The 144,179-nt window shown below is 45.0% G+C and overlaps 1 pseudogene; it reads left to right on the top strand.

Moving 5' to 3' along the window:
- Positions 1 to 59,943: 59,943 nt before the first annotated feature.
- Positions 59,944 to 139,701, top strand: LOC136313674 (serine/threonine-protein phosphatase PP1-gamma catalytic subunit-like; annotated as a pseudogene).
- Positions 139,702 to 144,179: the final 4,478 nt, after the last annotated feature.

Here is a 144,179-nt window from a genome sequence, read left to right as displayed (position 1 = left end):
CTCCTCCTGCAGGGGTGGAGCCAAAAGCCCAGAACAGGAGGAGTCCCGCTACTGAACATGGGCATGCAGTTTCACTGGGCCTGTAAAGACAAGGCTTGCAGCCTTCGCACAAACAAGCTCCTTCTGCAGGGGCGGGGCGAAAGCCTGGAATCAGGTGGAGACCAGCAGCTGAGCAAAGGTGCTCACCCCTGCCCTCAGGGCCGAGCATAACACCACCCCCAGGGGCAGGGCGAAGGCCAAAGCACCTGAGACCTGTACACCTGAGCACGTTATCACACCCCTTCCGTGAAGGAGAGTAAAAAACCACAGCAACAGCCCCAGTAGGCAGGCACTGGCAATGCCCATACCCAAATGCCCTAGAGAGCAATAGCAGAGGGGATAGCGGGCCTGCAAACAGACCACAGCTAGGGAACACAGAGGCCACACCCAGTGGACTCCAGTGGCCAAAACCTTCTTTTACACAGACAAAATGAGATGACAGAGAAATGCAACACAAATGAATCAAGAGAAATTCCCAGAAAAGGACCTGAATGAGTCAGATATAACAAAATTACCAGATGCAGAGTTTAAAATAACGATTGTTAGGATGCTCAAAGATATTAGAACAATAGATGGTCATTATGAACCCCTAAATAAAGAGATAGAAAATATAAAAAAAGGACATTGAAATAATAAAAAAGAATCAGTCAGAAATGACAAATACAATATCAGAAATGAAGAACACAATGGAAGGAATTAAAAGCAGGATGGATGAAGCTGAAAATCGAATCAGCGAGTTAGAGGACAAGATAAATAAAGGCACGAAAGCAGAGCAGAAAAAGAAAAGAGACTCAAAAAGTCTGAGGACACTCTAAGAGAGCTCTGTGACAACATGAAGAGAAATACCACCCGCATCATAGGGGTTCCTGAAGAAGAAAAGAAAGAACAAGGGATAGAGACTTTGTTCAAACATATCATAGCTGAAAACTTACCTCAATTAAGGCAGGAAAATGTCTTACAAGTTCAAGAAGCACAGAGAACTCCATTAAAGAGAAACCCAAAGAAATCAACACCAAGACAAATCATAATTAAAATACCAAAGCTAAGTGATAAAGAGAAAATATTAAAAGCTGCTAGGAAAAAAAAACTATCACCTACAAAGGAGCCCCATAGGATGACTTCTGACTTCTCAACAGAAACACTTGAGGCCAGAAGGAAATGCCAAGAAATAATCAAAGTAATGCAGAATAAAAGCCTACAACCAAGACTACTTTATCCATCAAGACTATCAGTTAAAATTGAAGGAGAAATAAAAAGCTTTTCAGACAAAAAAAAAAAAAAAACCTCAAGGAATTCACTACAACCAAACCAAGGCTGCAAGAAATGCTAAGGGGCCTGTTGTAAACAGACCAAAGGAGAAAAAGAATATAGCAAAAGAGGAATACATTTTAAAGAATAAAATGGCAATAAACTATTACATATCAATAATAACCTTAAATGTAAATGGATTAAATGATCTGATCAAAAGACATAGGGTAGCTGCATGGATAAGAAAACAGGACCCATACATATGCTGTCTACAAGAGACACACCTTATAACAAAAGATGCACATAGACTGAAGATAAAAGGATGGAAAAAAATATTTCACACAAAAGGAAACAAAAAAAAAGCTGGGGTAGCAATACTTATATCAGACAAAATGGACTTTAAAACAAAGGCTATAGAAAGAGATAAAGAAGGTCACTACATAATGATAAATGGAGCGATCCAACAGGAAGATATAACCGTTATAAATATCTACACACCTAATATAGGAGCACCCAAATATATACAGCAGACTTTGATGGATAAAAAGGAGGAGATCAACAACAATACTATAAAAGTAGGGGATTTCAATACCCCACTAACATCACTAGATAGATCCTCAAGAAAGAAAATTAACAAAGAAACAGCAGACTTAAAAAACATACTAGATCAATTCGATTTAATAGATATCTTCAGAACCTTTCACCCTAAAGCAGCAGAATATACATTCTTTTCAAGTGCTCATGGTACATTCTCTAGGATAGACCAGATGTTAGGGCACAAAAGCGGTCTGAACAAATTTAAGAAGATTGAAATCATATCGAGCACTTTCTCTGATCACAATGGCAAGAAACTAGAGATCAACCACAACGGAATAACTGAAAAATACTCAAACACTTGGAAACTAAAGAACATGTTATTAAATAACGAATGCGTTAACAATGAGATCAAAGAAGAAAATTTAAAATTTCTAGAAACGAAAAATAACGAGCATACATCAACTCAAAATTTATGGGACACAGCAAAAGCAGTCATGAGAGGGAAGTTTATAGCATTACAGGCATACCCCAAGAAGCTAGAAAAAGCTCAAATAAACAACTTAACCCTGCATCTAAAATAATTAGAAAAAGAACAGCAAGTAAAGCCCAGAGCTAGTAGAAGAAAGGAAATAATAAAGATCAGAGCAGAAAAAAATGACATAGAGGCTAAAAAAATATATAGAGAGGATCAATGAAACCAGGAGCTGATTCTTTGTAAAGATAAACAAGATCGATGAACCTTTAATGAGATTCACCAAGAAAAAATGAGAGAGAACTCAAATAAATAAAATGAGAAATGAGAGAGGAGAAATAACAACTGACACAACACAAATACAAAATATTGTAAGAAAATACTATGAAGAACTGTACACCAAAAAAACTAGACAATCTAGATGAAATGGACAAATTCCTTGAACATATAATCTTCCAAAAATCAATCTGGAAGAATCAGAAAACCTAAACAGACCAATTAGAACAAATGAGATTAAAACAGTTATCAAAAAACTCCCAACAAAGAAAAGTCCAGGGCCCGATGGCTTCACAAGTGAATTCTACCAAATATTCAAAGAAGAACTAACTCCTATCCTTCTCAAGCTATTTCAAAAAATTCAAGAGGAAGGAAAACTTCCAAGCTCTTTTTATGAGGCGAGTATAATTCTGATTCCAAAACCAGGCAAAAACAACACAAAGAAAGAAAATTATAGGCCAATATCCCTAATGAATTTAGATGCTAAAATCCTCAACAAAATATTAGCAAACTGGATCCAGCAATATATGGAAAAAATCATACACCATGATCAAGTGAGATTAATTCTTGCGAGGCAAGGCTGGTACAATATTTGCAAATCAATCAATGTGATTCATCACATAAACAAAAGGAAGGAGAAAAACCACATGATAATTTCAATAGATGCAGAAAAAGCATTTGATAAAATCCAGCACCCATTCATGATCAAAACTCTCAGCAAAGTGGGAATACAGGGAATACCTGAACATAATAAAGGCCATCTATGACAAACCCACAGCCAACTTCATACTCAATGGGCAAAAATTAAAAGCAATCCCCTTAAGATCAGGAACAGGTCAGGGGTGCCCCCTTTCACCACTCTTATTCAACATAGTTCTGGAAGTCTTAACCACAGCAATCAGACAAGAAAAAGAAATAAATGGCATCTAAGTGGGAAAAGAAGAAGTAGAACTATCATTATTTGCAGATGATATGATATTGTATATAGAAAACCCTAAAGTTTCAGTAAAAAAACTACTAGACCTGATCAATGAATTAAGCAAGGTGGCAGGATATAAAATCAATAGTTAGAAATCAGAGGCATTTTTATACACTAACAATGAACAGTCAGAAAGAGAAATGAAGGAATCAATCCCCTTTACCATTTTAACCAAAAATTAAAGTACCTAGGAATAAATTTAACCAGGTAGATTAAAGACTTTTACTTGGGAAATTATAAAACATTGATAAAGGAAATCAGGGAAGATACAAACAAGTGGAAGCATATACTGTGCTCATGGTTAAGAAGAATAAACATCATTAAAATGTCTTTATTACCCAAAGTAATTTATAAATTAATGCAATATCAATTGAAATACCTATGACTTACTTCAAAGATATAGAACACATATTCCAAAAATTTATATGGAACCAAATGAGAACATGAATAGCCTCAGCAATCTTGAAAAGAAAGAATAAAGTGGGAGATATCACACTTCTGGATATCAAGTTATACTATAAGGCCACTGTACTTAAAACAGCCTGGTACTGGCATAAGAACAGGCATATAGATCAATGGAACAGAACTGAAAACCCAGAAATAAACCCACACTTTTATGGATAACTGATATTTGACAAAGGAGGTAAGAGCATACATTGGAGTAAAAACAGCCTCTTCAACAAATGGTGTTGGAAAAATTGGACAGCTACCTGCAAAAAAAATGAAACTAGACCACCAACTTACACCATTCACAAAAATAAACTCAAAATGGAAAAAAAAGACTTAAATGTAATCCATAAAACCATAAGCATCTTAGAAGAAAACATAGGCAGTAAGCTCTCTGACATCTCTCGCAGCAATATATTTGCCGATTTATCTCCACGGGCAAGTGAAATAAAAGACAGGAAAACAAATGAGACTATATCAAACGAAAAAGCTTCTGCACAGCTAAAGAGAATAAGAACAGAATAAAAAGACAAACTACACAATGGGAAAATATATTTGACAATACGTCTGATAAGGGGTTAATAATCAAGACTTATAAAGAACTTGTCAAACTCAATACCAGGAAGACAAACAATCCTATCAAAAAATGGGCAAAAGAAATGAATAAACTCTTCTTTAAAGAGGACATACAGATGGCCAATAGGCATATGAAAAAATGCTCAACATCACTAATCATTAGAGAAATGCAAATTAAAACCACAATGAGATATCACCTCACACCAGTCAGAATGGTGCTCATCAACAAAACAACACCTAATAAGTGCTGGCGAGGATGTTGAGAAAAGGGAACCCTCCTGCACTGCTGGTGGGAATGCAGACTGGTCTAGCCACTGTGGAAAACAGTATGGAGATTTTTCGAGAAATTAAAAATCGAACTGCCTTTTGACCCAGCCATCCCACTTTTAGGAATATACCCCAAGGACACCATAGCACTGTTTGAAAAGAAGAAATGCACCCCCATGTTTATGGCAGCATTGTACACAATAGCGAAGATCTGGAAACAGCCCAAGTGTCTGTCAGTGGACGAGTGGATTAAAAAGCTTTGGTACATATATACTATGGAATACTATTCAGCCATAAGAAATGATGACACCGGATCATTTGCAACAACATGGATTGACCTTGATAACATTATACTGAGTGAAATAAATAAATCAGAAAAAACTAAGAACTATATGATTTCATTCATAAGTGGGACATAAAAATGAGACTCAGAGACATGGACAAGAGTGTGAGGGTTACGGGGTGGGTGGGAGAAGGAGGAGGTTGGGAGGGAGTGGCACAAAGAAAACCAGTTAGAAGGTGACGAAAGACAATTGGACTTTGGGTGATGGGAATGCAGCATAATCAAATGTCAAAATAATCTAGGGATGTTTTCTCTGAACATATGTACCCTGATTTATCAATGTCACCCCATTAAAATTTATTTTAAAAAGGTCAGTATTTGGCAACAATTATACTAATTGATTCAAACAAGAATCATCAAAAGAGGCTAAATTTGTGGGTGATAGTCTGAATAAGAATAGTGGAATCACAATCTCAAAGTATCATCCTTCTAGAGCAGTGGTAGTCAATCTGGTCCCTACTTCGCACTAGTGGGCTTTTCAGCTTTCATGGTGCGTGGTAGCAGAGCAACCTAAGTATAAATAAAAAGATAGATTAAACTATAGTAAGTTGTTTTATAAAAATTGATTTTGCCAAACTTAGCAAAAATCTGACATAAAGTACTTGGTAAGTAATTACTATTATATGCTTTAACTTGCTGTATAAATTTTATAAAGTAAAGTTATAAATTTACTTTATAAATTTTATAAAGTAAACTCTGCTTTATAAATTTTATAAAGTAAAGTTACTTCCCTACTTTATAAATCACCATTACTGTGGAACCGGTGGGCGATTAGAAAATTTTACTACTAACAGAGATACAAAAGTGGGCATTAGCTATAAAAAGGTTAACTACCTCTGCTCTAGAGAATTGGGTAAAGAAGATGTGGTACACATATATAATGGAATACTACTTGGCTCTAAGAAGTGATGACATATTACCATTTATAACGACATAGATGGACCTTGAAAACATTTTACTGGGGGAAAAAGATGGCAGCGGAGTAGGTGGATGCACAGACGCCCAGCTCTCACCATCAAACTGGAATACAAATCAATTTAGGAAAAATCAGCATGAAAAACCAACTCTGAGGCCCTGGCCGGTTGGCTCAGCGGTAGAGCATCAGCCTGGTGTACGGGGGACCCGGGTTCGATTCCCGGCCAGGGCACACAGGAGAAGCGCCCATTTGCTTCTCCACCCACGCCCCCTCCTTCCTCTCTGTCTCTCTCTTCCCCTCCCGCAGCCAAAGCTCCATTGGAGCAAAGATGGCCCGGGCGCTGGGGATGGCTCCTTGGTCTCTGCCCCAGGCGCTAGAGTGGATCTGGTTGCAGCAGAGTGATGCCTGGAGGGGCAGAGCATCGCCCCCTGGTGGGCAGAGCGTCACCCCTAGTGGGCGTGCCGGGTGGATCCCGGTCGGGTGCATGCGGGAGTCTGTCTTACTGTCTCTCCCCATTTCCAGCTTCAGAAAAGAAAAAAAGAAAAAAAACCCAACTCTGAACTGCAAGAACAGCTCTCAAAAACCAAGGAGCAAAGAGGAAACCACAAGAATCCTGGTAGGGAGTGCCTGAACTTCCTCTGCTTACCGGAAAGGAGGGGGGTGAGGCTGAGAGCCCAGAGAGAATCTCAGAGGGGAAAGAGCAGAAACTACTGCTCACAGCCACTTTCCTGGCGACCAGGGAGCGAGGTGCGTTGAAAAGACCAGCTTATCTCCCAAGTGGAAAAGACAGGGAGAGGGACAGACTGTGAGGGGCTAAGGAATGCAGGAAATAAACTAAAAAAGCTGGCTCATCTGTACTGGAGGCAGCCATAGCTGGGGGAGGGACTGAAGCTTTCACAAAACAGAGCTGAAGTGCTTCCTGATCAGAGATCTCTGGACATCTCTCCAGCTCCAATCAGCGCAACAAGACACAGCTGAAAACAAGAAGTGGGGAGGAGGGGCAGTAACTCAGGTCTCCATGGAGATCTGAGATACACCTCCCCCTACTGAAGCTGAGAAAACACCCTGCCCCCAGTGAGATTAGCTGGCTAAAGAGGCCTTCAGAGTCTCAGGTTACACCCATCGCATTCCTGGATACAGTTTCAAGGAAGCCCCCTGCTAAGATCAGTAAACAAGACTATCACCTGTTAAGAAAACAAACAAATCAAGACTTCAAAGCTGCCCAAATCCAAAATTGGATTACAGATAACAGCTGATACCAACCCAAGAAGACCTAGAAATAACACAACTGAAAACTGGAGGCAGACAACATCAAGCCTAGACTCAACCAACTCTACAGATAAAACACCCAAAAAAGAGGATGAGAACACAAAGGAGTGCAATCCAAATGAAACCACAAGAGACACCTTCGAGAGATGAACTGAGTGATATGGAAATAATCAAACTTCCAGATGCGGAGTTCAAAATAATGATTGTAAGAATGCTTAGGGATCTTAGAACAACAATGGATGGTCAGTATGAACACCTAAATAAAGAAATAGCAAGTATAAAAAAGAATCAGTTGGAGATGATAAATACAATATCAGAAATAAAGACCACAATGGAAGGAATTAAAAACAGAATACATAGAGCAGAGGATCGAATCAGTGAGTTAGAGGACAACTGGAATGAAGGCATGAAAGCAGAGAAGAAAAGAGAAAAGAGACTCAAAAAGTCAGAGGAAATTCTTAGAGAGCTCTGTGACAACATGAAGAGAAATAACATCCGCATCATAGGGATTCCTGAAGAAGAAAAAGAACAAGGGATAGAGACTTTGTTCAATCATATCATAGCTGAAAACTTCCCTAAATTAATGCAAGAGAAACTCTCACAAATCCAAGAAGCACAGAGGACTCCATTAAAGAGAAACCCAAAGAAACCTACATGAAGACACATCATAATTAAAATACCAAAGCTAAGCGATAAAGAGAAAATATTAAAAGCTGCAAGAGAAAAAAAGTTATCACCTACAAAGGAGCTCCCATAAGGATGACATCTGACTTCTCAACAGAAACACTTGAGGCCAGAAGGGAATGGCAAGAAATATTCAAAGTAATGCAGAACAAGAACCTACAACCAAGACTACTTTATCCATCAAGGCTATTGTTTAAAATCGAAGAAGAAATAAAAAGCTTCCCAGACAAAAAACAACTCAAGGAATTCATTACAACCAAACCAATGCTGCAGGAAATGTTAAGGGGTCTGTTGTAAACAGATCAAAGTGGGAAAAGAATATAGCAAAAAGAGAATACAGCTTTAAAGAATAAAATGGCAACAAACAACTTCATATCAATAATAACCTTAAATGTAAATGGATTAAATGATCCAATCAAAAGACATAGGGTAGCTGCATGGATAAGAAAACAGGACCCGTAGATATGCTTGCTGTCTACAAGAAATACACCTTAGAACAAAAGACACACATAGATTGAAGGTAAAAGGATGGAAAAAAAACATTTCATGCAAACGGAAATGAAAAAAAGCTGAGGTAGCAATACTTATATCAGACAAATTGGACTTTAAAACAAAGAACATAGTAAGAGATAAGGAAGGCCACTACATAATGATAAAAGGAATAATCCAACAGGAAGATATAACTATTATAAATATCTATGCACCTAATATAGGAGCACCCAAATATATAAAGGAGACTTTGATGGATTTAAAGGGCGAGATCAACAGCAATACTATAATAGTAGGGGATTTCAATACCCCATTAACATCATTAGATAGATCCTCAAGAAAGAAAATTAACAAAGAAACAGCAGACTTATTGGAAACACTAGATCAACTTGATTTCATAGATATCTTCAGAACCTTTCACCCTAAAGCAGCAGAATATACATTCTTTTCAAGTGCTCATGGTACATTCTCTAGGATAGACCACATGTTAGGGCACAAAAGTGCTCTCAACAAATTTAAGAAGACTGAAATCATATCAAGCACTTTCTCTGATCACAATGGCATGAAACTAGAAATGAACCACAACAGAAAAGCTCAAAAATTCTCAAACACATGGAAACTAAACAGCAGGTTATTAAATAATGAATGGATTAAGAATGAGATCAAAGAAGAAATAAAGAAATTCCTAGAAACAAATGACAATGAGCATACAACAACTCAAAATTTATGGGACACAGCAAAAGCAGTACTGAGAGGGAAGTTCATAGCATTACAGGCACACTTTCAGAAGCTAGAAAAAGCTCAAATAAACAACTTAACCCTGCATCTAAAAGAATTAGAAAAAGAACAGCAAGTAAAGCCCAAATGTAGTAGAAGGAAGGAAATAATAAAGGTCAGAGCAGAAATAAATGACATAGAGGCTAAAGAAACAATACAGAGGATCAATGAAACTAGGATCTGGTTCTTTGAAAAGGTAAACAAGATTGATGAACCTTTAACTAGACTCACCAAGAAAAAGAGAGAGAGGACTCAAATAAATAAAATTAGAAATGAGAGAGGAGAAATAACAACTGACACAACACAAATACAAAATATTGTAAGAAAATACTATGAAGAACTGTATGCCAAAAAACTAGACAACCTAGATGAACTGGACAAATTCCTTGAAACATGCAATCTTCCAAAAATCAATCTGGAAGAATCAGAAAACCTAAACAGACTGATTACAACAAAGGAGATCAAATACAGTTATCAAAGAACTCCCAACAAAGAAAAGTCCAGGGCCCGATGGCTTCACAATGGAATTCTACCAAATATTCAAAGAAGAACTAACTCCTATCCTTCTCAAACTATTTCAAAAAATTCAAGAGGAAGGAAAACTTCGAAGCTCCTTTTATGAGGTGAGCATAATTCTGATTCCAAAACCAGGCAAAGACAACACAAAGAAAGAAAATTATAGGCCAATATCCCTGATGAACTTAGATGCAAAAATCCTCAACAAAATATTAGCAAACCGGATCCAACAATATATGGAAAAAATCATACACCGTGATCAAGTGGGATTTATTCTGGGGAGGCAAGGATGGTATAATATTCGTAAATCAATCAATGTGATTCATCACATAACAAAAAGAAGGAGAAAAACCATATGATAATTTCAATAGATGCAGAAAAAGCATTTGATAAAATCCAGCACCCATTCATGATCAAAACTCTCAGCAAAGTGGGAATACAGGGAACATACCTCAACATGATAAAAGCCATCTATGAGAAACCCACAGCCAACATCATACTCAATGGGCAAAAATTAAAAGCAATACCCTTAAGATCAGGAACAAGGCAGGGGTGCCCCCTTTCACCACTCTTATTTAACATAGTCCTGGAAGTCCTAGCCACAGCAATCAGACAAGAAGAAGAAATAAAAGGCATTCAAGTTGGAAAAGAAGAAGAAAAACTATCATTATTTGCAGATGATATGATATTGTATATAGAAAACCCTAAAGTCTCAGTCAAAAAGCTACTGGACCTCATAAATGAATTCAGCAACGTGGCAGGATATAAAATCAATAGTTAGAAATCAGAGGCATTTTTATATACCAACAATGAACAGTCAGAAAGAGAAATTAAGGAAACAATCCCCTTCACAATTACAACCAAAAAAATAAAGTGCCTAGGAGTAAACTTAACCAAGGAGACTAAAGACTTGTACTCGGAAAATTAGAAAGCATTGATAAAAGAAATCAAGGAAGATACAAACAAGTGGAAGCATATACCGTGCTCATGGTTAGGAAGAATAAACATCATTAAAATGTCTATTTTACCCAAAGCAATCTATAAATTCAATGCAATACCAATTAAAATACCAATGACATACTTCAAAGATATAGACCACATATTCCAAAAATTTATATGGAACCAGAAGAGAACACGAATATCCTCAGCAATCTTAAAAAAGAAGAATAAAGTGGGAGGTATCACACTTCCTGATATCAAGTTATACTACAAGGCCATTGTACTCAAAACAGCCTGGTACTGGCATAAGAACAGGCATATAGATCAATGGAACAGAACAGAGAACCCAGAAATAAACCCACAGTTCTATGGACAACTGATATTTGACAAAGGAGGCAAAGAAATACAATGGAGTAAAGACAGTCTCTTTAACAAATGGTGTTGGGAAAATTGGACAGCTACCTGCAAAAACATGAAACTAGACTACCAGCTTACACCACTCACAAAAATAAACTCAAAATGGATAAAAGACTTAAATGTAGGCCGTGAAACCATAAGCATCTTAGAAGAAAACATAGGCAGTAAGCTCTCTGACATCTCTTGCAGCAATATATTTGCTGATTTATCTCCACGGGGAAGTGAAATAAAAGACAGGATAAACAAATGGGACTATATCAAACTAAAAAGCTTTTGCACAGCTAAAGACAATAAGAACAGAATAAAAAGACAAATTACACAATGGGAGAACATATTTGACAATACGTCTGATAAGGGTTAATAACCAAAATTTATAAAGAACTTGTAAATCTCAACACTAGGAAGACAAACAATCCAATCCAAAAATGGGCAAAAGAGATGAATAGACACTTCTCCAAAGAGGACATACAGATGGCCAATAGGCATATGAAAAATGCTCTACATCACTAATCATTATAGAAATGCAAATTAAAACCACAATGAGATATCACTTCACACCAGCCAGAATGGCGCTCATCAACAAAACAATACAGAATAAGTGCTGGTGAGGATGTGGAGAAAAGGGAACCCTCCTGCACTGCTGGTGGGAATGCAGACTGGTGCAGCCACTGTGGAAAACAGTATGGAGATTTCTCAAAAAACTGAAAATCGAACTGCCTTTTGACCCAGCTACCCCACTTTTAGGAATATACCCAAGGATACCATAGAACAGCTCTAAAAGGAGAAATGCACCCCCATGTTTGTGGCAGCATTGTTCACAATAGCAAAGATCTGGAAACAGCCCAAGTGTCCGTCAGAGGACGAGTGGATTAAAAAGCTTTGGTACATATATACTATGGAATACTATTCAGCCATAAGAAATGATGACATTGGATCATTTACAATAACATGGATTGACCTTGATAACATTATATGGCGTGAAATAAGTAAATCAGAAAAAAACTAAGAACTATATGAATCCATTCATAGAAGGGACATAAATATGAGACTCAGAGACATGAACAAGAATGTGATGGCAACAGGGGTGGGGGGTGGGGGGAGGGGGGAAGGGGCAAAGAAGGAGAGAGGGGTTGGGGGAGGGGAGGGGCACAAAGAAAACCAGATAGAAGGTGACAGAAGACAATTTAACTTTGGGGGAGGGGTACACAGCACAATCAAATGTCAAAATAATCTAGAGATGTTTTCTTTCAACATATGTACCCTGATTTATCAATGTCACTGCATTAAATTTAATAAATAAATTTTAAAAAAGTTACATGGTTATTTGGGGGAGGTAAAGAAAGGAGGGGAATAAAGAGGAACAAATATATGGTGACAGAAAATGATTTGAGTTTGGATGATGGGCACACAACACAATCAACAGTTCAAATGCTATAGAGATGTTCACCTGAAACCTATGTACTCCTATTGATTAATGTCACCCCATTAAATTTAATTTTAGAAAAGAAATGACTTAAAGACAAGAAGGGACCCAGTTTTAGCAGTGGGTATTTTCCATTCTTATGAATGTAATTTTATATTTGCTGAAAATTCAGAAGTTGCTTAGTCCAAAAGGACCCTGGCATCCTATACTATGCTTTAAAAAAAAGTGTACACAGAAGTACTTGTTCATTATAAAAGAAAAAATAGCAACTTCACAATTGAGAAAGCTCAACCAAATAATCACTGTCAATGTCATTGGCGCCCACATCCATCTCAGTGTGACTCGCTGAGAGGGCACAGCAACACTGCAGCACTCCTGCCAAAGTGCATGATCTGAGCCTAATCCCCCCAAAATACCATGCAAACCCAAATCGAGAAACACTTCACCACATAAGCAGACAGTCCCTTCAAAAAATGTCGATGTTATGCAAGCAAAAAATTGTGTAGGCTGCTTCAGATTCTAGGCTGGATCATGACCATCAAATACAATACCTAATTCTGGACTGGAAAAAATTGTTATTAAGGACACTATCAGAACAGCTGACTAAATTCCAGTATGACTTCAGATAATATGTATATTCAAATATGACTAATAGATAACTATTGTATTGGTGTTAACTTTCTTGCATTTTATAAACTATACGTTGGTCAAGTAGCAAAGTATCCCTTGTATGAAGAAGATAAAGGTTTAAATATTTAGAGGTAAGGAGACATAAATTGTAAGCAACTTATTGTAAAATGATTGAGAGAATAAACTATACATCCATCCATATATACATGTATGCATGTATATGAGACATAGCCAGGGAGAGAAGTAAAGAAAACAAATATGACAAGATACGAACAGTTGGTAAATCAGGGTCAGTGGTATAAGGGAGTCCTTTGCACTGAGTTTGAAATTGTTTCCATATAAAAAGTTTAAGAAAAAAATTATTTTGCCAATGTGTTAGGAACAAAATACACTGCTCACAAAAATTAAGGGATCAAGGAATATGCAGATACTCCAGTACTTTTAGCCTTTTGTATAGTACATTTTCACCAATCAAATAAAAGTTGGTTTTGCATCTCATTTGCATAATCAAACAACTTTCTTTGAGTTGTCATTTGCTCTTCTGACGTTCTTGTTAAATAAAAAAATCAAACACTTCTTTTTTTTATCACTTCATATTCATTTTGAAATATCCCCTAACTTTTGTCAGCAGTATAGTATCTCACAGGTATTTGAATTTGCATTAGTCTCATCACTAGCAGTGCTGAGCCTATTTTCATGTATTAGCCACTTCTAGTTATTTTGTAAAGTGTCTGTTTATAATCTTTGCTCATTTTTTTGGTTACATTGCTTTTGTTTCACTTCAGTGGAATGCTTTCTAAGTTTGTATTAAATTTCTTTTCTGTTTCGTACAGGTGAATATTTCTTATATTTTGTTATTTGTCTTTTGATGCTTATTGATGTGTTTAGTGCCTGGCCAGGCGGTGGCACAATGGATAGAACATCAGACTGGGATGCAGAAGACCCAGGCTTGAAACCCCGAGGTCATTGGCTTGAGCATGGGCTCACCAGCTTGAAAATGGGGTCGCTGGCTTGAGTGTGGGATCATAAACATGGCCTCATAGTTGCTGGCTTGAACCCCAAGGTCACTGGTTTGAGCAAGGGGTCACTCGCTCTGCTCTAGCCCCCCAGTCAAGGCACATATGAGAAAGCAATCAATGAACAACAAAGAAGCCACAATGAAGAATTGATGCTTCTCATATCTCTCCCTCCCTGTCTGTCTGTCACTATCTGTCCCTCTCTTTGTCTCTCTGTCTCTGTCACATATATATATGGTGTGTCTAGCTCTGCAGATGTTTTACATTTATATCTAGTAAAATCTATCATCTTTTCCTGCCTGCCCCATAAGAGTATAAAATATATATAATCTTGAGCAAATAAACAATATAGCTAGAGTTCAAACAGGCTTCTAATCTCATCATTTTTGGTGTTTTTTTGTTTGTTTGTTTAGTGTTCTTAAAATAATTTTAAAAATATTTTCAATTGCAGTTTATCTTTAACATTATTTTGTATTGGTTTCAGGTGTATACAGTGTCCAATCACATACCTCACAAGGTGTTCCCCTTGATACCTCTAGCACACGCCTGTACCTCCCAGAGTCACTGCAACACTATTGAGTATACTCCCCATGCTGTACCCCACATCTCTGTGACTGTTTTGTAACTACTACTGTGTACTTCTTAATACCTTTCCCTTTTCCATCCAGCCCCCAAACCCCTCCCATCTAGCATCCATCAATCCGCTCTTTGTGTCTATGAGTTTGTTTCAATTTTATTTTTATTTTGTTCTTTAGCTTTTACATATAAGTGAAATACATTATATTTATCTTTCTCTGACTTATTTCCCTAAGCAAAATACTCTCTACATCCATCCATGCTGTTGTAAATGGTAAGATTTCATTCTTTTTTATGGCTGAGTAATATTCTATTGTATATATATACCATCATTTTTTTTATCCACTTGTCTATTGATGAGCACTTGGTTGCTTCTATGTAAATATTGTAAATAACAATGCAGTGAACATAGGAATGCATATATTTTTTCAAGTGAATATTTTAGGCTTCTTTGGATAAATACCCAAAACTGGAATTGCTGAGTTATAGGCAATTCCATTTTAAATTTTTTGAGGAACCTTCATACTGTTTACAATCAGCATTCCCACCAACAGTGCATGAGGGTTCCCTTTTCTCCACATCCTTGCCAACACTTGTTATTTGTGGATTTATTGATGGTAGCCATTCTGACAGTGTAAGATGATATCTCATTGTGGTTTTAATTTGCACTTCTCTGATAATTAATGATATTGAGTATATTTTAATATGTCTATTGGCCATCTGTATGAACTCTTTGGAGAAGTCTATTCAGTTCTTCTGCCCATTTTAAAATTGGCTTGTTTGTTTTGGTACTGAGTAGTATGAATTCTTTATAAATTTTGGATATTTAACCCCTTATCACATGTATCATTGGTGAATGTTTTTCCATTCAGTAGGTTATCTTTTTGTTTTATTGATGGTTTCCTTTGCTGTTCAAAAACTTTTAGTTTGATGTAGTCCCATTTGTTTATTTTGTCCTTTCTTTCCCTTCCCAAAGAGATATCAGAATAAATATTGCTAAGAAAAATGTCAGAGATTTTACTGCCTATGTTTTCATTTAAGAGTTTTATGGTTTCAGGTATTGCATTTTGGTCTTTAGTTCATTTTGAGTTTATTCTTGTATTTGGTGCAAGAAAGTGGTCTAGTTTCATTTATTACATGTATCTGTCCAGTTTTCCCAGTACCACTTATTACAGACTGTCTTTGCCCTGTCATATGTCCTTGTCTCCTTTGTGAAGTGTTAGTTGACCATACAGGAATGGGTTAATTTCAGGGCACTCTGTTCTGTTCCGTTGATCTGTATGTTTGTTTTTCTGCCATGTAATTAGGTCCACTCTCTGTCTTTTGATTGGTATATTCCTACTATTTTCATTTCATGTAATTATTAATTTGTTAAGGTTTAGGTCATCCATTTAATTTTTTGTTTAAAATTTTTATTTTATTTTTTTCTGCTTTTCTTGGTTTACTTGAACATTTTTTTAGAATTTCATTTTAATTTATTTCTCATGTTTTTTTAGTATATCTTTTTGTTTATTTTTTTAGTGGTATTAAATTATACATATATACACAACATCACAGTCTACTGGTGTCATAGTTTTGCCAGTTTGAGTAAAGTATAAAAATCTCACCTTTGTTTATGTCCTTTACCTTTACTCATATATAACATAATTGCTTTAAACATTCCCTTCTTACACTTTAGAACCAGATCAGCCAATGCTATAATTTTTGCTTCAACCATCAAACATCATTTAGAAAACTGAAGAGAGGAAGAAAATTCTGTTGTATTTTCCCATATTTTTGCTTGCCATAGTGTTTGTCCTTTTGTCCTTTCTGATGTCTCAAGGTTTCTTCTCTTATTACTTAATTTCTGTTTAGAGAAATTCTTTTAGCCTTTTTTTTCTAGAGTAGCTATGCTGCTGACAAATTCTCTAAGTTTTCCATCTTTGAGAATGAGAATGACATTTTCATTGGAAGAATCTGGGTTATAATTTTTTTAAATTTCTTTTAACATTTTAAAATAGTATGTCATTTCCTGTTGATCTTCATGGTTTTGATGAAAAATCCACTATCATTTGAATGGGTTATTTCTCTCTAGCAGTTTTCAAGATTTATTTCTTTGCCTTTATGTTTCAGAAATTTAATTATCATATATCTTGACATAGATTAAAAATAAGATTTTTTAAATTTATTGATTTTTAGCAAGAGAGGAAAGGAGAGAGAGAGAGACAGGAACATTAATCTGTTCCTGTGTGTGCCCTGACCAGAGGATCAAACTGGCAACCTCTGTGTTTCCAGATGATGCTCTCTGGAACACAGTGGTTCTCAAACTTTTTGAAGCTGGGGCGCATTTAAAATCCTACAAATAATTGTAGGCACACTATACACAAATTTCTGAGAAATATGTTATAATAATTAAGTCAAATATTAAAGAAAAATATATAAAGTCCAAGCGTGGTTTTATGCTAATTAAACAAAATAAATACGACAAAATTAAATTTATTCTGACATTAAAAAACATTTTTTTTTTTTTTCATTTTTCTGAAGGTGGAAACAGGGAGAGACAGTCAGACAGACTCCCGCATGCGCCCGACCGGGATCCACCCGGCACGCCCACCAGGGGCGACGCTCTGCCCACCAGGGGGCGATGCTCTGCCCATTCTGGGCGTCGCCATGTTGCGACCCTCCTGGGTGTTGCCATGTTGCGACCAGAGCCACTCTAGCGCCTGGGGCAGAGGCCACAGAGCCATCCCCAGCTCCCGGGCCATCTTTGCTCCAATGGAGCCTTGGCTGCGGGAGGGGAAGAGAGAGACAGAGAGGAAGGCGCGGCGGAGGGGTGGAGAAGCAAATGGGCGCTTCTCCTATGTGCCCTGGCCGGGAATCGAACCCGGGTCCTCCGCACGCTAGGCCGACGCTCTACCGCTGAGCCAACCGGCCAGGGCAAAAAACATTTTTATGTTATATTTTTTGAGTTTTGCTTTTTAGAATTTGTAAAAAAGAGGGATTAAAAAATAAAGAAAAAAGACAAAAAAGTTATTTTTTTATATCTATAGATATATTCTTAGTAAGATTTAGTAAATTCAGCAGGCCCCAGCTCAAATGTGTTAAGTTTTTTCGTTCTTGTGTTTATGAGAAACATGAGCCTGATGTGTCCTAGCGATTTCTTTAATGTTTGGGCATATATTTGAAAGATAAACTCTCATTTCCTCGTCAATATATTGAAGAATTCCTCTCTTTTTACTCTTAATTGTGTTGAGTACAGAAACCCCCCACCATACATATCATCTTAACTTTACACCAAACAAAGGATAGAAGAAACTTGCCCCCAGTCTTTCCAGGGAACATGGGGGGTAGTGTAAACAATCCAGCACCACAGCTTAACAGCCTTTTGCAACCTAGTCAGGCTAGTGAGGTGGGGGGTTGGACAGACTGTCAGCTTACAGCCAATTCCCCACACCTCTGTCCCCCAAAAATCTAAACTCCACAAACCCTGTTGGTTTTTTGGTCCCCAATAGGCACAATTTCTCTGGAATACCATAGGGCGCACCTGGAAATCTTCTAGGGCACACCACTGCACCCTGGCACACACTTTGAGAACCACTGCTCTAACCAATCAAGCTATCTGGCCTGGGCTTGGCATAGATTTCTACAAGTTTTAAAATTATTTTCTCCATTGACTTTGGGGGGGGGGGGAGAGAAACATCAACTCATTGTTCCACTTTAGTTGTTTTATTTTGTTGTGCACTCATTGGTCACTTCTCACACATGCCCTGACTGGGGATTGAATTTGTGACATCCACGTGCTAGGACAATATTTTATCTGCTGAGCTACCCAAGGTCAGATTTCTGTGGTTTTATTATTCAGTTTCTTGTATATGCAGGTTTATGTCTCTTGCAAAATTTGGAAAGTTTTCAGCCCTTATTTCTCTGAGTCCTCTCTTCAGCCTACCCTCTTTTTTTTTTTTCTTTCTGGGACTTGAATGACATGAATGCTATGACTTTTGTTATATTCTTTTAGGTCCCTGATATTCTATTCATTTGTTGTTGTTGTTCATTCTGTTTTATCTGTTTTTCAGGTTGAGTAATTCTTATTTTATCTTCTAATTCTCCAGTTCTTTGTTTTGTCCCTTATATTGTGTTAAGCCCATGAATTTATCTCAGTTACTGTAGTTTTCAGATCCAAAATTTTATTTTGGCACTTCATTATACCTTCTATTTTTTTGCTGAAATATTCTATTCTTTTTATTTGTTTCAAGCATAGTGGTAATTGCTTATTGACTCATTGTTATAATGGCTGCTACAAAACTTTTGTCAAAGAATTCTAATATCCCTGTGAATGCGACATCAGCAACTACTGAGTGTCTATTTTCATTTTATTTGAGATTCCCTTGTTCTTGGTATGGCTGGTGATTCTCTGCAGAAACCTGGATATTTTCATATTAAGTTGTGAGCCTCTGGACTTCATTTTACACCTCTGTCTTAGCTGGGTCTTTCCAATACTGCTCTGGCAGGGAATATAGGTACAATTAGAAGCCCGGGGTACTCACTCGGGCTCTGCTGACACTGAGGTGGTGGTGAGAGATTCTCATCACTACTGGGTGGGATGGGAGCTCTAATTTCCACGTGGTCTTTACTGACACAATTGCTGGGGCTAAAAGCTCCGACTCTACGCTGGCCTTCTCTGACGCCGCCCTGGTATGTGTGTGTGGCACTTCATCCTAGTCTTGTAAAAGTGGAAGTTTAGAACTTTGCTGGCATAGTTGTGGTTGGGACCAGTTTTTTCTGTGATGCTAGGAGTAGACCAATTATTGTTTCAATTTTCTATCTTTCTAGGCTGTCCTTTTCTTTTCCTTTAGCTAGATAGAGCTGGCTAGTTGAGTTTCTATTTGTTCTTTGCTATTTTTTTGTTTGTTTGTTTTTGATCTGTGCTCATTGGGCTTTCTGGCTGGCTGACTCTTTAACTTCAAGTCTAGGATCTATGAAACAAAAAGAAAACCCAAGGAATCCACTAATATGTTGTTTCCTGGCTCCTGAGGCTCAGAGCCAGTCTAACTTGCTCACTTTACCTTTTTGAGTCTTCTTACATTTATTTTACATATAATTTCCAGGGTTTTGAATTGTGCTTACTGGGAGGAACAATGGAACACTTTCAGAATTTTTGCCTGCTCATTAGGAATATGCATATGTACTCACAGAACTTGTGTGGCACTATCTGAAGGTAATTTGAATCTAAATTACATCATTCTGTAACTGTATCTCTAATTCAAACATTACCTAGAAAGCATTTTTAACATTTTATTTTTCAGTTACAGTTTACTTTCAATATTATGTTATACTAGTTTTAGACATATGGCATAGAGGTTAGACAATTATAACCTTTACAAAGTAATCCCCCTATATTTCCAGTACCTACCTGGCACCATATGTAGACTTGTTCAAGGTCTCTCAGAGGATGCAGTTGAGCTGCTGACTGGGGTGCTATCTCATCTGAAGGCTCCACTGCAAGAGGATCTACTTCTGAGCTCCTTGCTGGCAGTGGGCCGATTCAGTCCCTCACCATCCAGGCCTCTCTATGAGCTACCTGAGTGTTCCAACGGCATGAGGGCTGGCTTCACCCAGACAAGTGAGAACAGCCAACACAGGAGCTGCACTCATTTGAAAACCTAATCTTGGAAGTAACATATTATCACTTCCACCATATTCTATTCTGTAGAAGTGAGTCACTGAGTCCAGACTGCATTCAGAGAGTGGGGATTATAGAGGTGTGACTACCAGGACTACCAGGACAGAGGGACCATGGAGCTAGTCAGAGCTGCCTACCCCACAGCCCTTACTCAACCTGTCAACAAACCCTACCACCTCTGTTTTGACTTCTTGTCTTTTCTGCCCCATCTCATTTACCCCGTTTCAGCCACATGAGCCTCCTGCTCCCCCAGTCAAGCCCCCGCCACAGAGGTTTTGTGCCTGTCATTTCTTCTGCCTGGGATTCCCTTCACTGTGATCCACAGAGTTTGCTGCCTCCCCACCTTCAGGTCGTCACTCACAAGGAGGCCTCTCCTGACCACTCTGTTTAAATCTGCAAACCACCTCTCTGGCAGCTCCTCATACTTTTCCTGATGTATTTCCATAAATTGATTAGTAGCTAGTATGCTATTATTGACTTGCTTACTTTGATTATTTTCTGTTTTTCTTACAAGGATATAAGCTCTAAGAAGGCAAAGAATATTTGTCTGTTTATCGTTGTACCTCCAACACCTAAAATAGTGCTGAGATCATAATAAGCTCTAAAAAAATTAAGTTTTATTTGTTTTAAGGTTTCCTTCACTGAAAGCTAACCATTCTGTTTATATTTTTCTAGTAGTGACATTTATATTAATACAAATATTTGTTTATGTATTTCCTATCAAGTCTAAATTTAATCAGCAACTATATTTCCTCTATCAGGATACAGAGGTTGTATATGCATCGACTTTCCTCTTCTCCCTCCAGCAACCTCCCTGCTGAAAAAATCTGGGATTTTAATTTCATACACTTATTAATTCATCCTCCTCTTTTTACTCAGCTGAAATTTATTGAACATCTACTAAGTTTAAATTTTTTTAACAATTAAAAATGATCTATATTTTGTTCTATATCATGTCAGTAGTACATGTGACATGGGTATACCCATTTATGAAAATCATACAACTAATATTTATACATCTCAATTGGGAGACAAATGGACAATGGCCAGATCACATATAGAAATAGAATTCTGACCTCCAACCTGCAACAGTCTGCTCAGGAAACCAACCTGTTAGCCACAGGAACTAGCCCAGGAAGGCAGCCTGATGTAAGTCAGACTTATAGGAAACCAGACTGCTATCTCCAATGACAATCCAGGAAGCTAAACATAACTTATGCAACAACTGGCCCCCAAACAGCCAGGCCCTGATTAATAACTGACAGCTTTCCTAATTTTGGCTCCACTTTCTTTCTTTCTTTTTTTTTTTTTACATTAACATTGTTTTAAGAAATGTCTTTTTTTATATTTAAATATATATTTATTTATTTTAGATTTTATTTATTCATTTTAAAGAGAGGGGACAGAAAGAGAGAGAGAAAAAGGTGGGGGAGGAGCAGGAAGCATCAACTCCCATATGTGCCTTGACCAGGGAAGCTCAGGGTTTTGAACCAGTGACCTCAGCCTTCCAGGTCGATGCTTTACCCACTCCGCCACCACAGGTCTGGCCCCACCTTCAATTTGGGATCAATCAGAGAAAGCCAAATGTGCTCCCTAACCCATCACACAGGATGCCTCATCTCCAGTTAGCTTACTTGCAGTTTCTCCAGGCCAGTGGCTTCTGGTCAGGATATACCTGAGACATTCTGTTTTGTCCAATATAAAGTTTCCTCATTTTTCTGCCTGCCTTTGAGTATCTGCCAAAAGCAAGTGACCCTGGCCGACTTCCTTGTTATAGTGAGAAAAGCAAAATAATATTTACCTTTTGCATCTGAGTGGTCTTTGTTTACCTCTATACAATTGCTGGCAAATTTTACATATAAAAATAGTAATTGAATAGAGTGAAGAATTGGTGGAGGTATAGATGAAACAAGAATGACAAAAGGTTGATCATTGCTAAAACTGAGTGATGGTGCATGGAGGTTTTCTGCAATATCTGTTGACTTTCTGTATGTTTCAATTCTTCCGTAATAACAGATGACTGCTGTTTTCCTTATTCTACATTTTCCCTTTGGATCAATTTTTCATTTTGCTGAAATCCATTCACTTGTTCCATCAAGAGAGATGTATTGAGTGTATCCTGTGCAAATATCTGGTCCAGGCAGTAGGGAAGTGACCAAAACAGAATCAATCTTGCCCTCAGGAGCTTGTGTTGTGGTGGATGAGGCTGGTGACTAAACCAGTAAGTATGTACCACATCCATCAGGAGATGATAATGTGGTGGATGAGGCTGGTGACTAAGCCAGTAAGTATGTACCACACCCATCAGGAGGTGATAAGAGCCGCTCTCATTCCCTATTTGACCAACATTCCACCCCTTTCATTCACTTCACGATCTAAAGCACAGGTATTCCTGCACAAGGAGATTAGGCACATTACACAAATTACAGCAACATGACAAATCATACAATTTCAACAATTACAAAGGTACATTTCACCAGTCTCTGAGCACTTTGCCAAAAAAGCAAAATGTCCTCAGCCTTCTTTCTAGCCATGGGAAAAGCTTTCCAGGGCAGGGGAAGGGCCTCCAGCAAAGCCGCTCCCCACCCCCATCAGGGTATTATTTCACATTGTCCAAAATCCATAAGTCCATCCAACAAAGGAGCCAGTGCTCACTCCAGTCGTAGTCCATGAATCAGTCCATGCACATGGGGCCTCAGCCACCCCCTCATCCCTGCCATCCTGGCAGGTCTTACACTATCCCAAGGGGGAGCACATGGCAATGGCAGCCAGCATTTCCATCTCTGCTCCAGAGAGCATGATGGCACCCACCCCTATGTCCCCAAATCACAAACCTACCAGGGGCATAGTAGGTACTCCTTGCTGCTGGGCTCTCACCTTCTAGAGACTTCGGATTGTAACTCCAGCCTGATTCTCCTCATCTAATGAGAGGAACTGAAAACACAAGCTCCCACTGCCGGACTCAAGCCCCAGGCTGCCGCCGCCTTCTGCTCCACAGAACTTGCAGCCCTAGCCCCAACCTTAGCCCCGGCATCATGCTGCTGCTGGCTCTCCACAAAGTCCAGGGCAAGCTGCAACTCACAAACCTGTGATTCCTTCTCTAGTGGCTGTTCCATTTCCAAGCGAATCTTATGAGCCATGTTGGTCTCCTCTGGTGCTTGATCCAGCTCCTTCCATTGCCCGATTTGCAGGTCCCGGGCAGACTCTTCCACAGAACTCTCGGTTTCCTCACGCATGGCTGTAAAAGTCAGCCAGCCTATGGTCCCCAAAAGGACAGACATGGGGAACCATAACAGCAGCCAGTTCTCTACTCCACTGCTCAAAGGTGGTGGTGGCTCCATACTGAATTCTGAATCCTGACACAGACTACACCGAATGTAAAGCCAGTAGCCACAGCCACCATCACAGCTGTCTGGCCCATGCAGGTTCACATTTGATTCGGACAGATGGTAATGAAACAACAGAGCCAAGAACTGGTGGGCCATTAGCTTTAATCCTAGCTTGCACCCAGCAGGCAAGTAATACACACAATGGGAAAACACTTCCCTTTCCATTCAGGGCTCCCAAAGCCACTGACTTATCCGAGTTTCTTAGAATCAAAGGTTTGTATCTCACCAGCCTTATTCACCTCTGTTCCCCATCTCCTTCTGTTGGTCAAATAAGTTTGTAAATATGATATATATGTTTGCTCGCTTGTGACTTATATTGGGTGTGGGGGACAGGCTATAAGCAGGCCAGGTCGTTGTAGCCTGGGGTTTGGTTTTGGGATTAAGCTTTTCCCCACACCCTTGATTGATTGTATGATCTGGGTGGTGCACTCTCATGAGAAATCCAATTATGCCTTGGATAAGTGACTTTGTATCGGAGACTTCCTTGTTTGTATATTGGATTAAGGGATTTTGGTTTTCTACACTATAAAGTGGGACAGACCAGGAGCTTGGACACACAGTTCCTGCTATCACAATTGCAGGGGCTTCCCTGATCCCTTGCCCTTCATGGGAAGAGCTGGTTTTCTGCTTTTTCCTTGTCTTCTTTTGTGGTTTGCCTGTCTTGGTGAGACACCAATAAATAGGATGGCCCCCCATCCTCTGACTCCGCCATTTCTTTATTGTCTGCCCGAATCCAATGGGAACCTGCATGTGAATGGCCACGATGGCGGCTCCTGGCCTTACACCTTCTCTCTGCACAAACTCTGCACAAACTGGCTTCTCCTTCAGCACTCCACCATCTTGGCTGCTTCTCCTCTCCTCCATGTGGCCTTCCTCTGCTCTCCTTTATAGTGTAGAAATCAAAACTTTTAATCCAATATACAAATAAGGAAGTCTCTGATACAAAGTCACTTATCTGAAGCATAATGGAATTCCTCATAAGAGTGCACCACCCCAGGGTGGGGAAGGCTTAGTCTTAAAACTAGGCCTTAGGCTATAACAACCCTGCCTGCTTACAGCCTGTCCCCCACACCCAATGCAAACTATAAGCGAGCAAACATATATATCATATTTACAAACTTATTTGACCAACAGCAAAGGTTCATGATTGATAGATATGTGTATTCCAAACTGCTCCTTCTCCACGGACTCCCAACTCTCTCCCCCTCCTGCCTGACCCCTGGGAGCACCCCTCTCTCAGGACCCCTCTCTAGTCCCTCTGCAAATCTCTTTTGCTGGAGTCTCTTCCCTCCAGAAAACCCCCTCCCTTCTCCACTGTGTTCTTAAACCCCTTCTCCCTCCTGACAGACCGGCAGCTCTGTCTCTTTTTCTTCTTTGACCCATTCCCCCTCCCCACCGGCTCCAGCGGTGCCTGTCTCTCCTTCATCCCCTCCCCCCTCCTTAGAAGCTGTGGCTTTGGCTGCGGTGCCTGTCTCTTCTCTGACCCCTTCTCCCTCCTTACAAACTGTGACTGTGCCTCTTTCCTCCTCGCCCCTTCCCCTCTCCTCAAAGCTCTAAATCTTTTTTTGATTCCTCTGACCACCTGGCACCACACCTGTACTTTACCCTCCTCCTCCTCCTCCTGCAGATTCTGACCCTCCTTCTTTTCCATCCAGCTGCTCACACTGTCCATCCATCTGCTTTCTCTCTTCCTCCTCTCTACGCTGGCAACTCCTTGCCATCTCAAAAAACTTTTAAAAAGGTAGAATTGTGTATTAAGCTATGTAAGTAAGTAATCTGTCTTGTCTCTTTGTCAGAAAATATCTCTAACTTTACCATGGAAGAACTTCCCCCCTCTATACAATCCTCCTTATCCAAATACTTGCCCCTTTCTTTATAAATTTCCTACAGGCCCAGGTGAGAGAAATCTCTAGGATTACCTATAATCAAATGTTCCTACACTCCTATTCCCCAATACCCCAAGGAGAACTTCTCGAGGGAAATATCAGATAGGTAGGGATGACAGCAGGAAGAAGCTGCCCCTCAGCCCGAGAAGTTCTCTCCTGAATGTTCTCCAAACCCCCTTCCTTTTAAACCACACATACTCAGTCCTTCTAAAAACTTACAACAGGTTCCTTGTCTAAAAATCTCCACATGTCCTCCCATTCAAGAGGAACCAGACCAGCACATCTCATGAGGCTCATCCAGGAGACCATGTATCACCATGTCACTCTGTCCACTTGGCACTTGCAGCAAGCAATTCACAATTATTACCTCGCAAAATTTTTTTACTTCCTCACTCAGGTTTTCGGAGACGTCGCCTGGTTCAGACCTTACAATGATTAACATGGATTTATTCAGCACTCACTTGACACAAAGTTACTGAGTACCCAGCATGTTCTGCCCCTGTTCTGGTTGCTGGCTACCCAGTAGTTGACAGAAGATGGAATCAGAGTGGAACCGGGGACAGGTGGATGGCTGTGCCCGTGGATATGAAGGGCAGAGGCTGGCCCAGGGCCCAGAGCTGAGCTGGTGTTGCGTCCCCTCCTGCCACTGTGCTTCCTCATGGTTGAGAACTGAAGGTGGCCCTAGAGCTCCTCACAGCAGAATAGAGGTCTGAGTGAGGAGTCTGAGGCTGCAGAAGAAAGGTGCGGCCCATGGCTACTCCCTGCCCTTACTCACCAAACACACCACCCTCACTCATTCTAACTGTCCATGCCAACCCACTGGCCTTATGGAGTAACACTGCCTGGGAAAGACAACCTTGGCTTTGTGCCACAGGGACATGTCACGGGCAATGGTTCTTCCGCAAGGCTTGTGTCCAGGAGCCACGGACAACCACAGCTTTAAAGGCTAATGCAAGTCACAGGATCTTGCCAAACCCACTGGATATCGGTATGGTAAACAAAACTCCAAAGCCAAGGCCCCTTTATGAAGTAGCCCGGAGCGACTTTCTCTGGGCTGTAGGATGCAATTGGTTTCTATGGTGATGGCTCTTTGGGGCTTTGGACCCCTGGGAACCTGGAAGTCAACCCCGCAGTTTCTCCTTACAGGGTTTTCATCACCTGCCCTCTCAGGCCCCAGGCTGAGAACCCTCTCTTCTTCCTCTGTTCTTTTGCTAGATGTGCCTGTCTTTTCTAAATTGTGCATGAGAATGAGTTACTTTTACAACTTAAAAACCAACACCTTTATTAAAATGCAAAGGAAAGTCTACAGTTCACTTTTAGAAACAATGGTAGCAGTTCTGGCTCAGCCTGGCTTGGGCAGAGTGAGTTCCCAGGGTGGCCTGCTGGGTCTGCGTCCCTCTGGCCGGAGCCTGGCTGCGGTGCTGGTGGCAGACGGGAGGGGCTGCTGATTGGTTGATTGCAGAACCTATCAGTTTTGGCTTGTAATCTTCTTGGCCTCTGAGTCCCCCCATTCTTGCCCCTTCCTATTTTTATTCTTATAAAATGACCAAAAGAAATACAACCTTTGGTTTTCATGAAAAAAAAAATTCATTTAAGTAGCCTTTTAATAAAAACAGAGGCTCTTGCTTGATCAAAAAATCAATGAGGTGGTGGAGAATTTTATTAGTCAATCATGTAAGTAATTAAAAGTATTGATGGTGGGGGTGCTGACAGTGTGGGGCAGAGGCAGGCCTGGGGTGCTGTGAAGTGATCTGGAGGAGGAGCTTTCAAACCACACCCTTGTGTGCCTCTTGCAAGGTCACACCAGGACCTTAGTTAGACAAGGGACTTGGTGGGTCCTGGGGCCTCCATTTCCTTGTGTGAAAAATAATAGTCCTAAGGGCACAGGGCTCTCTTGTGGATTAAAGGAGCTTGATGACAGATGGAAACAGATTCCGGAGGGTCAGGAATTTTTGGATTCCAAGTTGTAGGGTAAACAAATATTTTATGTTTACTCACTTGTATTGGGGCAGTGCCTTTTGTGTGTAGTCTGTGGAAGGCTGCCAATGCTTGCCCTCAGGGCGGCAGATTGCGAAATGCAGACTGCCTGCCATGGGGAGGGGCAATTGTTTGCTAGAGAAGGGTTTTCTCCCCCTAGCCTGTTTTGCAGAGAGAGAACAGGAAGAATCTGGAGTTTGAGTCCAGAGAATGAGTCCGGGTTGTGGAACCGGAGACTGAGTCGGGCCTTGGGCGCCCTGATGGCAGGCAGCCCGGCCTGTTTGGATGGGAGTGCTGAGATTGGTGGGTCCTGAGATGGGAGAGAGGGAAGCAGTCTTCCCTAGCTGTTTGCTTGTCCACTGTTATGAGACTCTAATAAACGAAATGACCCACCATTTCTGGCTCCACAGTTCTTTTACCATCTGCCCAAATCCAATGAGAACCTTCATGGCCACCATGGTGGTGGCCACTGGCCTTACACAAGTATAGCTTTGCCCCATGGTCTTGGGCTGGGAGAGATGAACTGGTCACTGGGAGCCTGTCCTCTGAGACAGGACCCACTGGGTGGAGCTTCTCCCAGGTATGTTTGAGGAGAGATGAGCAAGTGATGTTGGCACTCAACCTACTGTGCTCAGCACCGAACTCAGGCAACCCAGAAAGAAAGACCCAGCTTCAGAACGTGGATGTGTAGCATGCACCAAGTACAAGAACAGACGTCGGAGACCTTCAGGAATATAGATGTTTCTTTATTGGCCAGTTTAACCTGCGCAGCGGCGAATTCCCAGGTGTCCGGAAACACCATACTCTCAAGGAGCTACAAACGGGAATCGCCCCTGGTGCTTACAGCTCGGTCCTTATATATTCTAAGTAAGCAAGCATTTACAGAAGCAAATGTGATAGTTACCTATTTGCTAAGGGGGTCGCACACAGCATAGCAACAGGGGCTGGATCTAGCTCATTGGGGAATTTCAAACATAAACTTCTGATAAGGGTCTCTGACCAATGGAATGCAAACGTTTGTCTTCCTTTGTTCTCAGCCTTACAGGGTCCCTATCATTACCTCCCTGTCTCTGCTTCCACACTCTGGCAATCCCAGCACACTTTCCTGAATCTAACAATTTGATCTTTTCTTGGTCCTTACAGATGTTATTGCCGGTATCTGCTGGGACTCTCAGGCAGAACACCCTCCCACCGACCCTAGAGCCCTGGGCTTCCTGACAACATGGTGGCCAGGGGGAACCTACTGAGAGAGAGAGTGGGACTACAAATACTTCTGTGAACAATGTTGGAGGACACCATCTGCCATACTGAACCCTCTTTCCCGGAGGCCAAGGGGCGGTGTCTTCTGCAGTGAGAAGGAACTGTCTTTTTTTTTCTTTTTTTTAAGTGAGAGGTGGGGAATGATAGTGACAGACTTGCACATGTGCCCTGACCTGTATCCACCTGGCATTCCCCATCTGGGGTTCCAATCAACCCAGCTATCTTCAGGGCCTGGGGTGATGCTTGAACCAATGGAACCATTGGCTGCAAGAGGGGAAAAGAGAAAGAAGGGAGAAAGGGAGGAGGAGATAAGCAGATAGTCACTTCTCTTATGTGCCCTGACCAAGAATCGAACCCAGGATGTCCATACACCAGGCTGTTGCTTTATTCATTGAGCCAAACAGCCAGGGCTGAGAAGGGACTGTCTTGATACCCACTTCAGTGGGGCCGGTGGACCTGCACTGAGCTCCACACCACGTGCCTGGCACCCAAGCACAGCATCCTGCTGTCTCACTTTCCACTTTGCAGTGAGGAAATGGGGGTCTGGGGGCCTCCATGACACCCTCGTCCAAGATGTCCATGAGGCACATCAGGGACAGAGCTGAGATTCCAGCCTGGCCTGTAGGACTCCAGAGCCCCTTTCCCCATGTTGTGGTCGCCAGGGCCTGCCTTTGCTGGGAAAGTGAAGCCCTGGCTTCAGTAGCCCTGACTGTGGCCTGCCCAGCCTCCTTCCTCAGTAACGCGAAGGTGTGGGTGCTGGCAGTGAGGTCCCGGGGCCAGGTGGACCACCTTCCTGCTGCCCTATCAGCAGCCCACTGGCCTCTGAGCGGGAGCAGCCATTGTGTGGAGCCCAGGCTTCCCTCTCCGGACCTGCCACTGACTTATGGCTCTCCCCACATGTGATTCTTGCCTGGACACAGTCCACAGAGGCCTCTGAGCCCACGCAGGGCCCAGCACCCTGCAAACCTTTCTGGATTGTGGCAGCAGCCTGGGACCTGCTTATCCCTGCTATGCATGGTCAGCTGGACTTGTCCTCAGGGAGTGTAGGTGCCCATGGCTTGCTGTGCAAGGCCAGAGCTCGGGGACACCCTGAACCCTGAATGGATTCAGCAACCTGGATGATGTTGGGGGCTGAGCCATTGGCTGCTTTCCTCGCTCCTGGCCAGGTGCAGGCTCCAGTTTGTCAGACTCTGGATGTAAGTTCCCTCCCCATCTGAGCCATCCTCTCCCCCATCCAGTGGGTGCAGCGAGGGTTTGGGAGGCCTCCCGCTTCATTGTTACAAGCCCCTGAGTGTTTCCTCTAACACAGAAATCTGCATAGCAGACTAGTTAAGAAGGAGACCCCTCTGGGGGAGGGAAGGAAGGGACGCCAGACTTGGAAGGCAACTGTTGTCAGCCTCTCCTTCTCCTCTCCTTTTGCCCTCAGGGTCCTTTCTGTGCATTCAGGAGAGAGGCCCGATCTGATGAAAACCTGGGACAGTCACCCCACACTAGGTCCAGACTCCACCTGCCACTTCCTCCAGGGACCCTGAAAACCCTGGCTCTTTGGACTCAGTCATCACAACCCTAAATACTCGCCCCACCGGAAAGAATTTCTAGCTTTGTTTCTGGCACACAATTTTCCAAAGCCTCAAAAAGCAGGCCCCAGAGGTATGTGTGCTCAGGTTGTACATCCTCGGTAAGACTTGGCTGTTTGTTTAGACGAGCTGACATTTCCACAGTCTTTTATTTAAAAAAATATCCTGAGGAGAAGGCAGGATGTTTGCACAGAGCTCATACCCTCTGCCTCCGGCATCGTAATCCTGAGTCCCAAAGCATCTGGGTCTGCACACCATGGGTGGGTGGGCAGGTGGACTGGAGAACCATCTGGGGAGCCTACTTTTCCTCTGTCCTTTCCTGAAAAGAAGGGGTGTTGAGGACCCCTTCCTGGCAGGCACAAATACCCTCTGGTCTCTGTTTGGCCCTGTGCTGGGCTCTAAGAGGCAGGGTGGGTGGCCAGGTGAGACCACTGCTTTTCTCCTTGGTGGGATTGCGGATCGTGGGCCCCACGCAGGTCTGTCCAGCACCATTGGCTGTGCCCTGTGCTAGTTTGGCTGACATTTTGGTGCCCTGTGCCCTTCCTCTCCTTTGAGTTTTTGTGCCAGCATTGGCCAGGAGTTGGGATGAATGCCATTTTGAGCTAATCATGATTATTATTTAGGGTCTATCTTAGAGGTCAGGAAACTTTTTGGCTGAGAGAGCCAGGAACGCCACATATTTTAAAATGTAATTCTGTGAAAGCCATACAACGACCCGTGTACATTACGCATTATCCAATAAAAATTTGGTGTTGTCCCGGAGGACAGCTGTGATTGGCTCCAGCCACCTGCAACCATGAACATGAATGGTAGGAAATAAATGGGAATGTTTTATATTTTTAATGTTATTATTATTTTTATTAAAGATTTGTCTGCCAGCCAGATGCAGCCATCAAAAGAGCCACATCTGGCTCGTGAGCCATAGGTTCCCAAACCCTGCTGTACCTCAAAGACCACATCCTCCATGATGCATCTGCAGTCAGGTCCACCTGAAATTCGAGGAATGTTCTCTTCAGCCCTCTCCTAAGGTGTGGGATCATGCCTCCTCCTCAGCGTTAAGCCACGGTGTCCCAGTCACTGACTGGGCATGTGTCCCATCTCTGTCCTCCGTGCAGCTGCCAGCCTGGGCTATGAGGTGTGATGAGTGCTGCCTAAAGTGCTGGTCATACATGCAGGACCCTCCCTAGGCCACATGGTGCAGTCCTTATCTCTCCCACTGTGTCTGGAGTGTAGTTCAGGGACTGGGTCCTGGAGCCCTACCTGGCAAACAGGCAGAGGGAGCATTGCAATTCAGAGGGTGTGTTCTGACCTCCATGGTCTTAGAGAAGAGGAGAGAAGAACCCACTCAACACCATCTCTCTGGCTGGGAGAGCCAAAGATGGTGGCCAATTGGGCCTCAGTTAAATCACCCCACAGGCTTGGACTTGCTCACATGATTCATTCTCAGTCCCAAAGACCCTTCCTTATATGTTTCTGTGAACATCGTCATGCCCTCCACTTCAGTCCTGCCTGCAAATCACAGAGTGCATTTCCATTTTAACTGGGGCAAGGCTCCAGTGGAGAGCAGCTGCTGACAAAATGAGTCAGTCATCCTCAGTCTCCATGAGAGGGCTGAGCGTTTGCCCACTGGAGAGCTCAACTGCCTCCTTTCCATCCTGGCAGGGCCAGCAGTGTGTGGGGGGGTGAAGTGGGGATCACCTCAGGACCACAGCTTAGATTCCACCGGTGGGGTTGAGCCTGCCTGAGGGTCAGGCTGGAACACCTCTGGCATCCTCACAGGAGGGAAAAAGAGGGGGTGCTGGGAGAAGGAGTGGAAGGGCACAAACATCTGCCTGGACAGTGGGTGGAGCTCACTAGGAGAACGAGAGTCTCACAGGCCTGAGGCCTCCCTGCTTTTCCTGTCTCGGGCTGTCTTTCCACAGGGGAAGCTGAGGAACCATTGGAGTCTTTGGGTCATGGAAGAGGTTGGGAGGAGTATATGAGCCTCCGAAGAAACTAGAGTCTGGTCTGAAATCTGTTCAGACAGCGCTGTCAGTGGCTTCTTGCCTGTGGCTCTCTGGCCCTTGGATAAGGTCTGGGGCCTGGTCATAGCAAGATGGCTAGAAGGGAGGACAGTGGGATAGCACATACTAGACTAGAGGGGTCCCACCCACCATGGGGCTATGAGGAGAGAGGCATGAGTGGTTCTGGGCATGCCAGGGACAGAACCAGGACCTGGAGCAGAGGGAACAAAGACACTCTTGTCAAAGGGCTTTGCATGAACAGGGCTCTCTGGAGGCACTAAGCACCGCCCATCCTGCTCCTCTGCCACCACACACTGTAGGCCAGTAATCAAGGCCCATCTGGCTTCTGACCAAGGTTGTAACTTAAATTCTTGGCAAAGATCTTAGAATCTGGAAGATGAGCCCTGATTGGCCAGAGCTTTCATTTCTGGACACTGGTGTCCCCTGTGGGGCACACCTGTTGTCAGGAGTGGTCAGCAGTGGGGTAGAGGTGTCTCCTGGGACACTGTTGAGGCTTCACAGCACCGAGGTCAGCCAATAAGTGCAGCCTGAGCAGGGTACAGCTGAGGGGAAGAGGTGGGGTCAGGTACCTGGATACCATCAGCTCCCACAGTGAGGTGTCCACTGTGAGAGGGGTCTCCATTCCTTGGCCCTGGGGTTCATAAGCAGAGGGGGCTAACAGGAGTTTTCCTGTTTCTGTCCCCACCCCAGCTTCAGTGAGGCCCAAAGCAAGGCCTTTCCTCGCCAGGTACACGCACAGACCACACTTAGAGATGGGAATCAGGGTCCTCCACCCTTTGGTGGCCTAAGACTGGTTAGATAAATAGATGTGGGCTGCTCAGACTACTAAGAAAAGACCTTGGAGGGTCCCGGCTGGAGCAGGCTCAGGACCAGGGGGAAGAAAGGGGAGCCCTCTAGGTAGCCTTTGAGAATTCCTGGGTGGCCGTGAGTGCCCGGCCAGGCTGACTCTGGGCTCAATAATGCTCACGTAGGGAGCCCAGCTCGGAGGGAGCTCCTCAGCCACAGCAGCCAGATGTGGGGTGGAAGCCAGCTCTGTACCTCCTGTTGTCCTCCAGGGGCAGCCAAACCTGGCATGGCCTCTGCCTCCCCTGAGTCTGGGGTGGTTTCCCCAGCCCTTGGGGATGAGGTGCTGAGAGGGACTTCTAACACTGGGAGGTGGCTGAGTCAAGTAGCACTGGTCCAGGCGAGAGGTCACTTGGTTGGAGACTCTCAAAAGATAGGCCTGCTCTCCTATCTCAAACTTTTCTATGGCTGCTTCCTACCTGGAAAAATTCAGGGGCTACCTCCCCACTAGCCTTCCATATCCCTGACCTCATATACCCAGGATGGGGAGAAGCGGCTGGAGCTAGTGACAAAGCTAGGGACTATGGGGAAGGAGGGGGAGACTTCAGGCTGCATGTCAAGTGAGGAAGGCTCCACAGGTAGGAGTCAACTTTGGCAGATAAGTGAGCCCTGGCTGGTCTCCAGTGTCCTTGAATTGCCTTTATCCTACATGTAATTCACTGTGTGTTCTCGGCTACCTGCTTTCCCTCTCCAAACACCGGCTGGATGAACTCCAAACCAACAGAGCTGGCCTCCTTCAGGGCTCTCCAAATGTGTTGCATGGGCCCCAAGGCTTCCCCAGGAGCTGCTTCAAGGGTTCTAGAAAAATGGGTTATAGCTTATGGGAGGTCGGGTCCATTCTGGACTCTCATGCCACTTCAGGAGATTGAAAATCATAGGATCCTTCACACTGAACTTGCTGAGATTCTTTGTTTCTGATCCTGCTCCCAAACTTCTCCTCTTTTCCTCTCCCATTCTTACCTCCTTGTGCTGGCCTCCTGGCTCTTGCCTGGACCACTGCCTCAGCTCTCTTCCTTCTCAGCAAGCCCAGCAGATCCTGCCAGCTTCCTGCGGTCTCTCCTTCAGACCCCTCACTCCTCTCCACCAGCACCATCACCATCTCTCCCACTCCTACTCACTACCATCTCAACCCTGGTCAGAGAGCAAAAGTCTTTTCCTGTTGCTGGTAGGTCTTCCGATAGCTGCCAGGGCCTTTGGTGGCCTCTTGGCCCTCTGCTTCTTCTTCAGCCCTTCTTCAGGACCAGACTACCCACCCTTTCTGCCCTTTGCCATTTGGGGTCCCTGTACTTTTTCTTCTGTCAGGTGGGTCTTCTTTCTCTCACCTCCCTGGATTGTTCTCTCCCTTCTCTCTCCAGAGTGGTCGTCCCTGAGCTCTCCCTGCTATCCTGTGAGAATTACACCTTCCCAACAGGCTTCAACCTCTCACCCTGTCTGCCCCTTTTATCTTGCCTGCTTGCCCAATCAGCTAGCATCTTCTTTGTTGATTGGTTGGCTGTCTCTCCTACGAGAGGCATAACTCACCTATCTGGCCACGGCACTGCGGTCTTTGCTGTGGCGTCAGTCTCCCTACCTCTGCAGGTTGTCAGCTAGCTGAGGGTGGAGAATGCACGTCCTCTTGTCATAGACATCATTCCTAGTGCATGCAGAGGGCACAGTGTGATGGCTTCGCACACTTGGCTCATGTCACTGAGGACCAAATTGCTGATATTTTCCCACCATACAGATAGTACACTCGACCTCAAAGAGGGGCACCTGTGCCCCAGCCGGGCACCAGAGTGGAGAAGGTGCAGAGTCAGCACTGGCTCAATACCCTTTGGCCGTGGCGAGGCCCTGCCTGGGACAGTTAGCACATGGCCTCATGTCTGGCTGCCCTCCAGCTGCGGCATACATCTACTGCAGCTGGGCCTGGCTTGAGCCCTGCTCCGACCTCCCCCTGGGGACATCCAGATGATGTGGGACTGGGCTTCCCCGGGATGGAATTAGCTCCCTAAGCCTGTGAAACAGTTTCCCTGAGGGAAACAGTCCCACAGGAACAGTCCCTGTGATGGAGGCTGGGCTCCCTCACAGGTGTGTATGTGCACTTGTGTCTGTGTGTGGATGCAGCTGCTCCTCTAGGACCCAGGGGTCTGAAGCAGAGAGATTGGGTTTGGTCTGCTTTTTAAAGAGACAGTGTCAGGAGGGGCTGCCTAAGTGCTTTGGAAACTTAGGAACCCTGCTTCCTGGCGAGAGGCCCTAACCTTTGTCAGGTCTCAATTTGTTTGTCCATAAAACGGGGTAACAATTCTACCTTGTTCTCAGGCTCTCTGTAAGGATTAAAATCAGTACCCACCCAGAGAAGGTGCTGGAAGGGCTGCTGTTGAAAAGTGAGCAATTTGTGCTGAGTTGACTGGGGGTGAGGGCAGAGCAGGACCTTGGAGTCCAGCCCACTGAGTGAAGAGCTACAGGCATGCTGGTCACTGGGGAGGTGACCATTTCTTTGCTGGCTACCTCAGGAGGCAGCTGTGAAAGTCCTGTGATTCAACACAGGCCTAAGCAACCCAGCCCAGGGCCAGGAGTTAGAGGGACTATTATTTTCATGGCTGAAATCCATCTTTGTTCATGCCTCAGCTGCTGGGTGTGAGCTTATCTAAAGGACCGGCCCTGTTTCCTGGAGCTGGCTGAGATTTCTCAGCCTGGGAAGAGTGAGAGAGTACAGCCCTTCGGGACAAGGAGGGCTCTCTGGAAGCTGGAGAGGAGCATGGGGCTCAGAGATCGCCCATGCTTCGGGGGCTGTGAATGAGCCTCTGCAGTGCAGTGAGGGGTTCTCTGAGGCTACTGGGGAGATGGGAGCTGGTGTCACACACCGACCCTGTGATCCCTGCCGTGGAGGCCCCTGTTCACTAGCTGCCACCCCTTCCAGGAAGGCCCACTCAATGCATCAAACAAGGGAGTGCAGAGCTCGCAGCACTCTAGGCTCTCCCTCTCCCAGCAGCCAGCCTGAGTACGTAGGAAGGGTGAAAAACAACACCTGGTGGGAAAAGTGACCTGGTCACAGCCCTCTGATTGGGTTCCTGAAGGGTACGCCTGGACTGCAGATGGGGTACCACCTCTGACTACCTCCTCGCTCATTACTGCTGTGTGCTGGGTAAGATGCCCTGTGCCCCCCACTACAGCTCTGAGCCCCAGAGCTTCTGCACGGAGGGGCTGTCCCCACACAGCCCTGGAGAGGCCACCCCGCCCCCTCAAAGGTTCCCATCATGCTGTATGAAGCCCCCACTTCTGGCCAGCCCATGGTTCAGGCCCCTCGCACTGCAATCCTGAGGCACCTCATTCTTTTTTAAAAAATTAATTTTAATGGGGTGACATTGGTCACCCATATAATCAGGGTATATATGTTCAGAGAAAACATCTCCAGGTTATTTTGACACTTAATTATGTTGCATACCCATCACTGAAAGTCCAATTGTCTTCCGTCAACTTCCATCTGGTTTTCTTTGTGCCCCTCCCCCCTCGTAACCACCACACTCTTGTCCATGTCCCTGAGTCTCATTTTTATGTCCCATCTATGTATGGAATTATATAGTTCTTAGTTTTTTCTGATTTACTTATTTAACTTCATATAATGTTATCAAGGTCCATCCATGTTGTTGTAAATGATCTGATGTCATCATTTCTTATGGCTGAGTAGTATTCCAAAGTATATATGTACCAATAATCTATTGAAGGGCTTTCTGGTTGTTTCCATGTCTTGGCCACTGTGAACAATGCTGTGATGAACATGGGGCTGCATATGTCTTTATGTATCAATGTTTCTGAGTTTTGGGGGTATATACCCAGTAGAGGGATTGCTGGGTCATATGGTAGTTCTATTTTTAATTTTTTGAGGAACCACCATACTTTCTTCCATAAAGGTTGCACTAATTTACATTCTCATTAACAGTGAATGAGGGTTCCTTTTTCTCCACAGCCTCTCCAACACTTGTTATTACCTGTCTTGTTGTTAATAGCTAATCTAACAGGTGTGAGGTGGTATGTCATTGTAGTTTTTTTTTTTTTTTTTTTCATTTTTCTGAAGCTGGAAACAGGGAGAGACAGTCAGACAGACTCCCGCATGCGCCCGACTGGGATCCACCCCGCACGCCCACCAGGGGCGACGCTCTGCCCACCAGGGGGCGTTGCTCTGCCCATCCTGGACGTCGCCATGTTGCGACCAGAGCCACTCTAGCGCCTGGGGCAGAGGCCACAGAGCCATCCCCAGCGCCCGGGCCATCTTTGCTCCAATGGAGCCTTGGCTGCAGGAGGGGAAGAGAGAGACAGAGAGGGAAAGCGCGGCGGAGGGGTGGAGAAGCAAATGGGCGCTTCTCCTGTGTGCCCTGGCTGGGAATCAAACCCGGGTCCTCCGCACGCTAGGCCGACGCTCTACCGCTGAGCCAACCGGCCAGGGCTCATTGTAGTTTTGATTTGCATTTCTCTAATAGCTAATGAAGATGAGCATCTTTTCATATATCTGTTACCTCATTCTTTCAACCTTGCATTTGTCCAGAGTTTATGCCTTGTCTGTGCTGTGCCCTTTGCTTAGGCTGCCTATACCTTCTGGGGCCCAGATGTCCCTCCTGTGTGAAGCCTCCTGTGAATTCTATGCAAGGGCAGGAGGCCAGATCCCTGCTTCTCTGTGTCTCCCAGCTGTTCTCCTCCAGAGAGGGGCTGTGCGTCACCTACCCTGTTTCCAGGCCCACACCGGAAGGTTGAATGAATGAGTACCTGGTGACCAGGTCTCTGTCTTCTCCAAAGTCCTGACATGCTGGGCTGGTGGGCCACAGAGGTGGTGATAAGGTCAGAAAAACAGAATCTGTTTCTGCACAAAGCTCCTGTTCCTCACCTGGGGGAACTTTGGATGACCCGCTCCAGAGGCCACTGCAGGAGGCCTGCGGCACTCTGTGCTCTTGGATAGTACCGGAGCCCGAGCTCCCAGCCCAGCCTGCTCTGCAGCTTGGCTGACTGCCTGCTGCTATTGATGGAATGCATTCTTTACTCTGTGCCTAGTTTTAAATGGACCAAGACAGACTTCTGAAAGACTGGAGAGGGCAGTGGCTTTCAATGAGGAAGGTGGAGCTCAGAGACAGGAGAGTGATAGGTGTGGGGAAAGTGTCCAGGTCAGTGTGCCCACCTTCCAGTGTGTCCCATGAAAACAAAGAGGCCCACTACTCAAGATGCACGGAGTGTCATTGCCTGTCCCACTCTTGGAGGTTCGTCTGAGAAGTTATGAGGAGCTCTGAGATGAAACCACACGCTGGGGCACAAGCCTGTGGAGCTTTGCAGAGCCCAGCATGTTCTAAACGCCTGGGATCCTGAGGTTTTTCAGTTCGTGTGATGGCTAAGTTTATAGTTAACTTTATGATGGACCAGGGGATGCCCAGATTAAACAGTTGTCTGTAAACATGTCTGTGGCTGTCTGTAAGCATGTTTCCTGGTGAGTTTAGCCTTGAAATCTGTGGATTCAGCTGATCATCCTCCCAAAGTGTGTGTGTGTGGGGGGACAGTAGCCAATCTATTGAGGGGCTTGAATAGAACAAAAGGAGAAGGAAGGAGAAGTTAGCCCCTTTTCCTTCATGCCTGCCTACTAAGCTGGGACAGCTGATCTTTCCTGCTCTCGGATCCCCAGTTCTTGGGCTGTTAGACGTGACAGAGTCACACCATCAGCTCTTCTGGACCTCCGGCTTGCCGACGGCAGACTGCAGGACTTCTCAGCTTCTACGACTGCATGAGCTAATTCCTCATCATAAATCTCTCCCTATGTGTATGTCCTATGAGTTTTGTTCTTTTAGAGAACCTGACTACTATAGAGGGAGTGACATGCCTATTAACACACCGCAGAGCCAGCCACATGGGAGACACCTGGCAGAAAGTGCTTGGGTGTTGTGTTTCTGGGGGAGTCCATGCCCTGCCACAGAAGAGTACCCACTTATTCTGGTGACCTGTGAAGACTGTCACAGCCCCTCCAGACTCCCATTCGAGACTCAGGGACCACCAAGAAACCATCATTGAACTTCATCTCTTTAATGCTTTCTGTTATCCCCAACACAGCTTCCGGGATTAGTAAATAAACTCATATTTAAAAAATGGTCATTACACAGCCAGCCGATCATGAATACCATGACTCAATAAACACAAAAAATGGAGAACTCCAGACCACTGACTATCTTTCTAGATGAAGACAGATGCAAAAATCTTAAGTAAGTTGTTGGCAAAGAGACTCCACCAGACACTGAGAGAATGACACCTCTCAACCTGGTGGGTTTCCTTCTGGTGCGTAGGGTGTGAAGTGTTAGAAAAGGTATTAGCAGAGTCCACTCACTAATGGGTCAGACAGTGGAGAGTGACTGGAGGGGTGTGAAGGACCTTGAGGGCAGTGGTACTCTGACCAGATAGGCCAGACAGATGCGTGCCCTGTGGAGAATTCATGGAGCTTCACACTGAGAAGATGCGTCTTATACTTCAAAGACCATTTTAGGAAGAAGACAACCAGTGAGGAGAAGATGTTTGCTGTATGTATAGTAAACTGAGGATTAACAACTTAAAAATCAATAAGGAAAAATTTAAACAACCTAAAAGAAAAGTGGACAAACGCTACAAAAATGAGCAATTCCCTGAAGAGGTGACCTGAATGGACAATAGAAATATGAAATTAGATGATAAAAAGCACTAATTTTCAAGAAAATACAAATACAAAATGAATATCCTTTTATATTCATCACTTTGGGGAAAAAAACTTTTGTCTGATAACCCCAAGAGTGGATAATGAGCAATGAGAAATTTTATGCCCATGGGCAAGGGTGTAAATTAATCCAATCACTCAGAAGAGCAGAGTGCAAAGACATATGAATTTGGCAAAGTATTTTCCTGAAGATGCTGAAATCCACTCTGGGTGTCCACTCTTGGATACCCCCTATAGGCTGGGTAGGGATACCCATTATGGTATAGTTTGTTATTGCACGAAATTAACAATAACTTAAATAATTAGGGAAGTAGATAAACAAGTGAGATATTTATGAGATAGAATTCTTGTGGAGAAGTTAAAATGAATACATCAGATCTATTTGTTTCAGTGTGGATGAGCAAAAGCATGAATGACAGTTTGAAGCACTTGTGCACCTTCACTGAACTCGTGTGCTCATCGCCCCTGTAGGCACATGGGCATGGGCATGTTGATATGTCTCAACAATATGGAAAAATGACCTACAAAGAGGCCCCTGAGCTGTGCCAGACTTTGCTTCTGGGGCAGGGGGCATACCTTCAGTCAGAAGACAAGGTCATCTACAATATTTTATTTCTTATACATGGATTTAAACTTCTGAAGTTAACAGGACTAGGTCTCCACATTTATAAATTCTGACACTGGTGTCTGTTATATTCTGCACTTTTCTATAGTTGTAAAACGTTGATCAGGAAACAGAAAAAATACCAAAAGAAACCAGTGGGATTACCAGAACTCCCAGAGGAGCACAGTCCCCTGGCCAGCCCAGATCTCAGGGACTCACGCTCATGAACTTTCCTAGCCCATTCTGAGCCCACAGAGGCCCTGGGGGACAGTGCTCATGAATACCCTGGATTACAGTACTGGTCACTGCTCACTCAGGCTGTGCAGGTTCCCAGTTTGAGTTCAGCGCTGGCCTCTGGGAAGTCTCTCTGGTCTCCAGCTCACCCTCATTCAGGAAGCTATTTGCAGACGGAGTGGCTCCAGCACCAGCCAGATGTCAGCCTTGTCCATTCCCACACACACCTGACTGCAGAGCCCAAGCCAGCTCAGAGGTCCATGTAGCTGTCCACATGCCCCTCCTGTTCTGGGCTGGATAAGAAATTAGGTTTATTGCAGAGCTATATGAAAAACAGCATGCACTTATCATGTGTTTAGAATTTACCAAGCAGGCACTGGTAAATGACTATCTGTCATTGTCTGGTTTACCCCTCACAACTACCTGCTGTGGGAGTGAACACCAGGAACTCAGGACCCATCACAAGGAAATTTACATTCCCTTCAGCCTAGCCAAGACCCAAGAGAAAAGAAAGAACTCAGAATGGGAAAGGAGAAGGGAAAAGACTGGGAGACTCTTATTCTGAAATTCTTTGTTTTGTTTCTGGCACACTGGAAACAGGATGAGCTCATATCTGAGTGATTGTAAGACTAAGTGAGAGCCATAGATTGGGTCCCCTAGTGCTGGTCCCCTTCTCAGGGCTCGATGCCTCTCTTTTCCACCCTCCTGCTTTAAGAGGAAGGGGATTGAGAAAGAGAAGATGTTGCCCCATGCACAGAAGAGGCAGGGTCCAGGCCAGTGTTGTGGACGGTGATCTTCGATGACTAACGTGGGCACTGCAAGTGCCCTGGAACACTGCCTGGTAGTACCCTTGCCTGCCAACTCCTGTCTTTCTTCACAGCCCCTGGCACAGAGGCTCTGCCTGACCTTAGCTCCCAGCTCCCCACTCAGGTCTCAGAGGCCAGGGCTCAGGGTGTGTCGCTACAACAGTGGTTGGGAGCTACACTCTTGGCGTCGAATGAGCACTCGGTAACTTCTGAGGAACCAGCTTCATGACACTCTCCACAGGCTGTGGAGAGCTCGCTGGATTCAGAGAATTCTGTAGAAAGGTCTGCTTCTTCCTATCAGAGTCCTTCTATATTCGCAGGTCAGAGCTGCAGGGATGATGAAGCTGGGGGTGCCTTTCTGGGGCTTGCATTCCCCACCCCTACCTCCACCTGGAGAAGCTGGCCATGGCATCTGCTCACAGTGGACCCCAGGGAGGGAGGCTCAGAGCCATTGTGCCTGCTGGGGAGAGCCTGAAAGGACAGTAATGCAATCACCACCTCAAAACTGTGCGCAGAGAGCTTTCACCATGGTATCATATTCATGCCTTGTGACCCCAACCCTGTGGTGGCTAAGTCCTTCTGGGGCTGGCTCCATCCATCTGTCCAGCATTGCCTCCCGCCATGCCCCCTTAGCACACTTCTCAGACAACCCACACTTATCCCTACCTTCACACCTCTGCTCTGTAAGCTGGCTTTTTCACTGTGCCTGCCCCGAGCCAGAGAGAGATGCTTCAAGGCCACCTTCCCCAGGATGTCTGCTCAGCGGATGGCCCTCACAAGAGGCCAACTTTGAGCTTCGGTGGCATCTCATCTACATGCCCGGTGTCTCTAAACAAAGAGAAGTAGATCTGACAAATCCATGTTCGTATGCTCAAGGTCAAATAATACACTAACAATAGTTAAAAATCATCTTTGGGAAAACAAAGTTGTGCTAAAAAGAAAAAGTATAGGGACAGGAAAAACAGGACGGGTGAGCACCAGCAGATGCACTACCAGTAAATACAATCCTGGGTAAAGTCCTATGTTCCAGTTTACACAGGCTTGGGAGCAAACCAGTGACCTTCTGGCTTATCCCCAAGAAGGGCCTAGGTAGAGCCATGCAAGATGGTCTTGGGGCCCCTGAGTATGCACTCAATACAGCTGACCCTGGATGGAGCACAGGCCTGTCACATGGGAAAGGTGGCACAGAGGGGCTGCCTGGGCATCGGAGTGGTGAGGGCTGGGCTTTGTCTTAGTGCAGAGATCTGTGTGCACATATGAGATCTCCAGAGGCACTGAGGCCTGGCCTCACTGGCAGGCCCAGCAGGTCACCTCGCACACAGCAGCATAAATGGACTAGTGCTCCTCACTGTCCTTGCAGGCTGGAACATGGCCCAAAGAGCTTGGCAGTGTCACTGTGTTAAGCTGTGCTTTCCCTTGTCCTTTCCACTGCTGAGGAGAGAAGGGCCTCCTCTTCCACAGCTTCATATGGATGCCAAGAATGGGCAGGCCCGGTCCTTCAGTGCCCAGGGTGGGCTTCCTGCAGCTATTTAGTAGGCCGGATGCTGAGGCCTGAGGCTATGGAGAACATGGGTGGAGGGCCCTGGTCCTTGTGTGGCCCTGCATGTATGGGTGTGCACAGACAGTAGGGGAGGTCTGCAGAGAACGGTGCCGTGCGCGCAGGGCCTGGACGCCTCCTGAGAAACCCTTTTGTCAGGGAGGGAAGGACTCCTGATCTCAGAAGACATGGAGGAGAGAGGAATGCAGATATTCTGAGGGCTTCAGTGCCCATTCTGGGTTCTGTGCTTCCCTCAGCATGGAAACCAGGGACAGTGATGATGCTGGTAGCCGAGGTTTACTGAGAACCTAATACATTCCCAGAATGGTGGAGGGTTTTTTTTTCTTGTTTTACTATTATGAATAAATTATACAGCTATGAACAATTATGTACAAATTTTCTATGTTTTCCTCTCAGTGCATAAGGGTGGAATAAGCTTGTACTTAACTTCACAAGGAGCTAAGTGTTTTTCAAAGTGATTGTAACACACTACATTCCTATCACCATCATACAATCTTGCTAATGTGGTATTCTGTCTTTTAAATGTTGTTTCTTCTAATCAGTATGTTAGGTAAAACATATCCTAGTTTAAATTGCATTTTTTCTTTTTTGTATTTTTCCTAAGCTGGAAACAGGGAGGCAGTCAGATGGGCAGATGGGCACTTCTCCTGTGTGCCCTGGCTGGGAATCAAACTCGGGACTCCTGCATGCCAGGCTGATGCTCTACCACTGAGCCAACCGGCTAGGGCCTAAATTGCATTTTTATTGAGACTGTTTCCATGTGCTTTTTGTCTATTCTTAGATCTTCTTTTGTGAAGAGTTAGTTGGAATCTTAGACTATTCTAATTTGAGTTTGAGTTATTTACTTTTTAATTATTGTGTTGTAACAGTTACCTATACATTCTAGATACAGATCCCATGTCCTTTGTGTGTATTTTTTTTTGTACTTTTCTGAAGCTGGAAATGGGGAGGCAGTCAGACAGACGCCCGCATGCGCCCGACCGGGATCCACCCGGCACTCCCACCAGGGGGCGATGCTCTGCCCATCTGGAGCGTCGCTCTGTTGTGACCAGAGCCACTCTAGCGCCTGAAGCAGAGGCCACAGAGCCATCCCCAGCGCCCGGGCCATCTTTGCTCCAATGGAGCCTTGGCTGCGGGAGGGGAAGAGAGAGACAGAGAGGAAGGAGGGGGGGAAGGGGTGGAGAAGCAGATGGGCGCTTCTCCTGTGTGCCCTGGCCGGGAATCGAACCCGGGACTTCCGCACGCCAGGCCGACGCTCTACCACTGAGCCAACTGGCCAGGGCCCCTTTGTGTGTATTGAGAACACTTTCAGCCTGAGGCTTGCCCCATCATTTTCCTAGTGGTGCTTCTCAAAGAGCCAAAGTTTTTAATTTTGATGAAGTCCAATTTATTAATATTTTATTTTATAGTTCTAGGTTTTTAGATCTTATCTAAAAATAAGATGCCACTCAAGGTTACAAATACTATGTCTATGTTTTATGATAGAAGCTTTAGAACTTTAGCTTTTCTGTTTTAGTAGAAAATCCACATGAGTTAATTTATGTGTGTGGTGGGAGGTCAAGCCTTAAAAAACGAGACTTACATTTATTATACAGCTATTCAGTTAATCCAATGCCATCTGTTGAAAATACTATTCTTTCCCTAATGAACTGGCTTCTTTGTCAAAATCAGTTGATGTTAGTCGGACCACTAACTGGACTCTGTTTTATCTATAATAATAGATACATGTCAATCTTTATTCCATACCATACTAATTTGATCACTGTAACTTCATAGTAAGTCTTAAAAACTAGATAATATAAGTTGTCAAATTTGTTCTTTTTCAAGATATTGACCAATTTATGCTCTTTGTATTTTAATATAATTCTAGAATCAGTTTGACGATATCTACAAAAAAAAAGAGCTTATTGGGATTTTGATTAAAACATGTTGAGCCTGACCGGGTGGTGGCACAGTGGATAGAGCGTCAGACTGGGATGCGGAGGACCCAGGTTCGAGACCCTGAGGTCGCCAGCTTGAGCGTGGTCTCATCTGGTTTGAGCAAAAAACTCACCAGCTTGGACCCAAGGTCGCTGACTTGAGCAAGGGGTTACTCAGTCTGCTGTAGCCCCCAGGTAAAGGCACATATGAGAAAGTAATCAATGAGCAACTAAAGTGCCGCAAAAAAAACAACAACAAAAAAACAAAAAACATGTTGAAATTATATATCAATTTGGGATCAATAGCTATTTTAACAATATTGATTTTCCAATTCATAAAATAAAACTCTTCTATTTACTTATTTCTTGTTTATTTTTTCAAGAGTGTTTTATAGCTTTCAGTGTATAGTTTCAAACCATTTTTTTTTTAGCTATTATTATTATTTTTTTTATTGTATTTATTTTTAATGGGGTGACATCAGTAAATCAAGATACATATATTCAAAGATAATATGTCCAGGTTATCTTAAAGTTCAATTATGTTGCATACCCATCACCCAAAGTCAGATTGTCCTGTCACCCTCTATCTAGTTCTCTTTGTGCCCCTCCCCCTCCCCCTTCCCTCTCCCTCTCCCCCCTCCCCCCGTAACCACCACACTCTTATCAATGTCTCTTGGTCTCAGTTTTATGTCCCATCTACGTATGGAAAAATGCAGTTCCTGGTTTTTTCTGATTTACTTATTTCACTCCGTATAATGTTGTCAAGATCCCACCATTTTGCTATAAATGATCCGATGTCATCATTTCTTATGGCTGAGTAGTATTCCATAGTGTATATGTGCCACATCTTCTTTATCCAGTCATCTATTGATGGGCTTTTTGGTTGTTTCCATGTCCTGGCCACTGTGAACAATGCTGCAATGAACATGGGGCTGCATGTGTCTTTACAAGTCAAAGTTTCTGAGTTTTTGGGGTATATACCCAGTAGAGGGATTGCTGGGTCATAAGGTAGTTCTATTTTCAGTTTTTTGAGGAACCACCATACTTTCTTCCATAATGGTTGTACTACTTTACATTCCCACCAACAGTGGATGAGGGTTCCTTTTTCTCCACAACCTCTCCAACATTTGCTATTACCTGTCTTGTTAATAATAGCTAGTCTAACAGGTGTGAGGTGGTATCTCATTGCAGTCAAACCATTTTTTGAGTGGGAAGAACTTTTTGAGCTTGGCCCTATTTAATCTTCACATAATAGACAGCATTCTTTCCCTTTTTCAGACGGGGAAAGTTGAGGCTTCCAGAGGCCAGGGAACCTGCTCAAGGTCACACACAGCTGAGTCGCAGAATCACTTGGGCGCTGTCTATTACCTTCTCTGAGTGTGGAGGCTCTTGCCATGAGCCGGTAGCTTCCCATACTTCCTGAAAAGTCAGGGTAATTGCTGCAGGCCTAACATTTGTTCCTTCCATCGTGGAGATGTCCCTGTGAGCAAGGTTGACCAGGACAAGGTTGAACGAGGCTGGCCCAGATGGACACATCCACCACAGGGGTGACTGCACCCTAACCCACAGGGAGGCTGTTCAGAGAGATCCCTTCACAGATCCAGCAGGGATCATGAAAGGCAGGGTTATTGCTTCCTTCTTTGGAGAAACCTACCGACAAATAAAGCACGGCACATGGACCATAGGGACCACCATGCAGCCCCTGGGGAAAGTGAGGAGCTGTGGCGGTCCAGTGGGTAATGTGCAAAGAAGGGAGCAGCCGCAGTCTGGCCTGCAGACCTCAACACCCCACCCTGAGCAGGGGTGTGTATACACGCACATACATGTGCATAGGAAGCTTGGATATGGGAACAGGGAGAGGGGACTGTCGGGGTGGCAGGGCTGTGACTACTCTTTTTTCTCTGAAAATGTCCCTAATAAGGAGACATGATAGGTAAGTGAAGTACATGATCTGGAGTTGGACCCTAAATTAGGAATAAAACATGTGCTTTATAGTATAAAGGACAATGGATGGGTGAAAACTGAATATGGACTGAAAATTAGAAAACGGCTTTGCATCATGAAGTGTCCTTACCTTGTTGACAGTTGTTGACTTTAAGAGTGAACAGAAACTGATTGTACTCTCCTTGTAACTTCTCTGTACCTCTGAGATTATTTTCAAAATAAACATTTTAAAAAGTCAAGTGCCTTTTACAGTCATTGAAATGCTGTTTGTGTAATTAACAAAGAAGGGGAGGGAAAGAAGTCCTGGTCTGGGTGGTAACTGCTGAAGGTCTGAGGATCCCTTGGGAGGTAAGAAAGGGGTCGTGCCCTGAAATCCAGGTGTCTGACTGGTCTTCTCAGAGTATTAAAGGCTTGTTCAGGGAGGTTTAAGGCTACAGAGCCTTTGAAGTGTCAAATGGATGGCAGAAGTCAATTGAAAATCTATGTGCAGGACAAGTCAGCTCCAAGCCAGAGAGACCTCCTTTCAGCACAGGACGATCCACCCCACCCTGGTGACCCCAGGGCTGTGGGGTGGGAGAGTACCAGGTGTCCAGCTGGGCCGAGGGCCTGCATCACCTTTCTCGTTCACAGGTTCCTGTGAGCCTGGCTCATAAGCAGCCGTCACATGTCCTGGGTCTGCTCCTGGAAACTGGCATGCTGCAGACAAACCTCACCTGCTTGGCTTCAGGTGGTACGTGAGCAAGCTGGATCAGCCCTATAGACCCACTCATCTCACAGCTCCTGAAGTTAGAAGCTGTCTTGGTGAGAATGAGGCTGGGAACCCCTGGGAGCAGAAGCTATGGTGTTATCTGTATCTCTGGGCTGTGGACATGCCTATCCTATCTCAGGTGCACACCAGATATTCAGTGGGTGGTTGATGTGTTTATTCAGTGACCCTGCCAGGATTGGGACAATAACTAACTGGACATGCACAGCCCTGTCCCCGGGAGCTTGAATTCTAGCAAGAGACATAGACCCACAAATAGAACAGTCTGGGCAGTCCCTGACCCCTGAAGTCCCATTGGTATGGACACTGTCTCAACCAAGGTGGAAAGCAGGGAGATGGACACAACCTCACAGGTGGTGGCTCCCACAGTCACATAGGCCCCATGTGCAGAAGTGCTTATGCTAGATTTAACATTCGTCTGTCGCCATTGTGAAATTTCTAATGATTTTATTTTCAAACGTGTGTGAAGTCCTGGGAAAGTGGACTGATCAGGGGAGGTACATGAATATGTGTGTAGCCCCATTAGCATATACCGTCATGACATCTCATGAGCACAGTGTGCTTGTGGACGGTGGGGGGCCAGTGGCTCAGGGAGGACAAGGAGAATTTGTTATGTTGATGGCTGAGTGGTGGGGGGAGCATGAAAGCCCTAAGATGTGATATTTCCATATTTTCTGTTAGAAGCAGGGTGTACTGGGCAGTGGCATTCTAAGAAACACAAGAAGACTTATTTTATCTTTTCTCACCTGTGTCACCTTCCTACTTAGCCAACCACTTATGATGAGAGGGGTGACATAGGAGGAAAGGGAGTGAGAGTGACCTGTCTTCCTTCCTGAAGAATAAACTGAGGTCAACTTGCACTCTGCACTGGGCCTGGGCGAATATCCTGGTGGGGCCTCAGTGCTTGCAAAGAGCAGGTGTGAGGACATAGTGGGAGGCAGGTGGTCAGAGAGGAGGCTGTGAGGAGGGGCCATGTGATCTGGGGAGATGGGGGCTCCCCACTAGGTGTGGTCACTGTAGGGAGAAGGAGCAGGGTAGAAGTGGACCGTTCAAGTGTGCTTTTAGAACGGTCTTAGGAACAGTCTGGGATTGGGGTGCAGGGCAGAAAGGGAGCAGCCCCTTGCTTGGTGGAAACCTGACCAGCTTTTATATCTTGAGCCTCCAATGTAACATTTCATTAGAACAAGGTTCTAAGGCCAAGAAGAGTTTGCAGACCTGTGGAGTAGGTGATCTCTGGGCTTAGTTCAGAACTGGCCTTGAGCCTGCCCACATTTGGCCCAGAGCCATGTGAAAATGGGAACACCCCCTTCCCAATAGAGGTCTGCAGGAGCTATGGTTATGGGAGGCATTTGATTTCACCGCCTTGGCTGTGTTCACCGCTTCACCCCACCCCCAGCCTGGAGGCAATCTTGGCCCCCAGTGGGATCTGCCCACAAAGAAGGCCCAATGTCTTTCCTTTCACTCATCAGCCCTGCTTTGCACGCCAGTTGGAAGATGATGGCCTGTCTGGTGTCTGGGGAGCGCCGCCTTCCACTTGAAAGCATGGATGATTAAAGCATAGGCTGGTGGTGATGGAAGCAGCTCCATTAGCTCTGGGGGCAGGTGGCACATGGCTTCCTCCCTTGTGAGCTTGCTCCAAGTCCTCTGCAGGGTCCCAGACAGGCTCCCAGGGAGGCACCCACCTCACACTCACACACACACACACACACACACACACACACACACACACACAGCCCAGGACCCCCTATGATGCTAACAGAAGCTCTGTGAAGACAGCAAGGTGGGTCGGGCAGGAGGTTGGGGAAGTGGAAATCAAGTGGAACGCAGGCTCCATCTGGCCGTGCCAGGCTGGGCTCTCTGAACGCATTACCTCGTTTATTTCATCCTTACATGCATTCTCATAACCATCATCATAGCAACTGCTATTTCCAGGGCATTGACTTTGTGTCAGGGATTTTCCACATGTCATCTCAGATTGCCATGTGACTCTAGCTGACCAGGAGGAGGTAAGCGCAGGGCTCATGCACATGGGCCTCTGAAGCCAGACTTCCCGTCTGTTCCTGCGTACCCTCTGAGATCCTAAGCTCTTCTCCCCTCTTTTCTTCACTTCTTGCTTCTCTTCCTCACTGTGCTTCCCGAAAACACCTCCCAGATAAGTGCCTTGAACCAAATCCTCATCTCAGGATCTGCTTTTGATAGAATCTGAACTCAGACAAGTTCCCCCCACCTTAGGATAAACAGAGAGGAAAGAGGCCCAGTGAAGGTGGCAGGGACTGAGGTCTCCTCCAGAGTCCTCAGCATAGTTGGGCTGGACCCCAGACCCCAGACCCTAGACTCCAAGCCCAGGTCCACCATCAGTGAGTGAAGTTGCCCAGTGTATCCACTTACCTTCAGCCCCAGCGACGTTAGTGAATGGTTCTTTCAGCAACCTGGCTCATTCCCTGACCAGAGAGAGCTTGCTTCTCGATGCCATAGGCAGATGCCATAACCATTTATTAGAGGAGAATGAGGATTTTTCAAGAAAGGTTTCTGGGAAATGTGGACATAGATTCTGTGGTGTTGGTACTGGGAGTCTTGGGCTTAGCCGCTTGGGGTGTTCACATCCTAAGAGAATGGGCACTTGGGGCTGGAAAGTGAAGCCAGGTCAGGGCCAGGTCCCTGACCACTTTCCTATCTGTTGCTCAGGCCAACTCAGTGGACCTTTGGTGTGATGGGCCTTGGTGACAGGCACTGATTGCTCAGGGACATAGAAAGCTTGGTTGGGGGTTCTTCAGACTCCTAGGTTGGTTGGGGGACTAGTTTTGTTTTGTTTTTGAAGGTCTCCAGCAGCCTGGCTTAAAGAAGCAAAGGGTTGAATAACATTTTTTAATCTCTTGCATACTTGAAAAAAAAACCAGTTGCATTCAAGAATGCCCTTGAGGAAGTAGGCCATTACTGCTGACCTGGCCCAATGACCATCAATATAAGGCAAGAGTTCACCAATAGGCACCCAAGTGGATCACCTCAGGGCCAAGCATAGACATTGATAAGAGTGTGGTGGTTACAGGGGGGAGGGGGGAATGGGAGAGGGAAAGGGGGTGGGGAGGGGCATAAAGAAAACAAGATAGAAGATGATAGAGGACAATCTGACTTTGGGTGGTGGGTATGCAACATAATTGAACTACAAGATAACCTGGACTTGTTATCTTTGAATATATGTATCCTGATTTATTAATGTCACCCCATTAAAAAAATAAAATTATTAAAAAAAAAATTAAAAAAAAAAAAAGAAGCAAAGGGAAGATGAGGAATAATGAGTTGAAGTATAGCAGCTCCCACTGGGCTCTAGCCAGATTCCAAGGGGAAAAAATACTTTAAACAAAGCATCATGGAATTTTGAACTAATTGCTGAAACACATAGCATTTTAAAAATACTATCTTTATTGAGTTATAACTCACATACCATACAATTGGATTTTTAGTGTAGTCACAGAGTTGTACAACCAGCACCTCTGATTCCAGAACATTTTCATTCATCCAAAAACAAGCACCAAACCTATGAGCAGTCTCTTCTAGCCCCTGCCAAACACTTATCGTCTTTCTGTTTCTAGATTGCCAAACTGGACATTACTATAAAGGAAACACAATATGTAGTCTTTTGTGAGTGTCATTTTCAGCATAATGTTTCCAAAGTCTATACATATGGTAGTATATATCAGGGTTTCATTCCTTTTCATGGACACATAATATTCCATTGTATGACTAGACCAGATTTTTTATCCTTTCATCTGTTGAAGCACATTTAGGTGGTTTTTATTTTTGGGCTATAATGAGTAATGCTGCTGAAGAGCATTCACATAGGTTTCTGTGTGGAATTGTATTTTAGTCCTCTTGGGAAGATACCTAGGAATGGAATCGGTGGGTCATCTAGGACCTTGATAACATTATACTGAGCGAGATAAGTAAATCAGAAAAAACTAAGAACTATATAAATCCATACATAGATGGGACATAAAAATGAGACTCAGAGACATGGACAAGAGTGTGGTGGTTATAGGAGGGGGGTAGGAGAGGGAAGGGTAGGGTAGGGGAGGGGCACAAAGAAAACCAGTTAGAAGGTGACAGAAGACAATTGGACTTTGGGTGATAAGAATGCAGCATAATCAAATGTCAAAATAACCTGGAGATGTTTTTTCTGAACATATGTACCCTGATCTATCAATGTCACCCCATGCAATACTGAAACACAGATTTTAAAAAAAGGAAACAGCCTGACCAGGCTGTGGCACAGTGGATAGTGTCTGACTGGGATGCCGAGGACCCAGGTTTGAGACCCCAAGGTCGCCAGCTTTACCGCGGGCTCATGTGGTTTGAGCAAAAAGCTCACCAGCTTGGACCCAAGGTCTCTGGCTAGAGCAAGGGGTTACTCAGTCTGCTGAAGGCCCGCGGTCAAGGCACATATTGGAAAGCAATCAATGAACAACTAAGGTGTCGCAATGCGCAACGAAAAACTAATGATTGATGCTTCTCATCTCTCTGTTTCTGTCTGTCTGTCCCTGTCTATCCCTCTCTCTGACTATCTCTGTAAAAAAAAAAAAAAAAGGAAACAGGAGAAAGAAGCATAGAATACCACTATACAAAAAAAAAACAAAAAACAAAAAACAACGGTCAGAAACACAAAAGAAAAGAACCAAACAAGACATAGAGCTACCAGAAAACAAAATACCTTCAGGAGACACATCTAAGCAGCCAGGACAAAAATAGACTCAAAGTGAAAGGCTTTAAAATGATTCTCCAAGCAAATAATACCCAAAGAAATCAGGTGTAGCCATACTCATATCTGACAATGCTGACTTCAAGACAACAAAGTTAACAAGAGTCTAAGATGGACGTTATCAGGTCCAGTAGTTATTTGACTGAGACTTTAGGATTTTCTATATACAGTACCATATCATCTGCAAATAATGATAGTTTTCTTCCTTGTCCCCCTCCCAAGAGCTCCCTCCTCCCTTCCCTTCAGGTTTAATTATGTTCCTCAGTTCACATTGTTCCTAGGATTCTTCAAATGAGTGAGGTCATATGATATTTTTCTTTCTCTGCCTGGCTTATCTCACTTAACATAATATTTTCCAGGTCCATCTGTGTTGTTGCAAAAGGTAAGATTTCCTTCTTTTTTATGGCCCAGTAGTATTCCATAGTATATATGTAACAAAGCTTTTTAATCCACTCGTCCACTGACAGACATTGGAGCTATTTCTAGATCTTGGCTATTGTGAACAATGCTGCCATAAACATGGGGTGCATTTCTTTTTTTGAATCAGTGCTATGGTGTTCTTGGGATATATTCCTAAAAGTGGGATGGCTGGGTCAAAAGGCAGTTTTATTTTTAATTTTTTGAGGAATTTCCATACTGTTTTCCGCAGTGGCTGCACCAGTCTGCATTCCCACCAGCAGTGCAGGAGGGTTCCCTTTTCTCCACATCCTCGCCAGCACTTATTCTGTGTTGTTTTGTTGATGAGTGCCATTCTGACTGGTGTGAGGTGATATCTCTTTGTGGTTTTAATTTGCATTTCTCTAATGATTAGTGATGTTGAACAATTTTTCATCTGTCTATTGGCCACCTGTATGTCCTCTTTGAAGAAGTGTCTATTCATTTCTTTTGCCCATTTTTTGACTGGACTGTTTATTTTCCTGATGTTGAGTTTTACAAGTTCTTTATAAATTTTGGTTATTAACCTCTTGTCAGAACATATTGTTGAATATGTTCTCCTACTGTGTGGTTTGTCTTTTTATTCTGTTTATATTGTTTTTAGCTGTACAAAAGCATTTTAGTTTGATATAGTCCCATTTGTTCATCCTGTCCTTTATTTCACTTGCCCATGGAGATAAATCAACAAATATATTGCTGTGAGAGACGTCAGAGAGCTTACTGCCTATGTTTTCCTTTAGGATGCTTATGTTTTCATGACTTACATTTAAGTCTTTTATCCATTTTGAGTTTATTTTTGTGACTGGTTTTTCTCCTTCCTTTTGTTTATGTGATGAATCACATTGATTGATTTGCAAATATTGTACCAGTCTTGCCTCCCAAGAATAAATCCCACTTGATCATGGTGTATGATTTTTTTCATATATTGCTGGATCCGGTTTGCTAATATTTTGTTGAGGATTTTTGCATCTAAGTTCATCAGGGATATTGGTCTATAATTTTCTTTTTTTGTGTTGTCTTTGCCTGGTTTTGGAATCAGAATTATGCTCGCCTCATGAAAGGAGTTTGGAGTCTTCCTTCCTCTTGAATTTTTTGAAATAGCTTGAGAAGGATAGGAGTTAGTTCTTCTTTGAATATTTGGTAGAATTCACTTGTGAAGCCATCAGGCCCAGGACTTTTCTTTTTTGGGAGTTTTTTGATAGCTGTTTCAATCTCATTTGTTGTAATTGGTCTGTTTAGGTTTTCTGATTCTTCCAGATTGATTTTTGGAAGATTATATGATTCAAGGAATTTGCCCATTTCATCTAGGTTGTCTAGTTTTTTGGCGGAGTCTCGTTAAAGGTTCATCGATCTTATTTACCTTTTCAGAGAACCAGCTCCTGGTGTCATTGATCCTCTGTATTGTTTCTTTAGCCTCTATGTCATTTATTTCTGCTCTGATCTTTATTATTTCCTTCCTTCTACTAGCTCTGGGCTTTACTTGCTGTTCTTTTTCTAGTTCTTTTAGATGCAGGGTTAAGTTTTTTACTTGAGCTTTTTCTAGCTTCTTGAGGTATGCCTGTAATGCTATAAACTTCCCTCTCAGGACTGCTTTTGCTGTGTCCCATAAATTTTGAGTTGATGTATGCTCATTATCGTTTGTTTCTAGGAATTTTTAAATGTCTTCTTTGATCTCAATGTTAACCCATTCATTATTTAATAACATGCTATTTAGTTTCCAAGTGTTTGAATGTTTTTCAGTTTTTCTGTTGTGGTTGATTTCTAGTTTCATGCCATTGTGATCAGAGAAAGTGCTCGATATGATTTCAATCTTCTTAAATTTGTTGAGACCGCTTTTGTGCCTAACATCTGGTCTATCCTAGAGAATGTACCATGAGCACTTGAAAAGAATGTATATTCTGCTACTTTAGGGTGAAAAGTTCTGAAGATATCTACTAAATCGAGTTGATCTAATATGTCCTTTAAGTATGCTGTTTCTTTGTTAATTTTCTTTCTTGAGGATCTATCTAGTGATGGTAGTGGGGTATTGAAATCCCCTACTATTATAGTATTGCTGTTGATCTCGCCCTTTAAATCCATCAAAGTCTGCTTTATATATTTGGGTGCTCCTATATTAGGTGTGTAGATATTTATAACGGTTATATCTTCCTGTTGGATTGCTCCCTTTATCATTATGTAGTGACTTTCTTTATCTCTTTATCCTTGGTTTTAAAGTCCATTTTGTCTAATATAAGTATTGCTACCCCAGCTTTTTTTTCATTTCCATTTGCAGGAAATATTTTTTTTCATCCTTTTACCTTTAGTCTATGTGCATCTTTTGTTTTTAAGGTATGTCTCTTGTAGACAGCATATGTATGGGTCCTGTTTTCTTATCTATGCAGCTACCCTATGTCTTTTGATTGGATCATTTAATCCATTTATGTTTAAGGTTATTATTGATATGTAATTGTTTATTGCCATTTTATTCTTTAAAACTGTATTCCTCTTTTGCTATATATATTTTTTCCCCTTTGATCTGTTTACAACAGGCCCCTTAGCGTTTCTTCCAGCCTTGGTTTGGTTGTAGTAAATTCCTTGAGTTTTTTTGTCTGGAAAGCTTTTTATTTCTCCATCAATTTTAAACAATATCCTTGCTGGATAAAGTAGTCTTGGTTGTAGGCTCTTGTTCTGCATTATTTTGAATATTTCTTGCCATTCCCTTCTGGCCTCTTGTGTTTCTGTTGAGAAGTCAGAAGTTATCCTTATGGGGGCTCCTTTGTAGGTGATAGTCTTTTTTTCTCTAGCAGCTTTTAATATTTTCTCTTTATTACTTAGCTTTGGTATTTTAATTATGATGTGTCTTGGTGTAGATTTTTTTGGGTTTCTCTTTAATGGAGTTCTCTGTGCTTCTTGAATTTGTGAGATGTTTTCCTGCCTTAATTGAGGGAAGTTTTCAGCTATGATATGTTTGAACAAAGTCTCTATCCCTTGTTCTTTTTCTTCTTCTTCAGGAACCCCTATGATGAAGATGTTATTTCTCTTCATGTTTTCACAGAGCTCTCTTAGAGTTTCTTCAGACCTTTTGAGTCTTGTTTCTTTTTCTGTTCTGCTTCCATGCCTCCGTTTATCTTGTTTTCAACTCGCTGATTTAATTCTCAGCTTCATCCATCCTGCTTTTAATTCCTTCCATTGTGTTCTTCATTTCTAATATTGTATTTGTCATTTCTGACTGATTCTTTTTAATTATTTCAATGTCCTTTTTTTGTATTTGCTATCTGTTTACTTAGGTGTTCGTAATGACCATCTATTGTTGTTTTAATATCTTTGAGCATCCTAACAATCGTTATTTTAAACTCTGCATCTGGTAATTTTGTTATATCTGACTCATTCAGGTCCTTTTCTGGGGATTTCTCTTGATTCATTTGGGTTGCATTTCTTCGCCTTCTCATTTTGTCTGTGTAAAAGAATGTTTAGGCCACTGGAGTCCACTGGGTATGGCCTCTGTGTTCCCTAGGTATGGTCTGTCTGCTGGCCTGCCACACCCTCTGCTGCTACTGCCTAGGGCGTTGAGGTATGGGCATGGCTGGTGCCAGCCCACTGGGTTTGTTGCTGTGGTTTCCGTCTCTCCTTCACAGGAGGGGCTGTGATCACGTGTTCGGGTGTACAAGCCTTGGTGGCCTCGGCCTTCACTCCACCCCCATGGGAGTGAATCTTGTTTCCACTCACTGGGTGGGGTTATGCACCATGCCCTGGCCACAAGTTTCAGCCTCGAGGGCAAGTGTGAGCACCTTTGCTCAGCTGCTGGTCTCCACCTGAAATCCAGGATTTTGTCAGCTCCTGCAGGAGGAGCCCGCTCCCAGGACGGCTGCAAACCTTGGCTCCATGGCCCCGCAGGGCTGCGTGCCCATGCTTCGTCGTGGACTCCACCTGTTCTGGGCTTTCACTCCACCCCAGTGAAAGGAGCTGGCTCCATGTCAGGTCACAAGCCTTGGTTCCGCAGGCCGGGTGAGGCTGCACTCCTGCGCCCTTGCTCAAGGGCAGGTCTCTGCCCCTTCTGGGGCCCCTGCCCTTCCTCTGCAGGCTGGATTTCAGGCAGTTCGCAGCTGGGGTTGACCACTTTCACATGTCTTCTCTGCCCCCGCCGGGCAAGACTGAGCTCACACCTGGGCCTCAGTGGTGGCCAGCCGGCTTCCGCCCTTGCTGACAGAACTGTGTTTCCATGTCCCATCACCGCCCGCCCTCAGGCGAGCCCTCAGCCATGTGGGTGGAGGCACTGCAGCTCAGACCCTAAGACTCACTACCGTAGTCCCGAAAGCTTCTTCCTTCTAAGTGACTCTGCTCTGAGTGCCGTGGGAGAGCTTGTTTGGCTGGTGTTCTGCTTCCCTTTGCCGGTATGGCTGTTTCCAGGGGAAATATACACTGCATATTTGGGGAGTGACTCAGGTTAGGGTGGCTGTCTCTCAAAGTGTTTCTCCCTGTGCCTCCTAGATTACACTCTCTTCTTGCTACTCCGGTCTTCTCCTCTCCCCCTGTCCCCCAGAGCCCTGGGTGAGTGGTTGTGAGAGAGGTTTTCTGTGCAGTCCCTTTAAGAAGAATCCTGGGTCTGAGAAATCAGTCTCTTTCTCACAAACAGTATTCTGTCTTGTTTCCAGCTAAATACTGTTCATACACCTCTTCTAGGCTCTGGGGCTGCAGGCTGGGGCTTTGTTCCTGGGACTCAGGACCCTCCCCTCTCTGCTAAACTCACTTCCCACCATGAGAGTCTCTCCCAGCTGCTGTTCACTCCGGAAAGCTGGGCAGCCCTCTCCGCATTTTCACTTTTCCTACCAGCCTTAGTGTGGCTTCTTCAGTGTTCCTTGGTTGAAGAGTCCTTTTAGTTTAGTCCAAAGTTGGTTTTTCCAGATGATGGTTCTTAAAATTAAGTTGTAATCCACTTTGGTTCTGGGACGTGGAATTTGGTACATCTGCTTGCTCCATAGTCATCTTGTCCTTCCATTATTGCTTTTATTTAATGTGTCTGGGTGGGTGGTTACCACTGTGTTATTAAGAGAAAATTTTTTATATACTAATGAGTTCTTTGTCTTATGAGTGCTTCTGCACTCCATCATCTTTTGCTACTGTTGTCTGGGTTTAAAAGGGTTCTTTCCTTTTTATTTTGCTTTATCTCTTTGCCTGTTTCACCTAGCCCTCCCTCCCAACTGTCATCCCTTTTAACAGTTGTCAGTCTGTTCTCTTTATATGTCAGCCTGTTTCTATTTTGTTAATATATTTTGTTCATTAGATTCCACATGTAAGTTAAATCATATAGTATTTGTCCTTCTCTGACTGGCTTATTTCATCTAATATAATGCTCTCCAGGTCCATCCATGCTGTTGCAGAGTTAAGATTTTTTTTCTTTTTATATGTCTGAGTAATATTCCATTGTGTAAATGTACTACAGCTTTTTTATCCACTCATCTACTGGTGGGCACCTGGGCTGCTTTCAAATCTTGACTGTTATAAATAAATCTGTAATAAACATAGGGGTGCATGTATTCATTTGAATCAGTGTTTCAGTTTTCTTTGGAAATATTCCCAGAAGAGGAATCACTAGATGATAAGGTAGTTCCATTTTCAATTTTTTGAAGTAACCCCATAGTGTTTTCCACAGTAGCTGCACTAATCTGCATTCCCACCAACAGTGCCTAAGGGCTCCCTTTTCTCCATGCCCTCCCCAACACTTGCTGTTTGATGCCCACATGTTGGGGACTGAAATATAAACAGGGCGTTTTTATATCCAGGGAACAGGTGCTGGGCCTAACCACCCATCTCACCTGCCCAGTTAACAAAGAGCTATTCCTGATTATTGCTTATCTACCCATGTTTTCCAGAAGAGGCTGGAAGCTAGTTTCTTATTGGTGTAAAGTTAGATCTAAATGGTATGGTGGGGATTGTCTTGGAAACAATTCAATTGCTAATGGACCACGTTTTTTCCCTGAATAAAGACAGATGAGCTTCTGGGGGCTGCCATTGCATCGGCTTAGGACCAGTAGAGACTGTTCGCCGTGTGGTCCTCCCGAACCCATCTTTATGTATATATCTTTAATTCTCTGTCTATCATTTATTTAATTCTATACCTTTTCCTGTTCGAGGACCCCATAACAGACTTGTTGTTACTCTCCAGCCAAACAAGCTGGGCCGAAATCAAGGCTCCCCAAACTTCTCAGCGCTCTCTCTCTTTCTCTCTCTCTCTTTCTGCACTCTTTTGAAAAAACAGGCTGGGAGGGAAAACCTTCTCCAGCAAACAATCACAAACAATGGCCCCTCCCAAGCAGGACAGCAATCTGCAATTTGCAATCTGCCACCCTGAAAGCGAGTACCTGCAGCCTTCCATAGACTATACACACATGGTGCTGCCCTAATACAAGCAAGAAAACTTAAAAAACATTTGTTAACCCAACATTCTACTCCTTTTACTTACTTCACAATCTATACTGTAGGTATCCCTGTGCAAGGAGTGAGGTACGTTATATAAACAAACTATAATAACACACAAGTTACACAGTTGCAACTGTTACAAAGCTGCCCTTCACAATGTCTCCCTGAACACTCTGTCCAAGGTGCAAAGGTGCAAACTGGAGGCCCATCTCTAGCTCCCTACACTTGGGTAGGTGGGAGGGCCTCAGGGCTGTGTCCATGGAAAACTTCAAGTGTCCCTGGTGCTTCTCTCCAACTGGATGAAAAGCTTCCCTGTGCAGGAGAGCCTCCACCAGACCTGTCCCTTGCCCCCATCAGGGTCTCTCATACTGTCCAAAAGCGGCATGTTCATCCAACAAGAGAACTGGTGCTCCCTGCGGTCCAAAAGTCAGTCCACAATAGACAGTCCGGCTGTCTGTGCAAATCTGCAAGGTAAAGGTCCCTTATAGGCAACTAGATTCACTTGGGGTCTCAGGCCTCCCTCCTGATTCCTGCCATCCTGCCAGCTCTGAAGACACTGCCCCAAGGAGGAGCATGTGGCAACAGTGGCCAACCTCTCCACCTCTGCTCCAGAGATCATGATGCCATCCACCCCTATGCCCCACAATTGCAGCAAGCCTACCAGGGGCTCAGTAGGTACTCTTTGCTGCTGAGCTTTTACCTTCCGGACGACTAGTGGCCAAGCTCTGAGTGTGCAGACAGCAACTTTAGCCCAAGCCTCTTCATCCTCAGAAGAGGAGCTGGAAATGCCTACTCCTGCCGACTCAGAGCCACTCTACCGGCACAGCTCCATCTTCGGCTCCTGTGGCTGCTGGTGTGATAAGGTGCCAAAGAACTGTAAAACTTAGTATTGGCAACACCATTTTAAAGAGGAAAAGTCTTCTGTGGAGAATGAAGGAAGAAGGATGCAGGAGCTTCCTGGCTTACAAGGACAACTGGGTCATCTAGTCATAGTTTAACCATAGTTCTCCAGAAGGATAAAACTTATCTGGAAACTTCTTCTTCCCCTTCCTTAAGATCCTTTAGAACAGTAGTCCCCAACCTTTTTTGGGCCACGGACCGGTTTAATGTCAGAAAATATTTTCACGGAACCGCCTTTAGGGTGGGACGGATAAATGTATCACGTGACCAAGACAAGCTTCAAGAGTGAGTCTTAGACGGATGTAACAGAATCTGGTCATTTTTTAAAAATAAAACATCATTCAGACTTAAATATAAATAAAATGGAAATAATATAAGTTATTTATTCTTTCTCTGTGGACCGGTACCAAATAGCCCACGGACCGGTCCATGGCCCAGGGGTTGGGGAACCCTGCTTTAGAAGACAATTATACATACCTTAACTCTTCCTTCCCTCTTGGAGTCCTGAGAGTGACGTATACCTCTAGACAATGGGATCACGAGACCACTCCCCTTGCTTGAAAAACCTGCATTCTGTAACATTTTATGTGCTTTCTAATAATCATCCCTCTTGAAATCCTTTATATGTATAAAAACTTGTAAACTAAATAAGCGGAAACCTAATAAACTATCCCCAACACTTTTAGCAAAGGTGTTTTCATTTGGCCTCTCTCCTTATCCTAAGCTAACCATTCCATTGTGGTGACAGGGATGGGAGGTAGACACTAGAAGATTTGAGAATGTCTTTGCCAGGTATGTAAAACAATTATCACTATTGTGTTATCTCGTGGTGTGGGAATGCTTTTTCCTTTTAATAGATCCTATAGATCAGGGCTCGGGAAACTTTTTAGCTGAGAGAGCCATGAATACCACATATTTTAAAATGTAATTTTGTGAGAGCCATACAACGACCTGTGAACGTTAGGCATTATCCAATAAAAATTTGGTGTTTTCCTGGAGGACAGCTGTGATTGGCTCCAGCCACCCGCAACCATGAATACGAATGGTAGGAAATGAATGGATTGTACTACATGAGAATGTTTTATATTTTTAACGTTATTATCTTTTTATTAAAGATTTGTCTATGAGCCAGATGCAGCCATCAAAAGAGCCACATCTGGCTTGCGAGCCATAGGTTCCTGACCCCTGCTATAGATAGATGTTGTAAGCTTGTTAGTGATTGACTATTGTACATGCTCCCTCCTTGCCCACCCCAACCAGTACTTGATTTTGTATAAAAGAAGGTCTAGAATGTTAAGAGGGCCTACATGATTTGGGACTGTGCCCTGTGTAGCTAGCTGGCTAATTAATAAATTCCTCAAAAATTCATTTGGCCCTGGTCCATTAGCTCAGTGGTAGAGTGTCAGCCTGGCATGCAGGAGTCCCGGGTTCAATTCCCAGCTAGGGAACATAGGAGAAGTGCCCATCTGCTTCTCCACCCCTCCCCCTCACCTTCCTCTCTGTCTCTCTCTTCCCCTCCCTCAGCCAAGGCTCCATTGGAGCAAAGTTGGCCCAGGCACTGGGGATGGCTCCTTGGCCTCTGCCTCAGGCACTAGAATGGCTCTGGTTGCAATAGAGCAATGCCCCAGATGGGCAGAGCATCGCCCCCTGGTGGGCGTGCCGGGTGGATCCCGGTTGGGCACATGTGGGGAATCTGTCTGACTGCCTCCCCATTTCCAACTTCAGAAAAATACAAAAAAAAAAAAATTCATTTGGACTTGGTGTCTCCATGTAACCCATGGATTTAAGTACAGTACTTTACAACACTGTCTCTCTGCCTGAACCTGAACCCACAGTCATTCCTCCAACAACTGCTGCTGCCAGTGTTCAACTTCCAGGGCAAACTGCAACTCATGAGCCTGTTTGGCCTCCTTCTCCAGAGACCTTTCTAGTTCCAGGTGCCATACCTTCAGTTCTCAGATCTGCAGCTTTTTCCTGTGACAATTCCAGCTCATGTATTTGCTGCCACTTGGTTTGCAGTTCATTCTGGAGTTCTTGACCTCAGCTCTCGGTTTCCTCTTTCAGGGCTGTAAAAAACAACCAGCCTACAGTTCCCCAAAGGATAGCCATGGGGAACCATACACTGGGGAGCAATGACCAGTCTTCTATCCCAGTGGTCCCCAACCCCCGGGCCACAGACCAGTACCGGTCCATGGACCATTTGGTACTGGTCCGCAGAGAAAGAATAAATAACTTACATTATTTCCGTTTTATTTATATTTAAGTCTGAACAATGTTTTATTTTTAAAAAATGACCAGATTCCCTCTGTTACAACGTCTAAGACTCACTCTTGATGCTTGTCTCAGTCACGTGATACATTTATCCATTCCACCCTAAAGGCCGGTCCGTGAAAATATTTTCTGACATTAAATCAAAAAAGGTTGGGGACCACTGCTCTACCCCACCCCTCAAGAGTGGCAGCAGCTCCATACTGATAGATATATGAATTTACCAGAATTCCAACTGCCCTTTGGTTGTTCCCCTGACTGCCTGACCTCACCCTTACTTACTGGATAATCAACTCTGAGGCAGAAGAGTTCCAAGAAGCTGGTCAACCACCCTAAGGAGGAGCATTTCTGAAAGCCGAAACCGTAAATCCGCAGGAGGGGGACATACCAGAACTTCTGACTCAGTATCCCCTCAGGCTCTCCCAAAGTGCCTGGCAGGGTTCCTCTTTTCCTTTCAATAAAGCCTGCTACACTGGTCTTTTCGGACTCCTATGGATTCCAACACGTACCAATCTGATTCAGATCCTGCCAACTGCGCCAGATGTAAGGCCAGTGGCTGCCACCATGGCCATGCAGGTTCTCGTTGGATTCAGGCAGATGGTAAAGTAACTATGGAGCCAGAAAATGGTGGCTGTTATGTCTATTAAAGTCTCATAATAGCAGATAAGCAAACAGGCAAGGAAGACCACTTCCCTCTCACTCAGGGCTCCCCAAAGCCCTCAACCCCTCCAGACTCACAACCCTGACTCACAGGCCCCCACCAGCCTCAGTGCCCTCCAGAAAAACCTGTTGAGCAGAAATATCCCTTCTCTGGAAAACAGGAGCAAACAGTGGCCCCTCCCAAGCAGGAAGGCAATTCGCAATTTGCAATATGCCCCCCTGTGGGCCAACACCACTGCCTTCCATAGACTATACACACATGGTGCTGCCCCAATACAAGTGAGCAAACATAAAGAAAACACTTGTTTACCCAACATAGGCCCTGCAGGATTTGCCCCTGCTAGAGGTGATTAAGTCCCCCTAACATTCTCAGGTTCACCCTGAGGTGTTCATGTCCCATTAAGCTGGCAGTTTGGGGGTTAAACTCTCAAGCTGGTGTCCCTGAGCTGGTATATTTCCAAGGAAGTGACATCAGCCTCTGAAGCACATGAGGCTTACCCTGTGGCCTGGAGCAGTCAATGGGGCGAGCTGGGGGCACAAGAAAGACATTGCAGTTGTAGGACCTGCACTGTGACTGAGATGTAGGCTCCTCCTCCAAAGGGCTGACCCCATTGCAGAATCCTAGTAAAGTACCAAAGAATTGCAAAAATTAATATTAATATTTTAGGAGGAAAAGTCAGGCTCCTTGCCCCATTCTTTCTTTAGAGAATAGAGGGAGAAGAATGCAGAAGCTTTCCGGCTTGCAAGGACGACTGGGTCATTTAGTTTTAACTATAGAATAAAGGTTATCTGAAGAACATCCTTTCCCTTTCAATAGGAGAAAATGTTTGCATGCCCTACACTGATTCTAACTCTTCCTCCCTTCCTGGAATCCTGAGAGTAACATATATCTCTAGACAAAGGGATGGGAGATAGACACTAAAAGATTTGTGAATGTCTTTGATATGTAAAACGACATCACTGTTGTGTTACCTTGAAAGTTTTCATGTTTTTTATAGATCCTCTAGATAAACGTTATGAGCTTGTTAATAATTGTATCATATTCCCCCCTCCTTTTCCCCCAACCTGTTTGTGGTCAAGTGTATATAACCAGCCTCAGAGCTATATTTGGCACTGCACGATTTGGGTCAGCTATACCCCGTGTTAGTCATATGCAGCCAGCTTAATCAATAAATCTCCTCTTAAAAATTCTTCTGTATCCTGCCTTGGTGTCTCTACATAAACCCATGGAATGCTACTTTACAATAGTACCAGCTATCTCACTGATTTGCAGGTCCTCTGGCTCTTCAACCTCCTAGCCTGGTCTGGCCTTTGGTGCCAGGGTGCAGCCCACCCACCGCTTAGCCTGAGTTTCCAGCAGGGCCCAGACTCTCTGGGAATCAAGAGTCCCAGAGACTGCCCTTCCCCATCCCTGCTCCCAGGAACTGACAGCAAGCCCACTGGGATAACCGCACAGGCTTCCATTAATACTCTGTCCTTGGAGAGGCCTGGGAAGGGGGGAGGTCTGTGAAAACAAGATGCCAGCTCTGGCCCAGTGTAAAGCCAGTATCCACGGCCACCATCAATCAGCTGCCTGGTTCATGCAGGTTCGCATTGGATTCAGACAGATGGTAATAAAACAACAGAGACAAGAACTGGTGGGCCACCATCTTTAATCCTAGCTTGCACCCGGCGGGCAAGTAAAAACACACACTGGGCTCCAAAACCCACTCATTCAGGGCTCACAAAGCTACTGACTTATCCAAGTTTCCTAGAATCAAAGGTTTCTAGCTCATCAGCCTTATTCACCTCTATTCCCCATCTCCTTCCTTCTCTCTGCTCAAACTATGCACAAACTGGCTTCTCACTCAGCACTCCACCATCTTGGCTGCTTCTCCTGGCCTCCTCCAAGTGGTCTTTCTCTGCTTTCCTCTCTAATACTAATCTCAGGAACCGAGAGAGAACAAGCTCCCGGCCTGCCCACTTTATAGCATAGAAATCAAAACCTTTAATCTAATATACAAACAAGGAAGTCTCTGATACAAAGTCACTTATCTGAGGCATAATGGGATTCCTCATGAGAGTGCACCACCTCACATCAAAAAGGGTGGGAAAGGTTCAGTCCCAAAACCAAGCCCCAGGCTACAAGGATCCTGCCTGCCCACAGCCCACCCCCAACACACATTAATATAACCATGCCCATCCCAAGAAGGGCATCTAATATCACCTGGGCAACGGGCTTCCACGTGGGCAGCGCCATCTCTAACAAAGTGAGCATAATATATTCTATCTGCCCAACACCCAGCAATGTGGAGGAAGGCGCAGCTGGTCACCTCTCTCAGCCTCCAGACAGAAACATTGTCAATAGAACTGTCATCATATTTCATTAAACTGAATTACAAAGGGGAGCTGGCCAGAGGCAGCAAAGTGCTAGGAGAAGACAGACATGAACCTGCTGGCCCTGTGGGCTGGCTGCAGGTCCTGCCTTACCAGATGGAGCCAGGGACAGAAGGCCCAGGGCCCCAGCGAGCTGGTAGTGTCCACAGCACGGGGTTATACCATGACCCTCACATCCTGGCAAGGAGACTGATAGCCAAGGAGGGCACCTGCCCTAGGCTGCACAGCCAGCTGGGCTGGGACAAGTTGGACACCTGCGTCATGAGCTGGCATTCTCCTGCTGCCTGACCTGGGCTCCATCCAACCTCTGACCAGACTTAACATCCACATGCTTGTATGTCACCTGGGGCTTCAAACATTCAGGCAGGCACAGTGCCTGTCCAACTTCACAGGCTTGGAGCCAGCAGGTACTGGCCATGGCTGGTGCTGTGAGGGTTGACTGACTGACCATCTGAGCCCTGCACTGGCCACCAGAGGATGAGGTTCTACTTTGGACACTGTTAGCAGGTATCTCAGTAGGTATGATGACAGCATCCTACTGGTGGCCCAGTTAGGAGAGTCCAGTGATGGCTGAGGGGCAGTGCAACCCAGAGGGGAGGCTGAGCTCTGTGATCCTTCCTCTTCTGGGTCCTTGTGGGCCCTTCCCCCATTGACATGGAGGCCTGGAAACCACTTAGACTGCCTCTCCTACTGTTGATCTGCCGCTTGGTGTCAGCACACTGGTGCCTATCATCAAGAGTGCAAGGCAACTTACAACATAGGATAGCAACATGTCAGGACTGTGATGGGGCACACCCTCTCCCCAGTGTCCCCTACAAGTGTGGACTCATTCATCCCTAGTGACAGGGAACTCAACCTTCCATGATACCTCACCACCATGTCTTCTGTACTGCCTGTTTGCTCTCCCAGTCCCTGCCAGGAATCTGCACAGCCTGTCAAACAGCAACACACATTCAGAGACCTGCAGGGTCTTAGTTGAGGAAAATATGGTGGCTACCAGGATGGTTGAGCACCAGGATGTCTTGCTAGATGCTACCATCTAAAGATGCTCTCCTTGTATGAGGTATGCAAAGCCAGGTCATGATGAGTGTGAAGCCAGTAGCCATGTCCACCATCACAGCTGCCTGGCCCATGCAGGATAGGATTCGGACAGACAGTGATGAAACAATGCAGCCAAGAACTGGTGGGCCATCATCTTTATACTAGCTTGCGCCCAGCAGGCAAGTAAAAACACACACTGGGCTCCAAAACCCACTCATTCAGTGCTCACAAAGCTACTGACTTATCCAAGTTTTCCTAGAATCAAAGGTTTCTAGCTCACCAACCTTATTCACCTCTGTTTCCCATTTCCTTCTCTCTACAAAAACTGGCTTGTCCTTCAGCACTCCACCATCTTGGCTGTTTCTCCTGGCCTCCTCCATGTGACCTTTCTCTGCTATCCTCTCTAATGCTAATCTCAGGAACCAAGAGAGCAATGCCCCACTTTATAGCATAGAAATCAAAACCTTTAATCCAATATACAAACAAGGAAGTCCCTGATACAAAGTCACTTATCTGAGGCATAATGGGATTGCTCATGAGAGTGCACCATCCTACATCAAAAGGGGTGGGAAAGGCTTAGTCCCAAAACCAAACCCCAGGCTACAAGGATCCTGCCTGCCCACAGCCCACCCCCAACACACATTAATATAACCATGCCCATCCCAAGCAAGAAGGGCAACCAATACCATCACCTGGGCAACGGGTTTCCACATGGGCAGTGCTATCTTTAACAAAGTGAGCATAATATATTTTATCTGCCCAATAATCCACCCCTATGCTCACTTTACTACCCACAATCTACATCACCAGCATCCCTGTGCAAGGAGATTAGGCGTATTACACAAATTATAACAACATGGCAAATCATACAGTTTCAACAATCACAAAGGTACATTTCACCAGTCTCTGAGCACTTTGCCAAAAGTGCAAAATGTCCTCAATCTTCTTTCTAGCCATGGGAAAAGCTTCCTGGGGCAGGGGATGGCCTCCAGCTAAGCCGCCCCCCACCCCCATCAGGGTATTTCACATTGTCCAAAATCCGTAAGTCCATCCAACAAAGGAGCCAGTGCCCACTCTGGTCGTAGTCCAGTAAATCAGTCCATGCACATGGGGCCTCAGCCACCCTCCTCATTCCTGCTGTCCTGGCAGGTCTTACACTGTCCCAAAGAGGAGCACATGACAATGGCAGTCAGCATTTCCATCTCTGCTACGGAGAGCATGATGGCATTCGCCCTTATGTCCCAAAATAGCAGACCTACCAGGTGCGTAGTAAGAACTCCTTGCTGCTGGACTCTCACCTTCTGGAAACTGTAGATTGCAACTCTGGCCTGATTCTCCTCATCCAATGAGAGGAACTGAAAACACCAGCTCCCGCTGCCAGGCTCGAGGCCCAGGCTGCCGCCACCTTCTGCTCAGCAGGCCTTGCAGCCTCAGCTCTGGCCTCAGCCCCAGCCTCCTGCCACTGCTGGCTCTCCACAACGTCCAGGGCAAGCTGCAACTCACGAACCTGTGATTCCTTCTCCAGAGGCTGCTCCATTTCCAGGTGAATCTCACAAACCTGGTCAGCCTCATCCTCCAGCACTTCCTCCAGCTCCAGGGTCAGCATCTGTTTCTCCCCCATTTCCTCCAGCTCCTTCCACTGCTCAGTTTGAAGGTCCTAGGCAGCCTCTTCCACAGAGCTCTCAGTTTCCTCATGCATGGCTGTAAAAGTCAACTAGCCTACGGCCCCCAAAAGGACAGCCATGGGGAACCGTAACAGCAGCAAGTCCTCTACTTCACCTTCAAAGTTGATGGTGGCTCCACACCAAAATGTATCGAATCCTGCCACAGACTATGCTAAATGTAAAGCCAGTAGCCACAGCCACCATCACAGCAGCCTGGCCCATGCAGCAGGTTTGCATTAGATTCAGACAGATGATAATGAAACAACGGAGCCAAGAACTGGTGAGCCATCATCTTTAATCCTAGCTTGCACCTGGCGGGCAAGTAAAAACACACACTGGGCTCCAAAACCCACTCATTCAGGGCTCACAAAGCTACTGACTTATCTGAGTTTTCCTAGGATCAAAGGTTTCTAACTCACCAGCCTTATTCACCTCTGTTTCCCATCTCCTTCTCTCTGCACAAACTCTGCACAAACTGGCTTCTTCTTCAGCACTCCACCATCTTGGCTGTTTCTCCTGACCTCCTCCATGTGGCCTTTCTCTGCTATCCTCTCCAATGCTAATCTCAGGAACCGAGAGAGCAAGCTCCTGGTCTGCCCCACTTTATAGCATAGAAATTAAAACCTTTAATCTAATATACAAACAAGGAAATCTCTGATACAAAGTCACTTATCTGAGGCATAATGGGATTCCTCATGAGAGTGCAACACCCCACATCCAAAGGGGTGGGAAAGGCTTAGTCCCAAAACCAAGCCTCAGGCTACAAGGATCCTGCCTGCCCATAGCCCACCCCCAACATACATTAATATAATCACGCTCATCCCAAGCAAGAAGGGCAACCAGTACCATCACCTGGGTGATGGGCTTCCACGTGGGCAGTGCCATCTCTAACAAAGTGAGCATAATATAAGGTCTACCAGAAAGTTCTGTCCATTTTTGGAATAAAACAAAATACAAATTTTTCTTACCATCAATTCACTTTATTAAATAATATAATTGCCATTATTATTTATGATTTCTCGCCAGCATGAGGGCAATTTGTATATCCCATTTTTGAAAAATGTTTTATCTTTTTTTTTTTTGTATTTTTCTGAAGCTGGAAACGGGGAGAGACAGTCAGACAGACTCCCGCATGTGCCCGACCGGGATCCACCCGGCACGCCCACCAGGGGCGACGCTCTGCCCACCAGGGGGCGATGCTCTGCCCCTCCGGGGCGTCGCTCTGCCGCGACCAGAGCCACTCTAGCGCCTGGGGCAGAGGCCAAGGAGCCATCCCCAGCGCCCGGGCCATCTTTGCTCCAATGGAGCCTTGGATGTGGGAGGGGAAGAGAGAGACAGAGAGGAAGGAGGGATTGGGAGTGGAGAAGCAAATGGGCGCTTCTCCTATGTGCCCTGGTCGGGAATCGAACCCGGGTCCCCCACACGCCAGGCCGATGCTCTACCGCTGAGCCAACCGGCCAGGGCAAATGTTTTATCTTTTGATGCGAAAAATTGAACCAGTGCTTGTTTGATATCTCCTTCATTTTTGAATTTTTTGCCCTTCAAAAAATTTTATAAGGACAAAAACAAGTGACAGTCAGAGGGTGCTAAGTTTGGGGAGTATGGTGGATGCGACAGACATGCTTCTGTAGCATTTCTTCCTTGTTGAAATTCGTAAAAATTACAGTGGCATAAATGAACTTTATCAGTAGCCATGGGTACACTATGGCTTCACACATAAGACTAAAGTGAATCAACTTTGTTTTAGTTAATTTGCTACATCAGTATGTATACATTAAGTGATAAAAATAGAGAGGCACACATGCGCCAAATAAATGTGCTTACGTGTCAAAGCTTGTTGTGATAGAAACGGACAGAACTTTCCAGTAGACCTTATATATTTTATCTGCCCAACAGCTCTCGACCATGGACATGCTCCTTGCTCCTTCATGACTACTTAGTTGAGCTTTTGGGAAAGAGCAACAGGATCTATCAGGAACCCAGGTGTCACCCCCACCTCTTGTCATTCTATGTGCCCTCCACATAGGAAGGCTTTGAGACACCCAAAGCACAGAGCAGTCCTGCCTATGGCCCATCTTCTTGGCGTCCAGGGAGAAACAGGCCAATCTAGTCCCATGGCACCAGGACTCATAAATTCTGAGCTAGACATGGGTGGAAAGCCAGTAGCCACGGCCACCATTACAGCTGCCTGGCCGTGCAGGTTCACATTGGATTCAGACAGATGGTAATGAAACAACAGAGCCAAGAACTGGTGGGCCATTAGCTTTAATCCTAGCTTGCACCTGGTGGGCAAGAAATACACAGTGGGAAAACACTTCTCTTTCCATTCAGGGCTCCCAAAGCCACTGACTTATCCGAGTTTCCTAGTATCAAAGGTTTCTACCTCACCAGCCTTATTCACCTCTGTTCCTATAGAGCCAATAGGCATGGCCACCATCACAGCCGCCTGGCCGATGCAGGTTCGCATTTGATTCGGACAGACAGTAATGAAACAACGGAGACAAGAACTGGTGGGTCATCATCTTTAATCCTAGCTTGCACTCGGCAGGCAAGTAAAAACACACACTGGGCTCCAAAATCCACTCATTCAGTGCTCACAAAGCTACTGACGTATCCAAGTTTCCTAGAATCAAAGATTTCTAGCTCACCAGCCTTATTCACCTCTGTTCCCCATCTCCTTCTCTCTGCACAAACTCTGCACAAACAGGCTTCTCACTCAGCATTCTGCCATCTTGGCTGCTTCTCCTGGCCTCTTCTACGTGGCCTTTCTCTGCTCTGCTCTTTAATGCTAATCTCAGGAACCGAGAGAGCAAGCTCCCAGTCTGCCCCACTTTATAGTATAGAAATCAAAACCTTTAATGCAATATACAAAATAGGGAAGTCTTTAATACAAAGTTATTTATCTGAGGCACGATGGGATTGCACCACCCCACATCAAAAGGGGTGGGAAAGGCTTAGTCCTAAAACCAAGCCCCAGGCTACAAGGATCCTGCCTGCCCACAGCCCACCCTCAACACACATTAATATCACCTGAGCGACGGGCTTCCACATGGGCAGCGCCATCTTTAACAAAGTGAGCATAATACATTTTATCTGCCCAACAGTTCCCCATCTCCTTCTCTCTGCACAAACTGGCTTCTCCTTCAGCACTTCGCCATCTTGGCTGCTTCTTCTCTTCTCCTCATGGCCTTTCTCTGTTCTCTCCTCTAATGCTAATCTCAGGAACTGAGAGAGAGCAAGCCACCCAACGGTCTGCCCCATTTTATAGTGTAGAAATCAAAACCTTTAATCCAATATACAAACAAGGAAGTCTCTGATACAAAGTCACTTAGGGTGGGAAAGGTTTAGTCTTAAAACTAAGCCTTAAGGTATAATGACCCTGCCTGCTTACAGCCTGTCCCCACACTCAATGCAAACTATAATTGAGCAAACCTATATATCATATTTACAAACTTATTTGACCAACAGGTGGATTGAGCCCTACCACTTGGGGGCCCAGATCTGAGGCTCCCTGTTTCCCATTGGCTCCCACTCCTTCCAACCCCTGTGCTAATAGGGAGAGCTGTCATTAAGGTCAATGACAAGCACTGCTACCCAGGAGACACCTTTTGATCTCTGGGTGGCAGGACGCAGAGGGTCAGGAAGGGGAGTTGCTCTTCTGACAGCTGTTTTGACCGGCTGAGTATCTTGGATCTGGCGGTGGCAAATGGGGCAGGTCTAGTGCTACAGGGGGCAGCTCCCTTACCTGGATGGGGCTGTTTGCAGAGCAATGGCATAGCCCCAGGATAGTCCTGGAATGACACTCCAGAGCAGCGGTTCTCAACCTGTGGGTCGCGACCCCAGCGAGGGTTGAACGACCAAAACACAGGGGTCGCCTAAAGCCATCGGAAATACCCGCTGCTCCAGAGGGAGCTCAACAGTCCCCAGAATGCTTCAATCAATGCCTAGAGCTGTGGGGCCATTCATTTTTCCAGAATGCTTCTTAGAATATTCCTTGCCTTTACAGCAGTCACAGCTTTCAGGGGAAGCCTGGAGTGAGCAAACTGCACTGAGGTTCCTCAAAATGACTCCCACACTGCACCTCTGAGGACCACTGAGCTAGGAGCATTACGTCTGGGCTGCCTCTGCCAGGGCATCCCTCAGCTGCCCTACCTCAGCTTCCTTGTCAAGAAATGTGAGGACCTGCCCCTTCTGCACCCTTGTGTCCAGGCCTAAATGCTCACCATCTGCAGCTTGCATCTGAGGAAGCACCTAAAGGAGGCTGTTGAAACATGGGGACCCAGATCCTGAGCTGGCAGGGTGTTCTGAAGCATGGTACCCCTTCTCCCCCAGCTGTATACTCTGAAGAGAGGCTGGACTCCTGGTTGGCTCACCTTGTTTTGCCCTCATGGGTACAGGCCCTAAGGCCTGAGTTTTCAGCCTCTGACCCTGCAGAGTTCCCCTTTATCAGTGGGGTACAGTACCCACATGCAAATGGACCCTAAATGTTCTCTCAGCAAAGCACATGCCTTTGGGAATCTGTTGTCTGAGGACAGCACCTCATCCAGCTGGGCTGGGGCTGGAGAAACAGTGACTCTTGGCCTTTGGATGGTCCAAAAGGAAGTGGAGTCCTGGTCATCCTTGGAGTCTGATCTTGCCAGTCTTGGCCAGCAGCAGCCAGGAGTAGAAGGGTGTGGGAAAGATATGCTATGAAATGTGGTGCCCACTTGGTCCTCTGGTTTCCCTAGCAGCTGGAGCAGAGCCTCCTTCCCTGCAACATGACTGTGTAGGTCTGCAAGGCACAGCAATCAGCTCGGGGGCCAGTGAGGACTGCAGGGACAGGAGGGCCACCAGGCGAGGAGCCCTGCCCACTGCAGGTCTCCAGATGCCATGAGGGAGCTTATTAAGAGTATTGCAGGCAGAAAAGGCTTTTGATAAAATACAACACAATTTTATGTTTAAGACTCTCAACAAAATGGGTATAGAAGGAAAATATCTCAACATGATAAAGGCCATATATGATAAACCATCAGCTAACATCATATTAAATGGCACTAAACTGAAGGCTTTCCCCCTTAAATCAGGAATACGACAGGGTTGTCCACTCTCTCCACTCTTATTTAATGTGGTACTAGAGGTTCTAGCCAGAGCAATCAGACAAGACAAAGAAATAAAAGGCATCCATATCGGAAAAGAAGAAGTAAAGGTATCACTTTTTGCAGATGATAAGATCCTATACATCGAAAACCCCAAAGAATCCACAAAAAGACTACTAGAAACAATAAGCCAATCCAGTAAGGTCGCAGGATACAAAATTAACATACAGAAGTCAATAGCCTTTCTATATGCCAACAATGAAACATTTGAGAACGAACTCAAAAGTATAATCCCCTTCACGATTGCAACAAAAAAATAAAATACTTAGGAATAAACATAACAAAGAATGTAAAGGACTTATATAATGAAAACTATAAACCACTGTTAAGGGAAATCGAAAAAGATATAATGAGATGGAAGAATATACCTTGTTCTTGGTTAGGAAGAATAAATATAATCAAGATGGCTATATTACCCAAAGCAATATACAAATTTAATGCAATTCCCATCAAACTTCCAATGACATTTTTTAAAGAAATAGAGCAAAAAATCATCAGATTTATATGGAACTATAAAAAACCCCGAATAGCCAAAGCAATCCTAAAGAAAAAGAATGAAGCTGGGGGCATTACAATACCTGACTTCACACTCTATTATAGGGCCACGACAATCAAAACAGCATGGTATTGGCAGAAAAATAGACACTCAGACCAATGGAACAGAATAGAAAGTCCAGAAATAAAACCACATATATATAGTCAAATAATTTTTGATAAAGGGGCCAACAACACACAATGGAGAAAAGAAAGCCTCTTCAATAAATGGTGCTGGGAAAACTGGAAAGCCACATACAAAAGAATGAAACTGGACTACAGTTTGTCCCCCTGTACTAAAATTAACTCAAAATGAATCAAAGATCTAAACATAAGACCTGAAACAATTAAGTACATAGAAGAAGACATAGGTACTCAACTCATGGACCTGGGTTTTAAAGAGCCTTTTATGAATTTGACTCCAAAGGCAAGAGAAGTGAAGGCAAAAATTAATGAATGGGACTACATCAGACTAAGAAGTTTTTGCTCAGCAAGAGAAACTGATAACAAAATAAACAGAAAGCCAACTAAATGGGAAATAATATTTTCAAACAACAGCTCAGATAAGGGCCTAATATCTAAAATATACAAAGAACTCATAAAACTCAACAACAAACAAACAAACAATTCAATAAAAAAATGGGAAGAGGATATGAACAGACACTTCTCCCAGGAAGAAATACAAAGGCCAACAGATATATGAAAAGATGCTCATCTTCTTTAGCTATTAGAGAAATGCAAATCAAAACTGCAATGAGATACCACCTCATACCTGTTTGATTAGCTATTATTAGCAAGACAGGTAATGGCAAGTGTTGGAGAAGCTGTGGAGAAAAAGCCTCCTCATCCACTGTTGGTGGGAATGTAGAGTAGTGCAACCATTATGGAAGAAAGTATGATGGTTCCTCAAAAAACTGAAAATAGAACTACCTTATGACCCAGCAATCCCTCTATTGGGTATATACCCCCAAAACTCAGAAACATTGATACGTGGAGACACATGCAGCCCCATGTTTATTGCAGCATTGTTCACAGTGGCCAGGACATGGAAACAACCAAAAAGCCCGTCAATAGATGACTGGATAAAGAAGATGTGGCACATATACACTATGGAATACTACTCAGCCATAAGAAATGATGACATCGGATCATTTACAGCAAAATGGTGGGATCTTGATAACATGATACGAAGCGAAATAAGTAAATCAGAAAAAAACAGGAACTGCATTATTCCATACGTAGGTGGGACATAAAAGTGAAACTAAGAGACATTGATAAGAGTGTGGTGGTTACGGGGGGGGGGGGGGGAGGTGGGAAAGGGAGAGGGAAAGGGGGAGGGGGAGGGGCACAAAAAAAACTAGATAGAGGGTGACAGAGGACAATCTGACTTTGGGTGATGGGTATGCAACAGAATTGAACGACAAGATAACCTGGACTTGTTATCTTTGAATATATGTATCCTGGTTTATTGATGTCACCCTATTAAAAAAATAAAATTATTTAAAAAAAAAAAAAAAGAGTATTGCAGGCACCTGGCCCTCAGCAGGAATGTGAGGCCTAGAAGCCTCTCTGAGCCGCTGGGACACAGGCTGGCCCATTGCCCACTCCAGGTCCCAGGCATCTCAGTGCCAAGGTCCTTCTCCAGACCTGGCTGCAAACATACCAGTTGGGGCCAGAGAACACTGGAGATGGGTAGTTGTGGGGGTGGGTCAGACAGACAGAATGGCAGAAGGAGAGGAGAAAAATCAGAAAAGACTCGCAAAAAAGAAAAAGAGACCAGCCGAGAAGAAAACAGACACAGAGAAACAGCAAGACAGATGAGGGACACACACAGAAGAGAGACAGCGGAGAGTGTGAGGAGAAGGAAAGGAGAACCACGAGGTCAAAGCCAAGACACAGACAGACGAGGAGTGAGCTGGTGGTGTCTCATGGAGAGGCCGGACGGGCAGCGGCAGACGGCACCACGGCCAGTGCCAGGGCGCAGGGCTCCTGGCAGCTTTAGGCACTGAGCACTCCTTACGGACTGGGTGAGTGACTTCAAGTCTGTGGTCTGGGCATTCAGGGCCTCTGCTGTGCTGCTGTGCAGAATGCCAGAGGTGGAGGGCTCTTTCTTAGACACCAAGGTCTGAGCCCATTTCACAGGAGCAGCCTCTGTGGCCAGAGGAAAGGACTTTGGGGACCCTGGAGGTTAGCCCTGAGCCAGGCCAGACCCAGAAACCCTGACTCCTCACATAGGTTCCTGGTACTGCACCTTCTACCTCAACTGCTGGCACCTCACCCACCCCCAACTCAAAGCCCAAGCTGGGAAAGTAGAGCTAAGGAGGCCATGGGGCACTGGCTCCCCTGCTCCCCTGCTCCCCTGAGCAGCTGGAGGTAAGCACAGCACACTGCTTGGAAGATGGGATTGACCCTTCTCACAGGTGGTCCCTACCACTCCCCCAGTTGAACCCCCATATCATTAATATGCAGTCATGGGCTCATGGGTAGCCTGACAGGCTGGATCAAGGGTGGACAGAAAGGGATCAAGGGTTTAAGTCATCTAGAGGGATCCAGGCCCAGTGGTGCTTTGGCTGAGCTCTGCAGAGTTCCTTAGCCTCCACGGGTGCCTGGACAAGGCCTCATTAGGAACACATCCAGTCTTAGAGCCCATTGTATCATGGACAGTTAGCCCAACTTGCTCTACTGTGGGCAGTGCCAGCCCTGACTCACATTCTGAGAAGGAAGTTGCTCAGGCCATTGGCTCAAATTCCAGTGCCTGGCCTTCACTTTCAGTGTGACTTGATGAGGATTATTATACCTTGAGCTTATGTTTTCTCCTCTGTAAAGTAGAGATGGGAATGCCTGTTTCATTGGGTTGTTGGGAGAGTGAATGAGAAAATGAACATCAAGGGCCTCAGCTGCATTTCAAAGGGGTCTCCCGGGTGGCAGGATGCAGGCCTGAGCCGCTAGATGCTAACCTAGTACAGCCTGCAGAACTCCTTAGTTAATACCCCAAACTCCAGGGGGGAAAAAAGGTCAGCAGAACAGAGCTCATCCCTTGCTGAGAGGCAGCAGAACAACAGAATTATGAAGGGAGGGTGTAAAGCACCAAGCCATAAATGTACAAGGAGAGTAGGGCAGACAAAGTAATGGTCCTTCAGTGGACGAGGCAGACAGCTGGGACTCACAGGCGGGTTCCAGATCAATACCTGCGTGCTGATTTGCTGAAGAGGCTTTTATGAAGTTTAAGCAGAGTTCATTGTTAAATACTTTTATGTACAAAGGATGTGGGTGGCTGTATTAATTTCTTTTCCCTTACAGATCAATAATTACATTGCTGATTTGCTTAAAAGGCTCAGATTGAGGCAGGGGTGAGGGAAGCAAGCTTCACTGCTTCAGAGAATGTGGCTGAAGGCTCAGGAAGACCACCCTGTAGTTGGTGAAAATCACCAGGGTTCAGGAGAGCCTGGTAACAAGGGGACGTGTGGCAGCCAGCTCACCCCCAAGGTTGCCAATTCAGGGTGTGAACTCTGAGAAAGAAGATGCCTACTAAGAAAGGCTCCTGGTGGCTAAATGGGCTCAAACTTAAAAACAACAACAAAACAGAGTCTAGAAGCCATTTCTTTCTTCACAGGGGCCTCTCATGAAAACCACACTTGGAGGAGAAGCTTGCACTGAACTGCCTGGCTGCACTGTGTTCCTGCCATCTGAGCAGCCCTCAAAGAAGAGTTCCCAGAATCTTGTTTCAACCAATAAGACTGAGGCTTTCCCCATCCAATGAAAGCTGCACAGCTATAATCCATCAACTCTTCACTGACCAATCAGAGTTGCTCCAATCTTCCCAATCAGGACAGTGTCTTTGGACCAATCAAACTGTGAGGATTTAGAGTCCTCATTTGCATAAGGATGAAGAAATTAAGGACAAGGGTCAGGGACTTTTGTCCCTATAAGCAGCTCTATTCTGGCTTTGGGAGCTGAAAACTGAAGACATCTTCCCAGAACAGAGTAGACCAGTGTAAGGCAGGAGGAAGTGGCTATGGGTTTTCCTCAGTTGTGACAGTCACCTTGATGTTCACTCTCCAATGTCATTGACTACAGTGGAGGATGGCTGGTTCTTCAGTGTGCATCTTCTAACAATCACCTTGTTTTCTGCTGACTATCAGTAATCCAGCCTAGTCTTGTTTTCATGCCTGGGAACTTGGGTGGCCTGTCCCTGTGGGGTGGGAGATGGGCAGGTTTGGGACTGCTCTCTCCTGGCTGTGGAAAAGGGCCCTGGCTATGCCCACTTGAACAGCCTGAAGGAGTTTCAGCTGGAAGATTCTAGTCACCTACTCTTATCTATGCTCAGAAGCCACAATATACACTAAAAGAAATAGAAAGGGAAAGAAAGGCAGTGTGGTAAGAACCATCAACTAGTTTCTCTTGTCTGGATAGTTGAGAGGTTTCCTTGTCCAGGCTGGGACTTATATTATCTGATGATGACTGTGTAGAGAAGCCATGTCTGAACTCAGTGGTGAAGAGTGTCTATAATTGATTGATAATGTCTGCCACGGACATGGCAATCACAGTAATGGCACATGTGTCATAAATTTTCAGCTTCATGTGAACCACACAATCTGTTTGGCATCAAAAGTACCCTATTGCTTGATGTCTGGTTTGCAGAATCTCTTTTAAAAAGTTATATCCTGGCTGAAGAGGCCTCCAGGGTCTCCTACCTGACTTTGCACATGTACATAGGTGCACAGATGCAAAGATGCTGTCAGGAGGCTATTATGAATTCTACTTTATCTAATAGTATAGTCAGGAAATGGGAAGGTATATTATAGATCATTAAGTGGTTAAAGGAATTTGACAACTTTTTATCTGAATCAGGAAAATAGATGGCATGAATTAATTTGCTGGTTTGTAGAGAGAAGAAAAGTTATTCTGCAATAGTGACAGGCAGGAAGTCCCCCCTTCTGGGGACTAATCCCAGGGATTGCACACAGCAGATCTCCTGGGAATGGAGGGCTTGGAGATGTGGCAGCTGGCAGGTGTCTGAGGGCCATGGTAGTCCAAGATAGTCCAAGATACAGATGTGTCCTTCCCTTGATCATGGCCAAGGTGCTGACTCCAGGGGATGCCTACTTAGGCAGGAACAACCCTTGGGTGTGGAACATGCACTAAGCACGGCCATGTGATTCACCTGTGCCTGGTGCCCAGGTTCCGTCACTGTCCTCCAGGTTCCTAGGATTGACCTTGTGGAGGGGAGCGGGGGAAGGAATTATCAAGTGCTGGTGCTGCACTGAACCTGTGAGGATGCAGGGCCAGGGGCCCAGGGCAAAAACATCCCATCAGGCTCAAAAAGCCAACGTCCAGGCATAGACATTTCCACCTGATATCCAGTAGGTACTAAAAAGTCACCTGTCTTGATCTCCCTCCTCAACAAACACCCCTCTGTTCCCCACCTCAGTGACAGCAGACCTGTCCTTCTAGTTTCTTTGGCTACAAGCCCTGGTGTCTCTTGCTCTTGTTCCCCACATTCCATTTCCCATCAGATTCCATACCCTGTACCCAGAATCTGGCCTCTGCTCACCTCCTTGCCCACCCAGCCTGTCTCCTGTTGTCCTTAGTTGCCGTGAACAGCGTGGCTAGTAATTCCAGGTCCTGCGTGGGAACGGTGCAGAATTAAGAAAATATGCTTAAAGAAATAAAAGGATGGGTTCAGGAGGGCTCTTCAAAGCTGGTAGCAAGAACAGAGCATGCTCCATGCTTGTTTCTTACTTTATTTATAGGGCAAAGTGAGGTCATTAGCAAATCAGAGATCTCTGATCTCATTTCCAAGGCAACCCAAGAATTCTACCAAGTGCAGAAAACCCCCACATACATAAAACATCTTAACTTCAAAAAACAAAGGATAGAAGAAACTTGCCTCCAGTCTTTCCGGGGGGATATGGGGGGTAGGATGAGTATAAACAATCCAGAAACGCAGCTTAACAGCCTTTAGCAACTTCAAGAACAAGTGAGGTGGGGGAGGCAGACTGTCAGCTTACTGCCAGTCCCCACACCTCTGTCCCCCAATCTAAACTGCAAAGACCTGTTGGCTCTTCAGTCTCCAACATTCAGTTCCTGCATTGCTCCTGCGCTGTTATCTGTCCTCTCCCAGGAGCCACAGCCATCCTTCTGAGACAGAAAGCCTACCCTCCCCCAAAGAGGCTACCTCTCCTCCCCACAGCAGCTCCTCTGATCACTCCCTTCTGTCCCTCAGACTCCCTCCACTAGCCCTTTCCAAGCCAGCCCTAGCCAAGACCTTGGCTCCCGCGTCCCAGCTGCCCGGCACCTCAATGATGCTTGTCCTCAGTGAGCATTACAGCTCACTGGGCAGAATTTATTCTTGTTTTGTTATTGCTGTGTCCCAGTGCCCAGAACAGGGCCTGACATATCTGCTGGATGAATCCTCTGGGCAGGCACAGTATTGTGCTCAAGCCCACAGGGTGTGTGGGTGGGGCAGGCTTTTAGCCCCTTGTACCCCACTCTCTCTTGTCCTAGAGAAGCCTCCAGTGTGGATGAGGAGCTGCCATGGGAGCAGGAGCTTCTGTGGAGTGTGACAAGTCTTGGGACATGGGCTTGGGGAAGAGATGCTCAGTGGAATCCTTCCCAAGGATGAGAGAATGTTTCCTAAAGAGGCCGTTACAAAGGCCTTCACCTTGACAGGGCAGCACACACCAAGACCAGGAGACTGAAGTGTCTAGGCCTGAACACATGGCTGAGGGGTATAGTGTGGCTGGGGCCAAGGCAGCATGCCAGGAAAGGATGGCAGAGGTGGGCCTGAGGTAAGTAGGGACTAGTCACAGGGTGCCAAGACAGCCTCATGGAGTCCCAGCGTTGCTAGAAATGCGGTGAAGAATTTTAATGGGAGGTGGGATGAATGGCAATGTAATTTTTGCATTTAGAGAGTTAAGCTGGTGGTGGATCAGAGGGAAGGTGAAACGCAGGAAGGATAATGAGGAGGCAGTGCCATGAGCCAGGACAGGATGGGAAACAGTCAGAGAAGGAGAGTGCAAGTCAGGGAGCAGTGCAGAGGCACTGAGTGCACACCCTGGGCCCCGACTTTTGCAGGGCCCCACAAAACCCCAACTTTACATTTTTTTCTAATGCCACCAAGTCTAGTTTCATATGTGCAATTTTAACATTAATAGTACATAATATTTTTTTATTTATTTAAAAATATGGTTAACATGTATTTTAATTTTCCCTGGCTCTCTCTTTTTTTTAAGGGGTCCAATATTTTCTTCTGCTCCCGGGGCCTCAACGACCTTAATCTGACTCTGGAGCAGTGGATTAATTTGTTGGAGAGTTCCCAACTTCCTTACTCACCAGCTATGTAGACTTGAGCATGTTCCTTTATCTTTCTCATCCCCAATGTCCTCTCCTGTAAAATGGGCTAACAATGGGAGTCTCACAGGGCAGACAGAGGTTAGATGAGGTAGGTGTGCAGAGCACGTTCCCAGAGCCCTGTCCCCTGCAAGCTGACCCTCCGCCCCCACCAGCCAGAGATATAGCTCACAGGGCAACAGGAGAAAGGGTCCTCAGAAGGAGCTGAGTGCACACACCACCTCTGAGCCTTCGCCTCCCCTCTGCTCAGTGAGTGCAGAGCCTTGACACGGAATGAGACCTTCCTTGAAGAACACCCTACGTTCTGCTGAAACAGGTCCTTAGTATGCAAGGATGCTGGACTCATTGGCTGTGAGTGCACCATCATCATGCTGGAGCAATTGTTTCTCAACAGAATTATTTCCTACAATTATCCTCTGAAGAGACAGGCCCCAGGATATGGGTGAAAGGTGCTGGGAGGTCAAAGCCAAATCCAATCAGGGGCCTGGCTCTTCAGAGATGGGTCTAGCACTGGGCTCCGTGAGCCACATGTGTGAGTGGGATCATTAGCACCCTCAGTGGTGCCACTCGTGTCACCCCCTAGCCCCAAACCAGACTGAAAAAAGACATGAACCCAGCCAAACATAGATGGGGGAGGCTAAGCTAGGTCACAGCTGAGTGAAGAAGGAAATGACAGGAAGGTGTGAGAAACGAGAGAAAGAAGGACTCTGTTTAAAGCACATTCTTCCCTAAGTGAGCCAAGTCCACAGTGGCCTCATGGTCCTGTGTGGTCTGCTCCCCACCTGCCCACCTTCCCTAACCTCCCTGCTGCATTGAGCAGCTCAATGTTAAAAATATTAATCATCATCACACCAAATTCTGTCTGAAAGATTACAGATGAGGAAACTGAGGCACTGAGTCCCTTTGAGTTCCTGCCTTGGCATTTGAGGTGTAATGGGGAACAAGATGGAGAGTCAAACAGCTGACATGTCAGGGAGTTAGAGGAGATGGGCTGTCAGTGTGTGGAAAAGCACATGAACTGGTTCGGCTCAGGCATTGGTCAAAGCATGCAGAAGGCACAGCTGAGCAAAGACCCAGAGACAGACAAGCACGAGACTGACACAAGCAACCATAGCTGGAGTGTTGGACACGTGTTGAGGTAGAAAAAGAAGCTGGAAGGAAGCAAGGGCTGGCAGAAGGCTGTGCAGAGGTCTGGGGAGGGTGAATATGGCCAGGCTGCAGTGGCAGCTACTGGTGGAGGAAGCCAGGAAGCCATGGGACCACACCCACACTCCAAAAGATCTGTTCGCTGCTGAGTGGGGGTGGAACAGAGTCCAGTTGGACTAGGGTTGCAGCTGAGGTGAAAGAGTAGAGTCCTGGTGAGGGAGGGGCCCAGGTGATGGGGGGGGGGGGCAGGTGAGGAGAGTGTTTAGGTGAGGAAAGGCTCCAGGTCAGGGCGCTCTTCCTATTTTGGATGTGGGCAACAGGGTGACCTTGGATTGGATGTGGGGCGTGAAGGAACATGATGGTGGTGGGAACTCGAAGAGATTTCAACCTGAGTAGCAGGAAGGGGTCAATTCAGGGAGAGAGAAGATATGAGGTGAATCCCGATCCAGTTCTGGCCCTTAGGTACCAACACTGTAGGCATCAAGGGGAACCAGAATGTGTCGTTGGCACAGGAGTCAGAAGCTGAGGAGATGTGGGGCTAGAAAGAGGCGGATCCCAAGGAGATTGCAGCCCAGGGTTGGGCGGGGGGCGGGGGGGGGGCAGGGCTTAGGACTTGGGTCTGAGTTGCCAGCAGGAGGTGGCAAAGGATAGGGAGGCTGAATGAGGCCACAAAAGTGAACACGGAGGACTTGGGGTTTTCTACCCCGGCCTGTGTGGGAGAGGAGGGGCGTCTGCACAGGAGAGGGCACGTGGGAGGGGCTGTCTCCCAGAGGAGGGCTCTCTGCAGCAAGCCCCAGCTCACCTGCTCCTCCTGCGTTTGGGAAGGCAGAGGCGGATTTAACAGCAGGCGCGCCAGCACGCACCCTGGGCCCCGACTTCTGAAGGGCTCTGCAAAACCCCAACTTCACACGTTTTTTTTTTTTTAGTGACACCAAGTTTGGTTTCATATGTGCAATTTTAACATTAAAAGTACATAATAATTTTCATTTATTTAGAAATATGGTTAACATGTATTTTCATTTTTCCTGTCTTACTCTCTCTCTCTTTTTTTTAAGGGGCCCAATATTTTCTTCTGTGCCTGGGCCTCAACCAACCTTAATCCATATCTGTGGCCAGGCCTGTTGTTTCCTCCACACAGCTGCACATACCTCTCTCCACCTCACACACACTGCCTTTCCTATTCTTCCCTTCCCTCCTTTCCCCTTTTCCTTCCCCTCTGTTTCCTCTCTTCCCCTCCTCTCCTCTCACCTCCCCTCCCCACCCCACCCCTCTCTTTTCCTTCATCTTCCCTCTCCTCCCCTCCCCTCCCCACCCCACCCCTTTCTTTCCCTTCGCTTCCCTTCCCTTCCCTTCCCTTCCCTTCCCTTCCCTTCCCTTCCCTTCCCTTCCCTTCCCTTCCTTTCCCTTCCCTTCCCTACCATTCCCTTCCTCCCCTTCCCTTCCCTTCCCTTCCTCCCCTTCCCTTCCCTTCCCTTCCCTTCTCTTCCCTTCCCTTCCCTACCATTCCCTTCCTTTCCTTCCCTTTATCTGCTTTGAATCTGGACCTCTAAGGGGCCCCAGGACATACATATGTCACCCTGTCTCCTCTGAGCCCCACTAGAGTGGGGCTGTGCACTCCCTGTCGGACCAGAAATGCTGCATGGTATCTCACTATCTCTGTACTCCAATAGTACTTACCAAATAGTAGGCTCTTTGTTAACGTATGCAGGTAGCTAGACATTAATAGGGAAAGGGAGCAAAAGAAGTTGGACATTATAGTTTATAAAACTGGAACACCTGCTTCAGCAAGAAGCTTCAGCATTCTATTTAGCTTAATTTTCTAGGAGGCTACAGCATTCATGGGCCCACCTGCACATTCCAGGGGCCCACTGTGCCCTCAGCCCTCTGGACTCAATCCCTCGTTGTTTAGGAGGAGTCTCCCCGAGACACTGCTGGGCCTAGTGCTGGGGGATGAAGGGGAGGAGGAATTCTTCTACTCGGCATGCACAGTGGGAGCCAGAGTGGTGACCATAGAGGCCTGCCAGTCTAGCCTAGAAGAAGGATCTGATTGGTTAGTGGGAGGAACCAATGCAAGCCTGCAAAACTTTTTTTTTTCATTGATTTGAGAGGAAGAGAGAGAGAGAAGCATTAACATGTTGTTCTACTTAACTGTTTCATTTAGTTGTGCACTTATTCTTGTATGTGCACTGGCCACGGATCAAACCCACGACCTTGGTGTGCTGGGACAATACTTTATCCATTGAGCCACCTGGCCAGAGTCAGGCCCATGAAATTTTAAAGCAACTGATTGGTAGGCTTAAAGGAAAGCTAGTCCTTCCCAGCCCAAAATATATATAAACAGAGGCTGAGCAGATCCAGCCGTTCCCGTCTCTCTGCCTTCCTACTTGGGAATGTGCTCGCCCCGTTAGCTCCTGTGCCGCATGTGCTGGGAGTCACCTGTGGGCAGTCTCCCAAGTGCAGGCTCTGAGCAGTGCTTGGACTGGCCTGAGCTTTGATATGGGCTAAACCATCACGCAGACTATCTGGACTTTGGTTTTTATATTGGGCTTAATGAAGACAAGTCTGGACTTTTTCCTTGGTGGGACAGATGGAGATGAGACATTGAGAACCTGTGAACAACCTTCTATTTCAACCACAAAATATACTTCCTGCAAGAACCTAAGCTTCTCCAAATACAGGCTCTTTTTTTTTTTTTTCAGAGACAGAGAGAGAGTCAGAGAGAGGGATAGACAGGGACAGACAGACAGGAACGGAGAGATGAGAAGCATCAATCATTAGTTTTTCATTGTGCATTGCAACACCTTAATTGTTCATTGATTGCTTTCTCATATGTGCCTTGACCGCGGGCCTTCAGCAGACCAGACCGAGTAACCCCTTGCTCGAGCCAGCGACCTTGGGCTTAAGCTGGTGAGTTTTTTTGATCAAACCAGATGAGCCCTCGCTCAAACTGGTGACCTCAGGGTCTCGAACTTGGGTCTTCCACATCCCAGTCCGACACTCTATTCACTGTGCCACCGCCCAGTCAAGCCAAATACAGGCTCTTTGAAATTCTTTTTTCTCAACATCACACTACAAACTCATTTCTACCAGCAACACATATTCCATTAAATTGAATAAACCAAGAGATTTTCTTATCTTGTTCCTATTCAGAAATGGGATTGCCTCTGCCTGCAACTGGACCCATCATTCATTGTTTTATCCATGAGGCCCAAAGGCTCACACACACCAGAGGACAAGTGAGGTCACTATCTGCTTTATTGCCCCTCCACACCAGAGCAGGAGAGTGTGATCAATCTCCCTCCTGGCCACTGATAAAGAGTACACTCAGCTAGATCAGACAGTCCCACAGGAGCTGGGCCCTGGTCTCCTCTCCTCCCAGCCTCCAGGAAGTTTTGCTCTCTACCTGCCGTCCCCTTCTCTGTGATGACAGTCAGAAAGGGAGGGGAAGTGAGGCAACACAAGGTGGGGACATGGCTGTCCCTGGGATCTGATCTTGAGGCTGGTCTGGGAACGAGGTGGCCCTGATCATAGTGAAGGATGCTGGGGTGCCAGACGTCTATTGGTCACTCCTCCTTGCCTTCCTGAGCAGAGAGTGGATGACAGCGAGTGCCACTTGCTCTCGCATGTCATTCAGCGCTGTTAGGCCTGACGTCACCATGCAAAAATGGCCTAGCCTCTGCCCACAAGTCACACCCCCCATGCACAGGGTCATTGCCTCCCATTCTCAGGGCCACCCTCTTGAAGAGTGACCCCAGGCCTGGACCTGTCAGAATAGAGCTCCCTGCCCTGGCAGAATGGGGCAAGGTGTGGAAGAACATGGACTCAGAGTGGCCGGAAAAATGGAGTCTCTGTTCTCCTCCCTGGACACCAGTCTCCATTTCACACTGAGCTGTGGTTCAGGGCACCCAGGATTGGCCCTTGGGTTTGAAGCTGCAGGAACCACAGACACAGACCACAAGCACTGCTGTGTGAGAATCCAGGGCTGCACCTTGTTTCGCGGTCCGTTTCCCTCGTACTCTTGGCTTCCCCGTCCTCATTGCTCCTGGATGGACAGAAGATGTGCTCAAATCCAATGTCAAGCTCCTCCAGAGCCCCTACTCAGTCTTGGGCACTCTGGTGCAGACTGGGGCTGAACTGATGAGAGGGACTTCAGAATCTCCTGGCAGAGTGGCCCTGGGCTTCCCTGCCCCAATACACACACCAGAACACCTTGGACCAGGCGTGGTGTCTGCATCAACCCTCAGAGTGACTTTGAGAGGAAGATACTTTCAGTCCCCTGGTCTTTCTCATGAGGCCTCTCCTCCTTCACTCCCACAAGGGGCTGAATTCTCCCAAGTAAACCTGCCCCCTTGGTGAGACACTGAGGGAACACCTGCCCTGGGGCCACACAGCAGATGCGGCTTCCAGGTCTCCTCAGCTCTGCAAGCATCTGAGAGAGCTGCAGTGTGCTGGCTCCCCAGTCTACTCAGCCTAGGCCAGCCCCCAACCCCCAGGGTGTCCTGGCCATCATTCAGCACACTGAGCCTGGAACCAGCACAGGTAACCCTTTACCTGGCCACAGTCATCCCTGTGTGGGGCAGGGGATGGGAAGAGGCAGCTCACAGTGACTTCCTTGGAAGCCGCCGTTGCTCCTCTGAGTGTCTGCACCGTGTGTAGGCAAGGAGGCTCCCTGGCTTCCACCAAAGTGAGCTGTGACAAGTCTTATCCTGCGCCAGGCTAGACTGTCCATCCCAGATGGCATGGCCAGTGACAGCTCCACTTGGAGACTCTGGTGAGGTACCCAGCCAGGGGCATAGGCTCTCCAAGCCAAAGGGGATAGCAGCAAAGACGCCAGATGGCATTTCTGAGTATAAAGACCCCCTTAGGGCTCACCTCTTGGCTCTGTCCTCCAGTAGAAGTCCCTCTTCTCACTCCCTGTTCCCACAATACCTGCTGCTTCTCAAACAGGAACAATCATGTCCATTAGTTGTCATAGCTACCAAGACATTTTTCTAGAAGGCACTCTTTGCAAATGATGACATTATACCAACTTATTGCCAGTCTTTTAAATTAAAGCATTTTGATTTCAACTCCACTAATGGCACAGATCAGTAAATAAGGGGGATTGAATTACTGATACTGAGGCTCCCACATCTTTTAAAAGGCTTAATTAGTGGTGGAACCTCAGTGAAGCTGGGAGCCTGCAAACAAACAGGTGGGCCTAACCTCTGAAGTCCAGCCCCTGTGGAGGTAACTAAATAAAGCCCAGGGAACTGAGAGGATGTACACGTGGGGAATTTTTTAGAACTCTGGAAGGACTCAAAGAGCTGCTAGGTTAAGGCGACACTTCAGTTTCCAGGAACTGTGACCGTTGGTGGCTACTCAATTCTATTTAATTAAATTGCTTGGTCTGACACCTGGAGGGAGAACCATGTGTACCTGGTGTCTGTGGTGAGTGGCTGCCTGATGAGGGAACTACAGAGCCCTCTGGCCACTTGATCCAAAGACCCCTCGCACAGTCCTGCCCAGTTAACAATGTTCTGACAAGAGCCCCAGGGAGCACTTCTTCTACCAGCCGGTCCCTTCAGGGTAAGAAAGCAGTTTAGCAGAAAATTGCCCTCAGATGAGCCTCATTTAGTGAAGGGAATACAAAGACCCAGAGAGAAGGCTTTCACCCAGCCAGCCAAAATCACAGCAAGGCGCGACTGCCTGGCCCCTTCACCACAGCTCCTTCTTTGTGTCTGATGTACTGTGTTAATTATAGTCATCTTCTTCCTGTCCTCCAGGGTCTAGAATGCCCAGGTAGAAACCTGGAGCTATTTTAAACTAAAATTTCCTATTAATTAGATTAAAATTGCTGAGAGAGAGAGAGGTTGTGTGTGTTATATGTGTACAATTCCTCATTTAATGTCGCAGCTGAGTTCTGCAATATTAAGTGAAAAGAAGTATAACTAAACCAGTTTTACCATAGGCTCATTGATACAAAGAAGAGTTAATTGCTTTAACAAAATGACATTATTTGAGGACCTGTTGTACATGTATGTGTAAGTGTACATCTGTGAATGTGAGGATGTGTGTAAAGTGTGGGTGTGCACGAGTGTGCATGTAAACACTAACACAAGTAATACTTGTAAGGGTCTCTGCTCCGGAAGGCTGGGGACTAGCGAGTGTACCTGTGACAGAGCAGAACTTGGTTCCCCATAAATCGAATGCACCTAAAACCAGATCATAGAGAAAGGCAGAGGGATAAAAGATAAACCCAGAAAATCCTCATGTCAAAAAAACTAGCCTAAGACTAATAATAACAGACAAAACAGACCGCTAAGGAGAATACATTAGTGAGGATAAACAAAAGCACTACAGTTGTATTTAGCAATGAGATTCACTGACCATGATAGATAACATAATCTTGAAAATTCTTGAGAATTTGCATAAAACTGACAAATTTGCCACTTGGTGGAAGTTTTAAAACATTTTTAAAGTCAGAAATAGATAGCTCAAGGAGAAAATATTAGTAAAGGAAAGGAAATGTCATGAAAGTTCAAAGAATGATTAGCCCACACTCTGACCACAGCGCAATAAATTGGAAATCAACAATTAAGAAGGACTCACATAGAAGTATGCTCAGAGACTTATGGGGGTCCTCCTAAATGACTGAGCTCAAGATGGAAACTTCAGACCACTCCACATCGCAGGGCAGGAAAGTACTGCATATCAAACTTTGTGGAATGTAGCTAAAGCAGTATCTAGAAGAAAATGTATAGCATTGAACAAATTGATTGAACAGAAACAAAGATTTTAACGTAAATTTTAAAAATAGAAAAAGTGCCCTGGCTAGATAAGTGCCTCAGTTGGTTAGAGCATCGTCCCAAAGGCAGAGGCTGCCGGCTTGATTCTTGGTCAGGACAAGTACAGGAGCAGCTCGATGTTCCTGTCTCTCTCTCTCTCTCTCTCTCTCTCTCTCTCCTTCTCCCTTTCTTCTTCACTACAATCATTAAATAAAATTTTTTAAAAAATAATAAAAGATAGAAAAATAAGGGAAAAAGTGGCTAAAAGCAGAAATTAATAAAAATTTTAAAAGAAACAAGAGCATAAATAAGGCTGAAAGTGATTTCTATTTTTAAGGAATACTAATAAAATCGATAAGGAAGAAAGGAAGAACACTGTTCTAAGAACCCAGGCCCTGCCCCCAACCCCATTTTCCCTCCTTCAGATCTGGTGGAGTGACTGCCTCTAGTTCTCAGTACACCTGAGCTCTCTGTAAGGCTTCAGTGCACACAGCCTGTGCCCTGTATGATGATGACAGCAATTCTGCTTGTTTCTGCCCTGCCTTCTTCCTAGGGATACAGGACAAACAGAGGAGAGTGGAGGGTAGCCAAGCCCTTGACCAGTCACATGCTTAGGTGACATACGAGATTCAATATAGAGTGGCATGTGTCATGTCAGGAGTTTAATGAAAACAAACATCTGGCCAGCTCTCTAGTCATTCAGTTTGTTGGTTAAATACCTGCTGTGGGCAACACCGGGCTTGCAAAGAAGAAAATGACTCGGATTTTGCACTCCTGACCACCACAATTTGAAGGAGACTCCGCCCCGTGCTGCCCAACAGGATAAAAGGTTCAGAGGCCTGGACCTCATTCAGCTGTGGCCTCCAGCCCCAACCAAAGTCCCTCCAGATGCTCTGACTCCAGGTGTCAGTGGGAAGCAGGCATTTCTGTCAGAGATCTGAGCACAGAGGGGTTGCTTGCAGGCTCGGATGCCTGCCTTCTTGGAAACTTCTCAGGGTCAGGTGTTTACCCTTGGCCTTTCCTAGGGCCTCTTAATCAGAAAAGCTGCCATGACATGTCCCCCTTCCATAAGTCCTTCAGCAAATACTTCCCCAGGGAAGGGCACTTCCTCCTTTCCCACCCGGTGAGGCGCTATCTCACCATTACCCTCACTTCTGGGACAGGGATGAGGGAGCTAAAACTCAGAAAGGATGGATGGATGACCTGTTTAGGAGCAGTAAGATGGAGTAGGGGTTTGAACTGGGCACCCCTAGTTCCTAGCATCCACCCTCCCACGCTGGCCCTCCCCCTCCCCAGCCTTTGCCCTGGGCATGGACAGGCAGTCAGTGCATTTCCCCCTTCTGAGATGCCCTCACCAGCCTTGCTTCCCAGGAGCATTACCTTGTTGCATCAGTCTTGTGGGCCAGCAGAAGGGAGAGCTGGGAGCTGAATTACAGTAGAGGGCTCTTCCCCAGGGGAGCTGGTGATCAGGAGCTGCATTAACTCCAAGCCTGCCTGGAATTCTCCCTGTGCTTCACTGCAGCCCAGGAAGCAGTGCCACAACGGTCACAGCCTCCATCAATCACCCGCCCTCTGCAGGGCTGTCGAAAGGGAGGCTGTGGGCAGGCAGGGCGTGGGTGGGGGACGCCATCTCCTTCCTCTTGATATATGGGGGAACAGGGATCTCGACCATCGAGTCATCAGGAATTTCTCAACTGCCCATAATGTGTCCTCAAAGTGAATGTTAATCAATAGGTCCAAGCTGTGACCCCATCTGGACACACAGCCTGTGAAAAACAGCCTCATTATGTTCATAGGAGGCTCTATGTTCCCTGTCCTTCTGGAGGACAAGATCTTTGGGCTGTGGACTTCTGTGAGCTGACAAGAAACATCCTGCCTCTACCCAGGACACAGGTATCTTGCACACCTAAGCTCCCTGTCAGGTCATTATCAGCCTCCACCTGGTCAGCCCCTCCAAACTGCTCACATTGGGCATTGCAGGAGGTATGTGTGTCCCCAGGGATAGATGAGCCTGTGCAAACTAGTGTGGGGGAGGGGAGGAAGAAGTCCTGACTTTAAACTGCTTTGAGTCCCTCAGCAAGATCCCATCCTCAGTTCCCGCAGCTGTGAAATGAAGTGGGGCCCCTGCCCCTGGCCCTGGCCAGCTGCTGACTTAGTGGCCTCTTCTCTGGATTTCAGAAGAATCTAGGGCTGCCAGTCTGTCACTTACTGGCCATGAGAGTTCCAGTCCCATACTGGGGTCACTGGCTCACGGGAAGTAGATCATTCAGCATCTCCGTGGGCTCAGGGGGACCTGAAAGATTCTTGTGATCCCCTCTGCCATTCGCTACCAGGACAATCCCCCTCGCTCTGTGTCCATGCCTCTGTCCTCCCCAAGGTGATTCTGAGCTGGTGCTGGTGCTGGTGCTGCTGCTGCTGTCAGAGGCTCTCAAAAGTAAAAGGCTTCAGGAAGGTAAGTGGGGGTGCCTGGGGCTCTGCCCACAGAAGGAGGCTGGAGGCAGTGGGGGCTCTCATAGCTCCCATGACTGATGGCTGCTTGATTACTCTGGGCTGTGTTCAGCCCAGGGTTTGTGCTGTCATAAAATCTCAGGGGCCCATTGAAATCAGCAAACAGGGCAGCAGACTGCTCACCTGCCTGCAGAATCTGGCCCTTCTTTTCCTCCACAGCCTCTCAGGTCTGGCCTCACCATGGGACAGGTCCAGGGCAAGCTGTCCAGCTGGGGTGCACTGTGGCCTATCTCCCTCTTTCTAGGTCACCTGCCTTGCTCCCCAACCCCAGTACTCAAAGTCCAGCAAGGATGGAAGAGCCTGGGCCCTCTGTGTTCAGCATCCTCTCTCTCTCACTTGTTCAGGGAGGGGTACTGAGCTCTAGCTCCAGGCCTTGGGCAGGAGTTTTGGAAAGCCCTGAGGGAGTCAAATGGGAAGGCCATGCGTTTTGGAAATTAGAGATGGTGGAGTGTGAAGGCAGAGCCGTGGTGAGGCTGCCTCCCTTGAATCTTAGGCTCTTCTGTGAAGTGGGACTAGAACAGTCCTTGAGGGATCATTCTTCACAGCAAAGGTGTCTCAAAGTCTACTGTCTGGAGAGCCTGACATTCTTGACAAAAACATGTTCTTAGTCTCTCTGCAGGGCTCCATGCCATTCCTCGCCCCAGCAGGCCCAGCCTTGAGCTGCAGGGCCTCATTTTCCTCCTGCTGCCCGCCTTACCCTCGCCTCAGCCACTGCCTGCGGCAAGCCTCCCTGGAAGCTCCCTGAGTGTCTGGGCCTGGGGTGTGAAGAAGGACCTCCCTGGTGGGCTCTAAGTTAGCTCTGTTAGACTCAGTCTTTCCAAGTCCCACCAGATGCTGCCTCCAGACCCCTCTCTCCAGGGGAACCAGGGGGACCTTCTCTCACTCTCTCACCACCTGGCTCTTCCCCCCAACCAAGAAACCCCCACCTTTCCAGTGATGAAAGCTTAATAAACATAGATGTATGAAGTGTGTGTGTGTGAGAGAAAGAGAGAGAGAGAGAGGGAGAGTCTTGGTGGCCTACGCCCACCTTGTAAGAGTGGGGATGGGTAGGGTGTCAGGATGGAAACAAGAAAGAGAAGACACCAAACAAGCTGCAGGCTCAACCCGCCTCTCCCTTTTTCTGGATGTCCTAGTAAGGGACCTGTTTTCTGGATTTTTCCTGCTGCCTCCCACCCCACCTTCTGCTCACCCACCCAGGTCCGTGTGCATCCATGCAGGAGCCTCCAAGCCATCAAGGGTGACATGGAGCAGTAACAAATCCTGCTTCCTAGCTCCCTGACACTCTGTTCCTTCCTTGAGCAAGGTGACCGCCTCTCAAGCATAGACTCAAAGTGGTGCTGAGTCTGCTGGATGGCAAGTGGGGGCAGGGGATTCTAGGCAACAGTCCCCGGATCTCACCGGAAAAGTCGGGGTGTCAGAGCCAGTGGCATGGCTGATAGCTGATAGGACATTTCATCCTGATCAGGCCCTCCCTGGATTAAACCAGCTTCAAGCCAGGTGCCAGGTTGGAATGTGACACAGCTGGGTGTCAGCCCCCCCTTGTCCCTGAGTGGGTGTCCCTGGGAAGGTGTCCCTGGGCAGTAGTCCATGGAGATCCCGATTCTCTGACTCTGTCAGGCTTGCCAGGCCAGCCACTGTTCTGGAAAGTAGAAGAAAAGCGGATGACAGTGGGTGGTGACAGAAAAGTAGTAATGAATAAGAGGAAATCACTACAGAGGCAAAAATAATTTAAAAGGGCCTGCTCTGCTTGGCCTCTCCTGGGCACCTCCAAGTCCAGCACAAGTAGCAACCAGCTGTAGATCACTTTATAGCTCATGCCAGTGGCCCCAGGCAAGACACAGGTGGCTGCTGACCTTGGCCTGTACCTCCCAGGAGGCCCCAGAGTCAGGCTACTAGATGGACAGCTTCAGACCACACAGGAGAACCACCCAACCACCTCCATGACAGACACACTTAAGGGGTGGTCTCTGTGAGCACCAAAGCCCTGCTGAAGGGAGTCCTGCTTCATTGGGTGGGACCCTGCACAGCAGCTCCTCTGTTGTAGTTGTGGCCATTCCTCATAGACGGTCAGCTTAGGGGTTAGTCCTTCTTACTGACATGCCAATAGCAATCCAGGCTCAACTGCAACAGAAGGATGCACACAGCCCACAGGGGGAATGCACCTAGAGCACCCAGTTTGGGTGTCTGAGGAGGCTGTGCAACTGTGGCCTGCAGGACACCTACCACACAAGGCCACACAACAAAGACTAGAAGACATAACAGCTCTACCAACTACATAGAAACAAGTACAGAGAGACAGCTAACATGGGGAGACTAAGAAACATGTCTCAAATGAAAGATTTCTAGAAAAATCTCTAGAAAAAGACGTACATGAAATGGAGACAAGACAACTACCAGATACAGAGTTCACAACAATGGCTATAAGGATGCTCAAGGAACTTAATGAGAACTTCAACAGCATAAAAATGACATAAAAACCATAAAAGGGAACAAGTCAGCCTGACCAGGCATTGGCACAGTGGATATAGCATCAGACTAGGACACAGAACACTTAGGTTCGAAACCCTGAGGTTGCCGGCTGGAGCACAGGGCCATCAGGCTTGAGCATGAGCTCATCAGCTTGAGCGCGGGGTCACTGGCTTAAGTGTGGGATCATAGGTGTGACCCCATGGTCATTAGCTGGAACCCAAAGTTGCTGGCTTGAATAGGGTCACTCGCTCTGCTCTAGCCCCCCGCCCCCATCAAGGCACATATGAGAAAGAAATCAGAGAACAAATAAGGTGCTACAACAAAGAATGGATGCTTCTCATATCTCTCCCTTCCTGTCTGTCTGTCCCTCTCTCTGATTCTCTATCTCTGTCTCTGTCAAAAAATAAATAAAAAAAGAGAGAGAACCAGTGAGAAATGAAGGATACTCTAACAGTTAGAGTCTAACTAAAAGGAAAAATGCACTAGAAGGAATCAACAGCAGGTTAAATAAAGCAGAGGGTTGGATCAGCAATTTGGAAGACAAGGCAGCAGAAAACACCCAGTCAGAGCAGGAAAGAAAATAAGGAATGAAAACATAAAGACAGTTTAAAGGACTTCTGGTACACCATCAAGCATAACAATATCTCCCTCATCAGGGTTCTGGGAGGAGAAGAGAGAGAACAAGGGATTTGGAATCTAATTGAAGAAATAATAATGGAAAACTTCCATAACCAGTGAAGGAAAAAAACACACAAGTAGAGAAAGCTCAGAGAGAACCAAAGAGACCCGCACTAGGATGCATCATTCTGAAAATGGCAGAGTTTAAACACAGAGAATCTTAAAAGCAGCAAGAGAAAAGCAGTTAGTTACATATATGGGAACTCCCATAGCCTGTCTGCTGATTTCACAACAAAAACTTTGAGGCCAGAAAGGATTGGCAAGGAATATTCAAAGTGATGAAAAGCAAGGACCTACAACCAAGACTACTCTACTCAGAACAGCTATCATTTAGAATCAAAGGACAGATAAAGAGCTTCCCAGACAAGAAAAAGCTAAAGAAGTTCATCACCACCAAACAAGTATTACAAGAAATGTTAAAAGAAACTTCTTTAAGAATAAAAAATAAAAAATATGAATTATAAAATGGCAAAAAATACATATCTATCAATAACTACTTTAAATACAAATGGTTTAAATGCTTTAATCAAAAGACATATGGTAACTGAATGGATAAGAAAACAAAACCCTTACATATGCTATCTACAAGAGACTCACTTTACATAGAAAGACACACACAGACTAAAAGGAAAGGAATAGAACAAGTTATTTCATGCAAAAAGAAAGAGAAAGAAAGAAAGAAAGAAAGAAAGAAAGAAAGAAAGAAAGAAAGAGCAAGCTGTGGTAGCAATATTTATACCAGACAAAATAGACTTTAAAGCAAAGTCTATAACAAGCAACAAAAATGGACTCAGCATTTCCACTTCTGGGTATTTATCCAAAAAAACCCAAAACACTAATTCAAAAAGACATATCCATTCATATGTTCATTTCAGCTGAGATATGGAAACAACTAAGTGTCCACCAATAGAAGAAGTGGTATATATGTATACAAGAGAATATGACTCAACCATAAAAAAGAACAAAATTTTTCCATTTGCAATGACATAAATGAACCTAGAGGGTATTGTGCTAAGTGAATAAATCAGACAGAGAAAGACAAATGCTAGATGATTTCACTTATGTGTGGAATCTAAAAAGCAAATTAAACAAATAAGCAGAATAGAACCATACTCATAGGTACTTAGAGAAAAGCTGTTAGTTGCCAGATAGGTGGGGGGTTAGGGGATGGGTGAAAAGGTGAAGAGATCAAGAAGTACAGATTGGTAGTTACAGAATAGTCATGGGGAGATAAAGCACAGCATAGGGGAATATATTCACTAATATTATAATAACTATGTTTAGTGTCATATGAGTACTAGATTTATCAGAGTCATCACTTCTTACATTATATAGATGTCTAATCACTGGATTGTACACCTGAAACTAATATAGTATTGTACATCAACTGTAATTTTAAAATAAAAAAGGTCTGCCTTGCAAATTGCTATGCAAATAAAGATGAACACTACAATAAAAAAGAATGCTTTCTAGGAATATATAAATGACCAAAATTAAACCCTGGAGACTAGAAAACATATACTTTAATAAGTGCTGCAAAGGCATTTGACACAACTCAAGGACCACTAACATTAGTGAGACAGAAATGCAACAAACATGCACCAACCAAAAGGCTAGAGAATGACAGGCATGTGACCATTAAAGCAAGAGGGTGAGGCCAGGACACCCACCGCCATCTGATACCATCTTGGAAGAGCCAATAAAAAGGGAGAAATGGACACAGAAGAAGGGAGGATGCAACCTGACCAGACAGTGGCGCAGTGGATAGAGCATTAGGTTGGGACGTGGAGGACCCAGGTTCAAAATCCCGAGGTCACGGGCTTGAACATCGGATCATAGACATGATCCCATCATCGCTGGCTTGAAGCCAAAGGTCACTGGCTTGAACAAAGGGTCACTTGCTCTACTGAAGCCCCCTGGTCAAGGCATATATGAGAAAGCAATCATTGAACAACTAAGGTGCCACAACAAAGAATTGATACTTCTCATCTCTCTCCCTTCCAGTCTGTCTGTCCCTAGCTGTTCCTCTCTCTGACTCTCTCTGTCTCTGTAAAAAAGAAAAAAAAAAAGAAAAAGAAAAAGAAAAGAAGGTAGGAGACAAAATGCTCATTAATGCAGATAGATGACTGGCTGTCAAGTAAACCCGAAAGAACCAGCTAAAAGTAGAATTCTGTAGAGTTGCAATTAACAAAACAATATACATCCACCCAGGGGCTTTTCAATACATAAATGACAACTAAATAAAGATATAATGGAATTAAATATTCCATACATAAAAGCAATTCATAAAGAAAAGTATCTAGGAATAATCTTTACTGCAAATATAAAGGAGCTACATGAAGAAAACTTTGAACTGCTACCAAAAGACACAAAAAAGCTTGTACTAGAATAGTAAAATCCATTCTACTGCTAGGATAGTTATGACACTGCAAAGGAACTTTACAGAGCAGAGTTCAGAATTACATCAAAATGTGTGGAAATTTAGTAGGAAATGGGGTGGTTTTCTAGCAATGGGACAACAATGGTCATTCAATAAAATAATCATGTGACATCTTAGACATTTGGGAAAAAAATAACACTATATTTTGGAAGAAGAGAGCTATTTTACTCTAACTCAATTCCAGACATAAAAAAATTTTAAGTATAAAACTAAAACATTACTAAAAGTAATGTAATTTTTAAAAAAAAAACTAAAGACCTTTTTAAGCAACACCAGGCAAAATTGACGTAAAAGTGATCGATACGTTTATTTAAATAAAAAATTTAAACTATGGTAAAGTAAAATAAACAAAAAAATGGGGAGAATGTTTGCCACATATGACAGTTGGGGGATCTAATTTCTTAAGCGGACCAGGACTTCTCAGACTGCAATAAGAAAAATACAGACTAATAAAAAAAGGAGCAAAAAAAATTTTTTAAGCACCCAACTTCACTCATAACTAAAATAGAATGACACTTTTTATTTGAAAGCATTGATAATATGTTATGTTGAAAGATGTATAAATTGGTGTAGTCTTTTCCAAAAGCAATTTGGCAAGATTCCTTTAAAAATTTATTTCCAAAAACACGCATTTTGGCCCAGGAGGCCTCTTCTGAGTTGTACCACCAGGAATTCACCCTAAGACCACCCTTACAAAATTGGCCAAGTAAAATCTGCTTGAGTAACATTTTCTGGAGCATTGCCTGAGGGGACCAAAGGCTGGACACAACCTCAGTGTACCCCTGGGAAGGGTTCAACCTGGTGTGTGGACCCTCACATGAGGATCAATCTCCTATAAGACCTGACAGAATCACACTTGTAGCACGATGCAGAAGAGCGTATGTTGTGATGCTCATTGTGTACATGCTCAATGCATAAACATTTTTGTTATGAAAGTACATACAGTAAATGATTAACAGCAGTTACCCTAGGGGAGAGGGATGGTTGGGGTGGACTTTTAATTTTGTCTATGTCACTAATTCAATATTGTTTGAAATTTATCATGTGCAAGTATTACTTTTAATAAAAACCGAAATTCAAAGAAGAACAAAAACACAAAGACAGAGAAAAATAAAGCAATAAAAAAACCATTATTTCAAGAGAAGATACTGCAGGTGTGGACATAATTATCCTAAAAAGTCTATGAATAGGCTGACCAGGCAGTGGCGCAGTGGATACAGTGTTGGACTGGGATATGGAGGACCCAGGTTCGTAACACTGAGGTCACCAGTTTGAGCACCGGCTCACCAGCTTGAGTACGGAGTTGCCGGCTTGAGCATGAGATTATAAACATAATCCCATGGTTGCTGGCTTGAAGTGCAAGGTTGCTGGCTTGAGCACGGGGTCACTCGCTCTGCTGGAGCCCCTGGTCAAGGCACATATGGGAAATCAATCAATGAACAACTAAGGTGCCACAACTAAGAACTGATGCTTCTCATCTCTATCTGTCTGTCTGTCCCTATCTGTCCCTCTCTCTGACTCCTTTCTGTCAAAAAAAAAAAAAGTCTATGAATAATAAATTTCAAGAGCCCTTGGGCAGTAGTGCTGGTCCAGAGATGGAGTGGGAGTGCACTGGGAGCAGTAGGCACTGTGTTAGGGGCACTCTAGAGCAGGGTGCAGGCACCTTCCCATGGCTGTGCGAGCGGGGACGGCTCGTTCTCATCCTTGTTCCAGTGTGCCTCCTTGATCTTATGCCACATCTTTTTCTCCAGAAAGTGCCTCTAAAAATTCAGTGGGATTGAATGAGTACTGGAAAACACTCTGATTCAAATGATTAAAAAATACAACACTGAGAAGTTAAGAAACATGACAATGCCTTATCCTTAATAAGCCATAAACATCTGATGTCTCCAACTCTTCTGACCCTCAGTTGTACTCAGTATTCCTGGTGCCTCTCAGTGGGACCCTGTTCTTCATGGCATTCCAGCATTGCACAAGAGGAATTAGACTTGATGGTCTCTCTACTCCCCACAGCTGCTGAGATGCTAGGCCTCACCCCGTCTAAGATTTGAGCTCAATACATCCAGGCTGGGTGTTGAGGGACATGGGAATTTTGGGACACAGCCTTGGGCCCGAGCCCCATGTGGGAAGCCACATGTCCTTTCTCCCATACCTTCCCTCTGAAGGATTGACTGGAGCCTGAACCCAGGGGTGTATCCCTGCCCAGTGAAAAACCCCGTGGTTATTTCTACCTGCTCCTCCAGCTGGCCCAGAGCAACACCTGCTCAGAGCACTGCACTCTGACCAGGAAATAATATACAAGACAAGGCTGACCACTGTGGACAGGACTGGGAGGAGGGTGGTCTGGAGAGGTTTCCTGAGCTCTGTTAATGGCACTACATATCTGCTTCCCTGCCTGGGCACACAGCACTGAGCCACCTGATGCCTGACGAAAGTGTGCCTGTAGGGTGGGTGCTGGGTTGCTGTCAGCACGACACTCGTGTCTCTTGAGATAGGGGGTGGCCTCAGCCTGACTCTTGGGAGAGTCTGGGGTTGAGCGGAAGTTGACATGTTAATATTGATATCCCGGGCTGCAGAAGCAAGGCCTTCATTCAATTTGGGAGCGCCTCTCCCAACCCAGGCCTCTGGTTTGGCTCCTATTGAATTAGCTGAACAGAGCAGGAAGGAGCTGTTCACTTAATTGCCTTTGATGGATCTCTTTGTCTTGTTCAGATGCCAGATAGGAGATAGCTGCCCTTTCTTTGCATCTGGGCCCCAAGTTGGTGCTTTAGGGTCAATAAGTGGCTGCTCCACACACAGAGTTTGGGGGGACCTGGCCCCCACCGTGTCCCCTGACTTCAGCGGAGGGACTGGGCCCCCAGGAGGCACACTCTGGGCAGGGATCACTGAAGATCAGCGAGCAAGCTCAGCCTTAGAGGCTCCTGGGAAGGTGACGCACAGGCAAGACCCACAGGCAGAGCCATGTGTCACTGACTCTAACCGCACAGGGTTAAGAGCTCCTTGTTTGGGTAATTGTCCTCCCTTTAATTACAGGGACTGAAAGTGCCTCCTAATTTGCTTTAGAACCTTCAGATGACATCTCAAGAAGAATTGCATCCGCTTCCCAGCGCAGGCCTGGGAGGAGGTGCGGCCTGGCAAACGTTCAAAGGCCACAGCTCTCCTCTCCACCTCTGTTCCCACATCCACCCCTTCCTTGCTCATCTGCTCACCCCGGCCCGCCCAGCACACAGTCCTGGTGAAGACACACGTAGGAAACAGAGAACAGGAGGGGATGTTGAGAGGGAAGAAATCAGAAGAATGCAGGAGAAGGGGCCTGCAGGAATGACTGACTCAGCCAGTTAAAGATTATCCGTACCCCATAGATCTCTAACTGAGCTCCTGGAGACTCTTACATTACAAGAAAAACAGTATCTGTAAACAGATAGGACCAGGGGTCTGGAAACTTCTTCCCCCTTGTTGCCCCACCCCATCTTGAGTCATGAGGTGCACTTAGGACCTCAGACAAAGGAATCATGCTCTCCTTGCATGGACACTGTGAAAGGTATATAAAATGTGAGAAATCTAACTTCAGGGAGCTCGTGCTTTGGTGCTACTAGCCCCATTTGTTCCACTGACTACTACTAATAAATTCTTCTTCCTCTATTAAGTTATCTGAGTGTCCTTTCCTGCAACAGTTTATCCGAGCGGACCCTGGTCCCCGATGCAGCTGGGAGCTGGGGGCCTGACTTCTGGTTGCTGTGAAGGAGAAACCTAGTGGCTTCTGTTATGCCCCAAGTGACAAGTTCCCTTTGGGACAATTCTGTTGAGCACTGGGAATGCGCACCAGGTCCAGGAGGAAGAAGGAAACCTTGCAGAGGGCTTTATGCAGCCTTTGGAAAGAAGGAGTTGACTGTGGTTCCTGATGCCAGGAGGAAGGTGAGCCCCTCATTTTCCATTTCACGGGGAGGAAGGGACAAAGGACCTCTTCCCAGCTCAGTGAGTCTGTGGGTGCTAGGCTTCAGCTGCCACGGGACAGTGCCACTATGGGGTGCTGAAGGGAGCCCCACAGTGACTCCTGCCTTCAGCACCACCCCCTTCATTTCTTCAGAAGACACAGGACCTTGCACTCCACCTGTCAGATGCCAACAGAAGGTTCTCTTATAGCTGGTGCCTCATGAGAGAATGGGAGCCCTCGCCCCATAGTACCCTAAAATGCTTTTCACAGCAATTAAAGGTCTCAAATTAACAAAGAAACCTTAAAAGACTCTGGTGGGGGATGACTTTCCAATCATAAAAATGTGGGGAAAACCTTCGGAAAAAAATGAAGATTCAACTCACTGCAAAATTAAAAAGCAAAACAAAATGAGCACATAAAGCTCCCAAGCAAAGTTCAGGGGAAAATAACATCTTCCTGGGAGGTGGAGGAGGGAATGTTCCATATAGTAGCCAGCGGGTCATTGTCTTGAATGTATACAGAGCTCTTGTAATTAAATAAAGGTATGACTGGGAGCTGGGAACAGAAGCAGTCCCGTGACAGAGGATGCAGGCAGGCCTGGAGATCCTGGCTCATGCTTATGCCTCAAGGTGAATTTTGAATTGCTAATTTATGTTTTTTGTTTGTCCCTCTCAGGAACTGGGAATGCCCAGCTGGCAGCCAGTCCCTGGGCAGCCTAATGCCCCATAGACGGCATTGGTTCTGAGGAATGCAGAGTCCTGCTCCTGCTCGGGGAGGCGGGCCTGGCCGCTGGGGCGGGGGGCGTTATTGAAGAGATGGGGAAGAACGGTAGACTGCACACCTGAAGCGTCCTTGCACATTGAGACCGTGGGGAGGTGTCTGTGGGAACCAGCGCAGGTGAGTCACTGAAACTGCAAGGCTGAGTATGAGACTTCAGGACCTCGGGCCTGTGATTCAGGAAAGTTCCAACAAAGTCAACTGATTTTAAAAGAAAATGATCCCAAGCCATCACTACTGTTTATGTTGTGGTTTGTTGCCTAGATGCTACATTTCCATTAGATATTTATACTCCTAAAGATGTCATGTTTTCCCCATTACAGTTCAAGGGACTCATTAGTTCCACAGCTTTAGCACAAGACCAGCAGGCAGGGTCATGTCACTGTGGGTTCTGTGTCAGAGCCAGGGAGGATGGGCTGGAGAAGGCCCTCCATAAGACAGATGGGGCAGGTGCTTCCCTGAGCACCAGCCTCTCCGGCCCAGAACAGCGACCTTCCAGGCTCTTAGTCTCATATTTGGGCTCCACTGCTTGCCCTCATGGGTGGCTCAGCATCTCCGTTTTCTCAGCCTTAAAGTGAGGACAGGGTCTTATCTCCACACTTTTGTTGTAGGCATCAAAGAAGCTAACACACAGACCAGCCCATAGCATGCCCTCAGTTATCGCTGGTGCTCTCATCGCTGGTACAACAAACCACCTCAACAGACTGCCCTCGCGAAGAAGCCTGTGTCCCCATTTTGCAGGTAGAGAAACTGAGGTCAGATAGAGGTCCTGTTACAGGAAGAGGAGGGAGACCACCCGGACACATTGTCTCGAGTTCTTCCACTGTGGCCATAGCTTGGCATCCTCAGGGTAAGAGCTCATAAAAGGGATGCCCACTACAAGTCTTGCCTGAGCCTCAGAGTCAGCATGGCACAGGAACAGCCTATCCTGAACCCCACAGCAGTCTTCGGCACCTTTTTCATCCACTGGTGGTTAGTGCATTACTGAAACCAGGGGATCCCTTCTAAAGCTGTCCTGGGTCTCTCTGTCCTGGTTAGAGGACAGCCACAGCTTGTGAACACAGCTCCAGGCCAGGTTGACTGACCCCTCTCAACCCCATGGCTCCTGACGCATTGGTCTTATCAGTCAGCTCTCCTTCAGCCTGTCTTGCTCCTTGGTGTGCAGGAGACCCTCAGGTAGACAAATGAGTAGGTGTCAGCTCCAGGCTGAATGCCTCAGGCTGAAGGCCAATGTGGGCTGAAGTATCCTCCAAGTTTGCAGTGTAGTCCATCTCAGATGACCCTGCATCTCCCCACCCCTGTCATTCCCCCCCTTCCCCCAGGTTACCTCGACTGAATGCCAGGAGGGGCTCCTGGGAAGTGGCCACTGCCGGTGCTGGACCTCCGAGCCCCCCAGGGTGCTCCAATAGGGTCTCTATGGGGAATGCAGGTTCTGGTTTGGTGTCATTACGGAGAGCTGCCCCTCAGCCTGGGATGCCAGAGGGAGCAGCCTTATGGCTGGGCCTCACAGGCCACACTGGTGTCTAAATGCAGGGTGGCTGTGACCTGGTTTTTGTTCTGGACGACCCTCTGGATACATGGCGTGAAGAGTTGTGAGAATTAACAACCTTCGTGACCTGCGTGGGACGAGCCTTGGCAACAGTGAGCACTCAAGAAGGTTTGCTGTGGTGGTCCCCATCCCTTTGTGTGGAGGGCCGAGGCAGGTCCTTGGGGCCTCAAGCTCAGGGATGGCCAAGAATATGGCCAGAGGGCAAGGAGCTCTTTCTTTCTGCTGGGTCTGGGCTAAGAGAGGACTAGCCATGGAGCAGCATGTGGCCACAGCAGACACTCTGCAGGAGGATCTCTGGGCAGGAACCCAGAGCCCCAGAACATCACTGCTTCCTCAGGTTTTGAGCCCTTGAGCCTGCACACCACACCACCTGTCTGTGCTGCTGTCCCTGGGAAACTTCTGCGTGAGGATGACACGTTTACCCAGCACTTCCCTAGGAACCCACTCTTGCTTCTTGACGGTCTTCTCAAGGACTTCTGTTCCCACCATGACACAGCAGTTGCAGCTGAGCAGGGCTTTGGGAGGCACTAACTCTGGTCCTGGGCACAGACACATGAGCTGGCAGGGCAGTAGTCATGCTCCCCACCTCAGCACATAGTAGGGCCTGGTTTTAGGCTCCTGAGCTGACCCAGTGCTAATCAATAAATCAGGCCAACAGACACTGGGCTTAGACATAGAGAAAGGGCCTGAACTGGCCTCCTTCTCTCCTGGCTCCCACTGGCTGGGGTGCTATCCTGGGGCCAGGCTCAGGCTAGTGGCCAAGTTAAGGTAGGCCTGGGTTGAGGGTATGGGTAGTGGTCCAGTTCCAAGGGCGTCTGAGGAGACAAGGGAACTGGAGAACTCTCTTCCCAGCCTTTCATTCCCCAGGGGCAGCAGCCCTGGCCCACTGGGCAGGAGTCTCCAGCAGAGGAGCCTATAGTGACCAGGAGGCATATGGTATGGGCGTGGGGTGGATATGTCAGGAGTCAGGAGGCACTGGTCTGTGGGAGGCCTCAGACCTGGTTGTTTGGGGACATCCTAGGAACAACAATGATATGCATAAACATCAGACACTCTGATAGACCATCAGCATGGTGAGCTAGGCAGGGATGGTTTTCTCTCATTACAAGCAAGTAAACGGAAGTTTAGAAAGGGTCAATGTTTTGCCCAAGGTCATATGAGCTGCAAGGGCAGAGAAGGGCTGTGCAGGACCCAGACACAGGTCTCTGAGCTATTCTGTCTTCCTGGGAGAGAGGACGACTCTGTCAGGCCCTGAGTCAGGGCCTGCTCTCAGGCACCCAGGGTTTGGACGTGGCACTATTGGAGCACGACTCACCTCTGAGTGAGTCTGAATTGGGAAAACAACACATGGGTTTTACTTTATCATCAGGATGATCTTTGTAAACAATCACAAAGCTAATACTGCATGAACAAGAAGTCATTCTAAAAAGAGGTCTGGGCGGTGTGGCTGAGCCTGGCCTCTGTGGACCTTGTGCCTCCTGTGTGTGGGGCTGGTTAAACCCCAAGGACAGAGGTCGCCGGTTCGAAACCCTGGGCTTGCCTGGTCAAGGTACATATGGGAGTTGATGCTTCCAGCTCCTCCCCCTTCTCTTTCTCTGTCTCTCTCTCCTCTCTCTCCCCTTCTCTCTCCTCTCTAAAAATGAATAAGTAAAATAAAATAAAAAATTAAAAAAGAAAACCCAAGGGCAGCTGAATGTGCTTTGGGGAGAGCCAACAACAACGACTAGCCCTGTGAAAATTCTAACAGTTGCTTTGAGTGTCTTCTGCAGGAAGGGCTAGTGGGCAGGTGGTCAAGGGTGGCTGTTTTCCCAGTAAGTGAGATACAGAAGGGGCGTGGTGAAGGAACTGTGGAAGCTACACTGGACATTCCCAGGCTGGTTCTTCAGGTCCTTTCCCTCAATGGGGTCCGTCTGCTCCTCAGTGGCTTATGAGCCTTCATGCCACCTGTGAATTGCACTTGTGAATTGCTCCCAGTTCTTTGTTTTGGAGCCTCAGAGACGGAAAGCACCAGCTCCCTCATGTGATCTCATCAAGGTTGAGAGGGCTGCCAGAGCAGGGAAGAGGCTCCCACTCCAATGGCTGGACAAAGGTCTCTAGCAAGAGGGCTTGGTGCCAGGTGTGGCTGCCGGCACAGCCAGAGAGGTCCTGACCTGAGAAACTCCCTCCCAACAGACCATTTTGCCACAACCGAGGACAATGCTCTGAGTGGCTCACAGAGACAGATGCCTGTTGGTGACCTGACTCTGTGGCCAGTCTCTATAGAAGAAGCTCAGAGGCATGTAGAGGGGTTGGGGCAAGGCCTGGGCCACGTCTGACTCTGTAAAAGCAGCTCTTAGTCATGGCCTTGGCACATGACCCAGTCACAGCTGGTTCACAGCAGAATACTCACAGCTGAGCCCTTGCTCCCTCTTGCCCTGCCAGCAGCAGTCCCACAGAAGTGATGCAGAGAGGTGGGGGTCCATGTCCTAGAATCAGGTAATCCCACAAACTCCCTGGAATTGTGTCTCACAGAAATTGTGTTCACCTCTTGAGGTCCATTTGTCCTTGTCTACCTTCCATTGATTCTTTTTTTTTTTTTTTTTTTTTTACAGAGACAGAGAGAGAGTCAGATAGGGACAGACAGGCAGGAACAAAGAGAGATGAGCAGCATCAATCATTAGTTTTTTGTTGCGACACCTTAGTTGTTCATTGATTGCTTTCTCATATGTGCCTTGATCGTGGGCCTTCAGCAGACCGAGTAACCCCTTGCTCGAGCCAGTGACCCTGGGTCCAAGCTGGTGAGCTTTGCTCAAACCAGATGAGCCTACGCTCAAGCTGGTAACCTCGGGGCCTCAAACCTGGGTCCTCTGCATCCCATTCCAACGCTCTATCCGCTGTGCCACCACTTGGTCAGGCTTCCACTGATTCTTAAAGGGGCCCATGACCCAAAAACATCAGAACTGGGGTCTAGGACATGGAGGGCCCCAGGCTCTGCACAGCATATCTATGGGTAGAATTGGCTGTGTGCGCAGGGTAGGGGTAAGAAGAAAGGGAGGTCAGTTTTCTTGTTGGATAAGACACATCTCTCAAATCACTCAAAATCTTAGAAACAGGGCTTCCAGTCCAGAAAGTGGAGTTAGACAAATGCTATGCTCCTCTCCTCCCACAACTATGTGAAAATTACAACTAAATTATGAAAGAACCACTCAAAGACTAGCTAAAAAGAATTCCTGCAACTAAGGATGTAAAGAAGAAGCCAGATCAAGACTGGTAGGAGGGGCAAGTTGGTGGTGGTTAAGAATCAGGAGGGGTATCTCAGCTGCAGAGCTCTCCCCTGAGGAGAGAGGGGTCCCAGCCCCAGACCTGTTCCTCAGCCCAGAGCAACAGTGTTGGAAAGAGGAGTCCCCACAACATCTGGCTGTGAAACATCAGAGGGGATTCCATTCACATAAGATGGAGGCTGCTGGAGACCCGGATGTCCTCTTAAAGGACCCGCACCCAGACTCACTGATGGAATTACTTGTTCTGAGCTCCAGGGCTGGGACAGCAGCTCAAAAAGCACCAGGAACATACAGGGAGGAACTGAATGGTCTAGCTTCAAGGGAGGGCTGGAGGGGTAGCTCTGTCTGGGACAGAAGTGCTAGCAGACACGGTTGCTCCTTTGCTGAACCCTCCCCACACAGCTGGCAGGTGAAGGTGGCCCCATATCTGAGTCTCCATCAACTTAGTGAATACCACTTGACCCAACTTGGTTATTGATTCCCTGAGATCCTGTGCCACCCAACCTTTTTCAACATCTGTTCTTCACAAGTGGCTGGCTTTGACCCATGCTGTGGACTTCTCTAAAATCTCTGAAAAATCCATACGCTCCAACAAAGCAGTGGCTGGCTTCAGCATGCCCTGTGCCTCTTGCTTAGTGTCCCCACTACATTAGTGGTGACCAGCTGGAAATCACTTTGTAGCTCCTAGCACATGAGTTTGGGCTGGAAAAGGCAGTGGCTGGCCTAGGCCTGCCCTGAATCACCTCCCAAGAGGCCCAATCAAGGCATGGGGTGCCCGGCTTCTGACCACACCAGAGCACTACCAAATTAGCTCCACAAAAGACACAGCCAAAGGGTGAATTTGTCTGGCACCAGACCCCACTAAAGTGAATCCCACTCTGCAGGGTCAGCCCATGCCTAAAAGCTTGCCTGCTGTAGTCACAACCAGTCCACATAGCCAGTCAGCCTGAGAGTCAGTTCCACTCACTGATACATCAACAAAAATTAAGACTCAATTACAAGAAGGAATCTACAAACCATACAAAGAACACCCTAGGATCATCCAGCTTAAGTGACCAGGGAGTCTGCACCACTGGTTTCCACAGGACACCTATTATATAGGGCCACCATACCAAGCCTGGGAGACAGAGCAGATTTACCTCATACCGTGATGGCGAACCTATGACATGTGTGTCAGCACTGACACACGTAGGCATTTTCAATGACACGCGGCCACTTGTGGCCATATACCAGAAAAGTATGGATCCACATGCATAGAAGGACATTTCATCCTCGACTCCTGCACAGCCAGGTGCAGTAGCCAAGCATAAAACATTTGCTGTAGTGTAGACACTCTGTGCTGGAGGTCTATAAGTGAAAATAACAGAACTCCGCACAGAGCGCCTAGTTCTGGGACTTCCGGTTAGGCCGGCAGGGGATCTCTGACCTCACTTCCGGCCGGTGGAGCAGGGAGCAGCAGAATGCCACGGGGGACACATCTCTGGGGGCCCTGTGATCGCCATTACCAGCAACCATCATCCAATCTACTGTTCTGGGGTGTCATGGATTTCTAACTGACCATCATTACTGAGATAAGTGAGGGGGAGGCTGGGAGAGGCGAGGGCCTGTGCTATGGGTGCTGTTTCCCCCCATTAGAAATAGTGGCAGCCACCTTAATTTCCATAAGATGCAATTTGCAGAATTTCAAGACAGCATCTGGGCTCAGGTGTTTGTCGACTTGAGGTCAAAGCTTGAGAATCTGGAAAGGTGCTGCTTGGAGAATCAAGAGGAGTGCCACTACAAACAGGAAATTTGGAGTGCCTGGAACCGATTACCAGACACTTTTAGCACCCTGAAAAATAAAGCAATGGCTTTCCTCACAATTTTTCCCTCTATGTACTTTTAATTTTTTCCTTTTTTTTTTTTTTTTTTTTTTTTTGCATTTTTCTGAAGCTGGAAACAGGGAGAGACAGTCAGACAGACTCCCGCATGCGCCCGACCGGGATCCACCCGGCACGCCCACCAGGGGCGAAGCTCTGCCCACCAGGGGGCGATGCTCTGCCCATCCTGGGTGTCGCCATGTTGCGACCAGAGCCACTCTAGCACCTGAGGCAGAGGCCACAGAGCCATCCCCAGCGCCCAGGCCATCTTTGCTCCAATGGAGCCTTGGCTGCAGGAGGGGAAGAGAGAGACAGAGAGGAAGGCGCGGCGGAGGGGTGGAGAAGCAAATGGGCGCTTCTCCTGTGTGCCCTGGCCGGGAATCGAACCTGGGTCCTCCGCACGCTAGGCCGACGCTCTACCGCTGAGCCAACTGGCCAGGGCCCCTCTATGTACTTTTGTGAGATTTTATTCTAGCATTAAATAATATCAAAACCAACAAAAGAAACAGATTGATAGATGAAGTTAGTAGCACTTGCTTGGGCTTGAAGTGTACAAAATACCAACCTTCAATTGAAGATTTAGCCAATGAAATTCAGCAACAAAACAGTCACTAATAGGCAGGTTAGTTAAAGAATTCCCCCTCCCCCTCACTTATCTTAGTTCATGGCACCCCACACAAGTTAAATAATATCAAGACCAACAAAAGAAACCGACTGACAGATGAACAAAGAAGTCACTAAGCAGGTAAGTTAAATAATTAGTTTTTGGTTTACTAAATACAGTTATATATTACAATTATACATTTTTGTTATTTAAACTATAAATACTGCGAAATTATGGTTTTATTCTCAAAGTGACACACCACCCGAGTTATGCTCATTTTTTGGCAAATTTTGACACATCAAGCTCAAAAGATTGCCCATCACTGACCTAATACATAGAAACAAACCCAGAGTCAGCCAAAGGAAGAAAATAAAGATACATGTCTCAAATGAAAGGTCAGCACAAAGCTACATATATACAAAAAGAAATAAACAAAATGGAGATAAGCCATCGGGCAGATACAGAGCTCAAAAACAGTGCTTTGAAGCATGCTCAATGAACTCAGGGGAAGAATGCATGAACTCAGTAAGAACTTACACAAGAGATGCAAACCATAAAAAAGAACCATTCAGAAATGAGGACTATGATGACTGAAATAAATACATTGGATGGCATAGAGAGCAGATTAAAGGAAGCAGAGCCTTGAATCAGCAATTTGGAAGACAAGGTAGGGAAAAACACCCAAAAAGGAAAAGAAAAAGAAAGAGGATCTTGTCCTCTGGGACAAGATCAAAGATAACAACATTTCGCCTGACCAAGCAGTGGCACAATGGATAGAGCAGGGGTCCCCAAACTTTTTACACAGGGGGCCAGTTCACTGTCCCTCAGACAGTTGGAGGGCCAGACTATAAAAAAAACTATGAACAAATACCTATGCACACTGCACATATCTTATTTTAAAGTAAAAAAACAAAACGGGAACAAATACAATATTTAAAATAAAGAACAAGTAAATTTAAATCAACAAACTGACCAGTATTTCAATGGGAACTATGGACCTGCTTTTGGCTAATGAGATGGTCAATGTCCGGTTCCATATTTGTCACTGCTAGCCGTAACAAGTGATATGATGTGCGCTTTGGGAGCCGTGACACGTGCATCCCGCATCACCGGAAGTAGTACTGTATGTAAGCAACGCCACGCTTTGTGGTGCCACCACATACAGTACTCCAGAAGCACAGGATGTGGCCGCGGCCATAGTTTGGGGACCCCTGGGATAGAGCATCAGCCTGGTATGCTTAGGATCCAGTTCTAAACCCCGAGTTTGCTGGCTTGAGTGTGGGATCATAGACAGGACCCCATGGTCGCTGGCTTGATCCCAAAGGTCGCTGGTTTGAAGCCAAAAGTCGCTGGCTTGAAGCCTAGGGTCACTGGCTTGACCCCCCCTCCCCAAGTCAAGGCCCATATGAGAAAGCAGTCAATGAACAACTGAAGTGCCACAACTACAAGTTGATGCTTCTCATCTCTCCCTTCCTGTCTGTCTGTACCTGTCTGTCCCTCTCTCTCTCTCTTTTTCTAAAAAAAAAAAAAAGGGATAACAACATTTGCACCATGAGGTGCCAAAAGGAGAAGAAAGAGAGCAAGGGTTTTCTATGTACAGTATCACGTCCTCAGCAAATAATGACAGTTTTACTTCTTCCTTTCCAATTTGAATGCCTTTTATTTCTTCTTGTCTGATTGCTGTGGCTAGGACTTCCAGAACTATGTTGAGTAATAGTGGTGAAAGGGGACACCCTGCCTTGTTCCTGATCTTAAGAAGATAGCTTTTAGTTTTTGCCCATTGAGTATGATGTTGGCTGTCAGTTTTTCATATATGTATGGTTTTTGTTATGTTGACATATGTTCCCTGTATTCCCACTTTGCTGGGAGTTTTGATCATAAATAGGTGCTGGTTTTTACCTAATGCTTTTTCTGCATCTATTGATATGATCATGTAATTTTTATCCTTTGTTTTGTTTATGTGATGAACCAAATTTATTGATTTGTAAATATTGTACCAGCCTTGCCTCCCTGAAATAAATACCACTTAATCATGGTGTATGATCTTTTTAATATATTGCTGGATCTGGTTTGCTAATATTTTGTTGATAATTTTAGCATCTATGTTCAGCAGGGATATTGGCCTATAATTTTCTTTCTTTGTAGTGTCTTTGCCTGGTTTTAGAATGAGGATAATGCATGCCTCTTAAAATGAGCTAGGAAGTCTTCTCTCCTTTTGAATTGTGTAGAATAGCTTGAGAGGGATAGATGCTGGTTCTTCTTTGAATGTTTGTTAAAATTCACCTGTGAAGCCATCCAGCTCAGGACTTCTGTTTGCGGAGAGTTTTTTGATGACTGTTTCAGTTTCATTTGTTGTAATCAGTTTGTTCAGATTTTCAGATTCTTCTAGATTCAGTTTTGGGAGATTGTATGTTTCTACGACTTTATTCAGTTTACTCAGTTTGTCTAATTTGTTGGTGTATAGTTCTTCATAGTATTTTCTTACAATCCTTTGTTTTTCTGTGAGGTCAGCTTGTACCTCTTCACTTTCATTTCTAATATTATTTATTTGAGTCCTCTCTTTTATTTCTTGATGAGTCTTGTTAAAGGTTCATCAATATTTTACATCTTTTCAAAGAAGCAGCTCTTGGTTTCATTGGGTTTTTTTTTTTTGGTTTTTTTTGTTTTTAGCTTTTTTGTCATTTATTTCTGCTCTGATCTTGATTATTTCCTTCCTTCTACTTCCTCTGGACTTTGTTTGTTGTTCATTTTCTAGTTCTTTTAGGTGCAGGGTTAGGTTATTTATTTGAGCTTTTTCTTGCTTCTTGAGGTTTGCCTTCCTCCCCATGACTGCTTTCACTGTGTCTCATTGATTTTAGGTTGCTGTTTGTTCATTTTCATTTGTTTCAAGGAAATTTCTTATTTCTTCCTTGATCTCATTGTTAATCTATTTGTTATTTAATAATGTGCTATTTAGCCTCCAAGTGTTTAACTGTTTTTCAGTTTTTCTATTGTAGTTGATTTCTTGTTTCATGCCTTTGTGGTCAGAGAAGATGCTTGATAGGATTTCAATCTTCTTAAATTTATTGAGAATTGTTTTGTGTCTTAACATGTGGTCTATCTTAGAAGATGTACCATGTGCACTTGAAAAGAATGTATATTTTGCTGCTTTGGGGTGAAATGTTCTGAAGATATCAATTAAATCCAGTTGATCTAGTGAGTTATTTAAGGCCATTGTTTCTTTGTTGGTTTCTGTTTGGAGGATATATCCACTGATGTCAGTGGAGTGTTAAAATGCCCCACTATTACTGTATTGCTGGTTTGGTGGTAATGAACTCCTTGAGACTTTTTTTTTTTTTTTTTTGTCTATGAAGCTCTTTATTTCTCCTTCAATTGTAAATTATAGCTTTACTGAATAGAGTAGTCTCGGTTGTAGGCTCTAGTTTTGCATCACTTTGAATATTTCTTGCCAATCCCTTCGGGCCTGAGATGTTTCTGTTGAAAAGTCAGATGTCAGCCTTATGGGGGCTCCTTTGTAGGCAATGAATTGCTTTTCTCTTGCAGCTTTTAGTATTGTCTCTTAATTGGGGCATTTTAATTATTATGTGTCTTGGTGTGGGCCTCTTTGGGTTCATCTTTAATTGGACTCTGTGCTTCTTGAACTTGTGTGACCTTTTTTCTTCATCAAATTAGGAAGTATCAAAATGAAACTAGACCACCAACTTACATCATTCACAAAAATAAACTCAAAATGGATAAAAGATTTAAATGTAAGCCATAAAACCATAAGCATCTTAGAAGAAAACATAGGCAGTAAGCTCTCTGACATCTCTCGCAGCAATATATTTGCCAATTTATCTCCACGGGCAAGGGAAATAAAAGACAGGATAAACAAATGGGACTATATCAAACTAAAAAGCTTTTGCACAGCTAAAGGCAATATGAACAGAATAAAAAAACAAACTACTCAATGGGGGAATATATTTGACAATACGTCTGATAAGGGGTTAATAACCAAAATTTATAAAGAACTTGTAAAACTCAATACCAGGAAGACAAACAATTCAATCAAAAATTGGACAAAAGAAATGAATAGACACTTCTCCAAAAAGGACATATAGATGGCTAATAGGCATATGAAAAAATGCTCAACATCACTAATCATTAGAGAAATGCAAATTAAAACCACAGTGAGATATCTCACACCAGTCAGAATGGTGCTCATCAACAAAAGAACACAGAATAAGTGCTGGCGAGGATGTGGAGAAAAGGGAACCCTCCTGCACTGCTGGTGGGGATACAGACTGGTGCAGCCACTGTGGAAAACAGTATGGAGATTCCTAAAGAAATTAAAAATCGAACTGCCTTTTGACCCAGCTATACCTCTGTTAGGAATATACCCCAAGAACACCATAGCACTGTTTCAAAAGAAGTGCACCCCCATGTTTATGGCAGCATTGTTCACAATAGCGAAGATCTGGAAACAGCCCAAGTGTCTGTCAGTGGACAAGTGGATTAAAAAGCTTTGGTACATATACACAATGGAATACTACTCAGCCATAAGAAATGATGACATCGGATCATTTACAACAACATGGATGGACCTTGATAACATTATACTGAGCGAAATAAGTAAATCAGAAAAAACTAAGAACTATATGATTTCATACATAGGTGGGACATAAAAATGAGACTCAGAGACATGGACAAGAGTGTGGGGGTTACGGGGTGGGGGGAAGGAGAGGGTGTGGGTTGGGGGAGGGGAAGGGCACAAAGAAAACCAGTTAGAAAGTGACAGAAGACAATTGGACTTTGAGTGATGGGAATGCAGCATAATCAAATGTCAAAATAACCTAGAGATGTTTTCTCTGAACATATGTACCCTGATTTATCAATGTCACCCCATTAAAATTAATTTTAAAAAAATAGGAAGTATCCAGCTATGATGTTTTCAAACAAGTTCTCTATTTCTTATTAGTTCTCTTCTCTTTCAGGAGCCCCTATGATACAATGTTGTTTTACTTGTTTTTGTTGCAGAGGTCTCTTGGTTTCCTCAGCCTTTTTGAGCCTCTTTTCTTTCTGTTGCTCTGCTTCTGTGTTTTACATTTATCTTGTCCTCTAAATTGCTGATTCCATATTTCACTTTATCCAGCTTGCTGTTGATTCCTTCTAGTGCAGTTTTCATCGCAAATATTGTTTTTGCCATTTCTGACTGTTTCTTTTTAATGGTATCAATGTCCTTATTAATGTTCACTATGTCTTCATTTAAGTTCTCACTGAGACCATCCATTCTTACTTCAAGATCCTTGATCATCCTAATAAACATTAATTTAAACTCTGTATCTGGTAGTTTTGTTGTATTGGAACAACAAGATAAGATGTCTTGCCACACAATCAATCAATTGGCCAAATTAAGAAATTAGGAGTCTTTCATCGGATCATTTACAGCAAAATGGTGGAATCTTGATAACATTATACGAAGTGAAATAAGTAAATCAGAAAAAACCAGGAACTGCATTATTCCATACGTAGGTGGGACATAAAAGTGAAACTAAGAGACATTGATAAGAGTGTGGTGGTTACGGGGGGAGGGGGGAGAGGGAGAGGGAAAGGGGGAGGGGGAGGGGCACAAAGGAAACTAGATAGAAGGTGACAGAGGACAATCTGACTTTGGGTGATGGGTATGCAACATAATTGAATGACAAGATAACCTGGACTTGTTATCTTTGAATATATGTATCCTGATTTATTGATGTCGCCCCATTAAAAATAAAATTATTAAAAAAAAAGAAATTAGGAGTTTTTAATTTGCCGGCTACATGTACCACATGGAAACCTAAGTATTTCAAATCAATGTGGCCCTGAACACAGTTTGAGGTTAGGTTTTATAAGGATAATTATCAATACATACTGATTGAGGAATGGGGAAGGTAGAAAGCATAGCAGTAAAACAAAGCAGTGAAACAAGCTTTCTTACAATGTTTATCTACAGGGTTAATTCAGGGAGAAACATTCTGAGAACACCTGCTACTTTGCAAAGCTGGTCCAAGGCCACAGTCTGGGAAACCAGCTGCAGGGCCAATAGGTAGTAACTTACTTTCAGAAAAAGTAAGTTCTGCTAAAAGTCTCTTTGTTTTAGAGAAAGTTAGTTTTCCAAAAATTATTTATGTTACAAGCCTTTTTTTCTACACTTCAGTTTGTCTGCTTTCATTTCATTTAATTCTTTTTCTGGGGATTTCTCTTGTTGATTCATTTGGAGCATATTTCTTTGTCTACCCATTTTGTCTGTGAATTAGGTAGCTCTGCTCTGACTCCCAAATTTCTTGTGGTGTCTTTTTGAGGAAGGTGGGCTCAGGGGTACTAACCTTCAAGCCACTTGAGTTCTTTGCTCTAGAAATGTTTCTTGAGGGTTGTATTTACCCTTCTGCTATACATTGTACATGAGTCTTGAATGCAACTGGCCCTTTTGTGAGTGCAGTTATCCCTACAGACTGGCTGGCTATAACAGTCAACCTTGATTGCATGTATTAGATGCTGTGCAAAGACTATACTTTCAGGGATCATTTCTATAGTTTGTTAGATGCTGTGCAGTGTCTGTCCTCTGGGCATCATCTCAGCAGGGTCTGGTGCCTGTTGGACTCCCCCTTTGGGTGTGAAGCTTGTGTGGCTAGTTGAGTCTAGCATTGATGCAGACTGCCACCCACTACTGGTTGTGCTGTTTCTGGGTCCTCTTAGGCAGGGTTCAGGTACAGGTTGTTGTCAGACATTGTTTGTAACCCACTGTGGGCTACCTGTCTATAGCTACCACTGTTTGTGTCTGTGTTTTCTGTGCTTGGGGGTGGGGGGCAGGGCCAACAAGTGTATAAGGACTGACTTCCTCCTGCTTAGAGTGACAGCAGCTCCATAAAAGGGCCCAAGTTCCTTAAGATTTGCCTCCACTTTTCAGCTGCTCCACCTCTTGCAGCTGCCTGGTCTTTCCACAGAGTCTTCGGTAGACAGATTGCAGAGTGGGGTCAGATTAGCCTCACCCCACCAACCCCTCCACAGGTTTGTGTTAGAGCTATTGAGGTTAGGAAGACAATGTTAGTGGGACCCCCTACTTGGGGGGTTTCTGTCAGAAGCTCAGTATGGGGAAAGTGGCCCCTATTTCAGAGCCTAACCTCTCAGCCACTGCTTGATACTCCAATTCTACTTCTCAGAGAAGTGAGTAGCAGGTTCAGGTTGGGAGGAGCCAACAGTCCTCTCTGCAGAAGTCCTTTCAGCTGAGGGTCCCCTGGCCTCAGGGAGGAAGACTGAGAGAGTCTTCCACTGGGGCTGATTGTGGCCCTTCCCCCAAGAGGTGGTTAAGCCCTTTGACCGGTCCCAACAATAGGCTCCAAGGAATTCACACTTTGAATGTCTGAGCTCTAAGCCTCTCTCTGTTCCCCCTGTATAAGTGAGCCCAGTAGGGCAGGGTATCCAGGACTTGGGCTGGCTGACTGTGAGGCTCTACCTCGTCCAATGTGTGTGAGCTGCTGTGCAGGTGCTGACCACAGAAGGTAGAATTCTCCTCAGCTGAATTTGGTGCTTGATGAGCTCTCCCTTTGGGTATGCTGCTAGTAAGAGTAGTTGGAAACTTCTCTGATGTTTTCAGTAGTGGGTCACTGGATGTGTTGGTTCTGGGCCTCTTAAGAGGGAACCTGGTGCTGACCAGTGTTAAGACACTGCCTGTGACTGGCCCTCAGCAACCCTTTTGGAGCTACAAGCAATCCAGAGTTTGTGGCTGCTTTTGCTGGGCTTAGGTGCACATAGAAGGACCAAGCCACATACCTAGGCTGGCTTTTACCTTCACTGGACCTGGGGTCATGTCTTCAAAAGACCCGAGGCTCCCTGACATCTACCTCCTGCTGCCTCAGTCTGCTGGTTGTTTGTTAGGCTTGGCCCCTGAGTTCTTCCTATCTGAAACTTCCCCTAGGACTGTGATGGCGAACCTTTTTATAAAAACTGCCCACTTTTGCAGTGCTGGTCAACCTGGGTTTTATAAAAACCAAAAGTGGGCGGTTTTTATAAAAAGGTTTGCCATCATGGCCCTAGGATTTCCACTACCACTGTTTCTCTGGGACAGCTTGCTGGATACACACTTCTGAAGAAGTGGAGACATAGTTACATAAAATACATAAATAGACCAACTGGCTTAAAGAATTACCCGGAGATATCAATTGAGGTCAGCAGTTTGTACATATATGGGTACAGTTTGTACATGATATGCTTCCTATGCGCTTTTATGTTAGGATTACTGTTCTCTTTTCTTCCTTCTTCCTATACTTTGTCACCTTTGCTTTTTACTTTTCAAGTTTATTTCTTTATTTATATATTTTTAAATTTTTTTTATTACCCAGGCAGGGAGGAGGGGAGAGGGCTTTTCAAGTTTATTTTTTAATTATAGTTGACATACAATGTTAAATTAGTTTCAGGTGTACAAAATAGTAATTAGACTTATTAAGTCTAATTTACATGACTTATAAAACACTCATCCCATTAAATCTGGAATTCCCCTGATACCATACATGCCTAAATTCCCTATGCTATACTCTACATCCTTGTTGCAACCTTTGTTTTAAACAAACTATCCTTTTAACAATGGTTAAAGTCAAGAGTTTTTTGAAATTCATTCTGATATTTAAGGACAACTACAATGCTAATTAAAAATAAAATATTTATCTCAGCTATAATATTAAACACACATTTTCATTCAAGCCCTACTAAAATCATAATAAGAAGAGACATGGCATGGTTTTAGAAAAATGAAAAGTGAAAGTTAATAGAAAAAAAAGTTGCAAATACAAAATTACCACCAGAAAATGGCGCTGGCTGTGGTACTGCTTCTTGTCTTACACACAGAGTGAGGCGTGATTGACAATACTCCACACTCAAGGAACTATCTGATGTCTCAGACTAGTGTGACTTGTAATTTTGCAGGTCTCGAGTGGGAACAGCGGAGGATTAGAAAATAAGCACAGAAAGAAAAAGGCTGGAATTGGGAGGTCTTCTGGTGGCTGATGACCTCCCAAAAGTGCCTGCACTCCCAAAAGCTTAATTTTTTTTATAGTGTAAAGCAAAGTCATGCACAAAACAAAGAGAGCTCAGGTACAAAGTCACGTTTCTGAGGCAAACCAAGAATTCTTCCAAGTACACCCCCTGCCATGCATAGCATCTTAACTTCATAAAACAAAGGGTAAAAAGAAAACTGCCTCCAGTCTCTTTGAGGGACACAGGTGATGGAACAAGTAGAAACCATCAGCATTATAGCTAACATGGAGGTGTGGGAAAGAGCATGTAAATTGCCTTTACCAACTTAATCAAACAATCAGAGGTTGTGGGGAAGAGCGTAGCCCTTTGGCTTAAGTCTTAAACTGTGAGGACTTTTGTCAACTTGCAGTCTCCCATAATCTGACACAGAAAATAGCTTCCATAGTTTGGGCTTTCACAGGACAAGGACTACTATTCATTTTTAAGTACTCACAATTTAATACTGTCCTTTGAATAGCAGTAGATGTTCAATAAGTATTTGTTGTGTCCACATGTTCCTTTTATAATTAATGTAGTGAATTCTTGGCCATTCATCTACTATACAACATCTGGCCATTAGGTTGTTGTTTGAAACCATTTTACACCCTGTTTCCTGTTCCTCTGTAGCACACATCATCACATAAATATACACACTTGTGTTTCTTATTCAGCTCCTGACCCTTCTCATAAGAATTTAATTTGTTTCACTCAGCGCTGTATCCCCAGAACATGCTGGGCACATAACAAATACCAATAAATTCTCATTTTTGACTAGATGAATGAATAGGAAACTATCTGAATCAGCTTTATATTTATTTTACCTTATATTAAAGGGAAAAACTAATTTAAGCGGATATATTGAGCGAACGATTGGGAGGAAGAGGAGCAGGAGGTCCGGAGAGGAGTGGTAAACAGAGCCAAACTCTGTTTTCCTGGAAGAAAGACCATCATTTAGTTATCACTGAAGGCAGAAAAATCAAGTAAGAGCAGTGTAAGCATTTTACTTAGACTCATGAGAGGAAGAGCCAAAGGACTTAAACAGAATGCTTTTTGAGGTGGGGACTACTAATTTTATTGTTTACTCTTGTAATATGTTTAAATGTTTCAGACAATGTATATATATTTCTTGAGTAGTTTAAAAATGAATTTTTTTATTCAGTGGGAGGAGGGGAGGCAGAGACAGACTCCTGCATGTGCCCCAACTAGGATCCATCCAGCAAGCCCACTAGAGAGTGATGCTCTACCCATCTGGGGAGTTGCTTCGTTGCTCATCAACTGAGCTCTTCTTAGAACCTGAGGCAGAGACCATGGAGCCATCCTCAGCACCCAGGTCCAAGTCGCTCCAGTTGAGCCATGGCTTCAGGAAGAGAGAAGAGGAGAGGAGAGGAGAGAAGAGGAGAGGAGAGGAGAGGAGAGGAGAGGAGAGGAGAGGAGAGGAGAGGAGAGGAGAGGAGAGGAGAGGAGAGAGAAGTGAAAGGGGGAGGGGTGGAGAAGCAGATGGGTGCTTCTCCTGTGTGCCCTGGCTGGGAATGGAACCTGGCACATCCATATGCCAGGCCAATGCTCTACCACTGATCCAATGGCCAGGGCCTAAAACTAAATTTAAAAAGTTTTCCTGGCTGGATAGCTCAGTTGGTTAGAGCACTGTCCTAATATGCAGAGGTTGCCAGTTTGATCCCTGGTCAGGGACATATGAAAACAGACCAATGTTTTCTATCTTTCTCCCTCTCCCTTCTTCTCTCTAAAATAAAAAATAATAAAAAATAAAATAAAATAAACATTAAGTAATAAAAGTGACCTTGATTTGATACTTTATAAAGTGTCATTAAATTCAGATTGGTTTAATTTTGTTAAATCTAGGCAACTTTTATTTTAATACTTTCATTTTTATTAAATTAAACTTTTTATTTTGAAATATAGATTCACATGCAGTTCTAAGAAATAATACAGAGAGATTTTGTGTACTTTTTATGTAGTTTCCTTCAATTATACCATTTTATGAAACTATGCTATAATATCACAACCAGAACATTAACAATGATGGAAAAACAGGTTTCCATCACTGCGAAGATTCCCTGTGTGCCCGTTATAGCCAAATACTTACCTCCCAGCTCCCCAAGGAGAGAAGTTCCCAATTTCTAACCCCATTCCATTCTTAGCTTCTGGGAACCATAAATATAATCTCTATTTCTATTATTTTGTTCTTTTAAGAATGTTATATTGGCCCTGGTCGGTTGGCTCAGCGGTAGAGTGTTGGCCCTGCGTGTGAAGGTCCCGGGTTTGATTCCCAGCCATGGCACACAGGAGAAGTGCCCATCTGCTTCCCACCCTTCCCTCTCTCCTTTCTCTCTGTCTCTCTCTTCCCCTCCTGCAGCTGGGGCTCCATTGGAGCAAAGTTGGCCCCGGGCGCTTAGGATGGCTCCATGGCCTCAGCCTCAGGCGCTGGAATGGCTCTGATTGCAGTGAAGCAACTGCCCAGATGCTCTGAGCATCATTTCCTGGTGGGCATGCCCGGTGGATCCTGGTCAGGTACATGCAGGAGTCTGTCTGCCTCCTATCCCTAGCATCACCACTTCTCACTTTGGAAAAAGACAAAAAACAAACAAGGGAAAGAATGTTATATAAATTGAATCATAAATTTTGTAATCTGTGGCTTTGATTTTTTTTTACTCAGCATTGATTCTCTGGAGATTCACCCAGGTTGATACATGTATCAATATTGTGTTCCATTTTATTGCTGAGTAGTCTATGATATAGATGTATCATCATTTGTTTAACCATTTATTCATTGAAGAACATAGGAAATGTTTCCAGTTTTCACCTACTACACCAAAACCTGCTATGTACTTTCTGGTATAGATTTTTGTGTGAATATAAGTTTTCATTTCTTAGATACAGGAATGTAGTTTTTGGTCAAATGGTAGTTGAATGTTTACTTTTTAAAGGAACTGCTAAAGTATTTCCCAGAGTGGTTTTATTGTTTTACATTCTCACCAGCAGTGTATGTGGGATTCAGTTTCTCTGCATCCTTGCCAGCATTTGGGGTTCTCACTATTTTTATTTTGGCCATTCTCATAAATGTCTAGTGGTTTTAATTAACATTTCCTGAATGGTCAATGACGTTGAATATCTTTTCATGTGCTTACTTACCATCTCTATGATAAAATGCTTCTTTATGTCCTTAACTCACTCTCTAATCAGATTGTTTTCTCATTGTCTGTTTTGAGAGTTCTTTCTATATTTTAGACCAGGGGTCCCCAACCCCTGGGCCGTGGACCGGTACCGGTCCATGAGCCATTTGGTACTGGTCCGCAGAGAAAGAATAAATAACTTACATTATTTCCATCTTATTTATATTTAACTCTGAACAATGTTTTATTTTTTAAAAATGACCAGATTCCCTCTGTTACTTCCATCTAAGACTCACTCTTGATGCTTGTCTCGGTCACGTGATACATTTATCCATCCCACCCTAAAGGCCGGTCAGTGAAAATATTTTCTGACATTAAACCGGTTCGTGGCCTAAAAAAGGTTGGGGACCACTGTTTTAGACTACTCCTTTGTCATGTGTGGTTTGCAAATATATTTCCCCAGTATATAGGTTGCCTTTTCATTCTCTTAATAGAATCTTTTTGCACAACAAAAGTTTTTAATTTCGATCAAGTCCAATTTATCAATTTTAAAAAATGGACTGTGCTTTTGTTGTTGAGTCTAATAACACTGCCTAGTGCTAGGCCCTGAAAATTTTATTTTCCCCCCAAAGTTACATAGTGCTAAGTTTTACATTTAAGTCCATTATCCTTTATAAATTATTATTCTTTTAAAATAAGATGCGAGGTTTGGGTTGAGGTTCAGGTTTTTGCCAATGAATGTCCGATTCCTTTAGCACTATTTGTTGAACAAGCTATCTTTGCTCCATTGAATTACTTTTGTACCTTTGTCAAAAAGTTGATTGGGCATATCTGTGTAGATTTGTTTCTGGGTTCTACAGTCTGTTCCATTTATTAATGTAACTAATCCCCTACCAATACCACATAGTCTTGGTAACCATAGCTATATAATGTCTTAAGATCATATGAACTAATTCTCACTCTATTTTTCTTTTTCAAAATTGTTTTATTTTAGTTCATTTGCATATATATGTAAATTTTAGGATGGTCTTGTTTATAGCTGCAAAATAACTTTCTGGAATTTTAATAAAAATTGTGTTAAACCTACAAATCAATTTGGGGAGAATTGATATCTTTGCCATGTTTAGTCTTCCAATCCATAAAAATACTATATATCTCCATTTATTTAAATCTTTGATTTCTTTCATCGGTATTTGGTAGTTTTCAGCACGCAAGTACTGTACTTGCTTTGTTTGATTTATAGTTGTCCCTCGCCATATCACTGTGCACTTTTCCTGGTCTAACTGTATTGAAGATTTCTAAATTGTATATATCTAATTTTGTATCGCAGATTTTTCACTATATCGTGGGATTTTGTGGTATATAGGTATTTTTTTTATTTATTATTTTAATTATTTTTGCAGTAAAATAAACATTTTCTAGCCTAAAAATTGAAAACAATATAAAAATATTAATTAAAACATATTAAAACAATATTACTGTATATTCACTGGTTAGTATCCATATAGAATTTTATATGTTGTTTACATAGGTTTAAGAGTGTAGAAAGTGCTTAAGAACATAGTAACTGTTTATAAGAGAGTAGGAGAGAAGAAAAGATGGCGCTGGCGTAGGCGGATGTACCAACATCCACCTCCCAGAACCAAAGTGGATTACAAAATAATTTTAAGAACTATCATCTGGTAAAACCAACTTTGGACTAAACTATGAGGACTCTTCAACCAAGGAGCACTGAAGAAGCCACACTGAGACTGGTAGGAAAAGCAGAATTGCGGAGAGGGCTACCCAGCTCCCTGGAGCGAACAGCAGCCGAGAGAGACTCACGTGGCGGGAAGTGAGTTTAGCAGAGAGGGGAGGGTCCTGAGCCGCAGGAACAAAGCCCCAGCCTGCAGCCCCAGAGCCCAGAAGAGGCATAAGGACAGTATTTAGCTGGAAACAAGTCAGGATACTGTTTGTAAGAAAAAGTCTAATTTCTCAGACCCAGGATTCTTCTTAAAGGGACTGCGCAGAACACCTCTCTCACAACCACTCACCTGGGGCTCCAGGGGTCAGGGAGACAGGAGAGGACCAGAGTAGCAGGAAGAGAGTGTAATCTAGGAGGCACAGGGAGAAACATTTTGGGAGATAGCCACCCTAATGCCTGGGACGAGTCACTCCCCAAATCTGAAGTGAATATTTCCCCTAGAAACAGAAATACCAGCAAAAGGAAGCAGGACACCAGCCAAACAAGCTCCCCCGTGGCACTCAGAGCAAAGTTGCTTAGAAAGAGGGAGCTTTCAGGTCTACAGTAGTGAGTGTTAGGGTCTGAGCTGCAGCGCCCGCACTCCATACAGCTGAGGGCTCACCGGAGGGCAAGCCATGGCAGGACGCAGAGGCTTGGCCTGTCAGCACGGGCGGAAGCCTGCTGCCTGCCACTGGGCTCACGTGTGAGCTCTGTCTTGCCCGGCTGGGGAGGAGTAGGCGTGCAAAAGCAGTCAAGCTCAGCTGCAGGCTGCCTGTAATCCAGCCTGCAGGAGAAGGGTGGGACCCCGGAAAGGGTGGAGACCAGCCCTTGAGCAAGGGCATAGGAGCACAGCCTTGTCCCACCTGTGGAATCGAGATTTGTGGCCTGATTTGGGAGCCGGCTCCTCCCGCGGGGGTGGAGCCAAAAGCCCAGAACAGGCGTAGTCCCGCTACTGAGCTGAGTGTGGGCACACAGTCCTGCCCATCTGGTAGAGCCAAGGTTAGGAGCCATTCCACAAGCGGGCTCCTCCTACAAGGGCAGGGCAAAAGCCCAGAAACAGGCAGAAACCCACAGCTGAGCAAAGGTGCTCGCCACTGCCCTCAGGGCCGAGAATAACACCACCCACAGGGGCGGGGCAAAGGCCAAGGCCACCAAGGCTTGTGCACCCGAGCACGTGATCACAGACAATCCTGTGAAGGAGAGGTGGAAACCACAGCAACAGCCCCAGTAGGCACCAGCAATGCCAAAACCCAAAAGCCCTAGGCAGAAACAGAAGAGGGGGTGGCGGGCCTGCAGACAGACCATACCTAGGGAACAGAGGCCACACCCAGTGGACTCCAGTGGCCAAAACCTTTCTTTACACAGAGAAAATGCAAAGGCAGAGAAATGCAACACAAATGAACCAAGAGAAATCCCCAGAAAAGGACCTAAATGAATCAGATATAACCAAATTACCAGATAGAGTTTAAAATAATGATTGTTAGGATGCTCAAAGATCTTAGAACAACAATAGATGGTCATTATGAACACCTAAATAAACAGATAGCAAATATAAAAAAGGACATTGAAATAATAAAAAAGAATCAGTCAGAAATGACAAATACAATACCTGAAATAAAGAACACAATGGGAGGAATTAAAAGCAGGATGGATGAAGCGAAGAATCAAATCAGTGAGTTAGAGGACACAATAAATAAAGGCACGGAAGCAGAGCAGAAAAAAGAAAAGAGATTCAAAAAGTCTGAGGAAACTCTAAGAGAGCTCTGTGACAACGTGAAGAGAAATAACATCTGCATCATAGGGGTTCCTGAAGAAGAAGAGAAAGAACAAGGGATAGAGACTTTGTTCAAGCATATCATAGCTGAAAACTTCCCTCAATTAAGTCAGGAAAACATCTCACATGTTCAGGAAGCACAGAAAACCCCATTAAGGAGAAACCCAAAGAAATCAACACCAAGACACATTATAATTAAAATACCACAGCTAAGTGATAAAGAGAAAATATTAAAAGCTGCTAGAGAAAAAAAGACTATCACCTACAAAGGAACCCCCATAAGGATGACTTCTGACTTCACAACAGAAACACTTGAGGCCAGAAGGGAATGGCAAGAAATATTCAAAGTAATGCAGAACAAGAGCCTACAACCAAGACTACTTTATCCAGCAAAACTATCATTTAAAATTGAAGAAGAAATAAAAAGATTTACAGAGAAAAACCAACTCAAGGAATTCACTACAACCAAACCAAGGCTGCAAGAAATGCTAAGGGACCTGTTGTAAACAGATCAAAGGAGAAAAAGAATATAGCAAAAAAGAAATACAGTTTTAAAGAATAAAATGGCAATAAACAATTACATATCAATAATAACCTTAAATGTAAAGGGATTAAATGATCTGATCAAAAGACATAGGGTAGCTGCTTGGATAAGAAAACAGGACCCATACATATGCTATCTACAGGAGACACACCTTAAATCAAAAGATGCACATAGACTGAAGATAACAGAATGGAAAAAATACTTCACACAAATGGAAATGAAAAAAAAGCTGGGGTAGCAATACTTATGACAAAATGGACTTTAAAACAAAGACTATAGTTAGAGATAAAGAAGGTCACTACATAATGATAAAGGGAGCAATCCAACAGGAAGATATAACTATTATAAATATCTACACACCCAATATAGGAGCACCTAAATGTATAAAGCAGACATTGATGGATTTAAAGGGCGAGATCAACAGCAATACTATAATAGTAGGGGATTTCAATACCCCACTAACATCACTAGATAGGTCCTCAAGAAAGAAAATTAACAAAGAAACAGCAGACTTAAAGGACATATTAGAGCAACTTGATTTAGTAGATATCTTCAGAATCTTTCACCCTAAAACAGCAGAATATACATTCTTTTCAAGTGCTCATGGTACATTCTCTAGAATAGACCATATATTAGGGCACAAAAGTGGTCTCAACAAATTTAAGAAGATTGAAATCATATTGAGCACTTTCTCTGATCACAATGGCATGAAACTAGAAATCAACCACAACAGAAAAACGGAAAGATATTCAAACACTTGGAAACTAAATAGCATGTTATTAAATAACAAATGGGTTAACAATGAGATCAAAGAAGAAATTTAAAAATTCCTAGAAACAAACGATAATGAGCATACATCAACTCAAAATTTATGGGACACAGCAAAAGCAGTCCTGAGAGGAAAGTTTATAGCATTACAGGCATACCTCAAGAAGCTAGAAAAAGCTCAAATAAACAACTTGACCCTACATCTAAAAGAACTAGAAAAAGAACAGCAAGTAAAGCCCAGAGCTGGTAGAAGGAAAGAAATAATAAAGATCAGAGCAGAAATAAATGACATAGAGGCTAAAGAAACAATACAGAGGATCAATGAAACCAGGAGCTGGTTTCCTGAAAAGGTAAACAAGATCGATGAACCTTTAACCAGACTCACCAAGAAAAAAGGAGAGAGGACTCAAATAAATAAAATGAGAAACGAGAGTGGAGAAATAGCAACTGACACAACAGAAATACAAAATATTGTAAGAAAATACTATGAAGAACTGTACGCCAAAAAACTAGACAACCTAGATGAAATGGACAAATTCCTTAAAACATACAATCTTCCAAAAATCAATCTGGAAGAATCAGAAAACCTAAACAGACCAACTACAACAAATAAGATTGAAACAGTTATCAAAAAACTCCCAAAAAAGAAAAATCCTGGGCCTGATGGCTTCACAACTGAATTCCACCAAATATTCAAAGAAGAACTAACTCCTATCCTTCTCAAACTATGTCAAAAAATTCAAGAGGAAGGAAGACTTCCAAGCTCCTTTTATGAGGCAAGCATAATTCTGATTCCAAAACCAAGCAAAGACAACACAAAGAGAGAAAACTATAGGCCAATATCCCTGATGAATTTAGATGGTAAAATCCTCAACAAAATATTAGCAAACCGAATCCAGCAATATATGAAAAAAATCATACACAATGATCAAGTGGGATTTATTCTTGGGAGGCAAGGCTGGTAAAATATTTGCAAATCAATCAATGTGATTCATCTCATAAACAAAAGGAAGGAGAAAAAACACATGATAATTTCAATAGATGCAGATAAAATCCAGCACCCATTCATGATCAAAACTCTCAGGAAAGTGGGAATTCAGGGAACATACCTCAACATGATAAAGGCCATTTAGGACAAACCCACAGCCAATATTATACTCAATGGGAAAAAATTAAAAGCAATCCCCTTAAGATCAGGAACAAGGCAGGGGTGCCCCCTTTCACCACTCTTATTCAACATAGTTCTGGAAGTCCTAGCCACAGCAATCAGACAAGAAAAATAAATAAAAGACATCCAAATTGGAAAAGAAGAAGTAAAACTATCATTATTTGCAGATGATATGATATTGTATATAGAAAACCCTAAAGTCTCCGTCAAAAAACTTCTAGACCTGATAAATGAATTCAGCAAGGTGGCAGGATATAAAATCAATACTCATAAATCAGAAGTATTTTTATACACTAACAATGAACTGTCAGAAAGAGAAATTAAGGAATCAATCCCCTTTACCATTGCAACCAAAAAAATAAAGTACCTAGGAATAAATTTAACCAGGGAGATTAAAGACTTATACTCAGAAAATTATAAAACATTGATAAAAGAAATCAGGGAAGATACAAACAAGTGGAGGCATATACCGTGCTCATGGTTAGGAAGAATAAACATCATTAAAATGTCTATATTACCCAAAGCAATTTTTAAATTCAATGCAATACCAATTAAAATACCAATGACTTACTTCAAAGATATAGAACACATATTCCAAAAATTTATATGGAACCAAAAGAGAACACGAATAGCCTCCGCAATCTTGAAAAGGAAGAATAAAGCGGAAGGTATCACACTTCCAGATATCAAGTCATATTGTAAGGCCATTGTACTCAAAACAGCCTGGTACTGGCATAAGAACAAGCATATAGATCAATGGAACAGAACTGAAAACCCAGAAATAAACCCACACTTTTATGGACAACTGATATTTGACAAAGGAGGTAAGAGCATACATTGGAGTAAAGACAGCCTCTTCAACAAAAGGTGTTGGAAAAATTGGACAGCTACCTGCAAAAAAATGAAACTAGACCACCACCTTACACCACTCACAAAAATAAACTCAAAATGGATAAAAGACTTAAATGTAAGCCATAAAACCATAAGCATCTTAGAAGAAAACATAGGCAGTAAGCTCTCTGACATCTCTCGCAGCAATATATTTGCCTATTTGTCTCCACAGGCAAGTAAAATAAAAGACAGGATAAACAAATGGGACTTTATCAAACTAAAAAGTTTCTACACAGCTAAAGACAATAAGAACAGAATAAAAAGACAAACTACACAATGGGAAAATGTATTTGACAATGCGCCTGATAAGGGGTTAATAACCAAAATTTATAAAGAACTTGTAAAACTCAATACCAGGAAGACAAACAATCCAATCAAAAAATGGGCAAAAGAAATGAATGGACACTTCTCCAAAGAGGACATACAGATGGCCAATAGGCATATGAAAAAATGCTCAACATCACTAATCATTAGAGAAATGCAAATTAAAACCACAATGAGATGTCACCTCACACTAGTCAGAATGGTGCTCATCAATAAAACAACACAAAATAAGTGCTGGCGAGGATGTGGAGAAAAGGGAACCCTTCTGCACTGCTGGTGGGAATGCAGACTGGTGCAGCCACTGTGGAAAACAGTATGGAGATTTCTCATGAAATTAAAAATCGAACTGCCTTTTGACCCAGCTATACCTCTGTTAGGAATATACCCCAAGAACACCATAGCACTGTTTCAAAAGAAGAAATGCACCCCCATGTTTATGGCAGCATTATTAACAATAGCAAAGATCTGGAAACAGCCCAAGTGTCTGTCAGTGAACGAGTGGATTAAAAAGCTTTGGTATATATATACTATGGAATACTACTCAGCCATAAGAAATGATGACATCGGATCTTTTACAACAACATGGATGGACCTTGATAACATTATACTGAGCGAAATAAGTAAATCAGAAAAAACTAAGAACTATATGATTCCATACATAGGTGGGACATAAAAATGAGACTCAGAGACATGGACAACAGTGTTGGGGCTACAGGGGGGGGGTAGGAGAGAGAGGGTGTTGGGGGAGGGGAGGAGCACAAAGAAAACCAGTTAGCAGGTGACAAAAGACAATTTTATCAATGTCACCCCATTAAAATTAATAAAAAAAAAAGAATGTGTCTCACTGCTAATTCATACAGTTAGAAGAATAGTATAAGGATACTAATTCAGCTTCCCAGGCCACATCCTGCAAACGGGGCCCCAAGCAAATTGTTGATTTGGTTCCTCTGATTTTGTCAATTGGATTTAAAGAAAAATAGGTCAGGAACACCCTGAAATGGAACTAACAATTCATGAGCATAAATTTAAAGGACTTTTAGATACTGGAGCTGATGTATCTGTTATTGCTAAGCTACACTGGCCTCCTTCCTGGCCCACTCATGCAGCAGCCACAGAATTACAAGGTATAGAGCAGAGTAAATCTTCTCAACAAAGTTCTCGTTTTCTACATTGGTAAGATTAAGAAGGTCATTCTGGATTTTTTAATCTTTATGTGCTCCCTGGATGGCCAGTTAATTTGTGGGGTAGAGATGTTTTGAAAAATATGGGAGCGTTGCTTGTCAGTCCTAATGGTTTAGTCAGTACTCAGATGCTTGATTGGGGATTTTTGCCCACCAAGGGACTTGGGAAAAAACAGCGAGGAATTCTCACCCCCATAGAAATGGCACCCAATACCAGAAGGTGTGGATTGGGATATCAAAATTTAGCATAGGGGACTTGGTAGCTCCTGATACCTCAATAATGCATTGAGCAGATCCAATTACTTGGAAATCAGATAATCCTGTATGGGTAGACCAATGGTCCTTTTCTCAGGAGAAACTTAGGGCAACTGCTCAATTGGTACAAGAGCAGCTACAGCTTGGGCACATTGAACCATGTAATCGCCCATAAAATGCACTTCCATATTTTGATCTTGTTGCCTCCTGGATTATCAAGGGGCATAGGCGACCCTTACAGCTTATAGGTTTTGAGCCTCAAAATTATTGTTATTCCTTTTTTCAAAGGATCAACAACAATGGCTCTGGGAAACTTCTACTAAATGGCAAATCGCTCTTGCAAATCAATGGACAACTTTATACTAAAACTGTCAACTTAAAATCAGCTCAAAGTCTATAATTATATGCCATTATCATGGCTTTTCAGCATTTGCCATATTCCCCCTTTAATCTATGTACAGACAGCAAATATTTACTTATGGTGTTTTCACTATAAAGACTGCTGTCTTAGGGACAACTGCTGATGAACTATTTCAGCAGTTCCTCCTTCTTCAAAGACTTGTATGTCAACATAGAGCTCCATGTTTCATAGGACATACTCAAGCTCACTCCATGCTCCCTGGAACTTTAGCACAAGGGAATGTCTTTTTTTTCTCTCTTTCTTTCTTTCTTTTTTTTTGTTTTTTTTTTTTGTTTGTTTATTTCTGAAGTTGAAAATGGGGAGGCAGTCAGACTCCCGCATGCGCCCGACCTGGATCGGCACGCCTACCAGGGGGGAATGCTCTACCCATCTGGGGTGTTGCTCTGTTGCAACCAGAGCCACTCTAGCGCCTGAGGCAGAGGCCACAGAGCCATCCTCAGCACCCGGGCCAACTTTGCTCCAATGTAGCCTCGGCTGCGGGAGGGGAAGAGAGGACAGAGAGGAAGGAGAGGGGGAGGGGTGGAGAAGCAGATGGGCACTTCTCCTGTGTGCCCTGGCCGGGAATTGAACTCAGGACTCCTGCACACCAGGCCGACACTCTACCACTGAGCCAACCAGCCAGGGCCTATAAATGCCCTTGTTGATCAAGCTACCCAAAAGAAAATTATTTGGAGCAACCATGACAGATTGAGCAATTCAGTCTCATAGTATTCATCGCCAGAACCCGGCAGCCCTGTGTAAACAGTTTCAACTTTCTCGGGAAGCAGCACAGCAGATTGGGAAATCCTGTCCAAGGGGTCCTATACTACAATCTGCCCCTTCATTTGGAGTTAACTCTCAAGGACCCCTACCAGGATGGATGTTACTCATATACCTTCATTTGGCAAACAGTCCTATGTCCACGTTATAGTGTATACATATTCTGGATTTATAGTAACCTCTGTCAGAACAGGAGAGGCTGCTAAGCATGCTATAGCTCATTGTCTGTATGCATTGTTCTATTATTGGATTTCCTAAACTGGTTAAACTGACAATGCTCCTGCATATGGAGCAAAAGCATTTACTGTATTTTGTCAAATCTTTTGAATTATGTGTATTTCTTACAATCTTTAAAGTCAAGGTATTATTAAAGTGTACCCAGCAAATATTTTAAGGTCAATTTAAAAAAATTTAAAAGGGGGGAGTCATATCCTGAAACTCCTACGGGTCTACCATATCATGCTTTTTACTTAAAAAAATTTTAAATTTCTTTTGAATGCTGATGAACAGGAGATGCCAAATCTTTTTCTCCTGCAAACTACTACCTTCTTGATCCAGCTAATAACACTGTTTTGTCTTTTTCCAAATAGCTCCAGATATATGGAAAAGATTTATATAGGTGGATGGGGATCCTCAAACCCCTCAGCGAGATCTTCTGAGCATGGCTTTTTAAGATACCAAGAGGCAGAAAAAGCCCAATAGAGATCAGGGGAACTACCAGCTTTTAGGATACACCCTTAAAGGCTCCAACACCCCAAAGGGGTCTCATAGGATGCCATCTGGGTCCTGCTTCAATAGTGGAAAGGAAGGTCATTGAGCTAAAGCCTGCCAGACTTATATGCCTCTGCTGTGAGGAAACAGGGACACTGAAAGGTAGGCTTCCCCCTTGCTCCTCTAAGGGAGGGTTCAGTCTCTTCCAGCCCTGCTCCAGCCACCTATGACCTAACCTTGTCCAGAATGCTGGGGTTTGCCACTGAAGGCTGAAGGTGCCCAGGGCCGTCAGTCCCATCTATGACACTGTGGACGAGCCTAGGGTATTTCTTCCAAGAAGCAGGTAAACTGATCTCATTTGCACAAGGGCCACTTACCTATGTCTTGCCTGAATAGTCAGGTTTTTTATTCTTCCCTCAAAGATCTCTGTTGTGGGTGTTGATAGTCCTATTCTCTGTTGCTTTGTTTAATATATAGTGTTTTCTTTATTCCTTCTACCTCAATGTCCCACTCATATTTCAGGCTGGGACCTACTCCTAATTTAGAACTTTCTTTCCCCCTTTTGCCAACTTCTATTATGAATCTACCTTTGCCACCCAGCTTAGTGTATCCCAAGGTTCTCTTTACCAAGCCACAGTCGCAGAGCTCCAGGGAAAAGCAACCTGGTGTCATCTCTCCAGGCAGAGGAGAACAGAAGCTCCATCTCCACACATGCTGTAGATGGCTTTTCAGTCTACCTGAATCATTACCAGCTAGAAGCAGTGGTCATTGGGACTTGGACATGAGCTGCAAAGTATAGAATTGTGACAACAATTTAAGTGCCATGAGGACTTTTCCTGGATGTGGACTTTTCCTGGACTCCTGCTCCTTGGGACAGCTCCTAACAGACTGAACTGGGGTTGGGTTACATTTTTCAGGGATTTGGCATAGTGTTGGGGCCAATTTGGACTTGGTGAACATGTTAAGGACACTACTCTTTTATGGATTCCTGCTGTATTGACCATCAGTTTGCTTAAAGGCTTTAATCACTGTAAAAAAAAAAAATAGAAGACTGGATAAAGAAGATGTGGCACATATACATCATGGTATACCATTCAGCCATAAGAAATGATGACATTGGATCACTTACAACAAAATGATGGGATCTTGATAACATTATACGGAGTGAAATAAGTAAATCAGAAAAAAACAAGAACTGCAGGATTCCATACATTGTTGGGACATAAAAATGAGACTAAGAGACATGGACAAGAGTGTGGTGGTTACGGAGGCCCGGGAGAGGGAATGAAGGAGAGGGGGAGGGGGAGGGGCACAAAGAAAACTAGATAGAAGGTGATGGAGGACAGTCTGACTTTGGTGATGGGTATGCAACAGAATTGAATGACAAGGTAACCTGGACATGTTTTCTTTGAATATATGTACCCTGATTTATTGATGTCACCCCATTAAAATTAATAAAAATTTATTTATATTAAAAAAAGAGTGTAGGAAAGGTTAATAACAGTGTGGGAAAGGTTTATTAGACTGTGGGGAGGGTTTATAAAGCCTTAAAATACATATAAATAATAACATAAATATAATAACCTTATATTTATGTTATTATTTTCGCCTATCACAGGGGGTTCTGGAAACTAACCCCCTCAATAGATGATGGACCACTGTACACTTAAGTATTTCATGTATTTTAGTAGCTATAAATAGTATTGTATTTTTTCCAGTTTTATTGGGGTATAATTAAGAATTATATGTATTTAAAGTGTACAAGTATACTTGATGATTATATATGTATATGTATATATATATATGTTTATACATGTGTGTTGTGGAGTGATAACCACAATTAAGTTAATAAACACATCCATCATCTCCACATTGTTCCCTTTGTGTGTGCGTGGTGACAAAGCTTAAAATCTACTCTTGGCAAATTTCAAGTCTACAATAAAGTATCATTAACTATAGACATCATGCTGGAGGCTCATTTTTGTCAGGTATGGATGGACAATATGGGTTTCCACTCAGCCCTTCCTCACAGCATCCCAGTAGGGGAGGAGCTGGAGCACCTCATGACAGTTCGGTAACAGTGGAATTCCAGGCTCCTCACCTAGCCTTTGATGGCAGATGTGGGGACAGGGCCACTGCTTTTTTACGTGGTGCTTGGCCAGAATAACTGGTTATTATTTAGATTTTCATCTCTGTTTTGCAAAGAAGGAAATGGAGAACTGGAGAAAGGAGACCCTGTTCCAGGCTTCACAGCTGGATGAAGTGGAGCTGTGTTAGCAGTGCCACTCAGCACTTGTACAGTTAAGTGAGCTCCCCAAGAAGGGGCTGGTTCCCATGGCAGCCAGGTGTGGGGCCTGCAGGGACTTGCACTTGGACAGCTGGGCAAGGGGCCTAAGGGTTGAGAACAGTCTTCCAGTTCCCTGCTGAAAAACATCTTTTGGCTTCCTGGAGAAAGTTTCACCTCCTCCAGCTGGCAGCCAGGGCCCTCAGATGGACTCTTCTGAAAGCATCAACCAGATCACCCCTTACTCCAAACCCTACTGTCTTGCACTTAGAATGGAGCTCCAGCAGCAGGCCTCATGGGGCCAGCTACCTGCTTGGTTGGCCTTTGTGCTTTCCTGGGTCACTTGGCTCTGTGGCACTTGTCTTCTTCTCTCCTGGGACATGCTAAGCCCCATTCCTGCCACAGGACCTTTTCTCTGCTGTTCTCTCACCCTTGACCATGGCCCTCATGACTGGCTTTGTTGGCTGCCTCAACAGAGCGGCCTCCCTATTCCTGAGCTACAATTGCATGATGCCACCGCCCTGCCCGCCTGTCACTCTCATTCCCTTGTCCTGTTTTATTTTCTTCCCAGCATACATCCTTCTCTGCAACTGTCTTAAATGTTTATTTATTTACCTGCTTGTTTTCTATCTCTTCCTTGGGGCCCATAGCATGCGGCAGGGTCATCTTTATTCGGTCCAGGCTCAGTAGGCAAACAAATAAATGGATGTGTGCACAGGGCTGGTTGGGGGCTGGGTGCTGTCTGCTGGCTGACCGGGGCCTCTGCCCTGGGGAGTGTCCAAACACATGCACAGGCCAGGCTTGTCAACAAGAGGCTGATCGAGTCAGAGGAACTAAGGAAGCTGCCATATGTCAGTCTGTCCCTCCCTGTGCAGCCTTGACCAGAGAGCAGGGTCCTTGATTCGCCTGTGGAGAACCAGCTGCAGCCTTCCATGCATGGGTTAGTCCCATCCCTAATTCCTGACTCCTTGCTTATAACAGGTGGACCAAGCCCTGGAAATGTAGGATGGGACCATGGCTTTGTTTCCTGCACAGCAAGCCATGTGTCTTGCCCTCACTGGTCTCCACTAGTTGCCCATTAAAGTCCCGAGGTTCCCTCAGCACATGCCTCACCTGCTGGCACAGCTCTGCCCAGAACCCATGGCAGCCAGGAAGGCCCAATAACTACTCATTGAAATGGAGCAATGTAGATTGGGGAAAACTGGGGGAGAAGTTGGGAAATCTAGGTTCTTCTACTATTGCTTTCTGAACCCAGACAAGTCTCATGCCCCGTCTGGCCCCCAGGTTCCTGGCTGTCCCATGGGGTAGAGCAAAATGAGTTTCTGAGGCCTGTACCCTCTGAGGCACCAGGTATCCCATAGGTCAGGTATTGGTTAGGGAGCCACTTCATTTGTGTGTGCTCTGTTCTCACGATTGTAGACATTCGCCTTCCTTGGTGATCTCCCCTGAGAGAGAGAAGCTCCAGGGTATAGGGGTCCTACCAGCAGCCTAGTGATCAACAGTGCCTGATACCTAGATCAGTATGTTGACATACGTGCTATGGATAGATGGAGGACAGATAGGAAAAGATGCTCTAGTGAAGGGCTCATGGTTATCATTTAAGGATTTACTGGTTATTATTTAAAAGTTTGTGATTATTATTTGAAGTTTCATATCTGTGACTATCTTGCTATAAAACACAAACTGAGATAAAGGAAAAAAAGAACAAAAGTTTAGCACAGGTGACGGCACAGTGGATAGAGCATCGACAGGGATGCTGAGGACCCAGGTTTGAAACCCCAAGGACGCTGGTTTGAGCGTGGGCTCATCTGGCTTGAGTGCAGGCTCACCAGCTTGAGCGTGGGGTTGCCGGCTTGAGTGTGAGATCATAGACATGACCCACGACCACTGGCTTGAGCCCAAGGTCACTGGCTTGAGCAAGGGGTCACTGGCTCGGTTGGAGTCCCCCAGTCAAGGCACATATGAGAAAGCAGCCAATAAACAACTAAAGTACTGCAATGACGAGTTGATGCTTCTCAACTCTCTCCCTCCCTGTGTGTCTGTCCCTATCTGTCCCTCTTGCTTTCTCTCTTTCACTAAATAAAAAAAAAAAAAAGTTTAGCACACTACCGAGGGAAACATCCACAGAAAACCTCCTGCATTGTGGAAGGAAAGAGAAGGAGATAATGCTGACTGCCTCTGTGTGTGTGCATGTGTTTGTGTGTGAAAGAAAGAGAATGAGAGAGAAAGAGGGAGGGCGCATGGCTGGACTACTGACCCTCCCAGGGTCCTTGTCCTGGATGCACACAGTTTGTTGCTGCCCACACCTAACATCTCCTACTCTGAAAGTCCCCAGCCAAAGGAGAGGTAGGGGTGGGAGGGTGTCGCTTCTCATTCCCTTTGACCAGTTTAAGAAGGAACAGAGCTCCGTTTTCTAAGAGGTTCATAATTAAATGGATTAAAATGTTTTCCTTCATGATGACTTTGCCAACTCCTTTCTACCTCTCTCTGGCCCCATTCCCAGGGAGCAGAGGAGACTGGGAGGAGGAGGGATGACACATGTGCTTCCGAGTAATTAGCATGTGCACTGTCATTTCAGAGAGAGATTTATGGCTGGCTTTTGGAGCATTCCCACCCAGACCTCTGCAGCCTGAATTTGTCTGCTGGAGAAAGAAATTCCTGGAAGTGAAGCCTCAATATTAATTCCAATTACAGTCAGATGAGAGCCCATTCATAAGGACTGCCTTTAACAGGCTCCTCTCCCGCAGCTATAGACTGACCTTGAGCCACCACCACTGCTGCCTGCTGCAGAGAAGGAGTGACGGGCACTGGGCTCAGCCCCAGTTCCTGGCAAGCTGAGGGAGCGAGTCGTCATGTGCTGGATGGTGAAGGGAAAGTGGAGGAAGACTATGGAGGCTGTGACATCTCAGCATCTTTAGTTGGGGAACCGTCCTCAGTACCCTCTCCTGATGCTTCTGAAACGGTGACATGCAGGGGGCACCACCCATGGTCTGAGGTCTCCCAGGCATTAAATCGATCCTTTGACCTCGTTTCTAAAATAGACCCCTTGTCCCAGAGTAGAAACCCAAGTCCTTGACAGACCCAGGCGGCACTGCAGCTACAGCCTCCAGGAGGTGCCAGGTGGGCTCTGGGGCCAGAACTTACTGTATGGCTATGAGGGTCCTTGGTGCCAAGCCGAGCCCCTGAGGGGTCCCAGATGAGCTGGACTGCTAGTAGTTGATGCATGCTCATTAGCACATCTGCAGATGAATGTCCCTCATTGCACCAAGACCCCAAGGACTACATAGAAACCCAAGGAAGCAATTACCTCAGTATTGATTATGAATTAGGCTAACATCATTATTAATTACATCTAAAGATGTATATCCACTGCACCAGCCTGTTAATGGCTTTTGTGAGGTATTAAGGCAGCTAATTAGGAAAACAGCAAGTGTATCACCAGCAGAATTACAGCATCCCTATAGAAGAAATATGGTCAAGGTGTCTAGCCCATCATTGCTTTCTACGACCCAGGCTTTCCAAGGACTCCCTATGTAGAGGCCTCAAGGGCCATGTTTGTCAACCCAAACTATGTATTTCTATCCAACAGATGCTTCCTGCGCTCCTGATGCCTGTCATGAGGGACAGCCACAGGACCTGTGAAGAGTAGGGACAGGATGGTGCCAAAAAGCCTGCAATTTGGCCATTGGAAACCACCTGAGAAGCTCCAAGCCCCTTCCAGACAGGAACAAAAGGTTCTTATAAGTCATCTGGTCGGATCCTTCCTTCAGCACAGAGAGGTGGTGTGAGTGCCTTGGTTAGCCAGCAGGTGGTGAGGTGAAGCACAGAGCCTGCCCCTTGCAATGGTGGTGGCACACCATGGGCAGAACTGGGCCCCTTCCTCCAGGATGGGAAGGTGGGGAAGTGCAGGTCCTTCCAGGGGTTGTCTCCTGCTTATCCTTCTGTGGGGACCACTCCCCACCTCCCAAACCCACCCCGACCTACATTTTACTTTTGCTTAGAGTCAATCCTGGAGACTCCAGTGGTCCTCCCCTCTCCCCCTCCCCCATTGGACAGGAGTCCCTCTAGGGACAGATAGACTATGACAGAAGATTGAGGCCCATTTTTCTCTTTCCCATCCCATAAGCTCAGTAAACAGCAACTGACAGATCCGATTGGTTCTCAGGGAATCATGCATGGTTCAAGTTATTTATGTGGTTAGTTTTTAAACAATTCCTGAGCTTTCTACATAGGATCCTGGGAATTGGCAGCCACTAGGCTCTTCTTGTGGTTTTGTGGGGAAAGAAGGAGGAAGCAGGAGCCGGGTAGTGCGTTGGGACTCACCGCTGCCTGCCATTGCCACCACCTCTGAGCTCCTGGCATGGGAGAAGGTCCTGGCCTGGTCAGCAGGTCCGGTTATAGGAGGACAAACCTGAGCGTTGTGCTGTGAGTCCGGAGGTCTTTCTCAGTCAGTCTCTCCTGCCAGGACCTGAAGCACCACTCGGAATAGGTGTGAGGTGCATGGGCATCACCACGATATTTTCAACTTTTTGATTCGATGGTTTTCTACAAGAAAGCAACCACCTGTTTCTTGGGGACTTTGTGGGCAGGTGAAGCGTCATTGGAGATGGCCTCTTATGGGTTTAAAATCAAGTATCCTGATAATTTCTTTCTTCTCGAGAAAACCACGAATGTCCCAGGATCAATAGAATTTATAGATTTTATGATGATTGTAGAAGAAAATATAATAAACTATGGAAACTGTTCACAGACTGCTTCAACTGTTTACCAAGCACATCTGCCATGGGTGAGAACCTGTTTTGCTGGTATGATGGTTTATCATCAAATCTTCAACCCACGGAGTAGATCTGTGACTTATATGACCAACAGAGGTACCAGATCAAGGTCTTCTTTGAGATTGTTTGTGGCCTGACTCTGACCGAGATGTTGTAGGTTGGGGTGAAAATGACAAAGGAGCATCTTTCACATTTGGTGCAGAAAGAGGTGGCAAAATTTCCCTATAAGCATGACTTGGATCTTATGTGTGGAGCTCATAAAGTGGCTGAATATGGACATGAATTTTTTGCAAAGAGGCAGTTAGTCACTCTGTTTTATGCACCCAGTTAATGTGGAGAGTTTGACAAGGCAGATGCCCTGATGAGTGTGGCTGAAACCCTAATGGCTTTTAAGATTTAAAGTCCGCAGAGAAAAAGAAGCCAAATGTCCTCAGGCCCGTGGTACCTCCAAGGGGCCTGCTCACAAAGCAAGCAAAGAAGTAGATGTCATTTTATACTGCCTAGTTGGGACTTGTGGTTATAATAGATAAACTTCCATTTTAAAACTGTAATGTATACTGGTCAGCTTGCTCAAGTAGTGTGATTTTGGGGCCCACACTTCCATTTCTACTTAACAAAGGGCACTCTCTAGTTATAACAGCAAATGAAAGGCTCCACTCCCACCCCCAAAACACTTTGTTTTTTATCTCTCTCTCTCTCTCTCTCTCTCTCTCTCTTGAGAGAGAGAAAGAGATAGACAGGAAGGGAGAGAGATGAGAAGCATCACCTCATAGTTGTGGCACCTTAGTTGTTCATTGATTGCTTTCTGTTATGTGCCTTGTCCAGCCCATCCAGTAACCCCTTGCTCAGGCCAGTGACCTTGGGGTCATATTTATGATCCCATGCTCAAGCTGGTGACCCCACACTCAAGCTGGTGAGCCTGCCTGCACTCAAGCTGGTGACCTTGGGGTTTTGAAAATGGGTCCTCAGTGTCCCAGGTCGACTGCATCACTACCTGGTCAGGCATAACTCTCTATTCTTTTGCAAATTTCTTTAGGTACAATTAATCTTCATTAAAATTCAGTACAACCCATGGATACTGTAAATGCTTGTTTTCTTTAGGATATCAAGAGAAATTTAGGGTGCTATCTGTACATGTGACTGTCATAAAATGCATACTGCTGATACAAACCACTCTGAACATTTTTTTAAGATGTTACTTTAAAGGGATTGCTTATTTCTCTCATGGTCATGTCATGTACAAACTGGTTTTTAGAGCTTTCAACATTAGGAGTAATTTCAACCTTGCCAGCATCAGTGGTAGAATGTATTTTTAATTAAAGCACACATTTGCCTACTGAATGCTTAAAATTGTCCCCCTCAGACAATTAAAGACGCTCAGAACCCCAGCACACTCCAAAGGGGCATGTGAGAATAGGAAGTCTATTTATAAAGGTGGGGTAGAGGCTAAGGAGACCAAAAGGAGCGGCGAGCTCTGACCCTGAGCTGTGAAGGGACAAGGCGTTGTCCTAGGGTGACAGAAACTGTGCATTTGGCAGAGGGTTCTGTCAACCGCCTGGTGGTGGAGGAATCAGGAGAAGAACTGTCAGCAGATCACTTTGCTTCCCATTGGTGCCTCCCAACATCTGAGTCTAGGGTGAGCCAGAGCCAGGGCCATCTAAAGTGTGGGAGGAGGAGAAAGGCTCTGTCCCCTGACCTCCCGGTAGCCTGCAGCAGCAGAAACAAGTCCTCCCTGACGCTGACTCAGAGCTCGCCCTGCAGCCTGTGCTGGTGACTTCCGAATCTCAGACGTTCCCTGTCAGTCGGCCACAGGGGGAATGGAGTACACACCTGGGCATTCAGCCAGGTGCAGGAGAGTAGGGAAATTGAAGTATGTTTCTGTTCTTCTAGAGCTGGTGACATCAGCCAGTGACATCACCAAGGTGGCCTTGCAGGTGGAGGGTGTCAGAAGTTCAAATAACTCATCGGGGAAGGGAGTAAGGAATGTTGTCAACTGTCGGGGCTGTGCCAGGAATGCTCCTGATGGTTGTTACAGAGGCCTCGGCAGGAGGACGAAGCCTTGTGCAGCTGTTTGAAGTGGTGACCCCAGCTCTGGGCTTAGGAAGGGGCTGTGCACAGCTGGGCTCACTGGCAGTGTGTGTCGGGGAAGGTGGGGATATGCCTGGGCCCCAGCATGTAGGACTGCAGGTAAAGGGCGTCAAGCTCTCCACAGACCATTCTCCTTCTCTCCTGCACCAGTCTATCCCCTCTGTGCCGTCCTCCATACAGGAGTCCCCACAACAGAAGTCCCGAGCCCACTCAGAGATGTCCTTGCTCCCTCTGCCTCAGAATAAGCCCAGAGTGGTTGGGGAAAAGGAGGAGACATCTGGCACATCCAGCATGTTCTGAGAACATCTGTGCTCTTTATTGTCTCCTCAAAACTGCACTGATGGGGCTCAGGTCCAGGATTGGACGGGGGTGCCTATGGGTGGCATACCTACCTTCCCACCTGGCAGCACCATACCCCTGGCCTTGGCTGTTCTATCCTTTCCAGTCACTCATGTGTTCTGCTGTCTTGGAAGCATCAGCCCACAGCCCCATCTCCACTGCACAGTCAAGGCTTTCCGCACTTTTCCAAGACTTCTCCTGAGATGTCACCTTGGCCCTCACGACCCTTGCCTCAGGGACCTGAATAGCCACCATGCTTCCTGCAGAGAAAAGCCAGGTCGTTGCCCAGGGTATCACTGGTTCCCAGGTCAAGGCCAGCCTGTCTGAATACAGAGAGCACCCAACTGTGTGCTCAGGCGCACCAGAGAGCCCTAGCCAAGCTCTGAACAAAATCCCACATTTGCAAGCATCTTGGGGCCTAAATAGTACCCCAGGCGTAGCTGGGCTGGTTGGTTCACACAGAGACATGAAGTTCCAAGGGCATTGTGTGGGCACGAAGGCAACTATGCTGGACGCTTTGCAGGGACCTGGACAGAGCGTTCAGGAGCAGTCGTCTGGGGTGTTGGCTGAGTCCATGCACGTTAACCTAGGGTCCTAGGCCGAAGCACTGGCTCTCTCTTAGTGGAAGCATCACCCATGCCTCACAGCAGCACCCGTCCCTCCCCAAGGACTCCCCACCCCTGCAGGCCCCACCTCCTCCTCCAGGGCTCACCCTCCCTGCCCCAAGGGTCTCACGCTCTTTGCCTCACTAACCTGTTCCCCTGCGCAGGGTGCTGGAGAGCCTGAGACCTTGCGTGCTGAGGGGCAGTGACATGGGGAGATGAAGGACGTGGGGCTGGGAGGGAGTGGAAGACAGGGGACCAGAGCATAAAAATGGGACCTAGCCACAGGCCCTTCTACCCTCTTGGAGAGAAGTGGTAAAGGTTAGGATCCCACTGGTGGAGGCCAGGGTTGTGGCTAGGGACAGAAGGGAGCAGATTCCCAACAGGTTGCTCAGCGGGCTGCAGGTGTAGAGGTGTAGCCCTCTTGGAAGGAAGGTGCCTTGGTATGGCCCAGGCAGGACAACCCTCTGCTGCTTCTCCTTCTTGGTAAAGGACAGCCATGACCAGAAAGAAAGGAAGGAAGGGGAAGGGGTCTCAGCCAGCATTTGCCGGGCATTGTTCTGTGGGAACTGAGGGAGCCCAGTCCCCCCACCTCAGCTGGCAGTTTTGAAACCTCCTTTGTTCGTGCTCTTACTCTAAGTCTCCTGGGCCCAACCAGGGGCAGGTAGCTCACTGTGACCTGGTACAACCCCTGGGGTGCTGTTGTAGAGCAGGCTCTGGGCTCTCCACCAACGACCACATCACCCCCATCCAGAGGTGGATTTAATAGTGGGTACACTGGGCGCCCGCCCTGAGCCCCAATTTCTGAAGGGCCTCTCTAAACCCCAACCTTACACTTTTTTCTAATGACACCAAGTTTGGTTTCATAAGTACAATTTTAACATTAACAGTACATAATAGTTTTTATTTATTTAAAAATATGGTTAACATGTATTTTTATTTTCCCTGTCTCTCTCTTTTTTGTAAGGGGCCCAATATTTTCTTCTGTGCTGGGGACTTCAATCGACCTTAGTCCGCCTCTGCCCCTGTCCAACGCTCCGATAGGCCTTGAGCGACAGCCTCTCAAGCAGCAGTGCGCAGGGATCCATGCGCTCTGTGGGGTCAGTGACCCGGAGTCCTTTCATCACACACCTGGGAAAGGCTGTGGCGCACCCCCCTTTTGCTGACTGCCAACTGTTTCTTCTCAGTTTCTAGTGCAGATCCACAGATTAAAAGGTTCTGAGTGGTTCTGCAGCAAAAAACATCTAGGGTCATATAGCATTCCCTATAGCTAATTGATTGTGAGGTCCTCTCACCACTACCATATTTTGAGAAAACTAACTCAAGTATTGTTCTGACCATTTCCTCCTTTAACACTAGAGCTCTTCCTTGGACCTGCTCTTCCAGCCCCAGAGAGACACACTGTTAGCCTTGGTAATAATTCCTGCCTTGCCTTCAGGACACAGGGCTCTCGCTTTGCCTGCCCTCCTGAATCTGGCCTTGACCTCTCAGCCTGGGTTCATCATTCAGATCCCCTATGCCCTTCACACAGGCCCACAGCCTGGCCTTCACTCATTCTCTAAACACAACACATTGTAGGCTCCTTTGCCTTTGTTCTAGCCCTTCTGCAGCCCAAAATGCCTTCTCCTCTCTCTCCTCCGTCCATTCAATTCTAACTCATCAACAAAGTCTCAAATTCTTTTATGCCCTCTTGCCTTCCTCCAGGTACTCTCCAGTGCCCCCAGGGGTAATCCTTGAAGGGGAGTTCCAAGTCTGATTTGACCTTATAACTTCCCCAAACCCACAGCATCCCACAGGACCCAGCACAAGGCTGTTCTAATGATTATTTATCAATAGATGCTGTTGAAATCACTTCTCTCATCTCTCCCTCTTGCCTCTGGGAAGAGCCCCAATAGTAAGAAGATTCCTTCCATGGGAGCTCTAGGGTTATGA

This window comes from Saccopteryx bilineata, chromosome 9 (genome assembly GCF_036850765.1).
Source record: "Saccopteryx bilineata isolate mSacBil1 chromosome 9, mSacBil1_pri_phased_curated, whole genome shotgun sequence".
NCBI classification, from domain to species: Eukaryota; Metazoa; Chordata; class Mammalia; order Chiroptera; family Emballonuridae; genus Saccopteryx; species Saccopteryx bilineata.
This window is presented reverse-complemented; position numbering and strand designations above follow the sequence as displayed.